The sequence below is a fragment of the Eutrigla gurnardus genome (genome assembly GCF_963514095.1).
Source record: "Eutrigla gurnardus genome assembly, chromosome: 24".
In the NCBI taxonomy this organism is placed as follows: domain Eukaryota; kingdom Metazoa; phylum Chordata; class Actinopteri; order Perciformes; family Triglidae; genus Eutrigla; species Eutrigla gurnardus.
In genome coordinates, this window is record NC_139935.1 from 10,409,552 (window position 1) to 10,553,730 (window position 144,179).

Sequence of the window (144,179 nt, forward strand, 5' to 3'; positions counted from 1 at the left end):
TACAGGAGAGAGATTACTGGCATAAGTCTTGGAAATTGTGTCTAAGAAAAAGGACAACCAGAAAGGGAGTTTGGGGCAGAACTCCAGCATGTGGTTGATGGTCGCTGTTCGAAACCAGTCACATATCGGCCTTAGGTTAGGAAATTATTCTCTAAATTTCACTCATGTATTTCTACACTCAGTTTTAAACAAAACATTAGGTTTAGGTTTAGTAAAAATATCATGGTTTTGCTTAGAATGTCTATGAAATTGGAACTAAAGAAATCTAGTCTAGATATTGGGAGGTATGCCTTTAAACACGATGTTGTTTTAACGGGATACTAACGTCAGTATCCTGGGTGAAAGTCCTGTGAAACAGCCTGGTCCCAGTCCTTTTAAAACAGTCTGGTCCCAGACCTTTGAAACGGCCTGGTCCCAGTCCGTACTTTTTTTTTTTTTTTTATTTATTTATTTGAAAGGGACAATACACATTAATAAACATCAGTATGTGAATACAAATGTAAATGTGTCGGAGTTAGCAAGCCTGCTAATTTACATCCGCAGTCCCTTGGCAGGTAAAAAATACACAGCAACAGTTAAACAGTAATTCACATCATATACACATTCATACGTAGACATAAAGTGCAGTAATGTCAGCGTGAGTTCTATAAAGTGCCGGGTATAAAGTGTCAGTGTTTTTAAATTGCAAGTGCAAGTTTACATACTTACTTTAATACAGTCTGTCCCAGTCCTTTAAAACAGTCTGGTCCCAGTGCTTTAAAACAGTCTGGTCCCAGACCTTTGAAACAGTCTGGTCCCAGTCATTTAAAGCAGTCTAGTCCCAGTCCTTTAAAAACAGCCTGGTCCCAGCCCTAGAAAACAGTCTGGTCCCAGTCCTTTGAAACAGTCTAGTCCCAGTCCTTTAAAACAGTCTGGTCCCAGCAGAGGCGGTCCTGGCTGGATTTACGCCCTGGGCGAACCATCCCTTGCAACGCCCCCCCCCCCCCCCCCCCCCTAAAAAAAAAAAAAAAAAACTTACCCCCAAACCCTGACACCAACACAACAATATATTATATTATTTGTATTATTTTAATATATATCATCTTAAATACAAAAAGGTAACAAGAACAGAGAAAAAACAAGATAAATAAATACAGTATATAAACACCAATGTGAATTGCACAAGGATTCCACAGGATCTAATAACCATGCTTGAAAAATCTAATAAATAGCCTATAGCCTGTCCCTCACGTCACACTAGAAATCTGCATACCTTTATCTTTTGCCCGTTTCTCCTCTTCTTCTTTTCTTCTTTTTCTGAACTGGGCACCTGATGGCTTCTTTGGTCTTTTACCTTTATCCATGATGAAGATGAAGACTCGACATCATTAACTTTTGCATGACCTTTTGCCAACACCGTCTGTTCGCCCGTCAATCAACCGGAGTCACGTGACATCACGTAAATAAATTCACGGAGATTGACACAGATTTTTTTTTCTTTTTTACATTTTTCACATAACCCAATTAATTACATGTAGGTATCTGGGTCTATGTTAATTTTAGGAATGAAATACAATTTATTTGGCAGCAGTTTGTGTTGTGTGGTGGCCTAGGATCAGTCTATCCCCCGCCCCCCTCCCTCTTGCCGACCTCTGCAGTCGCAAGGTGATCCCCCGCCGCCCCCCTCCCTCTTGCCTCTTCTGACACACACACATAACCTGTATGACTCTGACTCTCAGCAGCAAGTTGACGTGAGGGCGCCCAAGCGCCCACTCCACCAACTTTGACATGGAAATGAGCGGCGGTAGTATAGAGATATGGCGACAGTTTTTTTATTTATTTTTTATTTTTTTATTTATTTTTTATTTTTATTATTTATTTTTTTTGGAGGGCGCTCGCTCGTGCGCCCTCACATAGATTGCGCCCTGGGCAGTCGCCCACATTGCCCATAGCAAAAACCGGCCCTGGGTCCCAGTCATTTGAAACAGTCTGGTCCCAGTCCTTTGAAACAGCCTGGTCCCAGCCCTAGAAAACAGTCTGGTCCCAGTCCGTTGAAACAGCCTGGTCCCAGTCCTTTGAAACAGCCCAAACTCCCGCCAAAAAGTTTTTAAATTCACCACGTGTAACAAGCTGTTTCAAAAAAACGTGTTTCTGTGGAAACAAAATTGAGATGGCAGTTGATTTGTATGAGAACGTGAATATGCTACGTATTTGAAAAACGAAATGATCCTCTCTTTTATGATTATGTCTGTCAGATTTCCCCGAGTGAGAACGTGGGGGTGTATAATTTTACAGAGCAGATCTCGGACCTGGCATTTGAATTCAATTTTATGGGTTCCACGATTTCAGAACAGCTTCCTATGACGAAACAACTGAGAAATGTGATTGCAATTAGAAGTTAATAGAATGAAGAAGATACAAGTAAATATTCATTATTTTCCCATTTCATTTCTTTGAAGAATTTTTGTCTTCTGCTATGCGCCGACTAAAGGACTTTCTGGCTTACAAAAGCAATCAATGATGGAATAATTACAAGTGGACTTTGTATTTTGTCCTCTGTATAATTACAACCACTTGTTTCTCTGGAAATAATTGAGAAATTACAGATCTGTACAATGAAAGAGAAGAAAAGAGAATATATATTGAATATAGGACATAGATTCACAGAAGGCAGATCCCATATTTTAAAAAGTGCCCAAAAAGCTCCCCAAGCAGTTCAGCTACAGCAGAAAAAGAGTATTTTCAAGGAGAGGCAGCCAAAAATGAATTCAAGGCCAAATGTAAAATCAAAAGGGTTTTCCATCACTCATGCTAATTAGGAGGCATTCAGAGTGCAAACCTCCATAAAAGTTGAACTATTCCTGAACTGGATTTCCACCAAGAAGCATCGTTTCTTCTCTCATAGATATAACTTAATGTGCCCCCCGCTCATAGTTAAGATTAAACCAAAAAGATTTGTGTGGAATTACATTAAAAAATCTGAAACCGTTTGTCCTTGGTCCAACATCTTTTAACATTTTACAGAAATGGATTTTTGAATTTCGACATGAAGGAAACTTTCAGAAGAGATGCCCAATAATGCTTCCTTTGCAGCAGGTGTCAACTTTCCAACCACTTCTGAAAAGAGAAGCCAGCGCTTAAGTGCCTTCAACTTGCATTCTCTCTGCAGGCCATCAGGGGCTCCTCTGATTGCAGTAAACATTGTAAACATGAGTTTATGGTCTCAATCTCTAGTTTCAATTCTTCTTCAATCCAGCATGATGTTCATTTAGTACATCATGGTCCATTTGAAGTCCAACAGACCAGAAAGCAGGGGATGCTTTAGGGGGCGGGGCTACCTGCTGATTGACAGGTCGCCACGCTACCAATGCAGTTAGCTACTAAGATGACTAACACTTAGCTGTAAAGTTGACTTTGAATTTTGATGCTAACTTTGTTAGCAACTGCACACCAGAATCCAGATGGATCCAGTGAGATTGCTGCTCTGCTGCTTTTGGTTATCAGATCCCCCGTTGCTCCTCCACAGTTCAAATATGGTCATTACACTACAAAACAAAGTGAAGGAAGGTTTAGGAAAAATGCCACAGTTGACCTTAAAATAACTTTGCACAGTTAGGCACGTGGTGTCCAAAACCGGTATCATGGTTGTTGGACCCACCCCTTTACCCACATAAGTAGTCTTCTCAATATTTCCTACTACGTGACTCACTCTGGCGTTTCATTATAAAAAGGATCACAATTAACTTTCCGTTAGCATTTTTTTCGTCCCGAGATCACATAAAAATGGTCAGATTGAGACTATTTCCCAACCTGCCATCGACGACAGAAGCGCAGTCATTAGAAACAAAGGAGTGATGTCACAGGACAATTGCTAAGGGAACGCAACCTTTTTCCGACAGCCAATCGCAACACAGCGCAGGTTTTAAACCAGTCAGCAATTGCCCTGGATTACTTTCCTGCCAAACAAATAATCCATCTTAATCCCACATGGCAGCTGTGTGACCGCGGCCTTCCACTCTGCCACTTACTGTCCGACAGATAGTGCTCTAATGCAGCTCTAATGAACATTTGACACAGTTTGTTTCGCCGCTCCGCTGACTCACACGGCCTGAGGCACGCGCGATTACACAAACTAATGCACACTGCTTATGACGTCGTGATTAAGCGCGATTCCTCCGACAGGGCGGTGCAGTGTCCACACCAGCTACCAGCTGCTAATGGGGCTCTGGGGGCGAGCTGTAGCCACGAGACGCCACTTGCTTTTTACAGGTCAAGGTCGCGGACTCGTGTTTTTTTGTCCCCGGAGCCTCAGCTCTGCATTCTGGGATTTTTTTCTGTGGCAAGCATTTGGAGCATTACCTCTAAATGTTGATTACCATTCATGTGTCTCACCTGTGCCATTGTCTCCCCGCCTCCCTCTGTGATTTGTCCTGTCAGCCTCACTTGTCTGCTCAGCTGTGCCCCATTCCCAATCAACCCCGGTGTATAAAGTCCGTGTGTTTCCCCTGTCTCACTGTCAGTTCATTTTGTAGTCATGGGTTTGACGTGCATGTTACTTGTGTTGGTGGCATTGTTCCCTGTTTGGTATTCTGTTGGTTTATCCCTGTTTCCTTTTGAATGCTGTTTTTTTTGCCTGTGTGGCCTATCTGAGTTTGGACTCTTTTGATAGTTTACTTTAGTTAAATAAACCTTTTTTTATTTACCTTTTTGCCTCTACGTGCGTTTGAGTCCAATATACCTTTTTAACATCCTAAACCCTGACAAAACCCAGTATCTATACAAAAATAACCCAGTAGGCCCCCCAGTGAATGCAAAAGAAAAACCCATCATACATAAAAGAAAACCCCAGTATACACAAAAGAAAAACCTAGTATAAACAAAAGAAAATCCCATACACAAAAGAAAACCCAGTATACACAAATGAAAAACCAGTATATACAAAAGAAAAACCCAGTATCCAGAAAAATCCACAAAAGAATATACAAAAGAAATCAAATATATACAAAACAAATCAAGTATACACAAAAGAAAAAACAGTACAAACAAAAGAAAAACCCAGTATACACAAAAGAAAAAAACAGTTTACACAAAAAACAATATATATAGGCCTACAAGAGCAAAACTCAAGACTCTTACTCAAATACATGAATTATACGCAAACTAATGACAACCTTGAACTAAAATGCACCAGAAACCACCAGCAGCTGTGCTGAATAGTCACCTTAGACTTCATGATATCCAGTACACTTTGTGATCCATGACATACCCATCTTTCTGCATGCCAGTCCACTATGGCGGCTGCCATTTCTGATTTGGATCAAAAGCCCAGTTGGTTGAGGGATTGCCTGGGAAACGTCTGCGGTCTAAGGTCAGTGAGAAACCGTGGGCAACATCAATCCAAATTCATGAGACTAGGGGTGACGTGGGACATCTGCGAGGTGCACTTCTCTGTTGGAGAGGCAAGGATCACTGACGGGTCAAGGAGAGGGAAGGGTGGAAATATCAATGCAATACGTCTGGTAAATAAAACTCAAAAAGAGGGGTGAGAAAGGAAGATGAAGGGTGGGAGGTCAAAACACAGAAGGGCTTTGGCAAACTCCAATTTTCTTGGTTTTTATGTAACGAATAACTAAACCCCCAAACCAATCTAGATATTTAGCAATGTTGTTAGTTGATACAGGTTCAAACGCTTTAGTAGAAATTATTTGACTACCTTCAATTGGTTAAAACCCAGCTATTGCGTGAATTTTGCTACTGGGCGGATCAGTTTTAGCCATTGAATCCTGCTAATTACAAATGCTAAGCGGATATACGTATCCCAGCCTTGCATGTCAACTCAAATTGACAAATGTTTCTAGTGTGAAACTGAGTGTAAAACTGCATTTTGTTACTATAACAGACCTTTACATCACTGATCTAACAGTTAGTTAGTTAGGTAGCTAGCGAAATAGCTATTCAGATTTTTGTAATGATTTCATTTCAAGTCAACAGAAAAGGGAGAAAAGGCCTGTGCTGTGATTGTAATGATACACAGGCTATGGCAATCTCAACAATTTTATAAATTTCCAGGCTAGAGGCACTCCAGACAAATATCTTTTTTTCTCTCTCTTATATAATATTTCTACAGGTGTGGGAGGTCAAGCCGTTCACATTCCTGCATCATTGTGTCGTGAAACATTTTTTGGTTTCTCCAGTAGATATTGTGAATAGTCTAGAGCAGAGGTCAATGTTTTCAGGCCAAGGACCCCCAAGGCTTATAAAGGTGGAGGGACCCCTATTACATATCATATAATATTGTGTTGCTTATTAAAGCAATAATAATGTGTAGTGCAGCCTATAGTGCCATGTACTTTGTAATGATGTATGTATTTCTACATCACCATTTCAACATAATATTAAACAGGAATATTTATATTTGCTTAATATGTGTTGTATTCATGTTATGGTGTATTTTTGGAAGAAAAAAGGTTGGGGTCAAATAATTTCAGGGGCCCCTCCTGTTGAAGATCTTTGGTCTAGAGATATAAACCAGGTGGGTGGGTGGGCTGTGTTGGAATCATTGACAATAGATGGTTTAATTCAGAGAGTATTGTCATTTTGATGAAACTCTGCCCATGATGGATAGAGGTAAGTTGATCCAGCAGTTGATCATCTATTGTAATGAGTAGTGGAGTGAAGTTGAGATTTTAGAGAATGAATCAATGAGTTGAACTGTTTCTTGTAGTATTGATGAGGGGGTCTTGTGTATATATAGTAATAAATCATTGGCGTAAAGGCTGATTTCGGGGTTCTGACGAATGGCTGCTGCTAATGGTCCTATATTGTCTAGTCCCCAGGTGCAGTGTAAAGCTAGGTGATGTTAGTCCATTGGCTGAAGGTGATCCTTATAATCCAGTTAATGAATGCCAAACCTCTCTAATGTGGAAAACAGGAATTGACCCCGTCAAAGGCTTTTTCTGCATAGACAGTAAGAAAGATGGTTTGCTTGTTGGATTGAAGAATACTACATTAAGCGGATCAACCTTGAATGAGACAGTTTGATCTGGGTGGATTATGGATGGCGTGACTTTTTTTTTGCTAGTGCTTTGGCGATGATTTTTTTATGTCTATGGTAATGAACAATAACAGAGTTTTAGGCAGACCAGGCTCTTGGGTTCCATCTGCATTTGGTGCCGGACAAGGTAATACTACTAGCAGTAAGGCTGCGTACATACTGTACATGCCCGTTGACGGATGAGTGATGGGGGAGTTGCATAACGCGATCTGATTGGCACAACAATTCATTTCGGCATAATGTGATGCAAGCCCATGCAAAAATCCGTCAACGGACGTGTACAGTGTAAATGCGGCCTAAGTGTCCAACAGGACTATGGTATTGGGGCAGTCAGGATCAGGGTTCCACCACAATCCAGGGAAACCTGCGAGACGAGAAAGCACTAGGGGGTCTCCGGGGAACGAAGAGAGAGACAGTGTGTCATTATAATTTCCCGGCAGTCTAGGCCGATAGCAGCATAACTATGAGTCTGTCAGTGCACATCTGAGTCATTCATGAGAGAAATGGGACGCTAGCTTGATGGAATGTTTGATCGGTATTGGGTTTGAGGAGGAGTGAAACTGCAGCGGTGTTCATGCTATCTGGGAGTTTTGGGTTATTTGGCATCAGTTTTTGAGCATTGGGAAGTTTGTCTTGTGTTATGGGTGATTCCAGGCTGTTCATTGAGATGTGGTTAAATTGATAATGTTGAATTAATTGATATGATATGATTCCTGATTTGGGTCTTTTTCTGAAAAATATAATTTACTGTAAGAACTTTGAAAAAATTTATTCATTTCTTCTGGTGTATTGGTGGTCTGAGTCCTTCATAACTGAGATTGTTGTTTTTTATTTTTTTAAGTGTTTACCTTTGTGACGAGTAAAATAACATCAAAACAAATCGCAGCAATATTTGAAACATCTTTAATTCTTTGAATAAAAACAACTCATATAACAGGAATAAAAACCTTTTTCCAAGGACTGTTTCTGTACATAGAAACATGGCTGTCAATGGGTTCAAGGATCATTTTCTGTTATTATGCAACACAGATGCAAATAAAATGCAGTTGTAGCACGACAACATGACAAACAAATGGAACCAAAAGACTTGTTCCTTCCTGTGGTGCATTTTGCATCAGAAGGAATGTAAACACAACAACAAAAGATGCAGATGACATGGCCGACATCAAAATATTGAATTTTTAACATGAGGGAACTAGAAAACAATATTAATTTTCTTATTTTCTATGTATATTTAGCATATTTTTGTGAGGGATCTCCTTGTTTGTTGTCTACATTCAAAATTCACAAAAAATACAGCAAATACAAACAATAAATCATCCTGAACCTCGGCTCAATGAAAAATGTATTGGCCAGACAAATACCCATATACCAAATACCCAGAGGAGACCAGTTGTGCCATATCTGCGGTTAACGTTGGAAAATTGGTTGCCAAATGGTGGAAGTTTACCCAGAGGTGAATAATTATGAGGCATTTTCCCCAAAGATGACATTACAAGAAATGTCAATGGCTCAGAAATATATATTTTTTCAAAAGTCCCAAATAAGTAGATGAGGCCAAAACTGTCATCTCATTAACTCCAATCTCCAATACCTTCTCCTTGGATGCTCAAAAGGCATTCGATAGAGTGGAGTGGGGCTTCTTGCGGCATACCCTCAAAATATTTGGGTTTAGGGAAGCATATGAAATGGGTAATATATTCAGATCCACGAGCAGCAGTAATAACAAGCAGAATTATATCAACCTTTTTCGGCCTAAAATGAAGGACCAAGCAAGGAAGAGACCCTCTTTGCAATCAGGGCAGAAGTGGATAGGAAAGGGGATGTTTAGGTATTAGCTCATGCCCAGATACAGAAAGCATACACTATATTGTATAAGTGTATAAGTATTTTTAAATGTTAAATATCCCAACAAGAATATATGAGACTCATATGGCAAAATGCTCTTGCAATGAGATTAAAAAAGATGTATGACAGGAGATCATGTCAAAGGTAGGCGGGGCCACAAGGGACACAAGATTTATCCACTATAAACTGTACTGGACTCCCCCAGGCTGTTAGCTCTGTCAGCACTGTTGCCATTTTTTTGCACTGTTAGCTGCTACCCGGCTCAGGAGGCAACAGGAGGTAGAATCTCTAAATCAATAATCCTTGGTCAGACAAAGTTTTCCCGATGTCAAATTTTTAACGCCATAATATCGGCCATGTTATCTGCTTGGATAGTTGTATTTTTTGCTGGTGTTTACATTCCTCCTGTTTTTGTTATGTCGTATTTTTCTCATGCAGCTGCATTTCTTTGTGCATCCCTGTGTTGCCATGACGAGAAATTATCCTTGAATCCTCTTGTCGCTGTGGAAATGCCAAATGGATTACATTTTGTGACTGTTTCACCTGTTGGATGTCGGAATGTGGGCTTACAATTGTGTCACGCGCGACACAATCTACAACATTGTATTTAAGTGTGAAATGTTGACTGTTGTTGAAACGATACAAGGTTATTTATTTGGCCAGGTTCAGAAAAGCGTTTTTCTGCTATCTTATTATGTATCCCTGTACATAGAGAATTACCAAGTCCTTGGATTTACATTCCATTGCAACAGTTGCTCAGCCACATGATCCTTTTGAGTTCATGTAAATCAACACAAATTAATGTTTGTTTCCCCCACAATACATTCAGCTCTGAATGCCTAATTGAACTTTATGTAACATATGCTCTAGAAGCAGAAATGGCATTATGAAGACGTTAAGCTTTCAGACTGGTATGTTTTAAGCCATATCATCCTATTATCCCACCAAATTTAGATGTTTCTGTCTACAACAGCTGCCAAGATGGCGAAACGCAGTGAACCAGAGCTTCAAAAATGCTGGATCCTACAATTCCCTGAATGCATCTCGATCAAATATTGCTGGCAACTTTCAAATGTAATCGAGGCTTCCTGTTATTTGTATTCTCCGAGCCCAAACTTTGTTGTCACACCGTGGTAGCGACTGGTCAATCACAAGGTAGCCCCGCCCTAAAGCATACCCCGCTTTCTGGTCTAACTGGTGTTTACAAGAGAGGAGTCGCCCCTTGGTGCTGCACAGTGGTAGCACTTCAGGTTCAGGTTCCTTCTGTGTGGAGTCTGCATGTTCTCCCCGTGTAATCATGGGTTCTCTCCGGGTTCTCCGGTTCCTCCCACAGTCCAAAGACCTGTCTGTCTCTACATGTCAGCCCTGTGATAGACTGGTTACCTGTCTGTCTCTACATGTCAGCTCTGTGATAGACTGGTTACCTTCGCCCAATGTCAGCTGGGATCAGGTCCAGCTCCCCGGGACCCTGAATACAGGATAAGCAGTAGATGATGGATATATGGAGGTGCCCCCGATGGTCATTACAGATAACATCAAGATGTATCGCAACAGGCACAAAACAGTGTATGGGGAAAGACTCATGCCAACCGTAATTTCGACTTTTCCATCTGCATTTTCCTTCCTTCCTTTGATTGGCTCCCTGGGCCTTTTGTGACATTGACGAGCGATGCAGCTTTCTTCCTGTATTCATTTTTTGTCTAAAAACTGCAAGAACAGCACGACGCAGGTGCGGTCGGCCCCTATGGCAGTTCAGCTTTAGCTGTACTAATCCTCTGAGAGTTAAGCGTGTTGACTGATTCCTCGTTTAAAGAGTAATGGTTTCCAAAAGGCTGTAAAAAATAATGAAGCCATCTGCTTTGTCTCCATTGCGTCGACACGGAGACGCCGCTAAGCGTTCGCTGAGGAGGCCTCGTCCTCGGCTACGCGTGTCAACGCCAGGGAGCGAGCGGCTCCTGAAGAATCCCGCCGTCATGCCTCGGCGGCCCCTTTACTGCCTTTATGTATCTGTTTGCTGCCCCGAGGCGACAGGGATTGTCTGTGCTTAAACACAGAGGAAGAGAGGAGTCCTCGCCATCTCGGATCCCCCCCCCCCCCCCCCCCCCATGTCTGTCTCTTTGCATGCGGTTACTGCCACTGTTTGTCTAAATCATCAGAGGCCAGCGTGTCCTCTGTGAAGTTAAATGCCACACTTCTTGGCCTCCACTCCTGGTCCTGCTGTAAGTCTGCAGGTCTGACAGTCAGTTCACTCATCCATCGATCAATCCATCCATCCATGCGTAATCCCTCCATCCATCATCCACCATCCATCCATCCATAATCCAGCCATCCATCATCCATCTGTAATCCATGCATCATCCATCCCTCATCTAACATCCATCCTTAATCCATCCACCATCCATAATCCATCCATCCATCATCCATCTGTAATCCATGCATGATCCATCCCTCATCCAACATCCAACGTCCATCATCCATCTGTAAATCATCTGTAATCCATGCATCATCCGTCCCTCATCCAACATCATCCGAAATCCATGCATGATCCATCCCTCATCCAACATCCATCATCCATCTGTAAATCATCTGTAATCCATGCATCATCCATCCCTCAACCAACATCCATCCGTATTCCATCCATGCATCATCCATCCTTCCACCATCCATCTGTAATCCATGTATCATCCATCCCTCATCCAACATCCATCCGTAATCCATCCATCCATAATCCATCTGTAATCATGCATAATCCATCTAATACATCCATCATCCACCATCCATCATCCACAATCCATCCGTAATCCATTTATCATCCATCAATCTGTAATCCATGCATCCTCCATCCTCCATCCTCCATCCTCCGTGGATGGATGGATGGTATATCCAGGGATTTATTATGGTATATCAGGCTTTTATCAGCTCAGGTATGAAAGTTAAAATATTTAGAACTGAAAGCTTATGTGATTCGGTAAGAGTGGGATTTGAAGGATGTGTGCATTTAACGGGCAGGACCAGATTGTTGGTTGCATTGTGGGAAATGTAGGATGCATGCGTTTGTTACATCCTTTTGTTGCAGGCAGGGTCACACACCGACTTTAGCCGATTTGCGGGCCCTTTTTTCTCAAACTTCCACCACGGGTGATGAAATCATGAGCGAGGGCTCCCGTCATGTGGCGCGCATGCTAATACGGAGGAGAAAGGTCATTAGTGTCACGTCCGAGGTCCGGTGCTGCAGGTTGCAGGAGGGGTTTGTAATCCCGCTTCACATTTGATTTTGGCTTCATCTGGGCGGCGGCGGCGTCCCTTCATCAGCGCCATGAAAGTCGGCCCCGGTCAATCTGGAGTCGAGCCGCTGACTGAAGCCGATATACACTTCAGAGGCTGGGGAGGATACCCCCGACCGCTGAGGGTTATGATGTGGGGAGAGGGAATAAATGATGAAGATATCAAAGGGAGGCCTGCCTTCTGTGCAGCTCTCAGAAACCGTCTCAGGTTCTGACGCGTGTTGATTTGAAACAAACTTGACCTCGATATCAGAGGGAATCCCGTCACAGCTTAAAAAGCATCCATTTCCTGCTATTTTATCAGTCTCTATATTTCTCAAATAAAAACCGGTTGTAAAACATGGCCGACTACAATGTATTCTCCGTCTGCTTTATGGCCGTGATCGGTGTTGACAGGACATATACCCAACGCTACCTTCCTTGTCCGTCTGCGCTTCAGCCGGAAGGATTGAGTTTGTCACTTTCATCGATGAGCCCGGTTTGTGGATTCAGTTGTTGTGTCTTAAAGCAGCCCGGTCTCCGAGGAAATTACCTGCGATATGTTTTGACGGATACGTATTCCGACGTAGTTTCAAGCCGGTCCACACAGGGAGGTCCGTGGTGGTGGATGGGTAAAAAATGACAGTCACCCAGGAGACCAACGTTAGTGTCCTCTTTTGTTGCATTTGTAGCCAACCCGTTTTCTTTTGACGAAACTGAGTCGTTTTGTTGCCTAAACAGAATATGAGGAAGCGGATGTAGTCATGGTGACCCCCGTTGGTTGGTGGACTTCTGTTTTGAAGCCTTGGGTTCGGCATGTTGGCCGTCACCATGTTGAATTCTTGCAACACGTGAAGAATGTGACCGTATTTGGACTGTGGAGGAGTAACGGGTGGATCTCATGAACACAAGCGGCGAACTTACTGGATCTGGATCCATCTGGATTCTGGTGTGAAGCTGCTACCAAAGTATAATTCAAGAACAACTTTACAGCGTGTTAAAGTCGTTTTTGTAGCTAATGGCTACTATGGTTGCGACGCTAGCTACGCCCTGGTAGCAACATGTCACTCCAAAGGAAGCCACGCCCCTGCTAATGGTCTGTATCTATAAACTATAGCGCCCCTCATAGGTCGCTGACAAAAACATCTCCATTCCTCCCGGGTCCTGGGCCAGTTTCTCCTGGAGTCTGGCCAGTCCTCTTCTAGTCCAGGTCTCGTCGCAAAGGGGTTTCTTGATCCGCCTCTTTCAGCTTATGATCTACCTGACTTTAAATGGGATCGTAATTTACTAAATGTCTATACAATCAGAGAGGAGCCCCTGATGGGCAGTGGAGGGAATGCACTTTAAGGCACTTCAGCATGGCTTTACTTTCCAGAACCTGGCTGGCACATGAAGCCTCATTTGAGCCTGTCGACCCGTCCTTGCCGATGCGCCGACGCCAGAGCTGCTACAACACAGCGCTGGTTAAGGGTGATTGAGAGAATGCGGCAATCTATTGGCTGCAGGCTTAGTAAATTTCAGGCGGTGTAGTCCAATGGCAAGCTCGAGAGAGAGGAGGGGAGAGAGAGAGAGAGAGAGAGAGAGAGAGAGAGAGAGAGAGAGAGAGAGAGAGAGAGGAGGGGAGAGAGAGAGACCTGGTTTTTCTAACACTAATCTTGTCCTTGCAATACACTCTCTCTATGAGAGCAATTAGATTCAGCACCGTTTCCAGCGCCTCTGCAGTGACTCATTGAAACATCGCGTGCGCTGATACAGCCGCATCTCTATTCTCACACACACACACGCGCGCGCGCGCGCACGCACAGGACGGTACAGTCGGGTTTTTTTCAGCGCATCAGTGACTGTTCTCACTTTGGATTTGCAGCGGGCTGGAGCTGGACTTAATTGTGTGTGTGTGTGGTTTTTTATTTTTTTGTGCCCCCCCCCCCCCAAACCCCCCTAACCCCTCTCTTTGCTGGCGTGTTCGCCCCGGAGTCGGGACTTCCATGGAGGAGTGAGACGGTGGAGATACGGGGCTGAGGTGAGTGCGCCTGCGGCTGGACGCGTCGCGGAAAAACCTTGCGCCTTTTAGAAGCGGTTGCATGTCTGTGCTGTTTTGAGGCGCTAACCCCCCCCCCTCCTCCTCCGGACGCGCTTCACTCTCACAAAGGCGCATAATCCACAGCACATTATTTACCGAATTTACGGGAATAACCTTCCTCCGCAGGTGCGCAGATTGTTGCGCACTTTCCATCCAGTTCTGTTGATAAAAGATACCGGTTCATCACACATCGTTTTTATATATATATATATATATATATGATTAATTATGTAAATCAGTGTTTATCCTTCCGCGCTGCGCACACACACACGCGCCAAACCAAACTCGGCGCCAGAGCAACAGCTCGGTTAACTTGGACGGACACGTGACGCGACGCAAATAAAGTGTCACCGCAAAAAAAAAAAAAAAAAGCGTTTCACACCTTTTCTTTTTTTTTTTTTTCGTCCACCGCGGAGTCGTTTGCGTGTGACGAGGCGACCACAAGATGGTGGTGTAGATATCCAGAAGGCTGCTTGGGGAGTTTTTTAATTATTATTATTTATTTATTTTTAAATGTTTTTTTTCTTCTTCTTCCAGCTGCACTGCAAATACTGTGGTTCAGACCGGGTGGTGCATCCTAGCTTCGGCTGCTGGGATGACCTTGTGTGTGTGAGATGATTAATAATGATGGAGAGCTTCTTTGTCGGCCCACGGAGACTCGGAAACACAAGTTTGGACTGTATTGTCGTGGGTGTGCTGGTTAAAAGGTCCAGGTGCAGAGAAAAGGGGGGGTTGGACAGGCAGGTGAGGCATTTAAGGATTGTGGTAATTCTCAGTGAGCTGGACATGTCAAACTTCCAGGTTTGTGCACCACAGCTCCGTGTCCAATCGTTGCCCCCCTCCTCTGGCTTTGGCTTCTGTCCATTTCCGACGAACTGCACATTTCAATCTCGGGGATAAAAATGTAATTTTAAAATGAAAATCAAACATGTGCGACATCACCTCATAATCCACTCCTTGTGTGCGTGTCGGAATAACAGCAAGGATTCCTGGAACATGTCAGCAAGAATGCAGGAAATTGGTCTCATTTAATTTTTTGTCGAAGGAATAATCTTTAGTCTGAGCCTTAAAAGCTCTCTTTCCTTTTCTAAAAAGATGGAAGCCATTAAGGATGAAAAAAGAAAATTTTCCTGCCATTTGAATGCATCACAAATACAGAAATAATTAGCGAACTGTGCCTCGCATCTGCTTTTGTAATGTTTCACCCCCCCACCCCCCTTCAGGCCTCCCGTCACACGGCCGCATGAACATATTTATCTGACAGTCATGACATGCAGATGCTGAGCAAGGCAGTTGTTTGCAGATCTGTCCGAAACCATATGCACTCAAACGTGTGACTAACAGGTAGCAACAGCAGCAGCTGTGTAACGTGGTCTCATTTGGTGTATGGAGGGATTATTGCACAGTGAGACGTCCCTCGTGCGTTTTTTTTTTTAACTCCGATGTGTACGCTAGCAAACTGAACAGCTTTCAAAAGTGACCAAAACATTTTTTCTTTAAGAAAATGTGTCAATAACATGCATTTACTAAACGAGTTGCATGAGCTCCAGACCAGTTCATGAAATTGTCGCAAAATGGAAATTTGCGAATTTGCGTACAAAATTAACTTACGTTGGCACTATCATTATTCTGTCAGTTGGGATGACATCACACGACAAAAACAACGTAAGGTTTATGCTAAAAAAACCTCATAGTTAGGTTAGGAGAACGCATTGTGGCTTAAAATAACTACGTACAGCTAGGCAACAAAACATCGCAATGACACTTTGGGACATGCGGTGTCAGAAACCTGTCTTGGATGGGCTTGCGTATTTTCGTATAGTTGATGTGTTTCATTAGCTCCGCTTTATTGACAGATGATGTCATGTTTATTGTTTATTGGATCCCCATTAGTTGTCACCGTTCAAAGAAATCACAAAAAATGCAAAATACAAAATAAAATAAAGAACAAACAATTAGATTATTCCCATAAAAAAACTCAGATCATGAAATAAAAATAAAAATACTTAGATGACTAGGCAAATATGAGTATATGTATACATCCATAATGTGTGCATACACACACCCACTCACATACATCAAATTCCTACAGGCACATATATAGTATGCATATATACATTATATATATACAGTACATTATATATACATATACATTCACATGCCCAATGCATACAAGTATATACATACATATAGGGTTGGGTTGGTGCTAGCGTCGTAGTTTGTTTTCCAGGAAGATTAAAACATTCGGTTTTTATATAAGAATTGATTTATATATTTGCTTCCCCCTGGCATGTATTGTTAAATTCAGTGTAGTTGGGCATGTGAGCTAGAAGGCATAGGTATTTTTACATTTTTGCTCAATTTTGGTCTCCACCTCAAGAAAGGGTCCCAATTAACATTCCGTTGGCATTGCTTTTGTGCTCAGCTGCATGAAAAAAAAGGACAACATGAACTTGAAAGCAAACAGCTTGGATATTCCGGCGTCACATCGGGACACAAAGTGATTTTGCAAACATGTTTGTGTGGACTTAAAGATTATCGGGAGCCTGGGGTTGTTACACACCGGCACCTGTGGTCTGTTATTGGTCCACTCGGGTCTCTTGAGTGCACCTCCGGTGTCACATCAGGGCAAACGTGCACTCCAGTTACATACTTCGCCGTGATTGGGCTTCCGTGTTGTCACACTGGCACTTTAATGGCACACGACTGGGAAGTAAATTTCTCGAGGGATGTGTTCGCATGCAACGTTTCCCCTCTCCCCAGTCACAGCACTGATGTTGACTGGATTGAAAGGCAGTTGCGTGGAGCCAATAGGTTGAATTGTGGTCTTTAACCATATTGCTACAATGGCCATGAAAAAAATGTATATTTATATCTATAAATATATACACAACCAGATTCTGCGCAGGGTTGGGTGGATTGTTGGGTCAAACAAACACAGTACTTTCACCCAGGAGACCACTGTTCTTGTCCCGTGTGAAATCCAAATTCAACACAACTTATTTTAAGTTGTACTTTTCCACATAAACATTGTAGCTACGTCTGCGTGTGACGACCCAAACCAGGATTTTTTTTTGTAACCTAGCCAAGTAGTTTTGGCGCCTCAACCAAACAAAGTAGTTCCAATTCATGTTGACCTTATTTTTTTTAAACTGTGACCATCACGAACAGTCCTATAGACTATCCTTCCCCATGGTAGTTCCTTGACATATTTGAGTGCCGTAGAAAGGACCTTCACCCAGGAGACCACTGTTCTTGTTACAGTTCTACAGAGGTTTGAGTCACCTATGAGAGTAACAAAACCCACGTATTGTAACCAGGATCTTTTCTCTGGACTTGACCAAGAAGTTCCGTTGTCTAAATGTAAGCAAGTAGTTAAGTTTCACAATGTTCACCCATCTGGCAATAGCTGTGACCAACTCGCAACGTTAAATAGAACAGTCGTAAATGTTGTTTTTGCAAGTCAGTGGTCTGTCAGGGCCATAAGTAGAAATAATATCCATGAAGAGAAAATGAAATGTCTCAGTTTCATGATGGCTAGAAAATGTAATGAAATGACTGCTGATGTTATCATTGGTGAAAACTAGGAGGAGACGGTGTGGTCATGCATGGAGGGCTTTTTTCTTTCTTCTTTTTACAGCACAGTATGATGAGCCTTTCAAATAAAAAATGATAACCCCACACATTTCCAGAATGTCCTGGAAGACATTCATGGTCTTTCACTCAGTTGTTCACGCGAAAAGTGACTCTGGTGAATGAAAAAAAAGGTTTGATAGAGATATCCAAACCCCACATTTCTGAAGCAGGCTTGATTATTGGATTGAAAACCCCCAGGTCATGCATTTATCTCATCAGATGTTTTATTTATAAAATCACTGAGCCCTTAGACCAAGTGCAGCAGTGGGTGCCATGCCATTGTTCCAAAGGCCCATTATTGGGAAACCCCAATAGTCAGATAAACAGCCCGTGGTTCTGAAAACAAACCATTTTTCCGAAACAACGGGCCTTCTCGCCATATTTTATTTCCTTACAAAGGCATGTCCTGCCCGACTCTGCCTCTGAGGCAGTTGTTGTTCACAATGTGGATTGGTTACTAGAAAGCATTAAGGCCAATCTTCTGATCACATAATTTTACTGAGGGGGGTATAGCAAGTATGGAGGGAAATACAATGTCAGAGGTTTAGGTGAACCCAGAATGTTGTGTCACAATGAATTGCAATGTGGACTTGAAGTGAACCCTACTCAGACCGCTTCCTGTGGAGGTCTGAGTATGGTTCCTAACAGAGGGTCTGAGGTCTTTCAACGTGTCTGTGCAAAAAAATGCCAACTAATCTGACTTCATAGCTGATAACCTAACCTTTCTCACTCCTCATGCAGAAACCTAACCAAGCCAACCAAGTAACGAGTCATGCCTTAGCTAATCAGAAAAAAAATCTCTGATGAAGTCATTCTTCATAATAATTATGCATGTGCTTCTGGTCGTGGTGTACAGGATTTTCAGACCAACGGGACATTGGAACAATGGGTGTTTGTTTTTGAGATAACGGGCCGTCGGCCAAATGGGCTTTTGGTCGAGTGGGACATTTTTCACACTATTGGAGTTTCGGAATAAAAGACCATCAGAACATTGGGCAGTCCCAATACTGTACCCATAAGAGTGTTAGTTCACAAGATTACTATTACTACTACTGCTAGCACCAAGATGGAACCCAAGAACCCTGGTCTGCTACATTTCTACCTAAAATACGTGAAGGCAGTTTTTGGAAATTGGTCTTTGCAAAAAGTATCCTTAGATAACCTTTGTTGTGTTATGAGTATATTCTACTAATCATGCAAATTGTAGTGTTAAATGTTTTTTGTTGTGGTCCTGGCGGTATTTGCATTAGGTTTTGGCTTCAGAAGCATATATATATATATATATGTAGTACTTCTCAGCTGCCGTGACATTTCATAGTTGGGAGGACAGGCTGCCTCCAACGGAATCGTCTTATAATGATTGAAATGCAAATGACAGGCCTTCATTGGCATTCACCAGACTTATCTGCTATAATCATTAAGAGCGAGAACAATGTTCACAATCTCCCTTGCACTTCTGCCAAGGAGATTCAGCATTCAGCCCGAGTGAAGAACACTCTATCATGATACAGCACATTATTACAAATACTATACCCTGTGTCGATTCATCAACGTTTACAAGAGTATAACCTTCATGAACAATGAGCAACAAGTCCACCTCTGCAAGAGTGTCACCCCTTTCCACGGTTTAACAATTTCTATACTGCCGTTTGAGGCGACTGCTGATACTTGTATGGTGGTGCATTTCATCATTATATAACCCGCCATTGTGGGCAAACAGCCAATGATGAAGAGCCTAAGGTTGTACTCCGACACCAAACAAAATGATGCGCCCCACGTAATTTATCTCCTGTTGCTAGGATATCTATATGCAGCAATATTAGGTAATTGAAAATATAGTTTAATTCCCATGTAGTCGCAATTAATTGAGCTATTTAATGAATCAATAAGCATGCGTTGTATTCCTTTGTTAACGCACTCGTGTTTTTTACACTCACTAATATGAGCTCAAAGCATTTAGGAGTTCTAAAGTAGGTTTGAAGAAATTTGTCTCCGTTATTAATATGCAAATGTGTGTAATGTAATCGCCGCATAGGGGGAGAACTGGTGAGGGTAAATATGAAGATGTATTACATTCTATTCTTGGTTCCCTGTGTTCAGTAACCCATGGCCACAGTAACACTGAATGCAGACACTGAGAATGTGCTTCCTTGGAAAACATCTTACTCTTCAAGGTTAATTATGTCATTATTCATTTTTTTGTGTTATTTCATCTCAGAATATTTTCTCCCTCCACTGTCTGTGGTTTTCATCTCCAAGTCCAATTGTTATTATGACAACTTCAGTATTTGTAGAATGAAACATTTAACAACAAAATACTCCCAACATATCATCCATGCAGTGTTTTATTTTGATACATTTTTTTCCAGACCATTCTTCTGCTCCATACTCCAGTCCAGTAGGTGGCGCTAATGCGGCAATAAGATGATGTAGAGGGCGTTGAAACTCGGGACGGGAAGCATGGTAATTTTACGTAATAAACAACGTAATGTTCCTTCCACAGACCATGGGCCGGAACTTTGTCGGGCTCATATTCCATCACCGGTGTAGCATGAAGGCATGGTGGAATAAGCTAGCCATGTTGCAACGACAAGTAGTGTCAGCACACAGCTAAAAAAACATACATTTACAATTAAAAATAGCTTGTAATTGTAATTTTTACGACATAAGTAAATGCCCTATTTTGGGGGGTATTTAGTAAATACCCTTTTTATTAGGGTGTAAATACACTATTTTTAGGGCATAAGTAAATATGCAATTTTTTTATTTAGGACATAAGTAAATACCCTATTTTTTATTTTTAGGGCATAGGTAAATACCCTATTTTTTATTTTTAGGGCATAAGTAAATACCCTATTTTTGTATTTTTTAGGACAACCTAAATACTCTATTTTTAAGGACATAAGTAAATACCCTATTGTTTAGGGTATTTAGTAAATACCCTATTTTTTATTTTTAGGACATAAGTTAATACCCTATTTTTTAGGAATACATTTACCTGTGGGACGATTGTTTGATTGATTGATTGCTGCAACATGACTTGGTTGCAATAGACCTAAATCATCACTGCTTCAAAGCAGTGTCGTGGCTTTTGCTGAGAAAGTGGCCCTCTCTTTTGCCTCCTGCAAAATGTTTGTCCAACATTGCCGACATCAGCTGAAGTAAAGATTTTAGGTCTTTTTTTTTCTGGGACATTCAGAGTGGAGAGTAAAAGCAGCAAACATTTAATAAATGATTTACCTCCCCGGAAATATTTTTAAGGGTTTGTTTACTGCCACCTCATCTCTTCGCCGGCTCAACAACATTATTAGTGAGAGCATAAATTGAGACATTTCTTGCCAGCATTTTTTTTTTTGACACTTGTCAGCTGGTGTCATTGAGGTGTCATTCATGTCAAGTGGCTGCCAGTTCATTGCATTTTTCATTTTTCACCGCCAAGTGGAGTCAGACTCAGATACTGAATTCATATTGAAACATGTGGCTGTACATTAGCTTGCGATTGAGGAATGTGGGCCAAATCTATCGTATGTCAAGCTAGCATTGTGGTTGAAATTCCGAGGAAAATGTATTTTGCTGTGATGACTTTTTCCTTGGAAACGAAATGAGAGTACAGTTTAGTTATAGGAATATCATTTTGTAGTAGACAATTATCTGTGTTTTGCCTTCCTCTCTTATTTTGAAATGTCTGTCTTTTTGTCCTGATTTAGTGTTCCCCTCCTTTTTTCTGTGTATCAGCTCGTCAGCCTTCCCCCTATTCTGCTTCCAATCCCACTTCAGCCCGCCCTCATGTTTGCCCACCTGTGTCTCGTTGCCCAAATTAGGCCCTGTGTATTTAGTCTGTGTGGTTGTGTTCTCAAGCCTGATTTCCTTGCTACCATGTTCCTGCGTTTTAGTGGATTTTGCCTGCCTTTGTTTGCATGGACTTGGTTGGGTTGCCTGCCTTTTTGGACTTAATTTGGAAGTCTTTGTGTGGGTTACCTCTTTTCCCACGTCCTTATTTGGGTCCTCTATCTGTTTTTTCTAATTGTGACATGTGGCAACTTGATCACTAGCAACAGAGATACCCCATGAAAGCGACTTTGTTACGCAATTGAGAAGCTAAGGGACCTTTTTTTTTTTTTTTTTTTTTTTTCTGCATAAAAAATATGCATGGTATCCAGTGGCTACAGACGTATTGTTTTAGTCTCATTTGAATTGAATATATGATGATTGTCAATTTTAAAAGATCATTTGCCAAGTCAAGGGGTGCAGTCGAATAGTCTTTTTTGCTTAGGAAGGTTCCTAACTGAAGAAGTGACCCGGAAGTAAACAAGTGGCCGCCATGATAAGAGCCGTTCGAATTCTCTAAATGCATAGGAAAGGAGCTCCAATGCTTCCTTTCAGAGCTCCTTTAGCATAGGATGCAACGGACCTTCCTATACGAAAGGAAAGGAGATTACGCCGACCCACAATTCTTTGCGAGAGCAACATTTAAAGTGACGCACACCTCAGCCGTTAATGAAAACAAACGATATGTGCATTTACATATTTAACAATGACTTTCATGCAGACATATAGTAATTGGAATAGTGATAATAAATGTGTGGACAGTGATAATAATTGAATGGTATTTATTTTTATTTATTTCAATCATGTTACAAATGTTTGACAAAAACGAAACTAAAACCACAAATGAAACGTAAATAAAGCAAACGGTCAAACAGGAAGGAGGAGCTGCTGGAACTGAAGCTGGTCAGTGAACCAGCTGTTTATAAAACCAACATGGGGAGAAGTGGACGATGCGCTTTTTGTAGTCCATTATTGTAGTTTCTCCAGCGCAGACGCACGTCAATCGCCGGTGCCGATCATCAGCTGTCAATCATCAGCAGCACTATAATGACGTAGCTTAGTGAAAGTCCGGTCGGATTCTCTGAGCACCGTGGTCGACTATTCCTAAGTCCTTTTGCGTTCTCCTATCGCCTTTCCTTGACCCCGTGACGTTTTCCCCAGAGGTCAAGGAATAGGAGATAGGAATAGGAGTTAGGACCTTATTTTTTGACTATTCGACTGCACCCAAGAAATTCTTTAGGTTTGTCATAGTGTCGTTTAGTGTGTCGTAGTGCTTTTGGATCATGATGATGACTTTGAGAATCATGAGTTCTAGTTCCTGACACTACAAATAAAATTAAATAGAACTTACCACACCTTTTGGCTGTCGTTTTTGTGTTTACGTATTTAAGTCTTATACTAAAACAATTATGACAAATTGCAACTTTCTTGAAGTGCAAAATTATCTTTTAAATTGATGTTACTCATCATTTGAAACATGCCTAAAAAAATGATTTTTCTTTTGCTGTTGACTAGCATACGTTGTTTAATTTTTCTCCCTTCAAAATAAGGTTCTACGTTGTCCACAGGAAGGGGCGGGACTTAACCTCACATGCCTTTTATTAGACGTGGCAATCAAAGGTTGGATATCTTACGCATATATATATATATATATATATATATATATATATATATATATATATATATATATATATATATATATATATATATATTATGCAGCTGTCTTAAGTACCTTGTATGTGGCACTTAGCTCAAAGCCTATTGGTTCCTGGGAGCTATACCACATTGGGGGGATGGGGGTGTCGCTATGTTGAAAGGCGGATTAAACCTCATTTGGTGTTCTAGTGAGTATTTGTTGCAGCAAGACAGTGTATGTAGGATTGAGTCAAAAATAAACTCCATGGTTATGAAGGAACATGTCAGCCAGTGCAACAGTGTGGCTCATTGATTTGTTTTTAATACTGTTTGGAGCTCCATGGCACGGAGAAGAAGATGGATCACCTTTTGGATACACACATAATACTTGTTTGTCAGTTTAGCACCGCACACAAGGAATACAGATGGGAAATTGCTTCTGATATGTGCAACTCTATGAATACCTCTATAACAATGGGATATATTTACTCTCTAAAAGCGTGTATGTTTGTGAGCAGGGCTGCATCACAAGATTTCTTTTATTATCAAATCACCTATTTCTTTCAATATTGTGATTAATGTTCATCATCATTATTTCATGCATTTTTTTTTCAGACATCCACATTCATATAACATTCAGATAAATATCACATCATGTATTTTTTTCAAGTAAAAATATTAAACAGCCGAGTAAAACTTTAGACGATCGTAAGCAATGTTTTTAAAAAATTGTTTTTGCTGTAGCCCGTTTAGTACATAAGAATTCAAACCTTCTCAAATTACTGTGATTATTTTTTATAATTTTTTGCTTGACAATATTCCAATTGGAATGCATATACTGTTAAAGTAAGAATTGTGGCCAAATAGCAATTGTTGAATATTTATGATTTTCAAAATAAATGTATTTTCCTTATCTTCCCTATTAGTCTTCCCCTCCCCTTTTCCGTCTTTTTGTCCTGATTTAGTGTTCCCCTCCTTTTTTCTGTGTATCAGCTCGTCAGCCTTGCCCCTATTCTGCTTCCAATCCCCCTTCAGCCCGCCCTCATGTTTGCCCACCTGTGTCTTGTTGCCCAATTTAGGCCCTGTGTATTTAGTCTGTGTTTTATGGTGGTTGTCGGTTTGTACTGTGTTGGTTGTGTTCTCAAGCCTGGTTGCTACCGTGTTCCTGCGTTTTAGTAGATTTTGCCTGCCTTTATTTGCATTGACTTGAAAACATACGGAACCGTGACTCAAAAACCGAGGTCCGGATTGAATTAACGTGCACCGTTACAGCGAGAATTATGGCCAAATAGCAACTGTTGAATATTTCAAAATAAATGCATGTTCCTTATCTTCCCTTTCGTACCGAACACATACGGAACGGTGACTCAAAAACCGAGGTCGGAAGCTGTTGGTAGTTGTGCGGTGTCAGCACAATGTAATGAAGAAACAAAATCAGAAGCCCGTACATGCCGCTGTGCTAAGGTGGATTTTCAGCAGCCATTTTCTTGTTTGAGCTGACGTCTTTCCAGGACTACATGACAGATCCTGGCAGCTGTAGACAGTAAAAGCTCCAATCCCTTCTGTTCTCTTTCACTAATCCATGCTGAGAAAGTGTTTCGTTTAAAACATCTTGTTGGCAATGATTGGTATGTCCTTTGACTCTATTAGCAGAACGCCACTTATTTATTCATGCAAGTGGTTTCATTTATATTTGATAAAAGGAAGGAGTCAGTGCCGGTCAGCATATTTAATTGATTTGGCCTGAAGATGAGTGGCGCATAGCATTATTTCAGAGAGCGGGTAATATAATTATATATATGTTTTTATGTCTTCAGTGTTCGAAGAAATCAACAGTAACATGTATTGATTCATTGACTTTATATCTGCACAAGTAGATTGTTTATATGAATAATTATATTTTAAAAATAATATAAATACAACAGGCATATGAATACATCTACAGGGACATAAAAATAGAAATATCAAAACATCATCACATACAGTATGTCGGGGCACATGCATACCAAAAAATGTAGATCAATTAGGATCATTTTTTCATGATGGGGAGGTGATCCAACAACACCATCAACCACCAGACCAGTGTTGGACACAAGGTGTGTGTGAAGTGATGCGTTAGTGATGTTTTTCCTTAACGTAACTTTTCCAAAACCAAAATACCAAAAATTGGTTTTCTAAACCTACCATTGGTTTTGGAGCGTAATGGCGTCCTGACGTAGTCCAGGCCCAGAATCACTAGATTTTAATTTCCTCAACCGCTGCAAGACTTTGTTGTGAACTACAATCCCTAGAAACCCTGTTATCCCTGTTCTATACTATACCCTTTTTCTTTTTCTTTCAGGATATCCCATCAAACTGGAGACCAGGTAACCGCCGGGCATCCTCGGCTCTTTCCTGTTCTGGATGGAGGAGTTGTACGGCAGCCACCGATCTCCCCGCAGGTTCGCGGGATGGGGAGCTCTGAGAAAGCTGCTTCTCTCGGCTGGGACTCCTTCACTCAGCTCGCCGCCTGAGGAGGCGCCGGAAACCATCTCGGTGGAGGGGCAGGGGGGGGAGCTAAGGTCCCGCGGGTGGACCGCAACCACGACCTGCCAGGCTCAGGCACAGCACAACAGGAGCATGTCAGGCCTGGGAGGCCCTTTATTGTTGTGTCGCTCGGCGGCGAAGGCCAACCTTTTGCTGTGGATGGGGCTGGCGTCCGTCTGCGTGGCCGCCGTCCAGGCCCAGCAGCACTCCATGGTCACAACCAATTATGGGAAATTGCGGGGAGTGAAGGTTACATTACCCAATGAGATCCTGGGACCAGTGGAACAGTATTTAGGGATCCCGTATGCGCTGGCCCCAACAGGGGAGCGGAGGTTCCAGCCGCCGGAGCCACCGATGTCCTGGCCGGGCATCAGGAATGCTACCCAGTTTGCTCCGGTTTGTCCTCAGTTCTTAGAGGACCGCTTTTTGCTCAATGATATGCTCCCCGTGTGGTTCACCGCCAACTTGGATACAGTTGTAACTTACGTGCAGGAGCAGAGCGAGGACTGCCTTTACCTGAACATCTACGTCCCCACCGAGGACGGTACGTCAACTGGTCGTATCTCCTCTCCGTTTTTTCCTCTTCCTGTATGTCTTTGTGTTGTCCCCTTATTTGCCTACCCTGAACTTCAAGGCCTTTTTTTACTTACAGGAATGATATATAGCTTGTTATTTGGGTTCAAATTAATGTCATCTCTTCACCTTTAAACTTCGTTATAGTTTGATGGTAAAGTAATGCTAACACAGCTTGTCATATCTGTCCTACAAAGGAAGGGACTGCCCGAGGTTTTTAAATTGTTTGGGAATATCCACCACTAAAGTTCAATAGAAACGGACCTTTGTTTTGGCATTTTTTCCCCTTTTACTCGAAAGAGTCAGAATTGTCTTCGGCCTTCAGGATGCTCCTCGGTTTTTATTCCAACATCTATTTTCCCACAACTCTTTATCACTTTAAATTGCTCGTACGGAAACACGACTGTCCGTCATTGACAGAATTTTTGGAACGTCCAAAGGGCCGTCCGTCATTTTGGCGGACTGGAGGCCTTGAAGCACACCTGTGATCACCACGGGTCACCGAGTGGTGCTGGTGCAGCTGTACCATCGCTGCAGAAGGAGATATTCACTGGAAAACAATTCACCTTTATATATGTCTAATTATTATAATACAAAAAAATCAAATTCAAATGACGGGTAGTAAAATGTTTTACTATTTTTTTTACAACCCACTGGGTTTCTCATCTACTCCCTATTACATTTTTGCAAAACAATTACGCAGTTGCAAGCTCAACACTTCCTGTATCCATTTAAAAATAAAAGCCCTCTTGCCTTTCATTGGACAGAATCCCTTAATGTGAAAAATAACTATTGACGTAATCCAGAACAACCAAGTGCTGAAAATAACATGATTATAGCGCGATGTCTCAGGAATGCCTTGAGCAGATTTCTTCAAATTTGGTATTAATCTCAAATATGGTGGTAAGAGGTATGACCTTACAAAACATAACGAAGGAATTAATTTGCCAAATTCATACAAATGTCTAATCAGACCTCTAACAACGAGGGAGTTATTCTATTTTTATTTTTGAATAGGCAGTTTACCAGTTTTTTTTAGACGGACACTTTTTTTTTATTGGTTAATCCATCCATCCATTTTCATATATAGGCCCAGGTGTTAATTTATTATACATCAGTTGGATTATTATGATTATTTGGATCATTAGGAAGGATACATAATATAAGGATATAATAATAATAATATATGATATAATAAATAATTGTTAGCCATATATTTGCCACAGGTTTACATCATAATTTGGATAGTATGATCTAGTATTAAATTGCATTCTATGTGTTATTAAAAAAAACATTTAAATTGTAACTTGATGACCCCTGCAGAAATCCCCGAATCGACATAATACTGAATGAATCAAGACAACGGGTAAACATGGAGGAAGTGTTGGGATATTATTAAAATTATTTTAAAATTTACTATGCGGGTAAGACTTCTTAAAATGCAGCTCAGTGCTTCTTTTCCCGGATTCTGAGTATCCAACTAATAGATCTTTCACAGACCAACTTATCCCAAGATTCATTGCGCACCGCTGATGATTGAATTTTAATCAACCACGAGCCGATCAGCAGCGGAAGATGCAGCAGAACACTCTCTCTCAGCCTGAAATATATATCATAAAGCATATCCTCCATCAGGATATCAAACAAAAATAATAAGAAATTATCTCTGGCACATTTGAATCAGATAATGGCAGTTGCTTCTTCTATGCACTTTCTTGTCGACATCAGCTGGTTGCTAGGCGATGGGACGAAAGGTGACACAAACAGGTCATCCTCTGTATGGAGCATAATCCAATGTCATGTTATGTAATTATTTTTTATTAAATTAGCTTACATGTAGCACAACACAAGGTAAAAATAGCATACTAGCTGCAACGTACCAGCATGGGAAATATTTTTACAATTGACTATTAATCAAATACAAATATCGCATTTCAAATTGTGTAAGAATAACGAAAAACGGCACATGGTGCAAACTATGCTTAGGTAATTGAATTTTTGATTGCCAACTCACGTTATTTCATATATATTTAATCTTCTGCTGTAGTCCAGTTGAAAATAAATGTTTCCCCCCTGCAGTGTATGTATCTGCTCTGTAAATCTCATATCCTGTGGAGATGTGTGTAGTTTATATTTGGCTTCATGGTTGCTTCAGCTAACCGTGCATTAACTTGTCAGAATGCTATTAGTTCATCATCTGCGTAGAGGGAAAACTTGTTTTCCTGGGCTCAGCCTGTCAACACTACCACGCCCCTTTCGAGGCTGACGGGAAAAAAATCACGGCTTAAACCCCCAATTTGACATCTCAGATTTGCCATCAATCATTTATTCCCAAATGTTAAAGTTTATTATATAGCATACCGGTATTTCTTTTATTTCACTACTTGTGATCAACAAAATGGCAATATTTGCACTAATAACCTGGGAGCTCTTCAAGTCTAATCAGTGAACACTTGTCTGTACAAAAGAGGCTGTCAGTCCAAGCTGCTTCGTATCATGACTGATAAGGGCACCGTTAAGCAAGAGCGACGTGAGATTAAAAATAAAAGGCGCAGAATGATTTCTACATTTGCTATCGAGCCAAACTCTCCATAATAGCCTGTTTTCTGCACACCCCCCTGTTCCAATGAGCACTTGTGACTTGGAGTGGGTGTTGGGGAGCACTTTACCCACCAGGTCCCGCAGCAGCGAAGACTGGGATGTGTGTAATGTAAAAAAAAATAAAAAATACACACACAGTGTGTCGAACATAACCAGGAGCGGTTGGAGGTCGGGGTCTGTTTTTAGGAAGCAGCTGGACAGTGTGGACGGCCTCCGGATGGATAGCGAAGCACATTAACGTGTCTGGCGGAGATCTTTGACAGCTCCGTGCTAAATTTAGTCTGAGCTCTTGAGTACATAGTAGATTAAAAAGTGCAGGAGAGGGATAATCTCACAATCCTGTGTTTTTTCAGTGGCTTTTCTCAAAATGATTCAGTATCTCCAAAAAAAAAGTAATTGTACTTGTCGAGGGCTGACACAGTTAGTCAGTGGACAGCAGTGCTGTATGTGTAATTCACATTTTCAGTTCAGTTTGGGCCTCATTTTACTGTTAACTGGTGATTATATCAGAGCTCTGTTAGGTAACTGCTAATGCTTTTATTGTGGAGGGTCTTCATCAGCACTTGAATAAAAGTAGGTCTAATCCACAAGATGTGAACGTATTATGTGGTCACTTAAATAATGCAACGTCGGTATTTCTTTTCATTAGGTTGGGCAAAAAATTGAAAATTTGTATGGGATGATTTTAAAACGCTACGTCATATCCGTTTCAGAATCAGCATATCCGGAAAAAAACAGCTAAGAGCCGCAAACAAATAATTGTGGATAGCAGGATAAAAACCTGCCCTTACATTTGAAATCCTCATAAATGTTCTCTTGAAGAGTAAAATAATTTTATTTTTATTTTAAGAATGGCAAAAAATCGCAATAATCGATACTACCAAATTGCAATACTAGAATCTTAATAAATCAGCACCCAAGTATTGTGATCGGATCAAATCTACTGTAGCTCCGTATCACGCTACATTCTAAGCCCTCCCACTTGTTAGGGGTCCAATCAAATGCAATGGATTTCAAAGACGCTCCAAATTCCCTTTCACTGGGACTTTAAGGGTCTACGACACATAGCTCTTCAGCTATTCTAGTCCTACCATCCACACCGACTGTTTGTTTGATTATAGTCGGTGATGATTGGCATGCCTCCCCATAACTCCCTGCTGCCGTCTGGCCTCCATAAATGTCCTTGCCCTCCTTGACCGCCAGCCGTCCATTATCTACAACCGCTTATCCTGTTCAGGGTCGCTGGGGGTGGGGGGGACAGCTGACACTGGATGAAGACTGGGTTCACCTGGACAGGTCGGCAGTCTATCACAGGGATGATACATGGAGACAGACAACCGTTGACGCCCATATTCACACCTATGGGGCATTTAGAGTCACCGATTAACCTGCATGTCTTGTGGGAGGAAGTTGGAGGACCAGGAGAGAGAACCCATGATTCTAACCCGGGCCTCTAATCAAGACCACCGTGCAGACCTGTCTTTAGTCAGGAGGGCCTTAATATCCCTGGTTACTAAAGGCCAAAGGGACTCATTTTTTTTTTTTTTTTTGGGACCCTCAGAACAAAAATGATACCAATGAAATGTTGATAAGGATCCTTTTTTGTGGTGGACATTAAAGGCACCCATGTTACTGTGCATGGCCAGAGCTAGTAATACCATTCATATTTTCCCGTCTCTTTTTCTGTTGCATGGATATCCAAATTCATCTTCCAAAACATACTGTTTTTCAGCACGACCACTATGACATTTTGAGAGGTTTTCATCAGATGAGGCATTTGGGAAACATGGCACACTACATTAGGCCAGGCAGCACTATGTCTCTAAGCTATTTTAAATGGATTCTTGAAAGCAGCGGGAGCCGCCGTGTGTTTGTAGATGAGGTGAACCTGTAGGAAAACACACCAGACGGTATGTGGAAATCAAAAAAAGTAGTGTTATGTTTGCCCAAACTCAAAATAGAATGAGGCCTGCTCCACATTTTAAGCTTGAACCAAACCAGTACTTTACATGACCTCTATCACGAAACTTCCAACAAAAACCTATTGGTATTTTTCTGTCACTCGGGACAATATTTTGCTCAAAACAAACTAAATGCATTGTGGATAAATTAGGTAGCAATTAGGGCTTGGCGATATGGAAAGAAATTGTATCACAATCATTTTTATGGACAAATAACATAATATAATTACATATATATATACACACACACACACACACACACACACAGACACACACGTATATATATACTTTTTTTTTTCTTTCTTTTTTTCTGTGAGACACGGAGATATGACAAGGTTAGTTTTTGCTTTATTTATTTTGTCTGCAGTTGAACATCACACAAACACTGTAGAACACTATAAAACTGAATTCTAAATAGATAAAACGACTACAGAACACAAACAAAATGGACAATTTTAATCCTGCTTTTTGTCTGATTTAAATATCCCAACTATCTCCACACTAGCGATTTCCTCGGACACGTCTTTTCATCAACGTCCTCATCTTTTGTCTTATATTTCTATCAAGGAAAAGTTATTCCGCGGTAATTATCGCTAGTTCTTTTACCCATCCCGAGTAGTAGGTGTTAATACCTTTCAGTGGTAGAGATACTTAAAAAGGTAGTACAAAACAAAACTGATGAGTGAGACAAAGTTGTCACTCATCTGACATTGTCAATGTTCCTATTCGGCAACAGCATCTCTTTGTAGGATTTGGGAAACTGTCACATGGTCACCGGTCTCATGGTTGAAAGTCTTCGGTTGCTAGGTCCATCTATATTTAATAGTAGGTTGCTAGCCCTGGATGTTGCATGGTAACGCGGGGGCATCCTTATTGCAACCAGAGACACAAACGTGCAGTGGGTGAACATTGTGTAAAGTCATAGTGTGAGATTGGCGGGGAGTGACATGCCTATCCCAGTAAGCGCTGGGATAGGCATCGCCGCCTGTCTTCTTTCTATCCCCTGAATTGGCCTTTTCAGAAATCCAGTGTAATGTCAAAACGTCCTGCCGGCTGCCGCTCGGGAAGGGATTTATAGTTTTACTGCACCTCAAGTGGGTTGACAGATTAAGCGTTGCCTGCGTCTTTGTCATCCGATTTGAAAGTCGAGAGAGGAAAAGCTGCTGCCCGTCCGCTATGAAACTGTATTGTTGTAGCCTTTTTTTTTTTAGATTTCCTGCTGAATCTGGTGGTGTCTGAAATGAAGAGGTCTTTTTCATTTGTGTGTTTTAAGAAGAGGCCACGAGGGTATAACTGGTGGTAAAGTTGGCTTCATCAGTGGAAGATGTTTCAAGACAATTCGCAGGGGGGAGACAATGGCACATCAGCCTTGTCTCTTATTCCTTAATTGTGGACATCTTCTACATTAGTACTGTTTTGCTGCTCGACCCGCAACTCCAATGTAAAACCCGGCGTAAAAGCTGCCTGTTACCTTCATAAGCCCGACCACAGGCACTACCCACAGCTTAATGTTCAGCGGCAGCCGTGATTTATTCCGAAAATAATTTCCCCTCTCTTTTCTTGTGCAGCCATTTCCTGAAATTAAAATACTCTTTGCATCACTTTGTATGAAGAAGGTACACTGAGAGAGAATGACTCAGAAGACATTTTCTCTTGCCAGTGCGGTTCAGTTATATTTACTTGCATCTTGTACCAAACACATGAAGTGGTTATGTAATTTGTAGGTTGTAAAGTAGCGCTTCCACTGTATTCAATAATAATACAAATAAATTGAACATATATAGTGCCTTTCAAGGAACCCAAGGACGATGTACAATATGGGCGGAGGGAAAAACAACCAGATATACACACAAAGAACACAAAAATCTAGGGGCCTTGGTGAACAGAAACATTTTGAGTGCTGATTTGAATGTGACGAGGGTGGGGGCGTTGCGGATGTCTGTGGGGAGGGAGTTCCAGAGGGTGGGGGCTGCCAAGCTGAAGGCTGTCCCCGAGGGTTTGCAGTTTGGTGCGGAGGGATTGAGAGCAGACCTGAGTCATACGACCGCAGTTCTTTCACCCATCCCAAGTAGTAGATGTTAATACCTTTCAGTGGTAGAGATACTTATAAAAGTAGTACAAAACAAAACTGATTAGTGAGACAAAGGTGTTACTCATCTGACATTGTCAACGTTCTGATTCGGCAACAGAATCTCTTCAGAGGATTTGGGAAACTATCACATGGTCACCGGTCTCATGGTCAAAAGTCTTTGGTTGCTGGGGCCCATCTATATTTAATAGTACATTGCTAGCCCTGGACGTTGGATTTGTTCCGCGTGTCCACATAACTGTAATAGCATTAGCGACACCAAAACCAGTAGATAGCATTCGGTGACTTTTTATTTTTTTCTTATTGCAACCAGAGACACAAACGTGCAGTGGGTGAACATTGTGTAAAGTCATAATACTGTGAGATTTGCGGGGGGTGACATGCCTATCCCAGTTAGCGCTCCCCTTGCTGCCCATCATCTTTCTATCCCCTGAATTGGCCTTTTCAGAAATCCAGTGTAATGTCATGGGGTATGTTGGTGGAGGAGGTCGGATAAGTACTGGCGGGCAAGGGGCATGGAGGCATTTGTAGGTCAAGAGGAGGATTTTGTATGTGATGCAGGACTTGACCGGGAGCCAGTGGAGGTGGATGAGTGTCGGGGTGATGTGCTGCCAGGGCTCAGTTGGGTTCGAACCCTGGCAACTGAGTTCTGAATGTATTGGAGCCTGTCCAGGGTGTTAATGGAAACCCGAACAGGACTCCATGTGTGCTAGATTCAGTTGTTTCGCCTTCTTTATGCATGGTTCACACCGACAAATGATCAGTATCAACTATAACAATAATTTCAATTTACTGCAATAAAAATCTGCTGAAGTTATGCTTTTTTTATGTATGCATACTGTATCACAATTAAATTAAAACATTTTAAATTGAATTCAATTAGTTTTTTTGCGTAACTGAATTCCAACAGCCAATTATTTTGAGAGACAAATAATCCGAAAAATACCTATACACGCACTACCTCACTGCACCTCCCCCACTTTTCAGCTGGCAAGTACCTATGACGTATATTATACGGTGACTTCGATCTGATTGCTTGCAAACGAAACTACCAGTACTTTTTAGTACCAGTCCATTTTGAATTTAGCATGCTAGCATAAAGTGTCTCATATACAATGACTACTGATACGAGGACACTCACGTTTACATGTGGGGTAACTCAATTGTGGGTCGTATATATTGAATTACACAATGCGGTCATGGTCGCTGCTTACACACCTGGTGGATATCTTCACTTTACTTATTTTGGCAAATCTCCATTTTATCTTAATTGGCAGCTGGCAGAATGTATTCACCTTCATACCTTCAAAGCCATTCACAACCTCGCCCCTCCCTACCTGTCTGACCTCCTTCACACTGCCACCTCCACCCGCTCCCTCAGATCCTCCTCTTCCATCCACCTCACTGTCCCCTCTGCCCAGCTCACCACCATGGGGAGCAGAGCCTTCAGCCGCTCTGCTCCCAAACTCTGGAACTCACTCCCATCTGACATCCGAAATATTGACTCCCTCCCTCAGTTCAAATCCTCTCTCAAAACCCACCTTTTCAGGACAGCATTCTCATTGTAGTTTTCATGATGTTTTTACTTGCACTTTTAATGTTTTTTTTATTTGTTTGCTCTTGTTTTAAATTGTAAAGTGTCCTTGAGTGACCTGAAAGGCGCTTCTAAATTAAATGTATTATTATTATTATAGCTGTATTTGGACATTTTAACCACAATTTATTTAGGTATTAGACACAAAATACAAAATACTTATCCTTTTAAGAGATGCGTTTAAGTCAACGAAGACACATTAATGGATGTAGAGCACACATAACAGTGTGCATTGTAATTCACTTGTGTAATTTAGGCATTTTAAATCGTGTATGAAATGTATGATTTAGCTGTAGCAAAAATGTGTATAGGAGAGTTAAAAAGAAATATTAAGTTGTTTATTTGCCAATTAATTTTGGCATCAGCATTTTTCAGCAACTATCAAGGCCAATAAAGCTGGCAATAGAACAGGCAAAGTGCCCTGGGGCCCAGACCTCCAGGGATCCAATAAAGGCCATGGTTAAAATCAAGCTTTTGATAATTTAGATTGTGCTCACATGGAACATTTGAAGTAGTTATTTGAAGTACTTCATACTAATTGCCAGGCCAGTAGTAGTGATATTTTTTGCATAGGAGTCGGCGGAAAATCCACTGAAACCCAGCGCCAGAAACCATCATGGCTGACCATCATTCACATAGAACTAGTTAGAATAAGTGAAACAAATGAGACCGTTTTTCTCTCGAGCCATGACAAAATGTGTCAAATTAGAGTAATGTGCAGATGAAATACGTAAATCCTAATATGAACTACGAGGAGCACTTAAGTAATGTGATTATTGCTGACTTCTAGATGCTGACTTGCTATCGTGGACCCGTAATAAATTGTCTACAACTTAAGTCGAGGTTGCAACCTCCACAGCTTCCCTCTAAATGGAGTCAAAAGCAACTAAATGTCCAACCATTTCCTGCAATTATTACTAGTTGCATAGATAGGAATTGTAATTGTCGGGGGGGATGGGGGGGGGGATCAGAATCAGATCTAGAATGGAAAGTCAGTGTGATTTTATTTAAATGAATGCTTGGTATATAACTGGGGAAAACATAAATATATATAACACAGTTTCAGGTGTATTTATTTAGTTGAAGAAGCTCTGTGAACCTGTGGGTGTCTTATATAACTGTAACCCCCCCCCCCCCCCCCCCTCTCGGCTCACTGCCACATCAAGTCGACCGACAAAACAACAGGAAGTGACATTTAGAGACTGTGCTCTTGTGACATTCAGTGCTCGGATGCCATCAGGATGTCTTCGAGGTAGCTCTGGGGGAAAAAACCCCACATGATGTCACATGACTCTGAATGATACACATCAGCATCGACAATAATTTAGACACCTTTTTTTCATTTGTAGAGCGCATGTTCGTTAGTGTCAGGCGTACTGTTCATATATCATATCAACTTTGTCTCCAACAAATTCAAAGAAACGAAACAGACCGTCCACCGTCCGGACCTCCTCCCTACGTGGACTTCCTCCGACTCTTTCAATCTAATTTGCGATTCGGCCAGAGCCAACTTAATCACCGATAAAATAGGTTTCCATTGAAAGGTTATTCACAATGCAAGGCAGACAAATACTACATCAAGTCCCAAGTCAACACTGGCACGTCCCGAGTCAAGCCCCATCTAAAGACAGGCAAGACCCACGTCAAGGCAGGCAAGTCCTAAGTCCAGAGCCAAGTCAAGACTGACAAGTCCAAAGTCAAGTCCCAAATCCTGAATCAAGACTCAAATCAGACGGGCATTCCCAAGAAATGACAGACAAGTCCCAAGTCCTGTACTCGTAGTTTCAAGTCCTAAACACGTCCCAATGAGCTCTTCAACGTGATACCATTCTAACTGGCGCTAACTGGTGCCCAGCAACGTAATATTAGTTCTTCGGGCTCTCTCCGGCGACCTTATTGGTTGCCGTCGGGTTGGATCCAACAAAGTAGATCTGGGGAATGAAATATCGACTTGTTGGAAATGACTAGTAACAACGTTAGTTGATTAAGGAAACAAAGAAACAGTTCTACGTAACGCAGCTTAGATTATTTATAGTACGTATTGATATTATAAGGCTGAGGTGCATATATGTATGCATTGTATGTATTATAATTTATCATGCCTATATCTGTGTGTGTGTTTGTGTGTGTGTGTGAGTAACCCGAGCAGATGTGAATGTTCACGCTCGGCCTAGTTACACTGACATGGCACTAGTCCATGTTTGTGCAGCTTGCCCTCGCAGTATTGTGCAAACACGCCGCCGTCCCGGCTCCGCCGCCACATTATGTGCCTGTTGAGACCTATTTGTTGATCTGCACACATGCAGGATGCACTCCACAGTGGAAGAGCTCAAGGAGGATTGGACCGGTCTGGATAATGAGTGCAGTTTTTTTTTTTTTTTCTTGCAAAAACGTAATTTTCATTATAGTGGACGATATTATTGGTTGGTACTATTATTAGTACCAACCAATAATATCATGACAATCCATCCATCAATCAATCGGAGCTAGAGAAGGTCAAATAGAACAGTCAAATCAAATTCCCATGAAATGTTATGTCCCGCCTCTGATCCTGTTTCACAACCTTAAACACTTTGCTGGTCAATGACATTGACTTTTCTCATTTATTCCCTCTGAAATATCTCTTTTGTATTCATGTGAAAACACTGCCTTCAAACTACTCAATCTATTCAAGTTTCTGGCCCCCAGTATGTATTTGTTACTGAATAGAGCCTGAATGCATCGTAATGTAACTCAACATTTTTTGGACGTCCTGCCTGTCTGTCAAAGCTTACTTCCTGATTGCACTCTGCCGATCTGGAGCACTCGTTGCTCCGGTTCGGTGATGCGTTCAGAGTCATAGTCTCTGTGGTTTTTCCAAATGACCTACTCTGCCTTTAATGCTTCAGATCGCTATTTTTTTTTTTTTCCTGAATATCGTCCAATAAGCGACTGAACAGAGCAGGTACGGTTGGTTCCATAGACTTTTTTTTTTAAAGGTCTGAAAGGAAATTTTCTCAGATGAAACAACCAACAAATGCGGAAAAATGCAATCAGACAAAACTTCACAGACATGTTTGAACTTTAATATCATTAGTGTGATATCTTCTACGAGTCGGACCTTTAGCCTGGGCAGATAGCGCTTGCTAATGATACGCAAGCCCACAGTGCTATCAATCCATTCTTCGGGTATTTGCCCGTGACTGTTAATGAGTTGTTTTGGCTGCTTGAACTGAACTTGGTCACAAATTGCTGTTTTCTTTGTGCTGCCGGGTTGCTGTGTTGCTCCTTGTTAGTCTCAGACACTTTATCAAACCACAGCCTGTTCAGCTCGCTATGAATTTGTTCACACTTATTTTTTTTCTTCTCACAATAAACCCAAATATGTTTTTTGGGGTGATTTTTTGGGGCTTTTTTTCCTTCCTTTTTTTATTTTAAATGTTATCCCTTATTCTACTTTTCTCCTCAACACTAGGGGCCAACTCAAACACGCAAGGCGCAGATTTCAACAGTAATGATGGTGGTGCTGATGAAGGTATTTTTCTATCTCCCCCCCCCCCCCCCCCTGCCCCTTTTTGACCGACAAATAAAAGCCTGACACTTGTGCATGACGGCAAACCTGCAGACCTCTTTTTTTTGTAGTCTTCTTTTTTATCCCCATCCTTCCTCCCCCCCTTGGAGTGCACTCCTCTCGCTCGGCTGTTCATTTCCGTTTCTTTCCTCCTTTGGATGTAAATCCAAGGATTTTGTCCGAGGTGAACCTTGAAACATAAAGGAGATCTCCCGTCGTTGCCGATTCAAATGTGAATCTATCTGCATGTTATTTCTCCTCTGACAAATTAAAATTTGAACGCGATCATGTCTCTTCCCCTTGTTACATTTCCTTTTTTTTTCTTCCATCGCTCGGTCAAGCATGAGCACTAACCCATGTTGTTTTGACGGTGGGAATTTGTTCACCGGTGGCTCGTGGGGCAAACTAAAGAAATCCTGCTTCTATTAACACCTCTGCATGACAATAACCAAATAGTGCCGTTCTCTCCGGGGTATCGGGTTATCCGTGGGGACCGGTAGATGACTGGAGGTGGAAAGGAGATGTTTCAGTTAAAGGGCATGGTTTGACTCCGGAGGGGGGAGGGGAGACATGCAAGTGCCAGAAAAAGCAGTGACATTTGTGAACAGCACGGGCAGTTGTTCACTTTTTTACGGCTGTTGCTCTAGAGAGTGATATTTGACATAATCCTCACCGTGGATTCTTCTACATGAGTTAGTGTTAACCAGGCGGCAACTCCCTGTGTTGAAAATGTTTGTGTTTTAGCTAAAGTCATCCTGACTGAAAGAAAATGAAAAAATGGTGCAGGCACATCCGATTGAAATAGATCAATTTGAAAATAAAAGAATGGTGGTAAAAACGTGTCCGTGTATGCGAATCCCGATTTTGTGACAATTTAACAAACTGCTGTTAGACCGCGTTGCAAGTACGCTACCAGGGCTGTAAACTAGCGGTCGCCACTCGCCAAATGCGACTAAAATATTCCCCTGGCGACTTAATTTTTGAGGGATACATGCCACTGGGGCAGGTAAATGTTTGTCCCGATGGTTGGCTCTTGCAATAAATTATGCATGATATAACAAAACATTGTAGTAGCTGTAAACTAATAAATTATGACGGTAGCAAACGTCAAGCTAAACCGGTGATTTGTTGTGTGTCACACTGAAGTAGCTCCCCCGACGTCACCGCTGTAGAAAATAGTTCCCCCGAAGCAACGTAGCGTGCGTGTGACCGCTCTTTAAAAGTTTGGCGCAGTGAGTGAGACTCGAGCGCAGCAATGTGGCGGCATATCCCTGGTGTGACCGAACCAAAGAGGAAAAATACAGAGGAGATAGGTAGAAAGGAAGGTGACAAAGAAGGCGAAACACCGACGAAAAAGCAAAAGTGAGAATACTGTTATCTCAATGAAAAGTACTGAAACAGATGTATATGCAACAAAAAGAGGCAATTTATTATTTGGCCGGTAAAAAATGTACTTGGCCGGTAGATTCTTTCATCTACCGGTCCCCTTGGCAGGTGAGCCAAAAAGTTAGTTTACAGCCCTGTACGCTACACACCCAGTGTGTTTTGGAATCTGTTTAACACTGAATTTGAGATTTATTTTTGGCTGGAAAATACATTTTGTGACGTCGTTATTCCAAACTGAGCTGCTGCTGTGATGGATCAGGTGCTAATTACATGCAAATTGGAAGTGCATTGAAAAGGCACGGTGCAAAATTGGTGTTTCTTTGTCAAAATTGGTGCCAATAAACGAGTCTGATCTTGATATTATATCAACTAATCTGTAGATGCAGACGATGTTTAATCAATCAGGCTGAAATAATCACTTTTGTGTCAGTCCCAGATATGCCGGGTAATCAAACGCCATCCTGTCTAAGTTCATAACTTCATCCAGAGATGCTCAGTGCATTTCAATGAGCTGTATTCACTGGGAATAGCAAGCAACAATCGGCTGGTTTACTACAGCTGTATGAACCCAAAACAAACAATTGTGTTGCCATTTAATCACAATAAAAAAAAGATAAAAAAGGATGCAGGAGTATTTACATAATGAGGAAAATTTGTAACATGTGACATACAACTTTTAAAAATGCTTGTTTTCTGAATGGAGCTAGGCTACGCTAACACTGAAGCTACTCCGTAAACACTTAAAATGACATTGTATAGGCATAAATACAGCAGCGACGTTGTTGTTTGTGCCAAAGACAACAGTTCGTACACATAGTTTAATTTTTCGCGCTGACTTTGTATTTGCTGCTTTACTGCTTTAATGTTGTGCTTGTTACATAAAATGATGTATCATAAAAGTTGATAATTCACAGCAAATTGAAACAAATTTAGACATAAAATGTCACATCGATTAGATTATTAATATGATAAATGTACAATGCACTATCGAAGACAAAAAATGTCCCTTCACAAGAGAATTGGTTTCCTAAGGTGATAACTCCGGGACGTCCTCTGTGGTCTAGGGAAAACCATCGTATATCGAACAGATGTACGCTTTGCCTCGAATTTGAAGGGGCCAGATCTAAGTTTGATGTGTTGAAATAGATTCAATCGGCCCACAGCTGGACTTGGAAGATTATGTAGGCAGAACAGCATCTTCAAGCTCTGGTTGACTTGTGTTTTGGGGGTTGCACGCGCAGGATCGATGCACTCTGACTGTTGGAACATCTGCAGTGGCAATGAATTACTCCTGTGGATCCCCTGTGGTTCCAGCCAGACCTCAGTGTGCTGCAGAGAGAGCTTGCCTTGCAGCACTGCAGACGGGAGCGTACCTATGTTGCCCGGGTCCTATGTCCCCCGCTTTGTATGGGACCGGGCAGCATAGGACCCTTTTTTAAGATACAATTTACAGCCTAATCTCTCTTCATAATGTTTGGATATGCGTGTCACGTGGTCTTTAATCTACCGTAACAAAATGCTGAATTAAATCAGCGAAGGCATAGGCTTATGTCATGCAATTTGGCAATTATGGAAATTGTGGTGGAAAAAATAAACCCTTTCTAAATACAATTAGGACCCGTTAGGAATTGCGGGGAACATAGGACCTGGGGAACATAGGACATAGAACCTGGGAAACATATGACCCAGGGAACATATGACCCAGGGAACATAGGACCCAGAACCCAGGGAACATAGGACCCCGGGGAATATAGGACCCAGGGAACATAGGGATGACCCCCTGCAGACAACCCGACTCAGACCTTAGTGCTGTACTCGAACAAAACACTTGTTACGCAAGTTTGCTCTTTTACTGTCAGGCGTTCTTTTGTCCAACGTGTCTTAAAGGGGACATGTAACGCACATTTTCAGGTTCATGCTTTTATTTGCAAAGTAACTATACCCAACACTGTCAATCATAGGATTGCGATTGACCCTGGGCTAAATAATGGGCTAAATAATGACTGTGTGAATGGAGAGTGTAGTTGGGGGGCTGTATTGAACAGGAAGTTGGTTCTGTGGAGAGAATCCTTTAACTGCTATTTGTATTCGTCCAGCGAATAATGGTGGGAAGCGCTGAAAGCAATGGAAAATCTGGATAGAACCCCCCCGGAACAAACTCCATACCCACACCCCCACCCATGTAAAGATGAGTAATGTGTGCCACGCCACGCAGCCAGCGGAGGAATATATTATCCCCCGGGCCGGCGTGGCAGTGATGAATGTCGGGGACGAAGTTGCTGCACAGTCACCCAGGCGGCTCCACGGGGCCCGAGAGAGCGACGACACTGAGACGGAAAGATGGAAGAGCACTCGGAGGCGTTGGGTTTCTTTAGTTTTAAGTGCACTCCGCGCTGACAGGATGGGGACGCGGGGGCAACTCCCTCCTTCCCTGGCCGTAAAAAAATCTCCAACCAAATAACCCCTTGGAGGAATAGCAAAGTTTGACCAAAGCCTCCCCGTCTCCCTCCATCCACCAAAAGGAGATGGGTAGTAACAGTCAATTTGCCTGTTTGCTTGACGGAGAGCCCGCCAAGTAGTTCCGTCTGAGCCTGCAGCCGCCATCAAGATGCGTATCAGTTAGAGACTATGACAAGTTAACAGCGGCACTCGTGTTTTATGTGCATCTGCCTCTTCAAGGTTGTTGCGGCCGCCCACGTGGCTCCACCGGGGGGGTGAGGGGGTCTTATTGACAGCGGTCCGCCGTCCTGCCTCTGTAATTAGCAGGCTTGTGTTTAACCGGGGTGAATCTGTGCGGGGTCGGTCCAGGACGCCGCTCCTCAGGTTCACTGTTTAAACCCCCCCCCCCCTCACTCCGCACTGCTTGGCTGCAGGATTAGCAGCCCACTCAGAGCACAGTGGAGATTAATAACCTGTCACTGCGGGTTGTTTTCCACTCCTTGCCTCACTGTTTTCTTTTGCGGAGGAGGAGAATGATACACTCCTCCTTGCCCCCGTGCCTCCCCCTGAAGCAAAGCCCCGATCTACAGCCGTACGTCTTGCCACGGCTGGGAGGGAAGACTGTAATTGTAACATCCCATTGAAGTGGAATAGGAGCCATTTAACTGATTTCAGAGGTCATGTGACTAGAACAAAATACTAATGGTTAGCTTGTCCTTTTCTTTAATTAGTGTAATCAGGGTTAGCCAATGTTAGCAAGCTAGCTAACTAGCCAACCAGCACCCGCCCATTGCTTGGCTAGCTACCGTAGATTCTCCAGGCAGCATGCTATCTCGCTAATTTCACTTGAGTCAAGGCCTTTACATGCTGAGCCCGTTTTTTTTTTTTTTTATTCGTCCAAAATCATCGCACGTTACAAAAACTAGAAGACAAGCTCACGTTTCAATCACATTTTCGCGCACTCCGAAGCTTTTGTCAAAAAAGTTTTCAGAACAAGTCGGATTTCCGCTTCGTTGGAAGGTGTTTCGAGGCGGTCCCAGTCGTGCCGCAAACAGGACCTGGGTGCGATCCCAGGTTTGGGATTCTTTGTCAAGTTTGCATTGTTTTTTCCATCGGGTACTCCGGCTTCCTCCTAGAGTTCCCCTGGCATTTAAAGTCATTACACAGCACAGACCGAAGCATTCAAACATTCACATTCCTGAGTATCCGCCAAATTTCCAAGAACTATATAAAAAAAGCAGATGTTCAAATAATGGATGAGTCTCAAGGTCAGTCTTTATGTTTTATTAGAACACAGTTACGCTTCTTTATCTGAAGATTGACGCTATCCATTCCGACGTCGGACGCGGAAATCCAAAAGGTCATAATCCACGAATTTATGCTCAAAGATTCCCCCTCACCAAACTCTCTGGTTGTGGTTACCCTTCCCGATAAACCCTGTACCCTGCAAAAAATGCACTTAATGTAAGGCTAAACGATGCATTACCCAAAATTTGTCTTTTACAATTTCCCGCAGCATAATGACATTGGTATCTTTTCGAATGTATTTATTTTTATTATGCATTTTTTTCCTTCATGTTCTTCTTTTTTTGAAAACAATGAAAACAATAATTCTGTTCGAAGACGTTTGCTTTAACTTATAGAGTCTCAGATAAAGGCTCAGCTGAGGTAGAGACGGCGGACACATTATCGTGGCTTTGAATCTCCGGCTCGCCTCGCTATTTGACATTTCCCTCAGCAGACGCTCTCATCCAGAATGACATTTGAGAGACTTCCAAGCAGCCTGGTCGGCAGGGCCACGGATAATGGCTTTGTTCAGCTGGTGGTTCCGGGCGACCGAAGCTTACTGTATAGCACAGGACATCTGAAAGACGCCGGGCCATGCAAGGACAACAAAAAAAAAAAGGATAAAGGCTGCCTGTTTTACGTCGTGTGCTTCCTGGGGACTCGGCGTTTGCGTGAAAACACCGCCGGCTGATTTATCGCGAGCCCCCTTGCTTGTTGGGAGGATTTATCATCTCCTTCCATCTTCTGTCATGCAAAAGGGCGCACTCTTAATTTATAATCACCACCTACACATGTACTAATCACCCAGCTTAATCACAACTGGAGAGCCTCGTAAACAAGGTATTCATCCGGCCTAATTGCAGCATTCCCTGCACATTGCGTGAAGAATGAGCGGAGACGGATGTAGAGATTTCAGGGTTAAAGTCTTTTAGAGTCATTTATCCTTCTGTTAAATTAAAAAAGGTCAAGCTGCTTGGTGATAACAAAGAAACGCCTGTTGACCATGACCGTAATTCCCTCCAAGCCGTAACTTTAGTGTTTCGTCTTTAAACGAAAGCTGCCATTATTATATTTTCATTTCTTTGATAGATTTTTTTTTTTTTTTTTGAATGAGACGATGTGGATCAAATTGTACACCATGGATCAGCCGACTGATTATACAGACGAAAATTAGCTCATGACAATCTATTTCAATTGATGCATTTCTCAATAAATCATATAATAATCAGAATATCTATGTATATTTTAAGAAACTAATGCCAAATTGTGGGATTGGAGCCATTGATGGTCGAATGGTAATTTTTTCAATGTGGTTTTCCACCAACAGCCTCACAGCAGTTTGCAAAACATCACGAAATTTGAAATCCTGTGATCCGTGTACGAATTTTCCAATATTTTGATGTCACTCATGTGCATGTATTCTGATTGGAAGTATCACCTGCACTAGAGTTCTCGACGGGTCGGGTCGGCCCGAAAAACCCGACGGGTTCAGGTCTAAAATATAAGCAAGTGACTCGGGTTGGGTTGGACCTCGGGCTTAATTTTTTCCGCTCAGTGAAAAAAATGTTTTATTAATCATCACTGCTGTTCACTGTAAAGAAAGTCTGGCTGCTGCGTGTAACGTGCATCATGGAGAGGGGCGGGGGCAGACCTTTAGCCTGGAGAAGTAGATGGAGTTGGTGAACCCACGGGCCGGGTTCGGGCAGATAATCCATGTTGATGTGTCGGGTTACATCGGGTCAGGGCTTTAAAAGCCACGGGCCGGGTCGGGTCGGGTTGTAATTTTCAGGCCCGTTGAGAACTCTAACCAGCACCATGGTTTCTTTTAGTCAACAAAAAACACTTTGTTAGGTTCCTGATGGTTGTTTTTAAAATGAATAGTTTATTTCACTTCGGGGACAATAATACATCGCTAGCTCCGTACGATGCATATTCAAAAATATCCTAATTAACTTTTCATTGGCATTGTACATTATTTTTTTTAACCTTTTTATTTCTTCTTCTGCAGATATCCACGATGAGAACGGGTTGAAGCCGGTCATGGTTTACATCCACGGAGGCTCCTACATGGAGGGAACCGGCAACATGATAGACGGCAGCATCCTGGCCAGCTACGGGAACGTCATCGTCATCACGATCAACTACCGACTGGGCGTTCTGGGTGAGTCCACCAATCTGGGCCCTCTAATTAGCTTGAAGCCCAAACAGTTATTGATTTAATGATTGATGTAAGGGGTCCAACTGTTTCACCAACTGGATGGTGTTTGCGGGAAGCAAAGCTAGACATGGATGATGTTATTATTTGAGAGAACACGTAGGGAGTTGGCAGATTTTGAATCTTTGATACCGTCAATTAAACTGGCAACACGTGTTTGATTCATCTTGAATGGGTTTTGCTGCCTCCAGCTATCGTGCCCCCCCCCCCCCTATGCCAATCAGCTGCCTTCAATCACGCAGCCTTGAAACCCCCCCCTCTAAGCCAAGATAACCCCAATGCAAATTAAGGGAAGACACTGACATTTGTAGCTTTTTCAATTACTTTAATCATTCGACAGCATCAAACTTTCCATGTCGGGGAGAATTGATCCGTCGTGATGTGAGTCGGTATCTTCGCCGTGCCGCTCTGCATCTTATTTTTGTAAGATTAAAGGAGTTTCCGGATTCTTTATCTCGCCTTTGACGTAAAGGTTTGGGGTCTGAATGTTTGTAGCCCAGGAAAATGTCTTATGACATCAAAGGTTAGGAGGCGAAGAGTTTTGAAAATCAGAGCGCTGGTCTTCCAAGAAAAAATTTTAGTACAACCTTTAGCTGTGATTTAATAGCGATAACCAGACGAAAAGGATGCTGAAATAACTCCATAATGATGGCGATCAGTAAAAAGTGTCATGCTTTGTTAGGTCTGTCTGCAAGACCAATAGCTCACTACTTTTAAAACGCTGGTTTTCTGAATAGAGTCTGGTTGATGGGTGCTAGGCTATGCTAACATTGTAGCTGCTCCATCAACACTCCAAATAAGGTCATCTAGACATAAACACAGCAGAGACCTTGTTGTTTGGACCACAGACATTTCTGGTTCCTCCACATAGTCTGGTCTGGTCTCTGGACTAATGTGAGCTACTATCTAGACCTCTGGGGGACCACAGACAGTCTCTGGTTTCTCCACATAGTCTGGTCTGGTCTCTGGACTAATATGAATTACTATCTAGACCTCTGGGGGACCACGGCAGTCTCTGGTTTCTCCACATAGCCTGGTCTGGTCTCTGGACTAATGTGGGCTACTATCGTAGACCTCTGCGGGACCACAGACAGTCTCTGGTTCTTCCACATAGTCTGGTCTGGTCTCTGGACTAATGTGAGCTACTATCTAGACCTCTGGGGGACCACAGACAGTCTGGTTTCTCCACATAGTTTTTTTTTCTTAAGGTTTCTTAGTCTGTGCCTTTATCCTTCGTTACGTTACTCCTATGATAGTCTTGCGGAGGTGGTTGCACTTACATAAAAATGGCCACCGCTCTGACCATCCTGCTGTGTTGATTTGAATGGGAATGTCCGTTCTACTATTTTATTCCTACGGTGTGGTCAACAGAAAAAGGCTAAACAATATGGTTGGTCGAGACAGTGTTGAAGTGAATCCACAGCACATCATATGTGTTCATGCTAGCGCCACCGCCGCTCCGCTTTGCTCCCCATTTGTTATGAGGCTGAGCTGTCTGCACCAGTCACTATATTTAGTCGCCTGTGAGCCGGGGGGGAAAAGGTGTTCTGGAAAAAGTGTGCACGGCTGAGAGGAGGGAGGGGGGAAAAAAGAGATGAAGAGAGAGAGAGAGAGAGAATGCAGATGAGGATACAGATAGAGGCAAGGAGGGGGCGGCAATGTAGAAATGGTGATCTTGTTAGGCGGCAGAGTTTGATGTGAAAAAAACAAAAAATCACAATGTGAACGTGACAGAAAAAACAGTGTTCTGTCTCCGCTAATTGACTCGCTGATTCACTCGGATGTGCTTATCTTGAAATTTCGATGTCGCTGGAGGGGAAGATCCGTGCACGGAAAGGTGAGGGCCAAAACAGCATTGAGCAGAACTGGACTCATTAGTCTCTTTGGGGTCCCCGTGGCATCATTAAGCGTAATGGGCCGGTGTTGTGCAAAAATTTGTGTACCTAGAACTACATCATCGTGTTTGATCATTTGGTAGATAAGCGTTTTTTATTCTTACCGACATTTTTTTAGATAGACTCAAGGGGGCGCTGTTTTCAGTCTGCAGTTATAAGATAACATTTGTTAGATTCACAGCGGGAATATTTGCAGTATGAGAGCAACAACAAAAAATCCAATTAAATATAGTGAGTTAAAATGATGCACATGAAATAGGAACATATAAAATGTTGCTATATAGAATATTGACAGCTTTGAGCATAGCCGCTGGAGCCACCGAGGTCACAAACTTTGTATTTTATATAATAAAAGTTGTTGAATATAAAGATTTCCTACATTGTTGTGCCAAGATAACTGACTCTGCACATATTGCTTATGGCTAGAAGAAAAATTCAAGATTTGTTTATTTGTCCGAAGGGACAAAAGGACAAAAGGACAAAAGGCTGCCACATAAAAAATACTAAATTCTCAAACCGTGCTCGTGATCCAGCCTGGTCTTGTAAAAATGATGCTCCCACACAACCAAACTAAATTATGAATTACCTGTCAAGGGAAACGTATTTTGTGGCGGATTACGTTAGCTCTTGATGGATCACAAATTTGTTTCAAACGATTGCGTGGACGTCCGTGTTGGATGGGTTAAAGAGGAAAAAAAACAAGTATAGTTTGATTTGTTCCTTGTTGGACAAGCTGTAGGCCTGCTGGCTTTACATAAAGTAGTAAAGTAATAAAGTTGCCCCACATTTCCGCAAAAATATTAATAAATCTACGTACGATATGTTGTAATTGGAAATTAATCTCTAGTTCAGTAGCATGCTTCGTTTAAATAAAAGTCAACCCAGACATGAAGAACATTAACTAGCCCAAACTTTACTATCCCTATTGTATTATTGTCTGTGGATAAATACATTTTTGTCATTTACATAGTACTGACTAAAATATGTTCTGGGTTATGCTGGCAATTATTGGAATTAAGGAATTGGAAGTGACTCCACGATCGGTACCAAATTACAGATAATCAGGAACCTTGTTGAAAATTATGATAATAAAGTGTTGAACAGAGACAATTAAAATTATACAAACATTTTACTTTCAAAGCTATGCTAATGGTTAGAGGCCAAATACCTTCGTATTCAAATCAAGAGAGGGTTCAGCATCTTATTTCTCTTTTATTGTTCGAAGATTTCGCCACGGAAAGTTTTTGATTTAAAATCTCAAACAACCGTCAAATTTAGGTTGAGTTAAATTGAGTGCTTCCTGTCATGTTTGTTTGCTCATGGACATCTGGAGGATTTATTGGTGGGCTTAGAGGAGGATTCTCAAACCGTGCCCACACAACTAAATTAAATTGTGAATTATATTTAAAAAAGTCATGGATACTCTTGACCTATCAGTAATTGGTTCCAAACGAGTCAGTGGAGATATGTTGCCTTAACCTAAATATGTACCTTAGTTGTCAAAACATAACTACTTAATGTGTTGCCGTAACCTAACTATGTTGCTTCGTTATCTAACCCAAACTGTGTAGTTTAGTTGTTTACACCCAACTATGTAGTTTTGTTGTCTAGATCCAACTATACAACTTTGTTGTCCAAACCCAATTATGTATCCTTGTTATTTAAACCTAACTTCGTAATTTTGTTGTATAATCCCAACAATGTAATTTTCTTGTCTAAACCTAATCATGCCGTTTTTTTGCCTAAACCTAACCATGTAGCTTTGTTGTCTTGACCTATGTTATTTTGTTGCCTGAACCTAACCATGAAGCATTATTATCTTAACCTAACTTTGTGTTGCCCAAATCTAACTATCTAGCTTTGTTATCTAAACCTAACTATGTAGTTGTTTTTTATTTAAACCTGACTATGTAACATGGTTCCCTAAACCCAACTATGTAGCTTTTTTTTGTCGAGACCTAGCTATGTTGTTTTGTTATTTGAAACTAACTATTTAGCTTCGTTGCCTAAACCTTACGATGAAAGATGTGGTGACGAGCTCCTCAAATAAACCAGGTGATGCTGGTAATAATAGGGGGAAAGGCTTGTTAAATTAATATAAATTAGCATGGGTCCATGTAAATGGGAATATTAGTGCAATATTCATTTTGATCAGCTTTGTAAGAATACTGTGGTTTTTTGGCAAAAACCAGGATATACATATTCAGTAAGGTACATCAACTAGGTTGCCTTTTACCAGCAAGATGGCCCACAGGTTGTAGCCTCCATCGTCGCTGCAGTGGGTGTAGATTTTGGTTGAAATAGTGGGGGTGCTGGCGGTGATAACACCCAGTGCCATCTGGCTTCAGGAAACCGTCACATGAGCCAGAGCGGCAGTGAGCTTTGCTACGCTGCACCAGGATCTGTCAAAGACACATGGCGCATTCTGTTTTCTCTCCTTCTAACCTCTCGCTGCCCATTGTGGTCGGCTGTGAGACGACTCGCATTGGTTGTCTGATAGAGATGCAATTTGCTCTCTGTTTGTTACAAATCAGTGGGAGGGAGAAAAGAAAAAAAAACACAACCTCTATTCAGCCTACTTACCATTTCCCTCACTTTATTCTTTCATTACACCTCCATCAGAGGCCCTTTTAGACCACATATAGTTTTTGCTCATCATTAAATCACATTTAATGGAGCAAAATGTCAAGAAACACCAGTTGGCCTGGAGAGTATTCCACCATCAATAGATTTGTGGAGCTTATGCCAATGTGCTCTGTGATGCTGCTGATAGGTATGTTAACAAAAAATCATCTTTTTGTTACCATGTTCGTGAAAATTGCAAAGCGTTATATGATTTCTGTGCAACATATTCAGGTCAGGGTATGAAAAAACGTGTGAATTAATTAATCATCAATCAAACCTTGCTACTAAGAGCAATGAGCATCAATCAATTGATCTTTTTATCGCCGTCAACTACCGTACTCCAAAATAAGGTCCCATGGTGGACAAATGATTGTGCCAGTAATAGGACCTTTGTGTTGCATTAGCATGTTTAGCACGAAGCCTGAAAGCAGGCTGCTAGCCTATTTGCATGCGTCTCTACATAACAGCAACTTTCATTCTAAACTTTCCATTACATGTATCCTCACCTGCCCTCCATTATCCCTTCCTTTATTCCCTTCTGCATCATTCTTTTGTACTCTGTTAGTGGCCTCTGTAGTTGCCAGAGGGCACGCACTCAGCCTCCCAGCAGCCTCCTCTTCCTCCTCCATCATGACTCCTCCGTCTCTGCAAGGACAGCTGTGGCTGGGAGGAGGTCATTACCACTCCAAAATCCCACCCCCGCGGCGGTTGAGCGGCGACAGCACGTGAGGAGGGGAGGGGAAATCTGCCGTCCCCGTAGCGGCCTCATGACAGTCGGCGGCGGCGGATATGTAGCGCTGTCGCGAGTCAGACGCTGATGTGATGCCTTCTGACATGGCACAGAAAGGCTGCAGCTGCAGCTCAGATGCTGCCGGGAGAGAAACAGGAAAGCAAACTCAACCTGTTCTTCATCCGAGGGTGAGGGGAGGAGGGTGAGCGGAGTCATCTGTCGCTTCGGCCGAACAACATGACAAACAATGCCCCGTGTGAGGCTGTTGACCGCCACCATGGTACTCACTAATCAGCAGTGTCCTGCTGGCCTCCATGGTGTCGGTCCTCTTCCTTTATTGGCTTAGAGACATTGTTTAATATGCGTAAATATCTTATAGAAATGTAAGATCTGCGTCATGTCTGTTTGAAGTTGACCAATCAGAAACCTCTGGTTCTGAAAAGTGAAGCCAGTGCTGAAGTGCCTTAAACTTGCATTCTCTCTACCCTTGTATGTCAGTCCTTGGTCCTACAGCGCAATACATGATGGTATATAATAATAAATTGTTTTCACTACTTTGAGTGAGTTGTGAGTGATTTGGGACGCAGCCAAAGGGAACTGAGCAAGAATGACAGGAAACAACTCTAGGAGGAGGACTCAGCGAGTGAGTAAGGATGTTACAAGCAATGATGGTCAACATAATTGCACGCGTAATTACAGTTGCTGAGATGGCATTTTGCCTGAATTGAAAAGCAGCGCAGCAGGTCCGCATTATAATGAGCGGCAACAGCAAAGAGCTCGTCCGAATGGATGCTTTAAGGAGACAAACAAATATTGCAAACAAATATAGCCCCCCCCCCCCATCCACTGCCATGAATCACTTCCTGCGACCTTTCCCACATCTCAGGTAAATCATCACCTCTGAATGGAACAGCAAATTCCATAAAGATGACCGTCTGTTATTTCCTCAAAATGGTAGACTGTGGTTTTTTTTTTTACATAATTGACCACTTATGTTGTGCTGTGGCCAGCACACTGGGTAAGTGCCTGCTATTGTTAGAAGTGTATCAATTCGTAGCAAGGTTGGCCGCCAAATTGTACCGCACTGTTGATTCGCACAATACCTCACATAATATACAACCATTTTGATACCATATGTAACTGCTATAAAATCCATTCAGGATATTTCTAAGGCCTCAGACAGAATGGTATAAATGAGAAAAAATAAATAAATGTTTTTTTTTACTATTAATGGTGGCCATGGTGTAAACCTGACTTGGGAATGCACCTGTAATGCGAGCCTCTCTCACTAGAAACGCATTGCTAGAAACTCATCTCTAGAAACTAGTTTCTAGAAATACATCTCTAGAAATGTGTCACTTCAAAATCATCACTAGAAACTCGTCACTAGAAACTGGTCGCTAGAAACTGGTCGCTAGAAACTGGTCGCTAGAAACTGGTCGCTAGAAACTCGTTGCTAGAAACTCATCTCTAGAAACTCGTCTCTAGAAACTCGTCTCTAGAAACTCATCGCAAGAAACTCGTTGCAAGAAACTCATCTCTAGAAACTTGTCTCCAGAAACTCGTCTCCAGAAACTCGTCTCTAGAAACTCTTCACTAGAAACTCGTCTCTAGAAACTCGTCCTTTGAAACACGTCACTAGAAACGTCACTAGAAACGTGTCGCTAGAAATGTGTCGTGAGAAACGCAGCTCTAACAACGCATCGCTGTTACCAAAAGGCTTAACTTGTATTAGCAATATAAGTAGTTGATATAATGAAATATAGATACTTGACCTCAGTGTATCAATACAATATTTTTTCTTTTTTATTGACCAAAAGTTAAATAAAAATTAAATATACCGCACTTAATTGACCGAAATGTCTAACACCCAAGAATACCCATTAGTCATTCCCTTCACCGTTATGTTAATGTGCTGCTTCACTGTGCTTTGATTTCCATCAGAGAGACGAAGTGAGAAGTGTTCTATTCCTTCTTCTTCTATTTAGCACTCAGTTCTGTTTCTTTTATCAGCATTAAGCCATCACCCAGACGTTACATCTGATATTTCACGTAAGCATTGTAGTGTCAGAGAACATTCATCTGCACAGTTGAAGACGTTGGTGAGGCCCAGGCCCTGGAATCAGACTGACAACTGAGGTAATAGCCATAATACGGAGCGCTAAACAGCGCTGCATGGAGACGACCGGCTTGACAGCTTTGTTCCAGATGACTCAAAGGTGTCTGAATACACGACTGTCATTGTGACGTTTTGGAAAAAAAAGAAAAACTCACACTTGCTCTCTGTTATGGCTGAAGAGAAGGGTGTTTGCACAAAGGCTCAGTGTGCCTTCATTCAACTCCCGCAGACAGTACATCAAAGACGGCACTTCCTTACACTTGCAGGAAGGCAAAAGCTGCCGTCGGAGGATATTACCGAAGTTCTCTTATCTGAAGGGTGTCCTGTCTTGCATTAGGGAGGAAGAGGTGTGGAAAGGGATGAGGACGGGTGTTTGTACTCGTCCGGTTCTTGGCAAACTATGGCATGGTGGACTGAACCATGGCATAAAACGTAGCTTGTTTCTCTGTGATTTTCTTCCATTGTTGATCAAAGTGACATATAGACGGAGATCCAAATCGTGAAGGGTAAATGTCAGGTTTTGGTGTCGGGATCAAAGATCTCTGATCTCCGTCACCCCCCCCCCCCCCCGCCATGAAGCTGACAACTGTCAACTACAGGGGAAGAGATACCAATTCATCCACCAGCCATAGCGTTAATAGATCACAATGCCTTGCTGTCATATAGTGTTTACGACTTCTTTTGAAGACGGAGTTGCGTTTTCCACCCTGATACAAATGGCTCCTATCGGGGCAAAATGTTGGCTTAGATAGACCAGGCTGTTGATTGTAAGAGAGACCCGAGGGTGGACTGGAACAGATCTTAACTCTCGGATTGACCAGTACTAGGCTATGCTAACACTGTCGCAGCTCCGTAAACACTTGAAATAACGTTGCCTCGGCATAAATGCAGCAGCGACCTCGTTGTTTGTACCACCAGAGATCACTACTATGTTTTGCCTTCGCGGAAATTTGTGGCTCAAGCGATGGAAACAAATTGCCTCAGTTGCGGCGCATTTGCGACAGGTGACACCTTTGCATTGACTTTATATGTAATTGTGTCAGGCAAATAATTTGCGTCGCGTTTGGTGTGAATGCACCTTTATACTTTATTATAAGTCAAGTATAAAGGTGCTTTCTTTTTTTTTTTTTATTGACATGCAAAATAGCGTGAATGGTTGTTTGTCTCTACATGTTGGCCCTGTGATAGACTGGCGTCCTGTCCAGGGTGTACCCTGCCTTCGCCCAATGACAGCTGGGATCGGCTCCAGCACCCCCGCGACCCTGAATACAGGATAAGCGGTAGAAAATGGATGGATGGATGGACATGCAAAATGACTTGACAATTGACAATTGATCCATATATTTTTTTCCAAAATAAGATCCCATTCTGGTCCACCAGGAGGGGTGTGACTTAAGCCCTTGAGCATCTGGAATGCATAGGAATGGTTATTTAAAGATGAAGAGTGTGTAGTTCTTTTGGAGTTTAATTGAATATTCTCGTCTTATTGACAGATTGAATCTACGCTGCTGCTCTGTAAACACTGAGGACCGGGGTTATAGGAGTAGAGGAACTCGTCTTGCACATTCATTAGGATTCATACGGGTTAATTAGGTAGAGAGGCAGACAGCTGCCACCTCCACGCTTGCAACTGCGGAACATCAAAGCGGCGTCACCATCTCACTCGTCTTCTTCTTCTTCTGCCCTCGAGTTGTTGAGCGACATCACTCTTTAATCAGCTTTACATCTGGGGGAAACGCTCTGGCCCTGGAGACGTCATGCAAATGAGGCCGCTCGTCTTCGGTGGGGGCCCCGGAGCGTTCTGCTTGTCTTGTTGATTTTCTTTTTTTTTCATCCCACAACTTGCGGAACGCTATTGTATGCTGCTTCACCATGTTAATGCTACTATTATTGTTTCAGAAAAATTATGCACTGTAATCTACAACAAGAAGCACTTCCAAGAAGTACTTCCATCTCAAATGTATCGTTACCATACCTTTGCAAACACACACATGCACAGGTAGCTTCAGAGAGAACGTTGTTTTTAGAATTACGTGTTTTCACAGTCTGATACTGCAAAATTAGACTTTATTTCAGAAATATTATGCGTGGTAGTCATTATTTTTTCATCTTGTTTGAATTGTACCATGAATTACATGAAGTACGCTAGCTTGTCTAGCTAGCTAACGGAGCTATGCTCCATCACAAATGTAGCGTTACCTTACCTTGTCAAAAAAAAACATCGTAGCTTTGGCGAAAGATGCTGTTTTTATCTAACTTGCTACATTCCATCAAAAATGTAACGTTAGCTTAGCAAACACAGCTTCGGCGACACACGTCGTATTTAGAATTACGTATTATCACAGTCTCATACCGCAAAGACTTTATTGTGGAGTGAAATTATCTGTTAGTTTGAAAAATAAGAAAAATAAGGTCCCATGGCGGTCCACAGGAAGGTGCGGGACTTGGCCTCTTTATTTGAGACAGTCTCTCCTCATCCTCACCTAATACAGTGTGGCATATTTTGGAAACATATTTGTAAATATATTTTATAGACCTATTGCTTGTGGAGATCGTCCTTGGCACCCTTTTCCTTCTCTATTGGACTCTGCCTTCATGCTGATTGCTCCCGTGACACACACTCATTACATTGGATTCATTTAGCCGGTGGTTTTGTCCAAAGTGACATTTTGACCATTTGCACACTTTGTGAATTTGGGCTTCGGCATCTCGCTAGAGGACATAACACACGGACACGGGAGCCAACAGGACCAGCTGTTGGCCAACCAGCTGTAGCAGCTGAGCCATTCATTTAAAACAAAAAGGATGGAATGAGTGTGCAGCCTTTTCTTTCTTAGTTTTATTCAAATTAATATTATTCAGTCTAGACTTGTCTTACACTCATTGCCTGGAATGAAAAGCAATATTGGTATAAATTCCAGTTGCACCAAGTTTAAAATTGAAGATGGCTGCCACATGGTTCCATCCTGGGCCCGGTTTCCCCAAGCCTTCTTAAAGCCTTCTTAACACTACGTCATTCGTAACCCCTACTTAGAGTTCCTACTTTTCCTACATTTCGCGTGTTTCCCGAAACGTTCTTTGCTACGAATCTCTTTCGTACGTCATACATTGGTAAGAGTGGTCTGGAGCACTCTTAGAGCCTTCTTAGCTCTATCGTAGCGATGTTTCAGCTCCTGACGCTAGTCGCCACCACTGTATGGTAATCCAGAAATCCCCGCATGGAACAGCGCCGTGTACGTACGACGTAAGGAGTGTTTCTTAAGAAGACTCCTAAGAGACCGTTCGGGAACCACGACTATAGAGGTAAACAACTTTGGTAAGTCATAACGTAGGAGTCTTCGTAGCGCGCTAAGAGTGGACGTTATCAGGAAACCGGGCCCTGGACTCACAAGTTCTTCGAAACACGTCACATCTACTGTTTTATATAGCGAGAAAAGTGTTGTATTCTTACAGAAACTATGACAACGTCCCTAGTTTACCCCCGTCAGCTTCACTATAGCTTGTTTGCTCTGTATTGATTACTTATGCAATTTATTTGCGATCCACTTCTGTCCAATTTGGTGAAAAACACCTCCCCTCCCCCCAAAATTAGGCAACGACAACAACGCTCCATCATCAGAGTCCTCGGGAGTCATTCTGATGTGTAATCACAGATATTGATTGTTTATCATATAGAATTCCACATAAACCTGTCAGAGCTTCAACACTACGTGGCGGCGGTCCGATTTTTGCTCCTCCTGAACTGTTCAAACAGCTCGACATAACCAATAAATGTGGGCCAACGCTTGGTTGAACAGAATCGCCGCCGGCTGCCCCCGTTCCCCCCCTCGTTTTGTGCTGGAGGTCAGTTTTCTCATCTCCCTTGATTGATTTTCCGAAGTTCGAATGGACATCGGAAAAAGCGGAGCATTTTATGGTGGGGTTTGACAGTGTAGATACAGGCTTGGAAAAACACCAGCTGTGCTGAGGATTTGTCTGAGAGTTCAGCGAACATGGCTGTTTTTTTTCCAATCTCTGCTGGTCTACCTCCGCCTACCAGACCAGTCTTTTATTCCGGCCTCCCATGTGTCTCCCCATCTCAGTCTGAGACCCATTTGTTCTCCTTTTTATGGTCACTTTCATCCTCCTTGCACTCTCCTACAGCAGTCTGACCAAGAATGGTAAGGTCGCAGTATGGAGGCAGCCCCATACGGAAGATCACTGCTGCCAGAAAAACACATTAAAGTTAAAGTAGAGATGAAATGAAAAGGGCATTTTCAACTGTTGTGTTACAGCACATCCCAAGTCCTTTTGTGCATCTATTTAAAATGTATGCAAAATAATGACAAAAAATAAATTTCTTTGGATTTTTAATAACCTTCTCTAAAATATTTTGTCCAATTACAAAAGCAACCAACCAATTTCAGCCAATTATATAATGACATCCATCAATCAATCAAACTCAAACTTTAAGAGCGTGTGGAGCCACAGTTTGCCATGACATTACGTTATAAGCCCGCCCACTTTAAGCAGTCCAATCAAATGCGCAGGATCCCTACAAATGTAACGGCAACTTCTGTTTCTCTGGGACTTTAAGAATAAAATAAGTAGAAACGACAAACATTAAAAGTGCTCAGTGTTACCTCATATTTTGCATGTACACGAATAATTCACAAGTGCAAGTTTGTCAATTTAATAGATAATTTGGCACTATGAAGTCAAATTTAGTTTTTTTTTTGGTTAGTATAGGTCTGTGAAAATACACAATTCTAAAGACTTTCCACGCAATTGCGATAAGTGCGGTACTCCTAGGATGCAACGTTAGGCTAGGTTAGCTAGCTAGCGAGCCACGCTAACGGCCATGTTGGTGACGTATGTTGTGTGAGACGGGATGTAGTTCACTGAGCAGGTTCACACTAAACTAAATAATACTTTGAAATATTTTTTCTGAACTAAGGTCCGGCGGGGAACTCCAGATGGGCGGGGCTTAGCCTCTCTATTGTCAGCTGGCTGGTTCACGTGCGTCTGGCGGCTTTGTGGCGGTTGACCCGTCAGACCCTGATGGATTTGATAGCCCAGCTTTAACGGGACAGATGGTATGCGAGGTGATGGTGGTGGGCAGCTGATGAACAAGGGGGATTTAACGACTTGTGACCCAGATCCGGCCTGAGCAGTGATGCGTGTTCACTGTGGATGTGTATGTATATATACACTCTATTATCTGCTTCAAGAAATCCCTGTGTTTCTAAAAAAAAAAAAAGTCTGCAAGACGGCAAAGAATCCCAGTGACTAAAGGGACCTGCTGACAGTGTGTGTTGGAGCTACTCCCCCTCCATCACTGTCATCCAGCTGTCCCCCACCTGGACGAGCTGTCACTGCGATGGAGATCCCCCACCCGCCCTCCAGCTTCCCCATTACCTCCCTCCCGCCTGTCCTCCCCACACTCCTTGCCACAGTCAGTGGATTTGCCTGATACCTGTGACAGCTCTGTCACACATCATACACCCCTGCAATGTGTACGCCGTGGCTGGAGGATCCAAGAGGGAGGGCCGGGCACAGCTGGGGTCAGAGCAGAAAGCTTGTTAAGCCTAGCTGCAAAGTCCGCTGTCATTGCTTCAAATTCCCTCCAGTTTCCTTCAGTGCCGCCGGACGTTTCCTGTGGAAAAAAAAACGTTGGGATGACAGCAGTTCTGTAAAAAAGTGAAATAACACAAAGGAAAAATACAATCTTTCCTTGCATTCTTGCATTTCGTACACCTTCAGATAGAATTTTGCTTCACGTTTGGTTTGAACGCAGTATAAGAAAGAAAGTGAAGAAGGAAGGGCAATAAAAACAACAGTAATTTTCTTATTTTTTCTTTAAATCATATGAAGAAAATGCAGAAAAAGTAACAAGGAAGGGAATCAGTGGAAGAAATGCCTCTAGCCGCATCCCCACTTTAACGAACCCATTCTACCATTCCCTACCTGTCCACCAGATGGCCCCAGACTTTTCCACCTTTCTCAGTCACCCGTTTCCCCTTTCCCTCGTCAGCCCTGCAGTATTTAACCAGCCGGTTTACTCTTATTCCTCGCCATCTTGTCAAGTTGTTGTCAAGAAACCAGAACCTGAACCTGAACCTAACCCCTACTCTAACCCTGTACCCCGAACTGTACCTCTACTTCTATCTCTACCTAATCCTCTACCTGTACATCTACTTCTATCTGACCCTCTATCTGTACCTGACGCTCTACCTCTACCTGACCATCTCCCTGTACCTGACCCTGAACCTCTCCCTGTTTATCTACTTCTACCTATACCTGTACATCTACGTTCATCTACTTCTACCTGACCCTCTACCCATACCCAAAGCTCTACCTCTACCTGACCATCTCCCTATACCTGTACCTGATGCTCTACCTGTACCTACCCTGTATCCTACCTGTACCTACACTGTACCTCTACCTACTACTACCTGTACCTCTACCTGTGCCTGTACCTCTACCTGTACATCTACTTCTACCCGTACCTCTACCTGTGCCTGTACCTCTACCTGTACATCTACTTCTACCCCTACCTGTGCCTGTACCTCTACCTGTACATCTACTTCTATCTGTACCCAACGCTCTACCTTGACCTGACCCTCTACATGTACCTGTACCTATACCCACCTTGCAGCCTGTAGGAAGGAAAGTAAGCCCAAACAAATTACAAAAGAGGGAGAAAAAAGATTCAAAATCCAAAGAAAGGACAAAAGGAAATACTAGCAAGGAAGAAAATTCGGTTGGACAAACAAAAGGTCAAATAAAGGCGAGAGGGACGTTAAGAAAGCAAACACAAGAGGAAAGAAGATAAAAAAGAAGGGAATGGGGCAAAGAGATTCAAAGCACCAGTGTCCCATCACATCAAGTCTAGCCTTTACAATCTGTACAGCATTTGACCCCCTCTGTGGTTAATCCCTCATATATCTTAACCAAAACCACCTTTACTGGAAACAAACTCAGCCAAGACGGCTAAACGGGCACATGCAGAAATATCTATGAATGTGTGCTTTGTAAGCGCAGAATCCGGGGTGTTTGCTGGAAAGGGAAGGACTGAAGGAAGGGAAAAAGGATAAGAACAGAGGAAGCGAGATAGGGAGGAAGGAAGAAGCGAAATGTGCACCTCTGATGTCCTGACTTTGAATTTAAATTCTCACATTAGCTATTAATTCATGTGCATCCTCATCAAAGTGGCTGCTTCGTATATAAAAGAGGCCCACATATATCGGCGCAGTAAAAATCAAATCGCCTCGCCGTCCTTGCGCAAGCCTCCTGAAGGTCGGCTTTAATCCGCCGGTATGACTAAGTGACTCCTTCACCCTGTTTAAAAAGCCTGCTTCCCGGGAGGTGGGAGGGGGGGCGTCACTCAAAGAAACATCTACATGTTTCATTTTGGGGAAAACGTATTCGGCTCCCGCGTGCCCTCATTCCGTCCTCTGCCGAATGCAGATCTGCCACGGCTGGCTAGATTTCAGGGGGAGCAATTTGGGAAACGGAGAGGAGGCTGACATCCCCACTCGACTTGACGGGAGGGGGCTGCAAAAGGTAGAGAAAGGAGGGAATCATTTGAAGGGGGAACACATCCCAGTTTGAACACGTGGGTGCCCATCTGATTGGTCCTCGCTTGCCTGTCTCTCCTTCCAGTGAGCGCGAGTGTCACGTGATGATGAGGCTTTAATGAGGCGGGTGGCGTGCCCCCTCCGGGGTCCCACTGTCACGGATTTGAAGTTAAGGAAAGGAAGAGGGAAAGGAAGTGGCCCTGCCTCGGACTGACACAAGTGAGTTTGACGACTCCGCTGACATTTATGAAGTGACAAACGCTCGAGGAGTCACTCGCCGTCACACTCCAAGCTGGGATGTGACAAAACAAGTTTGCGGATCCTTTTTCCAAGGTGATTCGTCCCCGTCTGTGATCGTTTATGATACCCAACTCGCTGAATTCATAACATGTGGACAAGGTTTTTCCTCTAATCCTGTTTTTAATTATGGAATTATACTGTATATGTGGTATTTTATAATTACAAGACCAGTATCTGATACATTTGAGAAAACTAATTATCTCAGGATTATGAAATATATAGCTTGTAATTAGAGACACAAGTGTTTCTATATGCTTAGAGGAAAAAATATTCTTCTGTTAATATGAGAAAAAAAACAGAAAAGTCCTAAAGTTGTTTCTGGTGATTATGAAATGCGGATTCCATGATTATGAAAAATATAGACATCACACCATGAGAAATGTAACCTTTTCTACAATAAATAATAATAATAATGGTAACAAAAACAACATCAATAATATGACAAATCAATAAGCATAATTTTTTTTAATATTAGTATTATTTGTATTATTATTAAATATACAGACATCCTAATAATACAATAATACAACAACAATAATGATAGTAATACAGACAACTACATGTAGACAACTACAATACATAATAATAATTTGTATTATATTTTTGTTGTTTTAACACTTTTATTAATATTATGAGAAAATGTGGTGTTGTGTTGGACACGCAGTGTGTTGCCGGACCCCGGACCCCCATCACTACACTAGTAGTTTCTCAATATTCACCACATCACTAGCTCTGGCATTGGCATTGGCATTGTGCTAAATGACACAACACAGTCTCGTGGCAGATTGCGAAATAGTGACGAAAATTAAATCTAGCAATTTGCGTACATCGACAGAAATCACTACACCTAGCATTCAAACTAATGTATGTTAGTTGGAAGTGTCTTTGAACATTAGGGTTGAGGAAATCGTCATGAATGGGCTTAAAATAAGTAAGTACAATAAGGTTTCCGTGTTTAGGTTCCCGTTCCGTAACAGATTACATTTCATGACCATCCTCTGCTGCCACGACGCTGAGCTTAGATTTACGCCCTGGGCGAACCACCCCCCCCCCCCCCCCCCCCCCCCCACCTCGTCGCTAAAAAAAAACTTACCCCCAAACCCTGACACCAACACAACAATATATTATATTATTTGTATTATTTTAATATATATCATCTTAAATACAAAAAGGTAACAAGAACAGAGAAAAAACAAGATAAATAAATACAGTATATAAACACCAATGTAAATTGCACAAGGATTCCACAGGATCTAATAACCATGCTTGAAAAATCTAATAAATAGCCTATAGCCTGTCCCTCACGTCACACTAGAAATCTGCATACCTTTATCTTTTGCCCGTTTCTCCTCTTCTTCTTTTCTTCTTTTTCTGAACTGGGCACCTGATGGCTTCTTTGGTCTTTTACCTTTATCCATGATGAAGATGAAGACTCGATATCATTAACTTTTGCATGACCTTTTGCCAACACCGTCTGTTCGCCCGTCAATCAACCGGAGTCACGTGACATCACGTAAATAAATTCACGGAGATTGACACAGATTTTTTTTTTTTTTTTTACATTTTTCACATAACCCAATTAATTACATGTAGGTATATGGGTCTATGTTAATTTTAGGAATGAAATACAATTTATTTGGCAGCAGTTTGTGTTGTGTGGTGGCCTAGGATCAGTCTATCCCCCGCCCCCCTCCCTCTTGCCGACCTCTGCAGTCGCAATTTGATCCCCCGCCGCCCCCCTCCCTCTTGCCTCTTCTGACACACACACATAACCTGTATGACTCTGACTCTCAGCAGCAAGTTGACGTGAGGGCGCCCAAGCGCCCACTCCACCAACTTTGACATGGAAATGAGCGGCGGTAGTATAGAGATATGGCGACAGTTTTTTTATTTATTTTTTATTTTTTTATTTATTTTTTATTTTTTTATTTATTTTTTATTTTTTTATTTATTTTTTATTTTTTTATTTATTTTTTATTTATTTATTTATTTTTTTGGGAGGGCGCTCGCTCGTGCGCCCTCACATAGATTGCGCCCTGGGCGGTCGCCCACATTGCCCATAGCAAAAACCGGCCCTGTAGACACCTCTCATACTGCTGATCTTGTAAATACGAAATCACTTTACAATTCATTACAAGACACTGAGTTCACAATATAATAAATACAGGCTAGGCATTCAGTGCTACATCATAATTAGCAGCCGTGTCTATTATGGTCGGGCTGGATCTGGTGTAATCAGCACTCGGCGACCAAAGGAGGAAGGAAGTCGGCACCTTTGTCACCCGGGGCAAATATCCCCGTACTTTCCGCTTGTTTGATTAATTGCAAATTTCTTATTGAACAGTCAAAGTTAAGAGCCTGAAGGCGAGTTCTGAGTTCTGCGTTCCTACCTGTGTCTGTCCAAATTTAGCTCGAGATGCTTATCAGAGGATTTGACATTCTGACGGCGCTTCGGTGAGGGAGCCGAGTCGGCAGTCGGAGAATACAAATGAACCCCAATAAATATCGGCTGTCAGACTTGCTTATATTGTTTAAGGAGGAATAATAGCCCAAAGTGCTTTCATTACGTGCACAGCTACGACTTAATGAGACATTTCAAGTCTGGTTCGCATGCTTTGTTCACGCACTGCACAAACACCGTCTTCGGTTTAAAAAAAAACGCCTGCAGTGTGCACGGATGCTTGTGTCCGTGAATTGTTTGCGCGGTTCTGCAAGCTGTGCAAATGTCTCCCCGCGGATGGCAAATAGATTCTAATTAGCTCTGCAGAGTTTAATGAACATACGCCGGCTGATCGCCGGGGTGGCGCCCCAGCCCAACGGATGTGGAACCAATCGCACTTTTTCCTCCCACAGTCCAGAGGGGGGGCTCGCTGTAGCGTAGTATCTCTCCGGCACATTCACACTCGCTGTTTTTCCCTCTGCATCGCCATGACTTTCACTCTCAATGTATTCCAGGAAGTGTTTTACTGAGAGCAAGTGAGCTTGTTTAACCTCTTTACTTTGGGTGGATTTTTAGTACAAAACTATAGTTAGGTTTAGTAAAAAAAAAACATGGTTTGGCTTACAATTACTATAAAATTGGAAAGAAGCTCCTGGTGAAGGGCCCTGTGTTTTATGACCCATCCACCATCCCAGACCTCCTCCCTTCGTGGCTGCCTATCTAATTTGAAACTCATTTGATACATCGCAAAATGCAGAATAAGTTCCCCTCAAAACGTGATTCGTATGCAAATTTGAAATTCCAAAGCAATCTTCTGATAATAAACATTGCGTTTTGTTTAAGACTTTAAAAGAAACTCAAACTGGCAGGACACTAAACCAACAAAGACAAGACCATAAACATGTATGACCAATTCAGAATTGCTAAAAATGGGTATTATAGGGGTCTATTGGCTCGTTGGATCCAAGAGTCTTGGGGAACCCCAATATGCAGAAACCAGTTTTATAATAGGTGGAAACAAGACATTTGCTACTTGGTTTTTGACCCAAACTGCATGGGACTGGCCTGCAGTTGGCATTGTCTAGGGGAAACTTGTGGTTGACCGCTATTTCAGTTCCAGAATTTAGACTTTAAACTTGGGACTTATTTAGCCTCCTTTCTGACAACCTAGCAAGACATGATACCATTGGATGCCTGCTGGGCCAATCACACCGAGAGACATCCCAATAAAACCGTTTTGTCATGTTTTTTACATGCCGTAAACAATCACATTTAGTTGTTAGCCAATCAAATCGAGCGAGAGGCGGGCTTTTCTACTTAACATAACATGTTAACATAACTGATTAACTTCCTGCTTTGATGGCGGGGGATATAGTAGGAACAGACAATGAACGCTTGATATTAGTGGTTTTGGATTATGAAGAACTCTGTGTTTTCTCAGTTTGTAGCTTGTTGTGGTCCTTTTTTCCAACATCAAGAGCTCCACATGTGCTAGAATCCATGGATCATCAGCTGATTTACCATTGCCAAGCAGGCAAGCTGCTGAACGTGTTGTGATGTGAGTTTCATATTATACTGGTAACTTCCATCTAGCTGTAAAACTGAGCCTCTCACAGATGGCAGGGTCGACCACGGATGCAGGCGTCCACAAGCAGTAGAAGTGGTTTTGACTTGATTTGTATTTTAACATAATTTCAGTTCTGCTCTGTTTCTCCTACCTTGATTTACCTCAATCAAACCTATTATCAGCCCCTGAAGTTAATCAAATGTCACAGTGCAGTGGGCACAGAAGCCATTCCAACACCTGCATGCGTCCCTGTGTGAAATCCACATCTACAGGCTCGAATTCAAAACCTCTTCAGAGATTTGGACACATTAAGAACAAAGAGGGGCTGTTAAACTCCAGGATTATACTTACGTCTTCCACGTCGAGCTTTCCCAAGTTGAAATTTTCAGGAAACTGTGATTGCCATCTCACACTGAATGAAATGAGATATCAATTCTGTCTCTGTCGGATTTCCAAGATGGCAAAGGTAAAAAATGCCAGACTCAAGGATTGAAAACCTCCACAAACCTTTTATACCGGCGAAACAAAAAATCAAACATGCTCAAATCACTGTTGGGATGTCATGAGGTGTCACAGGTACTACAATGCAGGATTTCTTGTGTCCTTTTTAAAATTTTAAAATCATGTGTAGACCTACGAGTCAAAAAACTGTCCCCGAGTTGTCCCGGGGCTCTTAATAATTTAGTTTATACTGCATATTTCCAAACTAATTTGTCATGGCCTTTGAGGCCCTTGAGATCCGGATGACCCTTGGGGTCTGACTTGTGTTCTGGGGCCTGAGGGAAGATGTCCAGTTTTTCCAGTGGGTAATAATTAATTTGATGTTACTTCATTGCTGAGGGGAAAAAATGTATCTCTAGTCAGATTTCACGTGCGACGCATACGATCAGTGACCTGCCTTTGAATCTCTGCTTGAATGAGCTCCAAACAGTTTTTTTCGCAGTCGACTCGAGAGTACCGTTAAACACACGCGACGCGCGCCGTGAATCCGACACACCCTTTTGATCACGCTGTGCTCCAGCTGTCGCTGCTCTGCTCGTTCTCTGATGTCACTTCATATTCCACCGCCACGCTGTCACTTGGCGTTAACAGCTGCTGCCGCGGCTGCTCCTATGGCGGCTCTTCGAAAACGTCATATTACACAATGCATCATGAATACCTTGAAGTTTGATACTTAAAGATTAATTCAAGTGTTGACTAAAGTGCTTCTAGCCTGTAATTAGAAATAATGCATCTTGAAAGTGAAAAAACAAAAACAATGCTGAACCAGTGTAGCAATACATAATAGTCTTTTCTGGGAACCTGAAATTTAACTATTGGCGTTCCAAAATCTGGCTAGTTAGCTAGCTAGCTTGCTAATTCAATGCTAAAGTTCCAGAACGTAAAAAAAGCACCACATGAGCTGCTGGGCCTGATCTACATTACTTTCACATGTAGCTTATGCTAGTAGCTAGCACCAATGCCAATCGCTAGCACTAACACTAGCTGGCTATTGTTATGTTATGAATTTAGAGGGCAGTCACTATGAGTATTTATGACACAATATGTAGAATTAAAAAAATTTACTTGGATGTCCAATTTTGTACCTGAAACAATCAACAACATGACCCAAGGGGACTGATGACACGGGATGATGGACGAGTCACCTGGGAGTCGTTGACCCGTCCTCCCGCCGATGCGAGCCGTTAGGGTCACATGTGTCCGAGCGAGGGTTGTTGATTTGTAAATGGCCTATTTGACCTGGTAATTAGCTGCCTGGAGAAAAGCTGCAGAGCAATGTGTTGTTGAACATGATTGACGACGTTGGTCGACGGAGCTTTTTTTTGATGGATTTCTTGCTGTCTGAGCACTAAATACATTTTGGGGGGAGGTGACACAGGTGTCATGGAGACAGGATGCAGCTTAATTTGAAAAAAAGAGAGAGACATTTTGCAAGGAATGTCCACATTTGTCTTTTTCCAGTCATTATCTTGTGACTCATCGCTCCAAAAATCCGCCTCATATGCAGTGGCGTGGGCTGACACCTCCTGACAGCTGTGTTGTGTGTTCACGGTTGGGGCGGGGGTTATGTTTAGCCCCTGGTGGCTTTAAAGCGGCAGCCCTAATTACAGATCTCTGCTGTGAGAAAAGGCCTGCTGATCAGCTCGTCTCCGCGAACCTTCTTCCCTGTATTCCGTGCTCGCCCTATACCATTCCTTTCCCTCTTTTATTTTGTAGTGTCCTGCCCTGCTTTACTTCCTGTTGTTCCATTTCCCCTCATTTTTCTGTGGATCACCTGTGTGTGATTAGCCCCATCCCTCCAATCAGCCTTCAGATTGCCCACCTGTGCCTTGTTTCCCAATTAGTCCCCGGTGTGTTTAGTGTAGTATGTTTCCCATTGTTCCTGCTTTTTTTCCCCCCATAGACTCCCCTTTGTTGCCAGCTTTTTGATGTTCAGAAAGTTTATTTTCATGAAATATCTGTTCCAGTCACCACCTCGCATGTGTCTGCATAGGTCTAAATCTGGCTTCCAAGATGTGACATTTTTACAGTTTTAAGCAGTTCAAAACATGTGGTTAATGAACAGAGCAAAGTAAAATATTCCTTTCAAATTCAAATGTGGTCTGTTGGTTCTCTTCTTGCCAAAATTCCAAGATGATTGGTCGAACACATACTTGTGGCTACTTAAATACTTACTTTACTTTAACTGTGCACAAAACAAGCTGTGGCATTTAGATAACACACTGATGGTATTTGTGAGGGGAAAAAACAATTGCGATGTTTTGTGCAGATTAAGTCCATTTCTAGTGACTGGGCTCATGTTTGGCTTTGCAAACTAATTTCTGTTGTCAGGTTGGAAAATCTCTTGTGTCTCCAAAATGCCAGCATTTTAATCAACATGTAGAATTTGATCGCGTTGATGTTGGGGGTTTTCAGGTGTGTAGGAACGGAGCTCCATCTGAATATTTGGTCAAATTATTTTTTGGCTTTTGTTCTAATCACATCCGAGTTTCACTGCCAAGCTGGAAAATAAACACAGCAGATTCAGATGTATTTTTTTTTCTCCATCCATCCATAACCACCGCAACAAAGCGGGAATGGCTCCTCTGTTTTTACAGTGTGGTGCATTGTGGGAGAAGACGTGTCCTTTGAGATGATTTGTTCAATTTAAGTAACAGAGGGTTTGCGAAATAGTTCTGAATTATCGTTTGTTTGGATGGATTTATGATATTTTTCATTGGAAAGTCAAAGGGATCAGCCAAATATTTGATTTTAAGTATTTAATATAACAAATAAGCACACAACTTCCATATTATTATACAAACAACAGAACCATGTTGTTTACTGGTCTAGAAACACCGTCCTTGTCCTCTTGTTGAATTATTAGTGTATTTTTGTCTTGCTATAAAAAGGTGTTTTTGGTGTTGTACCTTGAACATTCAAGATATTTCTCTGTATTTTACCAATACCATAAGCTTTCTCTAACATGGTAACATAATAACTGGTGGTGTCCCTGCAGGTCTCGTTATGACTGACCTACATTAAGCTGCCGGGCCCAGCCGAGGCACAATTAATACAAACAGAGGAGGGGGAGGGGCTTCCTCTGTGCTCAGTGAGAGATCACTGCGATACTGACTGCAGTCTTTAAACATTATTCAGATGGATTTATGGATGTAAATCTGGCATTCCCATATTATTATTATGATTATAGTACATTCCTACATAATCATATATTGCATATCATGTAATATAATTTGTTATGTATGAGGTTTATATTTTGGGTGCTTTGAAATGAAGCTTTGACTAATCTCCACTCCTCTTGAGGAGTGCCCGGTAGGCTCGCCCTTCGCCTCGCCTCCTTCTGAGGTGACTGATGAGAAGGGCGTGCAAAAAAAGGGGGGAAACGAGAGGGAGTAAAGGGGAGTGGAGAGCGGCAGCGGCGGCAGCCTGTGGTCATCCTACAGGGTGTATGAGGCTGCCACAGGCCTTGTAATCCCCCCCGCCCTCCTTTCCTCTCCATCATCCCCTCCACCTCACCATGACAAACCGGATCTGCTCTCTATCAAAGAGCCACAGGCTACCTCTCCTCTTTTTTTCCCCTCCCTTTCTTACCCAGCAGCCCTCATCCAATTTGTCATTTACACCGCCTCGGTCTTGGTCAGCTTCACAGGGACCGGCTGTCGCTGCCAGGCCTTGCTCTGCCTCCTTGCCAAGCACACAGGCCTGGCAAGGAGGCGCCCGCAGACCCCCCCCCCCCCCCCCCCCTCCCCCCCAGTGGCAGCATTTAGAAAGCCACTTAATGGGTTTAGGGCGCATTTGCTAATTTGTCAACAAGTTTGAGACGTCCGCCGCCAGGCTCGGTAGGGTTGGCACTTGTCTGGAAGGGGACCTCGATTGGCCGAGCCGTTTCTGGAGCCGTGGGTGAAATTAAACTCAAAGGTCTTTTTTGAATGTGTGGGTATTTGTGTGAATATCTCAACAACAGGCTAAATAATAATCCCTATTGGTTTCAATGAAGACAGGCTATCAGTGCAAGACCAAAATATAGGCGTATTTTGCATTTAAGATGTCTAGACAGCTGGTCTCTTCTGTAGAAATACAAGGCACTTTGAATTTGGGACTATTTTCGAACCTCACTCAAAAATATAAATTAAAAAAATGTTGTAAAGAGCCACTTTAATGCAATAATGCAACAGTATTTGCCCTTTTCATGAAATACTGATGAATTCAAAAGTTTAATTTCACCAATTGAACTCACTTGAAGAGTGGAGGATGCATGTTTGGGTGTTGTTGTTCCAGGGGAGTCACATTTTTGAACTCTCAATCCTGATTAAATCAATGCAAAAAAAAAACTTTCAGATGTAATGTCTCTCTCTCTTTCTCTCTCTTTCGTCTGTTTTCATCAATCAGGGTTTCTAAGCACGGGAGACCAGGCAGCCAAGGGCAACTACGGCCTGCTGGATCAAATTCAGGCTCTAAGGTGGATCAAAGAAAACATCCAGGCCTTCAAAGGAGATCCGAAGAGGGTGACCATTTTTGGCTCTGGCGCCGGCGCGTCGTGCGTCAGCCTGCTCACCCTCTCGCATTACTCAGAAGGTACGTCTGCTTGCTCCCGACCATGCATAACATCACAGAGATATGTTTTTTCTCTTTTTTTCCCTTATTCATCATAGTCCCCACTGTTGGGCGGATCAGCGTGAAATTTAATAGACGTTGTTAATGCTACGCAAGAAGTAATCCTCGGGTAAAAACACTTTATTTAGCAACTCCAGATAGGATCTAATGAGGGGGTCTGACACTCGCTGAGTCATCGTTGGGTTGTTTGTTTTGTCCAGCACTCAGGACACTGGTCTGAAAAGTGAGACCAAAGCTGCATTCTTTCTAATGGCCACCAGGGGGGCGACTCCTCTTGTTGCTAAAAGCAGTCTGAAGTCCCACCCCTTCCGTTGCCTTCCATGGTAGCTTGACGTTTTGATCCTGGTCAATTTGTGCCATGATCAAATCATTTTATATATTTCTAACCACAGTTTCATGAATAATCATCAACATTTGGGCAATTTTTATGTCTTTTTCTTGTGCCACATTTGAATCTTTTCACAAGCTGTTGACTCACCGGATGAAGAATATAAAATGTGTGAGCCTATTTGGACTCTGTGTCTTTAAGTCGTCTTGGTAACTGGTTTAGCTCATTTCATTCAAACGCTGATCAAATTATTATATTTGAGGAAGTTGGAGCCCTACAGTATTTTATAAGAAAAAAACCTCTTCAACGGATAATTGAAATTCAACTTAATCTCCAACAAAATGACAGTCCTATGCAACTAAATTTCCCTCTCAATTATGTTTCACATTTATTTTCCCAGAAATTAGCAATCTTGATTTGAAAAGTGTGGTTAACGAAGAAAATGCAACAGGAAACTAAATTGTCCACAGCAAGACTCTGATGTTCCTAGTGGGGAACAAGTATTCTGGAATACTTCTGTAATTGATCCAGTGCCTCCAAAGAACTTGTTTGGTTGTCTGAACCATCAATGAAGAATCCAAATCATTAACAATCAGCAACAATTCCGTTTTTTTATGTCTATGTTATCGTTTTATTTTGTATTTCCCCGCAATGTTTAACAACCAAAGTGCTGAAAGACTTGATTGATTTTTGAAGTTTAAAAAACATGCTGCATATTTCCATAAAATATATGATGCAATCGCTTCAGTGAGTTTGGATACAGGTACTGGATTTGCAGTAAGGAGAGACTTAATTTCAAGAGTATACTATAAAGATGTTTGCTGATGAGACCCTATTGTGACATGTTTAAGAGTGAATGCTCATAGTTGGTTGATTATGTCACAAGAGAGAGAATTAATCATAAAGCATAAAGAGTCGTCCGGAATGACCCTCTGCTAAGCTTCATTAAACCCTATTTAACCACAAGCAATAAAAGAAAACATCACTGTAAAAATACACGCAATTGGTTATTAAAATAGCTTCTCGTCCGATTACTCATGGCGCCATATTTGATCAACACACGAGGCAACAGCTGAAGTATGTGTTTGTTCAAGTGTGTGCTCTGCCTCCGTCTAAAAGCATCAGATGGTGAAGGGCAGATTCAGAATAAACACACTGTATTTACATGCATAAATGGGCATTTTAAATGGAAGAGCCGTTCTTTATTCGGCGTTCACAAGTGAGTAGTTTCTCGCAAATGATACAGCCAGGAAAATCACTTCACCCATCTGTCAAATAAATGGAGGATTGGTTCCCGAAAAGTGCTGGCTATTTTCTCCTCTTTGTGACAAATAGAAAAAAAAAAGCACTTTCCCTAAAAATCAACCTTTTTATTTAGAATTTTATATTAAAACCCTGTCTTTTTATCGACCCGTCCACCACCCAGACCTCCTCTGTATGTGGACTTCCACGGGCTCATTTGAAAGCAATTTGTGATGCGTCAAGACATTGTACTCATTTTGTAGCCTTTTTGTTCCGTTCGTTCACCATGTCTTTCATAATGTTCAAAATGCAACTAGAAAATCATACAATGATGGAAATGTATGCGATAGTGCGGTTCATTTGATCATTATTTCCTCGGCTACAGGGTCAAGCAAGATGATTTCTGACTGTAAGTCTTGCTGATATTCCATATTTGACTAACGGCAGCAGTAAAAGCTTCTACGCCGCTAACCAGGCCTTCTGGGAACTGTCTGCTGTGTGCTCAAAACATACAATTCATGTCGGCCTGGTTGAGTCACCACCACTGCATGTTTGCATGAGTATAAATATAAATCTCTGAAACAAACAAACAAAAGAAAATACACATAACTCTAGTGTTCCTTGTGTATCGTGGCCTACTTGCTGATTGGCCGTCCGTGAAGCTGCTGTTACTGGTATTCCAGGATGTGAAACAGCCTGAGGTGGTGTTGTTACGTACAGAGTAAATATAATTTGTGTTCTGGTCTTGATCATTAGTGAAGCAATGTAATATCAGTATTCTGAAATATCCTTTTTTGATACCCTCTTTGTAAATAGTTCAGTTGATTTAATTTTGTGATTATTTCACAAACTCCCATGAGAGTGCGTTGGCCAGAGCTTAGCTGTCAATCAAGCACAGACATGCCCCTTTAGATTCTGAGAGAAAAAAAGAACGATGCGATATTTCTCCAGAGACCTTTTGTTTGTCCTTTTTTTAGAATAAAAACTTGTGTCTTTTACTCCGATCTCAGATCTGTTCCAGAAAGCGATCATCCAGAGTGGCACAGCGCTGTCAAGCTGGGCAGTCAACTACCAGCCCGCCAAGTACACGCGAGCCCTGGCCGAGAAGGTGGGCTGCAACATGCTGGACACCATCGACCTGGTGGAGTGCCTGCAGAACAAGAACTACAAGGAGCTGATCGAGCAGTACATAACGCCCGCAAAATACCACATCGCATTCGGGCCTGTGATCGACGGCGACGTCATCCCGGACGATCCCCAGATCCTCATGGAGCAAGGGGAGTTCCTCAACTACGACATCATGCTGGGGGTCAATCAGGGCGAGGGGTTCAAGTTCGTGGACGGCATCGTGGACAGCGAGGACGGGGTGTCCGCCAATGATTTTGACTTTGCCGTGTCGGACTTCGTGGACCATCTCTATGGCTACCCGGAGGGCAAGGACACTCTGCGCGAAACCATCAAATTCATGTACACGGACTGGGCGGACAAGGAGAACCCAGAGACCCGGCGCAAGACCCTGGTAGCTCTGTTCACTGACCACCAGTGGGTGGCACCAGCGGTGGCCACAGCCGACCTCCATGCCCAGTACGGCTCGCCCACCTACTTCTACGCTTTCTACCACCACTGTCAGAGCGACATGAAACCCAGCTGGGCCGACTCGGCCCACGGCGACGAAGTGCCCTACGTGTTTGGCATCCCCATGATCGGCCCCACGGACCTCTTCAACTGCAACTTCTCCAAGAACGACGTGATGCTGAGCGCCGTCGTCATGACCTACTGGACGAACTTTGCGAAAACAGGGTGAGTGCGCCCTTTCGTTGCACTTGTTCTTTGGGTTTTTTTGCATTTTCTATTCATGTTAAACGTTCATTCGAGTCAATCAACTTAGAAGTCATGCACTCTTCTTCATACTATCAGACCTTCATAATAATAATTTGTGTGATAGCCTTGTGATTGTGTGAATCTATGGATAACCAAACATGCCATTTGTTTACACCAGCTGTAACCAACCAGTTTCTACCAATAATATCTTGGCATCCATCATCAATCAATCTGCAACTTCTAGTCATAAGAAAGGTGTGTGTGGAACCACAGTCTTCTGTAGCTTCTGTATCACGCTATAAGCCTGCCGACTTTATAGTGGTCCAATCAAATGCAAAGGATTTTGTTTAAACTGGCCACCACTCAAATTTTGGACGTTAAATAGCTTTAAATGGCTTTATGGCTATATGTTTTTGTCATATTTGTCTGATGTTGGATAAATACCATTTAGTGAGTATGACAAGCGACCCGTGTTTATAGTCCCAGCAGCTAATGCACAGGAACATTCCAGCAGTTCTGATAAACACAAATTAGCAAAAAGACATGTTAATTCATGAGGCCATCAAGGGATCGGGTGGGTCAGGGAAAATGTTCTGTCCCATAGCAGAGAAAATGAGGCCCCATGAATAATATAGTCTAATAGCTCTACTCTACATGGTTCAGATTTGCTAAAATTGAAAAAAAGCTAGAGGTTCACTTTGACGCCCAGACAAAGTTCGATCACACACAATTAAAACCATCTTTAACCCCAACAGAGTTATTATCTGACGCCCCAGAGACGGATTTGGAGTGGGGGGTATCAACAGAAGGTTTTGTTCTGATTAGCGTTAGAATAATTAGCATGTGAGTCAAAGAGATCAAGTGGAGGTTAATAAAACAAGTCAAATCCTCCCCTGGTGCTGCCCGGATTTGATCAGAGGATTTGCTCACTGTTTATAGTTGGATCACGTTCTTTTGTTTTTGTTTTGTGCACTTTGAGATTAGATGTCGGGATGTTTGCAGCCCGGTCGCACTGAACATTCACTCTAAGTAGAGTAAATACACTATGTCTTGATCAGCTTCATAGACTGCACTCCACTCCCAGGCTCCATTTGATTAAAGGGATGCGGAGTATTATTATATGGATAAAGATAGATCTAGATATTTTGGGAAGGCTCTTTTCCCTTGCTTCTTGAGTGTCCATCCAATAAACCAGTTATTGAAAGTGGCTGCTTTCCAACAAATCTTCCCCGCTCTTTGCTAAGTGAACAAAAAACAAATGCTACAAAACTACAAAGGTGTACTTTCAGACCCCCTTTTGAATTGTACCATGACTTACATCACATTATACCATACATTTTGTGGTATAGCCTACCTGTTGAAGTACAAGACTGTGTGTTCGGTACCTGGATGTTATGTTACTCACGCTAACAACAGGTCTCGGTTCTTCTAGTGATAGAACGCAGCTAAGCTAGCAAGGAAGCCAAGCTAGCCTCTGTGTTGGTGACATATATTGTGTAAGACGTGAGACGTAGTTCACTGAGGGGTTTCACGCTAAACTAAATGATACGACGACAAACTTACAACGAACTGAGACTTTCTGGAGCATAGCTAAGTTAGCTAGCTAGCTAGCCAAGCTGTGTTGGTGACGTATGTTGTGTGAGACCAGAGAGGTTGTTCACTGAGCGGTTTCACATTAAACTAAATAGTAGGCTACTAAGGAAATCCCACGGCAACCTGAGACTTTCTGTAACATAGCTAAGTTGACTAGCTAGCCAAGCTAACGGCTGTGTTGAGACTAGGTAGTTCACTGAGCGGTTTCAGACTAAACTAAATAGTACTAAGGAAAACCTACGGCAACCTGAGACTTTCTGTAACATAGCTAAGTTGGCTAATTAGCCGGGCTAATGGCCGTGTTGAGACCAGGTAGTTCACTGAGAGGATTCAGACTGAACTAAATGATAAAACGACAAACCTACGACAAACTTTCTGGACTTGAGAAATGATCTTTTAACTTGACAAACATCTGTGTAATTCATGGTACAAGTCATGATCAAACAAACATTTTCTCATTCGCCATTGACTATCAAACATATTTCTTCCGAAGTAAAGTCCCATGGAAAGATTTCACCTCTATGTGTGCAGCTTTTGTGTCCCAGGTTTGCCGTCAGCGAGCTCTCCAATGATTAACAGCAATTAGCTCATTTGTCCTTCACATTATTGTTTAGTTTTTATGTGTGACGAGACATTGTAAATGTACTTCTTGTCAAGTTTCCATTGACTCAATTAACACCACTTCACACGGCAGCAGTTGTCGGCTTGTCCTTCAGTGACCGCAGCAAAATTTATCGTAGTAAGGTCAGTAGCAACAAATGTAAAAAACTGTGCTTGACGCACATGGACCATCCTGCCTTCGAGCTTTTATTTAGCTGTAAAATGAATAATACATTGCACGTCACACTTTGGCGTGACTTTATCTTAAGAATTTCAGCCCTAAAAAGTGTTGAAGATCCTCATTAATCAATTAATTTAAAGCTGTTTTAATGCTGGGAAGAATAGTATTTTGGGGCCTCAGTATTGACAGGCGTGGCCCCCTGAAGCCTCTCTATTGAGATTTCCACTGTTGGTGCCCCCTCAGTGAAGGGGGTGTTCTCAGTTCATCGCTATAGCAACGCTGTATGAAACTGCATTGATATTTCTGAATCCTTTCATCGGTCACCAAACAGGAGAGTTTACCGTATAATGTAGTTTACAGTATTATAGTTTATGGTATGATGTAGCTTATAGTATGATGTAGTTTACAGTACGATGTAGTTTACTGTATTATGTAGTTTTCTGTATTATGTAGTTTACCATATGGTGGAGTTTAAGATACGATGTTGTTTATGGTATGATGTAGTTTATGGTATGATGTGGAGTTTACAGTATGATGTAGCTTATGGTACGATGTAGTTTACAGTATTATAGTTTATGGTATGATGTAGATTACAGTATGATTTAGTTTTACGGTATGATGTGGAGTTTACGGTATGATGTAGTTTACAATATGATGTGGAGTTTACGGTATGATGTAGTTTACAGTATGATGTAGTTTTCAGTGTGAGGTAGTTTGCAGTATGATGTAGTTTACAGTATGGTGTAGTTTACTGTATGATGTAGTTTTCTGTATTATGTAGGTTACCATATGGTGTAGTTCATGATATGATGTTGTTTATGGTATGATGTAGTTTACGGTATTATGTCATTTACAGTACGAAGTCGTTAACAGTAAAGCCAAAATGTTAATGCCTGTTAATATTTGAAAAAATGAAAAATCCCAAATGTCCCTGATGAGGTAATATAATACTAATACTAAATACTATAATACTAATACTACTGATATAATTTACTACCAGCTTTATCTCGCATCAGCTAACTTATTAAGCATCAAAAACCACAACCAACATCTTTGTCAGAGTGACTGACCCTGGCTTGTGATCATGCAGTGTTCGGCTACAAAACAGCCTTGCAGCTTTTTTATAATCCCGCCACATCCAGTATCTCACTACAATGCAACGTGGCATCTGCAAACAGCGCTGTATGCCACACTGCGAGGTCCCTGGGGTGCTCCTTTACAGTCTGCAACAGACCTCTCAGAGCCTGGGCTTTTGACTGGTGGTTGGTGGGCAGGTGGTTGGGTCCAACAACACTTTCAACCACGAGGCCGGTGTGGAACACCATGTGTCCCACATGTTGTGAATTGATGCATTCCTGCGGTTTCTCTAAAGGGGTTTTGTTGCCGTGATAAAATGTTGGATTTGCAGCGTAATGTCCTCTTAAAAAACGTGATGCAGGCATAAATGACATGTACACCGATCAATTTAGGGACTGTTTCACAACCTGCCGTGAGACTGTGTTGGACCCACTGGTATTTAAGGCTTAACAGGATATTTCAATTTTATCCAAGGGCCATTGATGTGCTGCTAGTGACTCTCACAGCACCGCCAGACTCATGGCTGGTTACCTCTGACTGCCAGAACCACAGGAAGCTCAGCACTAAACACAGAGTCTCCACAGTGGACGTCACCCTCTGGTATTACAGAAAGAGGGTTGTTTGGGGCAAGTGCAAGTGCTATCAGCAAAATGTGCTGAAAGTATAAATACTGATCGTGCAGTATGTCAGTCTTTTACTATAGTATCTGATGTTTTTGGACGAATATGAATATATCAACAATATCATATATGTTTTTAACCCCTTAATAAACATTGTCTAAACCTAACTATGTAGTTTTATTGTCTAAATCTAATTATGTAGTTTTATTGTCTCAGCCTAATTATGTAGTTTTGTTGTCTAAATCTAATGTGTAGTTGTATTGTCTCGAACTTTGTGAAGTTTTCTTGTCTTAACCTTATTGTGTTGTTTTATTGTCTAAATCTTATTTTGTATGTACTGTCTAAACCCAATTATGTAGTTTTGTTGCTTAGACCTAATAATGTTGTTTTGTTGTCTTAACCTAATTATTTAGTTTTGTTGTCTAAACCTAATTATGTAGTTTTGTTGTGTAAACCTAACCATGTAGTTTTATTGTCTGAACCTAACTACGTAGTTTTATTGCGTAAACTAACTACGTAGTTTTGTTGCGTAAACCTAACTACATAGTTTTATTGTCTTAACTTAACGATGTAGTTTGATTGTCTGAACCTAGCTGTCATTTTGCTAACTAAACCTAACTATGTAGTCACCGTATATGTAATTTCATAGACTACAAACATGAATTGACATCACATGTCTTCACGTTTGTATGCAACTCGTATGTAACTGCTCTCAGACAGTACATGATCACACTGAATACATTGTAGATCCCTCAAGCATACTGAAGCATCTGTTCCTCCTCTCCGCTGACAGAGCAACAGTGGATTTTCTGTTTTCATACACCTGACTGATATTTAGTAGCTCAACCTGTGGCGAGTCACCGCTATTATCAAACAGATTGGATGCTTGATGGAAACATATGCAAGCAAAACATGTATTTTGCAGTTCACTGAGCATCGAAGGGCCCCGAGACTCCTGAACGGGCAAGCCATATTGTTTCAGCATATGCTAGAACTGAGATGACAGGCGCACCACATGCTAGCAGAGCCTTATTATATAGTTCCATATGTAGCCACCAGTTGGAGGTCAGACCAAATCCAGCCTTTTTAAGAGAGAACCACACGGATCGAGCTTGTTGTTGCCCTGGCAACAGCTCCTCCTCCTGGGGTCCATATTAGCAAAAAGACTATGATTAAAAACTATAACTTCTTACTCCACTTCTTCATCCCCTTCCCATCCAGTGAAAACTACGTATCTCCAGACCTGTGGACATTTTAATGTTTGATAGACGGAAGAAGTGTTAAACTAAAAAAATATTGAAAAAGCTGATTGGATCGGCTGAAAAACGCACCATCACCAATCTGAAAACTGGGCTGTTTTTCTGAGCTCATGAATAGCTGATTTATTCTTCTGATTTATTTGAAAATCAGACTTTTAAGAGGAATTTGCAGCTTTGCGTAGCGATACATGGTTCTCACAACCGTGATGCTACAAATGCGAGAATATTCTATAGAGATGATGCACTGCTGTACATTAAATGACCCAACAGTAAGTATATGACTGTTAATTTAGTTTAAGTATCCTCCTGTAGAAGGTTTAGGGTTAGGGTTATATTACCTACCAGTAATATACTGTATTTCTACAACATTGCTGTTGTGCACCACTGAAAAGTTTACATGATATTCATACAAACTGGAAATTGCAGACATATGCTGTATTAATAATTTTTTCTTTACCATTTGTAGTTCCTTGTTTCTGATGCTTTCATGCTACACCAACCAAACAGACTCTAAATCTGCATTCATATATTCATAACTGTAGAGAGCAAAAATAAGAGGCCGAACCCACTGAATGCCCTCCGGCTATCATCTGACAACAATTTAGCTTTTCATTTGTTTAGAATTGTCAACTGGTTTAGTGGTTAAACAATGCAGACAACAACTTAAGTGTTGCAGGAAACAAAACTGGCACCATGAATCAAACTGCACTGCAGTTCCAAAATGTAGCTATTTGTTTATTTCTTCAGGTGTTCTTGGAGCTGCTTTCTCAACATCCACAATGTTTTTTGAATAAATAATAAACTCTGATTTGTCACTTTTCCAATGTTACACTACAGACTCCAAACCCGCATATGAATTGTTGATGGGACACAGCTATATGGCACATTAGTGACATTAGCATACCCACTCTTGAGGAGGTGCAAGTCCAAGTCCATAACACACCCATAGTGCCATGGAGTGCCCAGAATCGTACACACAAAATGTAGTCATTCATTGGCATGAAATGTAAAAATGTCATCTCACTCAGCTTGACTTTCGTACTTGATGAATTTATGGTGGAAGTATCATTTTTATTTTTTGTCAGTTGCGACAAAAAGACAACAAAACCACTTAAGGCGATATCGGATTTGTTTATCGGGATGTAAAGATAATTTCGACAAATATAGACGTTTCTAAAATACATAACCTACCCTAACGTTAAAGGCCTTGGTCTCGAATTTGTACATTTGTGTCCCTGTTTATGAAACCAATAGTATTTCAATTGTGTCACGATTTCACTAGGTCTATCCAGCCAACACAGACGCCCACTCCCTCATTGTTGCTTATAGAGAGGCGGGAATTCATAAGTGTTACCTTCTGGCCCCCAAAATGTAATACAAGATTCACAATGAATCCCTCCTCTTGAGTATTACACAAACACTCCAGTGTGTCGGCTCCAAGGTTCTTGTCTGGCCTTCACCAGCCCCGACCGCTCCAAAGTTAATGAAATCGCTCCCGCAAAGTCACTCGAGAGGCAGCTCCGTTCCAAACTAGGGAGAAATAACACCCCAGGTGAGATTGGATATTAAGAAAATGTGACAACAGACCCGGGACGGTGTCATCGGCGTACAAAAGGACACGGAACATTCTGTCGGGGTGTGTGTCCGAAATTCAGAGTCACCTCGAAAAGGCATTAGCTTTGAACAGACGGAGCCAAAAAATAATGGAAATGCTTTGACTTTTTGAGGTAATGACTCATCTGTAAGTGTCACATATTAGCGCTAAGTGGCTTTAATAAAATAAATGCTACTTTTAAATGATTTTGAAGGACAAGTTCATTGACAGCCACATTCACCTGTTTTTGATATGGTCGTCGTGTTTTAGACGGTGATGAAGGTGAACCTTTTTTGGTTTGTTTTTGGTGGTTTCCTGTTATGTTCCATTAATGCTCACAGTGTCACAATTAATTCTGACAAAGGTTCATGTTCATTTTACTGCCCTCCATCCCCAGCTTTATTCAGGTACATAAAAATGGTTATCTCCTTGATTTTTCATCTCTTTTATTTTCCTCTTTCAGGGATCCAAACCAACCGGTTCCACAAGACACGAAGTTCATCCACACCAAACCCAACCGTTTCGAGGAAGTAGCCTGGACAAAGTACAACCCCAAAGACCAGCTCTACCTTCACATCGGCCTCAAACCCCGAGTCCGAGATCACTACCGCGCCACCAAGGTCGCTTTTTGGTTGGAACTAGTTCCGCACCTGCACAACATCAATGAATTCTTTCAATACGTGTCCACCACCACCAAAATACCTCCGCAGGACACCACCCCTTACCCTTACACCAAACGCTTCCCCGGTAAGAACACTTGGCCTTCCACCACCCGCCACCCCGGGGTCCCACCTGCCAACACCAAGCAGACCACTGACCAGCGCAAGATTGACGAATTGACTGACGAGTCGACGGTGGTGATCGAGACCAAGAGGGACTACTCCACTGAACTCAGTGTCACCATCGCGGTCGGTGCCTCCCTGCTGTTCCTGAACATCCTCGCCTTCGCCGCGCTCTACTACAAGAAAGACAAGCGGCGGCACGAGTCCAACCGGCGCGTCCCCACACCGCAGCGCAACTCGGCTCCCGCCAACACGCCCTCCGCCGCCAACGACGTGGCCCACCTGCAGAGCGAGGAGCTGATGTCCCTGCAGATGAAGCAGCAGCAGCTGGAGCTCGAGCACCACCATGAGTGTGAGCCGCTGCAGACCCACGACACACTGCGCCTCACCTGCCCGCCCGATTACACCCTGACCCTGCGCCGCTCGCCAGACGACATACCCCTGATGACGCCCAGCACCATCACCATGATCCCCAACTCGCTGGCTGGTATGCAGCCTCTGCACAATTTCAACACTTTCGGGGGCAGCCAGAACAGTACCAACCTCCCCCACGGCCACTCCACCACACGGGTATAGCTCCACCGGAGGACGGGACGGTGCCGGAGTCCCTCTGGATCAGCCCTTAGCCTCGCAAAGGCAAACATGAGCAGCCAACTGTGTGAAGCACAGACTTAGCAGAAGCGATTTTGCTACAATGCCTTCATGAAAAGCATATAAAGTATAAATTGATCATGACAACATTTAAAGTGAATGTTACTATAGTAATAACTCGACTTGGAGCTAAGCTTCATGGAAGGTTTTGGAGTTGGAGTTTTACCAAAAGAAAAGGCAACCAGGGGATGACTCTTAATATTCTTACAATATAAAATGGATAGTTTCAGTGTGAAGGAGAGGCTTTTGTGCCATAAATCCACAACAGGAAGACAATTAAATGTCCGAAACATCATCTTTTCATGAAGCTTCATGCATTCGACAACCTGACTTGGGCACAGAATTCTACACCCCAGCCTGAAATGTATTTATGAAAACTTTGTAAGAAAAAAGGGAAAAAAGAGAAAGGAAAAACAAAGGTATATAGTTGTGTGTGGGAATTTAAAGTCTAAAAAACAATTAATAGAGCTCCTATTCAGTTTTTTCTTTTTTTGGCTGAGATCTTTTAGCTTTTTTTTGTTTTGTTTAGCTGCGTGTAAATATATATACGAACATTCTTCTTCTTCAATGTTTTTATTATTTTTGTCACGGGATAAACCAAAATGCGAACGTCCTCGGAGAGCCGCAAGGTCATCACATAGCGTGCTGTCTCGTGTGTCACTGACTTGATCCCGCCTCCCGTCATCCTGTTACGCCTCTGCTAGTTTTCTTCGTGGGCTTTTTTTTCTGTCTTGCAATCTCAGCACTGCCTGAGCTTTAAATGTGACCAGCAATGTATAATTTAGAAATTAAAAAAAAAAGGCAGTGATTTTTTTTTTGTATCAATATTAGTTGGATATGTTTGTAAAGAAATATATGTTAGATATTTGAAATTGTCATATGCTAGCAATATGTAAAGTATTGTGCCAGGCTTGTGATATTTTGGGTTACAAAAAGCAAGTGAATGAGTGTAAATATTAATGATATTAATTATTATAAATTTACAACAAAAGTAACCAATAACTCTTTCCATTTTGCATCCCATTACCCCAAAAAAAGAAGAAAAAAACATCAAAGAAGATTTTAAGCTACATTTGTAAATTCTATGAAAGATATATTCTTGCTGTTTGGTCCCTAACGTTGAGATAATGAGGGTTTTAATTTAGAGTTTTAAAATCCTTAATTTGTCTTATTTTTGTTTGCAGTTTTGCCTTAAGTGATAATAGAGATATTTCTGGCTGGACACCTGTATAAACTTTTTCTGCAACATTTTTAATAAAATATCACAGTATTTTCTAAAAAAAGAGAAAAAAAGACGTGTGGAAGATTTAATGAGCTCTGATTGGATGGTTGCGTGTGAACATGTGATTGTGTTTGAATGTTAATGGATTTTATTTTTATTAGCTTCTACTATATTCTGTAGCTCGTCAGTTACAATGAAACTCAAAAGTCTTTAAGTGATGCTTTCCCGATGTTTTTTCCGAAACTTAGCTAAGAGGCTAACTTTACGTACATATTTTTAGCCCAACCTTTTTTTTTTGCTACACCTTACTTTCGTTTTGTAGCGTAAGTACAGTTTTGTCATCCCGAAACTGGCAGAAATATATATCTTTATATGTACAGTATATGTACTCCGCCTGTGTGTCTTTAGCAAGTAAGCTAGCTTGATAGCTGTGACTACAAACAACAGCCATGTTTTGTCATTTATGTTCTTACCGTCAGTGTTGCCGACTCGGAGACTCCCTTGCTAGATTATTTATTGGAAAAGAGTTTTCCAATTGGATCATTTTAAAATGAATTCATTAATACATTTTTCATCAAGGTTACACAAAACAAATTTAATTGATTAATGTTGATCAAGGTTACAAACTTCCAAAATACTTTTTTTACTACACATTCACAAATGAAGGTCGTTTTTACGTGATACTTTGGTTAAATGAAATAATGAGAATGTTTTTTTTCAACTTTTATCTAAGGTTTCTCATTATAACACAAAATGAACCAATAAACATGCTTGTATTCCAGCTTTCCCATCATGCGATGGAAAGCCACAGGGGGGGGTCGCAGCGATGCGGCTGTGTTGGTGCTTATTGAGTTGGACTCGATCGATACCAGCAATCTAGCACTCGGAACTTCTGAGACGTTGAATTGCATCTGCAAACAGTTTGGGCTCTGCCAGCTAAGCGAAATCCTCGGACTGTTGCGGCCTTTCGTGGATTGCTGTGATGCTCTGTAAGCGGAAAAACAAGCCTTCTGAGCTGAATAGCAAAGAGCTGCTGGTTACCTCGCATCCCAGGCGTCGAAGAATCCTGCATGCGCTAAAAGTGCCTTGAAACCCGCCACGGCACCACCTCACCTCCCTTCTCACTATTCAATGTATTGATCGGCTTTGCAACGAGCCAAGCAAATTAGCTTTTGACTTAAAACTAAAGTGACAGGGGGAAAATTGAAATCTTTAATAGTAATCTGCAGTTACTGAGGCGCAGTGGATGTCTCCATACAATCCCCCGTAACATTTGCAAAGCTCATCCCACATAAGTAAAAAAGCCAAATAGTGAAAAATGACGTGTGGGACTTTCTTTCATTATGAGAAAATGTTTGATCCATAATGTATGATCCAGTAAACAAGCTGTGTATGTACCAAGCTGAATATTTATTTTGAGACTGGTGGAACACAAAGCAGCATGGATACCCTTTTTAATTGGCATGTTGTTTATGCTGAGGGTAATGCGGGTGGAGGTGGAGGGTGAGGATGCAGGGTGGGGGTGGAGGATGCGGCCGAATGTGAATACCGGAGACTCAACTGTTAATTAAGCCGCTCCATCACTCAACCGCCCCAGTCCCAGAGCTGTCATTCAAGACCGCCGCTCTCCAGGCAGCTGTTACCGAGGAATATCGATCGCCATGGTGACAAGGTAGCGGGCCAAATAGGAGCGGGCAAGAGATGAAGGGGTTTGGGGTGATGAGTTTCAACACACAGAAAAAAAAAAGCTGTGACCAGGCTGTCCCCGAGTGCAAATTAAAATGCAGGTAAATACCTCGGCAGCAAAGCCGGTTGATTGCGTTCCCACTCCCTGGGTATCTGCCGCCTTAATAGATGATATGAAATCTTGAGAGTCAATATATATGCAGTTAAGGTGGCGAGAGACCAGTGTAGTGCTAATGGCCCTCCAGAAACATCTTTTTACGTTGGAAAATATTTGTCCTTAACTCACGTTCATCCCCCGCTCAATAGTTCCCTCATCAGTCGCAGCGTGATGTTTCTGACCCAAAGAGATTTTCCGCATCTCTCATCGCCCATGTATATGAGCAAAGCATCATGGGACTCGTGCCAGTGGAATTTTTTGGAGACCTGGGCCAACACGACGGTTCAGCCTGGTATTAATGAATCAAGAGTGCGTGTCCCTGATGTGTTCTGTATCATTTATCCGTATCATTTATCTGGAGCTGGATTAACACGCTAGGTGGTCCCAGAGTCAAACTGTGCCCCGGGTTGATTCCCCAATTAGTCATTGCAAAGGCTCAACAGACGATCAATTACTAATTGGGGCTCAGTTATGTTTTGCCCGGACCGGAGTCCAGTCCCTGGTTTATGGTTAAAACCAGAAAGACCAGGGGCCCGTTTCACAAAGCAGGTTCAACAAACTCTGAACCTAACCCTGAACTCTGAGTTGATCAACTCTGAGATGGGCAACTCTGAGTTTTGGGTTTCAGAACAGTGGTTTTGAATTAGTTCAGTCAACTCTGAGTATGTAAACTCTGAGTTACGCGCGTGCCTGCCGACTCTGCAAAGCCATCATCAATGGAGCTCCGATACTACGATTCACCATGGCAACCGGGAGAGCGTTGTGCGTGTTTATGTAGAAAATGAGCATATCCTGAGAAAGCGGAGCAACGTAACTGCAGCAAAATAGCGATAGTTGGCGTGGCAGACATTTACTGCCCGATCTAATGTGTATAACTGAATGAAACAGTCGATTGATCTAAAGGTAATAAGTGTTCATTTTCAGGTTTGGAGAGCGACACTGTGGTGTAATGGTTAGCAACGCTGCCCGCGGTGCAGGCAACAGCGGTTCAACTCCTGTAGTTCACAAAGTAGCGCAACGAACAATTTATTATTTTCATTGGCAGTAATCCCCCCAGGCACAGAAAGAAAGTGGCTTCAGTTAAAAATTAAGCATAAGAATATTGCGCAAATACGTTGACAAAGGCATATGATTTTAATCATATTTCACATATTAAACAGTAAATATAAGCAGGTATGTCATCACAGGAATGTACTTAAACATTTCATAAATCTCCCGTTCGCAAAAACACTACCTCCGCAGAAAATCTGGTTGCGGATTATGTCCGCGATATGAAATGTTGAAAATGTCGGAGAATATCGTTTAGATAATATCTAATGTGATTGAAAGGAAAGGTAATCAAAATCCTCTCCCGACGCAAAGCTGCTAGAATCACTTTTATTTCCGTATCGATTAGGTTGACGATGAAAGGACGGCACAATTTTTCAGAGTTGGTTCAGATTCCGGAAAAAGGCGGAGACATGTAGGGAGAAACTCAGGGTTTGTTGAAGCAAACCTGCTAGCGAGCAGGTTAGGTTCACGGAGCATGTTACCCGGGTAACTGACTCAGATTTATGCTGAACTGGCTTTGTGAAACCGAAAAACCAGAGTTTCCCTCATCTCAGGGTTAACTAACTCAAGGTTTTCACTAAACCTGCTTTGTGAAATGGACCCCAGGCCTCAAGATTCCAAACGGTCTAGAAAATTCCGTTCCCACACAAGGACTGTTAATTCCGATTCAAGGGAAATGTATTTTGGCTTGGATTACGTTTGCTCTTGTATCACAATTAGTTTCAAACTAGTCCACATTAAGTCCACGTAGGGGGGAGGTCCAGGTGGTGGACAGGTAAAAAAATTAATAAACAGGACTTTCACCAGGTGGCTAATGGTAGTGTCCCGTTGTTTTGTCCCATGTTTTGTTCGTTAACCTGGCGTGGCCGTAAGAAATTATTGCTGTAAGCGCAATGGAACGACACGGTTGCAAGAAAAAATCTTGCAAATTTGTCGATACCCTCCAAAAGGTTGTCAAACACTCATTATTCCAACGGCCACTACAAGGGCAGGCAAATAACCTGCACTCTTCCAATTGGTAGGAGTAATCCTCCAATTGGAAGATTGCTGACTCGAAAGATACTGAACCAGAAATTGCTGTGCCATCAGTATAGTATGAGTATGAATACTAATAAATGGGAATGCTGTGTACTTTGAGTGGTTGGATGACGGAAAAAGCGCGTTATAAATGCAAATGCAAAAAAGAAATGAGCTTAGGTTTCATAAAAAAAAAATGCCTCATTTGCGTTGTTGCTTTGACTTTATATATAATTTGGTCGTGCGAAGGATTTCTTCTAACCAATGGAGGTTCATTGTACTGGAGGGTCCTCTCAACTGTATTTTCCAATACAGATGTGAGAATAAGATTCATGACTTTGCTCAAGGTGCATGCTGGCTCTTCCCTCCATTCACTCGTTTGTACTATAATTCGACAAATATGTTGTCTGCAATTCGTGGACTTTGATCCGGTCCATGGTATGAGCTTCATTTGTGTGTAATGGACTGGCCAGCAGCACCCCGGCCGGACTAATGCTGGAAGCTGGGGGCTCGCGGGGGGGTTTGGTGGGAGCAGCTGGCTGCCTCTAATGTCCTCATTTCTCTTCACTCGCCCGTTTTCTCCTCACAACATCAAACCGATGCCAATCAATTAAAAATGTTTACAGTCGACAATGTGGACCGGGAGAGCAGAGAGAGGGAGGGACGAAACGAGGGAAGTCTGAGGACGGATGCGTAAGCGTAATTACTCCATTGAGCAGATGTACCGACATCTTGTGTGCTCAGCTGTTGCCGGTGGATCTCGTCCAACCGTGCGACCCCAGCTCTGATGGCCGAGCAACAAGTTAATCTTTTTTTATTGTTAAGCATTTTTTGGTACGGCCAAAGCAATTAGCCGGATTGTTTGTTTCTTTGATCAGCGGTGCCAAAAAAGGTTTTGTGTTTTGAGGAAGTTCATGTTCAAGCTAACGGAAGAAGTAGAAGGTTTGATTTTTGGCCCTTCAGCAGAAGCATCTGGAGCAGAATATTAAAAATAATTTTTCAGGCTCGGAGCCAATCCTAAAGCTCACCATTGTAATATCTTCCCCAGCTTGTCAACCATCTCGGTGTGATTTAATTAAAGTATTCCGAGGGTCCATATTCCATTAGGTTGAACAGTCTGTGGAATTTTCTAATTGAATAAGGTAATTAGTGGCATAAATACGCAAAACCTGGGTTTCCATTGGACACAATGGAGTGGGGGCCATGTTTCCAGAAGTCCTTGCATTTGTTGGGGTAGTAGCAGGAGCAGATTTGGTTATCAACAGATAATTATTAATGTCAATATGATTATCGATATTAATAATTATATTTAATATATTATTATGATATAATCATAAATATACGGGGCACCACCCTGGAATCAGGGAAAAGATAACCGAAAACTGTACTCAGTCTCAATATAAAGGGGTTTTATACTCACATGCCAATCATCGTGATCATTGGCATGGAAGTAGAAAACACTCGAACAATTAAAAAGGCGTGGAATTCGTGCACTAGCCTTCACAACCTGCTGTCATCCAGTGACATATACACAACAAGCACAATAGACTGCTAGTTATAATATAATAAGATTTATTAAAATCAGTAATAATGATCACTGTTCTGTTACATGTATGTTTTCCCCTGTGAAAATTCAGTTTTTATGTTTATTCATGGTCCTCTGACCCCATCTAGTGGCGAAATTAGTGAAGTGTTCGAAATGCGTCTGATATGCTTTGGACTCCACTACACGACACTCGATTGGAAAACATGGTGCACCGCACTCGTCTTCTCAACTCCTTCACCGGTTTCAAGTTGGCTCTAGAAATCATCGTTGGTATGTTGACGACTGTATGGCATATGTTGTTGACTAAGATGTTTTTTGTGATGAGATTAAGGAAACTGTCAACCAATTTGTTATGGATATTAGGTTAGCATGATAACTTAGCGGTTTGGCTAATTTTGTAGCATTCTGTTTTGCTCGTACTGAAATGCTGTATTTTCATTTCACCAGTTTTACTTCTACTTCAACTCGTCATAAAGAGTGAACTGCAACTTTTCATCTGCGTGATTTGTGGGAGAGGAGTTTACTCTGTCGACCCTGGCAAGGCACTGGGGGTAGAGGGCAGAACAATCACAATCAATAACACTGCAATTAGCAAAGCCTTATTACCTAACTACTTAAATACACACAAAGCTAAGCTAAACAAAGGAAGAGACACACGTGGAGTGTGTGTGTGTGTGAGCGTGCGTGTGTGGGGAGAGGAAAGAGAAAGAGAGAGAGAGAGAGAGAGAGAGAGAGAGAGAGAGATGGCCGGGCGCAGCCACCAGGTGGAGCTATTCCTCAGCGTTCAGGGGCGGAACCGCTGACGTCAGATAGAATAGCGAGAGAGAAAGAGAGAGAGGGAGAGATGGCCGGGCGCAGCCACCAGGTGGAGCTATTTCCCTAGCGTCCGGAGACGGAAACCGCTGGTGTAGGATACGTGTGTGTGTGGGGGGGGGGGGGGTATGTGTGCGTGTATGTGTTAGTAGGAAACAAACAAAGAGAGGGAGAGAATGCACGCACAATACACGATGGTTCAGTAGGCGTATTACTATCACACGGGAGCTCGTGAATGAACTGGCGTTCGTTCGGCGGGACCCCGGTCCTTTAACTGATAGTAGACCGCTTACATTTAACGGCAGTGTCGCAAAGCCTAAGGGGATTCTATCGTTATAGATACGCCTGTCTGTATGTTTGTTGCTCGGCTGAAACTTTAAATAAAGTCCAGTTAACCTGAAGTCGTGGTCACGCCTCGTCAATATATTACAGGCCACACACTGTTACAGAAATAAAACCCAGCAGCGTGGGTACACAATCAGCATTCGAATACAACGATACAGAAAGCAACGGACTCGGCGGTCCGTGATCAAAACTTAAAACACGTTAACAAGGATTACACGCATATCCTACACTATCAAATCTCTGCCTCTGCCCAGACAATAGCCTCTTACTTTTGTCGATGTCTTTGAGTCCGTCCTACACGGTGGCAGCGCTTCTTCATGCGGCGGCGGCGGCGATGGCTGTGGTTCGCGAGTCCTCGTGCGCCAGGTTCCTTACTTCTGCAGGCAAACAATAAAATTGCGCAGTATGGTGATTTGCTGACTTCAGACAAGAGCGGGGCTCAGAGGTTATCCGCGTGGGGCGGCGAACTCCCGGTGTGCTACGGTGAAGAGGTGTAAGAGAGAAGAGTGTAAGAGAAAGTTTTAAGGTGATACGGTTTATATATCCCACGGCTGTCTCTCACCCCCTGGGGTCCCTGTGGTTGTTAGCCAATAGGGCACCAGTTCACATTTCACACCTCGGTGAGAGGTAGAACAAGATGGAGGTTTTGGGGGTTTGTAGTTCTTTTATCTCCTTTGTCCCTTTTTTCTGTCCGCATGTGAAGGCTTTTGGCCATCATGCAGGCCGCTCTCTGTTCTTCTTAGTGAGGTCCCAACACATTTAAAGTACAGTTATGACTGAATTAATGGAAATACAATATTAATGTATATTGTAAGTATTTGTTGTTCTTTCGAATGACAGTTGTAAACAACCTTTGAGTGACAACCGAAGAATGCTACCCTTCCCGAGCGCCTCACGACGCCGTCGGAAGGTGTCGACAACCCTCACGACTCACGGAGAAAGTTCCCAAACAGAGAAAGAAGTGAGTATATTGTGAAATAATTTTTTTTTTAATGCTACCTCCCTGCTAGCACTCCTGCTAACATTGCTCACTAGTATTACGGCAAAATCCAACAACTTTGTTACAATATATGATAGATTAGTCAAAAGTCCAAAGTTGTGGTTTGTTAAGCCAGTCCGCAAGACGATAAGCAAATTACTTTTAAAACGTTTGTTTTGGCAATGCCGTTCAGATCCATCAGAGCTAGGCTATGCTAACACTAGCCGCTACGTAAAACACAGAAAATTACGTTATTTCGGCATAAATATGACGGCAACTTTGTTCCTACCATAGTGAGTCTCCGATTTGTACTCATAGTTTGGTTTGGGTACAAAATATAACATTCCATTGACCACGGACCGCTGTGATATATTTTGCTAAAAACAAATGTGCGCGATTTGCGGCATTCGTGCTCGGGCATATCTCGCACTATGTGGGAGACCAAGCGGATGGCCCTTATGGAAGGCTTGAAGCCTACCTGAATCCCCCCCAGGTGCCAATCGTTTGGTTTGAACTCAAACTCTGAGCTCTTATCGGACAAAGTCCAGTGATCTTAAACTTTCGATCTCTTCATGGAGTTTTAAGGATTAATGGCAACTGGTCCTTGTGCTCAATAGTCCCAGAATATAGTTTATATCCTTTAAATGGCCTCATGGTTTATGGTTTGTAGCTTATCATTTAGTTATTGTATTTGAGCAAACATTCAGTTTATTTTTTTTCGTATCCGATGGAGGGTCGTTTTGTAAAGCCCTCTCAGGCAAATTTGCGATTTTGCTCCAGATTAACAAACTCAATTGAATTTGAAGTGTATCAAATATGTGCGGTGCATTCAAATGTATCAAAATTGTGACAAAGCAATACTACTACCCACACAATGGCCATTCAAACTATTTAAGAAAAGCCGCTGGAATGGAAATTCTGAAACTTGTTTAATTTCTGAGTAATTTCCCAATTTCACAGACGGTTCTGGAGCTTTTCACTCACTTATAGTGCCGGATCCAGTCCATTATCGACCCACCACTTTAGCCCGCGTAACCAAATCACACATACTGATTGACAGATTTACAACCCACATCGCTGAAAAGTACAACAATAAAAATGATGGCAAAACTGAATGAATCTTTAAATCGTTGTTCATCCAACACCAGCCGGTCACCAGTAAAAATCATGACACATATACAGCTCCAGGCCTGTATACGCTGCAGCAGGGAAACAAGAGAGCATCCCCCAGCTGATGGAAACCTTTAGCATGTAGGACGTGGAGGTCAGCGCCCTGGATGTTATGTTGGCCCCGCCGCTCCTCCGCCTGATGGAACAGCACACATGATTTATGGCGACCGGCTGGATGACAGCAGCGAAAGGGAGCCGGTGCTCTCGTGGCCCCGGCAGATGCAGACGAAATTGGGTTACCCACAAAAAATGTAAAGGGTCTGTCTCGGACTAACAAATGTAATCATGGCCTTCCTCCCCCTGCAGCTTGTTTTAATGCAGCTGGATTACAGAGGTCTCTCGTCTCACCGGGCCTCTTTGTGGCAGAAACAGACATCCTGTCAATGTGTCTGCAGCCGGAACACAATGGGTTCTCCCAGGACCAGTATTCTTTTTTTTTTTTTTGTAGCCAGCTTGGAACATAAATCTTTAGTTTCAAGGCCTAACTCATAAGTGATGTAAGAAAAAGATCAGATCTTGAATATTTTGTCCCAATTTTAGACTGTAAGAAGTGGACATAGTCATAATGTTTGGTTTGTCATTTTGAAGCCCCCGAGTTCGACATTTTGGCCGTCACCATCTTGGATTTTCCCCGTTACCCTCAGTAAGGGAAGTGACCATATTTGGACGGCGGAGGAGCACTTGGTTTTGGCCGTCACCATCTTGGATTTTGGCCATCACCGTCTTTGACTTTGGCCGTCACCATCTTGAATTATTTTGCAAACAGTGAAGGAAGTGACCATATTTGGACTGTGGAGGAGGGACGGGTGGATCTGACCAACACAAGAGTCAGAGCAGTCTTACAAATAAGGCTAAAAAAAAAAACAGGAATTGAGGATTTGAAGAAGTTTTGTCAAACAACACGTTCCATTTTGATGAAATCACACGTCCTTCCAGAAAAACACAGTCGCAACACTTCTTGAAAACTGTCTGGCCGAGCTTTCAGCGGTCAACTGCCCCTTTCATCATCTAATTACTATCTGGGGCTCTGGCACACAACATGTTCTTTCACGATTCCCACAGAGGCCGTGTTCACACCCAATATAATCCTCATTAGAACCCCACACAAACACTCAAGGCAAGTGAGGTGAAGAACCTAACACCAGTTAGCATCATTCCCTCGGGCCTCATCCCTTTTCAAGTTCATTTTGGGCAATCTCACACACACACAAACACACACACACACATGACCATGGAAATGACCATATTTGGACTGTGGAGGAGCGACGGGTGGATCTGACGAACAATTTGATTGGATATCTGGATCCGTCTGGATCCGTCTGACTTTGGTGGCGTGGTAGCGACGGTGGCGGTTGCGACCTGTCAATCACAAGGTAGCAAATGAACATCATTCTGGATTGAAGACTTGAAACTAGAGATTGAGACCATAAATGTTTACAATGTTTACTCAGATAATCAAGAGAGACGTAGGCTCATTTTTTCAGAGAGGGGTTGCCCCCTGTTGACCAGCAGAGAGAATGCAACTTTTCGGAACTTCAGCCTTGGCTTCACTTTTCAAAACCGGGGGATGCCGCCTGGTTCAGCTTCCAATTCAGTCCCAACAGGGATTTTGAAACGGACTAATTCAAGGTCTTGAAAGACAAAGAAACTGTGTCGTAGGTTTGTTCATAAGTCCATCCAGCTGCCATCGTTACAACCCATTAGAATCACGCGGCGGATACTCCCACTGTGTCTACGATTCCTCCCGAGTAACACTTGAAAATAATTCCATCACACTCATTATTGCCTGCACTGTGTTTGCTTCCACACACGGGCAGCACTCACTCCATTGATTGGTGTAAATAGCGTAAATTCGTGGCCCCTGCTTCGCCCTCCCGTCTGTACCGCGGCATCATGGGAACTTTAATATTTGCTTAATCCACACCTCGGTGTGTGGGAGGCTGCTCTTTTCAGTGTAAATCAGCGTCAGCAGCAGAAAATGAAGGATTAGGCTGACCCGGCTGTGTGCTCACAGAGCGGCCTGGTGTTTACTGTAGATTAATGATGGTCTGCTGGGGGAACACAAGCATTATCTACACGTTACAGTCCCATTTAAATGGAGCCATTTGGGCTTTTTTTAATGAGACGTTCCATGGACACGATGATTTGTTGACGTAGCACACCTTTGGCTTCCCATGTGTTTTTTTTGGATGAAACATTTTCCAGCACTTTGTTTTTACATCTGACGGAAATGCTGTTGAATATAAATGTGTGTTGTCGCTTGAGTTTGTAGTGCCAATTAATACAAAAAAGACAAATCATAATGTCTCAAATTATAAAGTTTTGCTTTATTTTTTAGCCTCTTTCAGCTCATTGTTTTGGTTTTATGTTCCAAAAATATAAATCAACTATGCAAGTTTAAATTTTTGCATCCAGTATAGGAAGTGACCATATTTGGATTGTGGAGGAGCGACGGGTGGATCTGACGGACAAAAGCAGCAGACTGACTGGATCTGGATCCATCTGGATTCTGGTGTGAAGCTGCCAACAAAGTTAGCTTCATAATTCAAGGCCAAATTTACAGCTAAATGTTAAAGTCATCTTAGAAGTGAACTAGCATTGGTAGCATGGTAGCGACATGTCAATCCCAAGGTAGCCCCGCCCCTAAAGCATCCCCTGAGATAATAAATCAAGAGAGAAGTAGGGTAATTTTCTCATAGACTTCTATATAATCAGAGCGGATTCGCCCCCTGGTGGTCAGTGGAGAGAATGACAGTTTAAGGCGCTTCAGCTTTGGTTTCACTTTTCCGAACCGGAGGTTGTCGCCTGGTTCACATCCACGCATGGTGGCGGATTCACGCTTTATTTCTCAGTCATGCTGGTCCCCACTTCATTCACTCCATTGGCTCATTCGACCACCGCTGCACTCTCTCTCTCTGCCACTGTTGAACTGTTGGACCTTAGAGGAGTTCCGAGTTTTAAGCACTAATTGTTTTTAATGCTAATATGCCATGTGACTACTTATTATACCTACAAAGTTAAACCCTATTAGCAGTCATTCTCTTTGGTGGGATCAAAACGTCATCTCAAGCCCAGTAATTATCCAGGCCCATGAGGTTGATGAGTGCATATGAAACCCATTAGAGGAGGCGTCTGAGGGTTAATGATGTCACATGTAATAATCAATGCAACACAACCCTTGACAACCTCGACTTTTAAACAGGACAGAATGATGCTCCCGCCTGGAATGTGTGAGTCGATGTAGACTGATGACATCACAATCAACCCTCAAGCTTCCTTCTCTAATTGTTAAATGATTACTGTGGTAGCAGGTTAAAACATCTCAAACGTGTGCGCCAGATGATGCGTTCCCCATGGAAGCATATTTCAGAATTAAAATACACAGTAGCCAATGGCATAAGAAACATTTTTTATCCTGTTTGAAATGTTCCGCTTTAAATTGTGATATTTGTCAATTTAAAAGAACATTTTTCCAAAAAGTTTGTCGTCGTATCATTTAGTTTACTGTGAAAACGCTCCGTGAACTACATCTCTCGTCTCACACAATGTATGTCACCGACACAGCCTTTAGCTTGGCTTGTTAGCTAGCTAGCTAACTTAGCTATGTTCCAGAAAGTCTCAGTTCGCCGTATTATTTAGTTTAGTGTGAAACCGCTCACTGAACTACATCTCTCGTCTCACAAGACATCAATGATGCGGCCATTTCCATGCCTTGCTAACTTAGCTATGTTTCGGAAAGTTTTAGTTCACCGTATTATTTAGTTTAGTGTGAAACCGCCCACTGAATTACATCTCTCGTCTCACACAATGTACGTCACCCACACAGCCGTTAGCTTGGCTCGCTAGATAGCTAGCTAACTCAGCTATGTTCCGGAAAGTCTCAGTTCGCCTTATTATTTAGTTTAGTGTGAAACCGCTCACTGAACTACGTGTCTCAGCTCACACAATGTATGTCACGACATGCCCATTAGCATGGCTTGTTAGCTAGCTAGCTAGCTAACTTAGCTATGTTCCGGAAAGTCTCAGTTCACCGTATTATTTAGTTTAGTATGAAACCGCACACTGAACTACATCTCTCGTCTCAAACAACATCACCAACATGGCCATTAGCATGGCTTGTTAGCTAGCTAGCTAACTTAGCTACATTCCAGAAAGTCTCAGTGTATCATAGGTTTGTCGTCATATAATTTAGTTGAGTGTGAAACCGCTCAACGAACTACATCTCTCATCTTACACAATGTACGTCACCCACACAGCCGTTAGCTAGCTAGCTAACTTAGCTATGTTCCGGAAAGTCTCAGTTCGCTGTATTATTTAGTTCAGTGTGAAACCGCTCACTGAACTACATCTCTCATCTCACACAACATCACTGACGCAGGCGTTAGCATGGCTTGTTAGCTAGCTAGCTAACAGCTATGTTTCGGAGAGTTTTAGTTCACCATATTATTTAGTTTAGTGTGAAACCGCCCACTGAACTACATCTCTCGTCTCACACAATGTACGTCACCCACACAGCTGTTAGCTTAGCTCGCTAGCCAGCTAGCTAACTTAGCTACATTCCAGAAAGTCTCAGTGTGTCATAGGTTTGTCGTCATATAATTTAGTTGAGTGTGAAACCGCTCAACTAAACACGTCACCAACACAGCCGTTAGCTAAGCTCATTAGCTACGTAGCTAACTTAGCTAGGTTCCAGAAGGTGTCGTAGGTTTGTCGTTTCATTTAGTTTAGTGCTAACTAACTCCATCCCTAATGTAACGTCATCTGCCATCTAAAAGAGTAAAACATTCATTGTTACCATTTTCTAATAAGGACTAATTTTAAAATTGTTTTATTAATTTTGTTTACCAAGATGTCATAGTGTTGGTGTTCTGTAATGTTGTTTTTGACATACAAATCTCCTAATGAAATATTAAAATAAATGAATAATTTACTTATTTATAGATGTTTAATCCATAAATTAAGAATGTTTGATGTTTTGATTATTCCTTCCCTCCATATTGTGGTATAAATTGTTGGTAACACACTAATGAATTCTCATGAGTTTCTCACTTTCTAATAAGCGTGAATAAGTAATTAATAAAGGTTTCTTAATTCCTTGCTACATGGATTTTGGCGGAAGTGAATGATGAAACCAATCTGGCAGCAGATGGATGTTTCTTTTTTTCCTCATATTTAGTTAATTTAGTACAAGATTGTTAATTATCTTCAATCGCAATTTCCATATGTATTTATTCATTCTACTCTGTTAAATCACATATTCATTCATATGTATATGAGAGAAGAGGACACGCAATGCTACTTTTGCTTTATTCATGTGTTCATCGGGGACAAGGCGCGTATAATTAACATCAATATGATGTTAATTTGTCAGATGCAGCCAAAGGCGAGTTTCCATCTGTGGTCCCCGGGCTAGTTGATTGTTGCGTATTACAAGAGACAAACAAGACATGAAAAGGCAGACAACGCAAGTACACCACGGGCTGTTCTCAGATCAGTGTGCAGGGTGATCCTTCAACGTGACTCTCGGAGGCAAAAACGTAGATTGGTCGATGGCCACAAATCGATTTACAGAGGTTATGATACTGTAACAGTAGTTCTATGAGGACAGTGGGATGCCTCTTTGGTAGAGGTCCCTGTCTGGGCCTATAGATCCAGGGTTACTTTAGTGAGTGGTATAGGAGCAGCAGGGCTCCATTGGTAGAGGTCCCTTTCTGGGCCTATAGATCCAGGGTTACTATAGTGAGCGGTATAGGATCAGCAGGGTCCCCTTTGGTAGAGGTCCCTGTCTGGGCCTATAGATCCAGGGTTACAATAGAGATCAGTACGGGATCAGCAGGGTCCCCTTTGGTAGAGGTCCCTGTCTGGGCCTATAGATCCAGGGTTACAATAGAGATCAGTATGGGATCAGCAAGGCCCTATTTTGTAGAGGTCTATGTCTGAGTTCCTACAAGCATGTATTATTGCCAAAGGTGTCAAAAGTAGACATTCTATACTGTACAAAAAAAGTACAAGCTCTGAAAAATACTCAAAGTATAAAGTCAAAAATGATCACTTTGAAGGACAAAAATGGACTCAAAGTATAAATGACAAAGTATCTACATTAATTACATTTCTGCTGGCTCTTGTATTGTATTGTAAGGGATCTCCCTGCTGAGTATCCAGTGGGCGTGGCTACTCCCCCTCTGGATTGCCACCTGACAAGACACACCTGTGATCAATCACCTCATCACTGCCAGTATTTAAGATGCAGGCCGTTTCTCAATATGCGTTCTTCTCTGTACTTCTGTTCTTGTGGACTTGAGAAACGTCATCAGCGTCGGACCGAGTACTGTTCCAATTCAAAGTTCGCATCTGGCCAAGTACGGTCAAATACCCCGGATGTGTTCTTGCCCCGCCCATTTCACCGAGGATGCATCGGAGGAGACTTGTGTGGACTTTGGGCAGTTACGTATCCCAGAATGCATTTCAATAAAGCAATGGCGGAGGAGAAGACGCACAATTGTTAACGTTAGAAGTTTTGAAATTCTACTGTTTTGGGGTGAATAAATGTTTTTATGTATTTTTGCGGGAATGTCATTTTTACAACTTCAAATCGGTGCTGTGGGTGATTTATTACTGTAGCACGTAGTTTTTATTCCGACGTTTTCGCCGCTAACGGCTATCACGGCTAGCTACCTCGCTAGCCGCTAGCAAGTTGGCCCAGGCACTTGGCATTACTGCTACCCCGCTGATGACTGCCTTGTCCCGGCGTGACCCTCTGAAATCTGACGCTGGTCTTGTATGATTGTAGTGTGGTAAAGCAATGCTGTTTTCTGTGCGTCTAAAAGGCAGACTTTGGTCTCTGAACGAAACACTTTAGGCTGTGATATCGGACTAATCGGTCCGTTTTAAGGGAGGGTTTTTATATTTTTATACAACTATAACGTTATACTAAAGCGTTTTGTCGTGTTTACGTAATCCGCCCGTATTCCCGGTTGTTCCCAAACATTTATATTCATATTTGTATAAAAAGAAAACATCATATTATATCCTCATATAATATATAATAAAATATACAAATGAAACGGAGTTGTTTTTTATAGTGTTTATTTTATTTTAACCAGTGAAAATAACCGGAAGTTGAACGCCGTCAACCGGCAAAAACGATGACGTCATCAAGTACGTTCCTGTTCCAAATGCAGAAAAAACACCGTCCTCCCGTTCTCCCGTCCTCCCGTACCCCGGGAGTTCGTTCTTCCAACTGAACTCCGCAAGTCTAGACTCCCGGAGTTCACGAGTTCGAACTTGGCGTACTGGGTATTGAGAAACGTCACGAGTCTTGCAGTTGCTCTTATTACATCCTAGAACCCTCTGGCTCACCTTTTTTATTCTTGCAAACGCTGAACTAGTCTTTGAACCCACGTCTCTGAATTGTTTTAACCTGTCTGTCATAACTTAAAGCATTGAGATGAAAATTGCCCCATTCAAAGATATGGAAAATATCAGCTTAAATAAAAAAACTTAATTGAAATGAGTCCAACTTATACATGTATTTGTGTCATATTTCAGTCCAAATTTGTAAAAATTGGAAAAGTTTAATGGCTTCAAACCCTGTAACCCTAACAACCTGGTGTAATTACGATGATGGATTGGATGAAGCAAATAGAAAGCTAATGACAGAGCACCAGGGGAACTGATTTAAATGAGAACCTACATGCTTTTAAGCTTTATCGGTGACGCTACAACATGCTGAGCTTTTCCGTTTCTTACGGCTTGAAAGAATATGACGGGGGGTAGAAAGCCTTATCACACGAGGAACCACACTGGTATTCTTCCCTTATTTGCTGTGAAATTCCTTAAGTTGTTGATCCTATAAGTCGACTTGGGTCTCGCCACTGTTATACGCTGGCTCAGGTTATAGTCAAGCAAATACCATGATAATCCAATTTTCAAAGTCGAGCAGCAACTTTAATGCCACCAAAACAAGCAAATAGCTGAAGGATATTGAAACGCTGACTCCCGTTCAGGATTTGATGAGGAGTAAGCCGCTCGGAGGAATCAATAAATGGCATGCACATTTACCGTTAACAAGGTTTTTATTTTTTTTTGTCCAGCCCAAATCAGGGTTGCCAGAACAAGACCATGATGTAGCTGTTTCAGTAGCTCTCCAAATCAGAAAGGAGTTACGTTTTCGGATACAAGGAATTTGCCTTGGTGTTCAATAAAGAATAAAGCAAAGTACTGCAGTCAAGAACATAAACATTAATACAAAACATTACGGCCATGTATACACTGTATTGTAATATGTAAAGTTTACAGTTATTGCAAAATGAGTGTTAATTGTTAAAAGTTACCAGTGAATAAGTAAAAAATAATTAACTAAAAGAAATCCTCATCAAACTTCCCCAGTTGATGACTAACATGGAATTCTTTTTTCTATTACACGGTTTCTGAAAATGAATGTATAAATATGCAAATGAGGCATTCTCTGCAAATTTGAGTAAATGTCCACATCCATAATTTGAACATTGGCTGAAACTAGGTACATTTTTCTTTCATTTTATTGATATTATATAGAGTAAAATGTTTTTACAGAGGATATCTATTCATATATCTTTCATGTTTTAGTAATATAATGTTCCATACATTAGGCCATGAATGATGTATGAACGAACTCCATTGTTAAAACCTTTAGAATATGAATGGGAATTAAAATGGCTAGTGTATGTAGTGGAGATTTCTGGCTATGAAAATGGCCTTCCATACATTTTAAAGACACTTCAGGTAGTTAGGGATATCACCATGAAAGTTAACGGTTAATAACCGTTTCATTTTTTTATATTGCGTTAATTAAGTTTTCTGAAAATGTCAGGAACATAAATCTGAACATTAGATGGTTTGAAATGATAGTTTCATCTTATTGACAAGTTTGAGTCAAAGGGTTTTAAGAGATGGAATTATGGATCTCGTTTTTATCTCCGTCAACGTTCCCATTTTTTTTTTTAAAGTCTATTTTCTCCATGTTTTTAGTAATAAAATGTTGTATGCTATGAATGATTTATGATGATGCCTCTTCAAAAGAGCCCTTTGCAATCAGCCAGGTGACAGCAACAATCAGTCAGAGAGGTTATACAAGGAGTGAGTTGCAGATCCAGCCTGCCCTCATGTTTGCCCACCTGTGTCTTGTTCCCCAATTAGTCCTTCAGCCAGATTCCCTGCCTTTGTGTTTTCCATGTGTTCCTGCTTTCAATTCAAGTCTGAATAAAGACTTTTTATGGAAGCGAAATAGCCAAAATAAAGACTTAGAACATACAAGAGAAAGCTGCCACTTTCTACAACTGAGCAGTGAATTTACCATCAGGTAAACTGAACCAATCCAAAGCTTAGACACATCAAAACTTGTAACCTGTAATCACATTTTAACACAATTAAAAAAATGATGAAACTGACTGCCATTCCAACCTCTTTAAGTGGATTTGGGTCTCAGTGTTCTTGGCATAGCGGCACCTGCAGGCTCGGTCTCATAGGAGTTCATCGATTATCTGTTGCTTCCAAATTCACATGCAGCCTGTGGATTGTCAGCATCTGGCACACAGGGAGTGAAGCGAGGGCAGCTCTGAGGCAGAGTAAATAACAGCTCAGGTCATGTGCTAATTGCCACGCAGTGCTACCCAATGTGTGTCCTCATCAACACCCCGCCTGTTACCACGGCAACGCTGACTCATGCGGAGGGAACTTGCATTCTCTCTAGAAGTCGGATTGCATGGAAGTCTATGAAAAACATTAATGTTGTAAAATAGTTTTTTTTGGTCTCAATCTCTAGTTTCAAGTCTTCTTCAATCCAACATGATGTTCATTTAGTACATTATAGTCCATTTAGAGTCCAACAGACCAGAAAGCAGGGGATGCTTTAGGGGGCAGGGCTTACCTGCTGATTGACAGGTCCATTTAGAGTCCACCAGACCAGAAAGCAGGGGGTTCTTTACGGGCGGTGCTACTTTTTTGACTTCTATGAAAATGGAGACAATAAGGAAACAAAATTACAAAATTATGGATGGCGCTGGTGAGCTTCAGCTTCTAGTAATCACATATGTCAAACGGCTCGGCAAAGAAGGGTGTAATCTATGTCTCAAAGCGTTTCAAAGTTTTTTTCTGCCTTCAAACAAGAATCATTCGGAGGACTATCTTCAACATGTGACGTCTTTTAGCTCTAGAATTCGTCCCTCGGGGGAAAGAACCCACATGAATAGATGTGACTCAGACCCCCTTAGCCGCTGTTCTAAATGTGTCCTCCACGAATGGTTCCCATTGTTATCAGCGACCAGAGGCGAGGATGGAGCGCAGGACGACATCTGGGTCTCTAAAGGAAAAATGTTAATTTCGCCTGACTTCTCCAAACCCCCCGCCGGCTGGAGGGGAACTCACTGCAGAGTCGATCCCGACGCTAGTGTGACACAATGGCGTTGGCTCAAAAGACGAACAAGTGATAGAAATCAATTCCTGGATGTAGAAATGAATTAAAAAGGATCCCTTTCCTTTAAAACCTGACTAATACACATTAATTGATTTGTAAAGTCGTTTCAGCATCCTTTTCATCTGGTTATTGCTATTAAATCACAGCTTAATAGTTTATTTTGGGTACCATACATACAAATTTTGAAATAAGGTCCCTTGGTAAACCACTGGAAGGGGCAGTCTCTCTATAGTCTCTACTACTGCTATCTCTGAAACTAGGCACCAAAGAATCTCGATTGATAGCACACAAAAAGGAAAATATGTATTTTGGATTTTCAGGTGTACTGTCCCTTTAAGATCCCTGGGATACAGCCAGCCAATTAGAGAAACACATAATGGTAGCTTCTCAGTGGACTGCTTTACACCGAGCGCTCAAGGACAACAGTCTGTACCGGGTACTCTGCTGGACTTCATTCCCCCTGGGTGAAGGGTATTGATCGCCGTTGCCGAATTAGCATTTCATATCACCTTCCCTCATTTAAAATGGTGATTGCCGATATCTCACCCGGACCAAACGTCAGCTGGGGAATCGCAGCTGATACCGATCGGCCACGTTGAGTTAAAGAACTTATCATCCCGATGTAAATAGCGGTGTAGCTGATTGCTTCAGGCCCTGAAAGTGTCACGGTTCGTAACGAAGGATAAACTGGAGGAGAATTTCAAATGGCCGTATCACCTCGGCTGCTTGTCAGACTTTAACTGGATTTATGAACCGGAGGAGCTTCATGAATAGATAGTATTAGTATCATTTACCAATAAAGTTTTTAGAGGGCAGAACGGAACCATACTTGGTTTTGGAAGGAAGGGTCATGGGTTTTTGCCCATCTAGATGTGGTTTGTGAACTTGAAGAAGTCTTTACCACGTCCCTTGTGGGGCCTTGTGGACGGTGGAGACTACTTAGTTCAGTGTGTCTTATGTCAGACTCACGATTAAAGCAATGTCCCTCTAAAAAAGTCAAGACCTCCTGTTGCTAGCTTGGTGGTGTGGTGATTAGCATTGTTACCTCACAGCCAGATGGTGGTCCGGGTTCGAACCCGGGTTTGGGGCAGGACGTCTGTATAGAGCTTGCATGTTAATTGATGACTCCAAAACCCGAAGATAAGAAGTAATCGTCATGACGTCACCCATTGGTGTGTAGGCTTCACGCAACCTGTGAGCACCGTTAGCTGCAAGATGCCGGCTCAACCGTCACCAAGTTGAGAGCCGCAATTAGAAATGCTCCCAATCCCGTTTTTACTGCACCTTTAACGTGGGTATTGCTTTATGATAAGATCATGAGCAAATAAAGGCAGGTAGCAAAATTATGGTAACAAGAGGATACGATTTTTCGGAAAAAGACTGATTACAATAATGTGAATACACAAAGGTAAATCTAAGACCAAAGATTGCATTAATTCATGCTTTTAGTATTAATAAATATAGAAATAAATCTAATTTTTTGGATGTTATGAATCGATTTAGAATCGTAGATTTTTGCATGAATACATTTTTTTTGTCCACCCCTACTAGATATTGCCACAACGGACAAAGCCTGGGTTATATAAAAGAGGAAATTAGGGGTTAAGAGATTCAAACCAATCGGCGTCTACATTTCTTATCCATCCTATGATACGTAGACGGCACTCATTGAATTGTAATGAAAAGCTGGAACGGTGTACATGGATCTCGGTGTGGTAATTAGGCAGCAAACAAAGTCTCTTAAGAAATCCCTCCAGACTTTCGAACACAAACTCACTGTGATTTCTTTTTTTTTGGAACAACTCTACTATTTATATCTACAGACGTGCCGTTGCAGTCAGACGGCAGAGAGTCGCTCCGGGCTAGCTTCATAACTTCTTCCCCGTCTTTTTGTCGTGTTGATTTGGAAGATTACAAAATAAAATCATTTTTTTCATATTGACATGAAAGCAAAAAAAAGACAAGGTTTCTGAGCAATTCCCTCACCAATGCTGTCTGGTCCAAAGTATACTCGACTGCTCAAAGCCTCCGTCCCCCAATTAGACCTGAAATCCATAAACTCATTAGATCGTCCAGGTTAGGGGGTTCTCCACCCCCCCACTGACATTTCACACTAACAAGACAAACTCTGTTAACACGAAGCGTCCAATTATTCCAGAAAATGTGGCGGCGGCGCCAACAACGCGGCGAGCAGCCTTTTGTCGGTAATTTGCCGCAGCCCACTTCTGCGACACATTGTGGAAATGTGAGATGCCCTGCTGGATTTTGACTGCCATCCAAATATTTGTTATTCCAAATGTGTATGAAGAGCAGCTGCTCCTTAACTGCATGGCTTGTGTCACGTTTTATTAATCCCGAAAGAAATTCTGGTGCCAGAGATTGATGAAGAAAAACCAATATAAATATGGACTCAAATAAGAGTAATAAATGTAAAGTATATTACAAGGAATACTAACATCAGGGCAAATAGACTGACTAATAAACATGAAAAATATTAAAAAATGAATACTGGTGTTGACAAATATATATTAAAAATGAATATTGCACATGATATTTATATTATTGTTCTTTAGCTATATCACATTCATTATAAAGATTAATAAACCCCAAACCACTCTTTTTTCAGCTGAAATGTTGAAGTTGAATTCTACATATTGTGTTATAAATATATATAGTGACCTCTACTGGTTGGAACCCAGCTATTGCAATTTAATTTTAGCCACGATCTGGAGACAGGTCACGTATATGACGTCGGGTTCACACTGGACATTATTTTCCCATTATACAGTACATACTATGAATACTGATAAATCCATTCAATGAATGAGAAGGCCACTAGAGGGCAGCAGGGATTCTGGTTCGGGAAACGGGAACTCAACCGTTTGCCTGAAATGCCTCTAGCCTGGAAATAAATTGTAAAAAATCCCTCTGAATGTAAAAAATATGATATTTCCACAACCCACTGTACATCTTCAGATGTTACTTGAATAACGACTATGACTGGAAAAGTATTTTCTGAAGAAATGAAAGCCGAAAAGCTGATGCTACGCTGAATTTGCTGGCAAGTGAAGTGGTAGAAAAAAAAGGGAGAATGGGTTTCATTAATATGAATGTCAATGAAAAGTAATAGCTCCAACGGTGTATAAAAGATGTGGAATATTTTTTTTTTAAATGCTGATGCTACACTGCTGACTTTAATGCGTGAGAAGAAGGTGTAGTAGGAATATTTCAAAAAGCTGGGAATATTTGAATTTGTATGAATGTGAATTGAAAACTTGTCTAGTACCAATAGTCGACAGAAGATGTGGAATATTTTAAGGATTTTAGAAAAGCTTATGCTGCAGGGTAGGCTATTGATGGATTTAGTGCGTGGGAAGAAGAGGAATATTATATTTTGGGGATATTTGAAAAAGTGTTTTGAATCCGTATGAACCTCCTTGAAAAGTGTACAAAAGACTTGGCAATATTTTAAGATTGGCCGAAAAGCTGAAGGTACACTGCATTGCTGTGATCTGTTTAATACAGGTGAAGTAGTAGGCTTGTTCGGTTTGGCTTGACTTGACTTGACTTACCACGCCGACGAGAGCTGCAGGTGTCTGAGGGGGCGGGCTCTAAAAGAGACGGCAGCCAAACGCCGTCAAGTCGGACAACAAAGTCAACGTGACTATAGTGCTCAAGCGATAGAACACAGCAGCAAACCAAAGAGGATATGTTTTATATATATATATATATATTACACACACACACACACATACATATATACATAAATACATACACACACACACACATACATATATACGTACATACACACACACACACGCAAGGCAACATGTGGAAGGCATTATTTTTTCCCAGTATATTTGTATTATCATTCTATGTTTGTATTAACCAGACCTCACATATAAATAGGCCTACTCACAGCACAATGCACGGAATTTAAGATCAAGCCATGAGATCAATGCGACCAAAATAAAAAGTATCATTTCACCACAAGGTGGCCGCCGAGTGCGGACCTGAACACACGTCATTGAACTTTTAACCAATGAGAACCATTCCGCTGTAGCGGAGGTGTGGACAAGCCGGTTGCAGCCGTCGTAGACCGCGCTGCCAAGTGCTGCAAGAAGCGGCTCTTAAAAACTTGTTCCCGCGATGTTTTGGGTCACGTGATATGGTCGCGACCCTGTGACGTCTTTGCAGTCGGCTGCTAAAAGTGCGTGTCCACAGGCAGCGGTGTTTCCCCGCGTCCCATTCATTCGGCGCGTTTCGGATCGCATGCATTTGCGCCGATGCATGCACGAGACTTGAGAGGATCCGCCGGAACTCGTCATAAACACGCCAAGTTCTCACCACGTCAAGTCGGACACAGGTGCACTTCACTGACTTTTTTTTATTTATTTTTTTATTTAAACTTTATTAATAATTGTATACATAACAAAAACTATCGCGCCAGGGGAAACTTCACGGACTTTGCACAAAGAATATGGCCTGCCCAGTGGCGCTGGCTTTCTTCGTCGCTGACGAACTCGAGCCGAGGCATTTGAAGTCCCGTTGTTGACGGAGGCTGAGGAATTTTCTCACGTGGGAAATACCACGTGATAATTCTAACCAACTAGGGCAACGTTGAGGGGAGTGTCTTATGTCCGCACTTATTTCAGACCATCTGCAGAGAAAAGCATGCGAAGGGAGGTACCTGGAGATACCGCAAGTTTTTAAAGTCATGTGACATGTCGCAAAGGGAAGTTATCACCAGGATTTGTGACGTTTTTTTCCCAGAATGCCTTGTTTTGCGAGGCAAATGCATGCGCATGCTTGATTCGAAACAAGCCTATTGTCTATAGGTGCGTGTCCACAGGCAAATGAGGAGCGGCGAACTCGCGCGCCGTCTCTCGACATTCGCCGCGACGCTACCAGAATGCATTGCACAGCTTTTCACATAGACAATGAATGGGACGCGGGGAAACACCGCTGCCTGTGGACACGCACACAGGGGCGATTTTAAACGCGAGTGGACGCGCCGCTTCCCAGTATTGCACGCTTGGTGGGCTGCCACTAGAGGATGATTGACAGGCGCTCTCCTTTAAACAACAAATTTTTGCGAGCGTTCGCGAGCCTTCCCGAGGCGGCGAGTCGAGCCCGGCGCCTCTGATTAGCATAAAGTAGATTCGACTTCAACTTTAGGCAAATGAGGAGCGGCCAACTCGTGCGCCGTCTCTCGACATTCGCCGCGACGCTACCAGAATGCATTGCACAGCTTTTCACATAGACAATGAATGGGACGCGGGGAAACACCGCTGCCTGTGGACACGCACCATCAGTGAAAAGCTGTGCAATGCATTCTGGTAGCGTCGCGGCGAATGTCGAGAGACGGCGCGCGAGTTGGCCGCTCCTCATTTGCCTAAAGTTGAAGTCGAATCTACTTTATGCTAATCAGAGGCGCCGGGCTCGACTCGCCGCCTCGGGAACGCTCGCGAACGCTCGCAAAAATCTGTTGTTTGAAGGAGAGCGCCTGTCAATCATCCTCTAGTGGCAGCCGACCAAGCGTGCAATACTGGGAAGCGGCGCGTCAACTCGCGTTTAAAATCGCCCCTGTGGACACGCACCTATAGTCGGACACAATTCTAGCCATCATGCACCGCTTTTAACCCACAATACATCACGTTAGGTAGCGCGCTGCAGGCGGCTACATCAAGTCGAATTCGCCTACTGGGTGATGGTTTAATTTGCATTTTATCCCTGACATTTGTAATAATTCCATTTTATTCCCTGTTGAGATACAGTTATGTTGTGGGGGTTTTATTTGGAAAAAACCCTGTCTATCCCGATAGTCAGAGGCGCTGTTTGTGAACAGGCAAGGCAGGCAACTGCTTGGGGCCCCGAGTTGCCAGGGGGCCCCCGAGACTCGGCCCGAGGGCTGTTTTATGAATGTTTAAAAAATCAATTTGATGCCCGCCCCCCGCCGCCGCCGCCGCTGCCGCTAAAGACCACAATGGAAGACAGAAACTAATAAAGACATATCTCAGGTCAACCATGTCTCAGGAGAGACTTTCAGGACTGGCTCTCCTGTCAATAGAGCGCAATGTAAGAAGGGCTTTGGATCTGGAGGACATTGTTTCTGGATTTGCTGCAGCCAAGGCCTGTAAGAAGCACTTTTAGAGCCAGTGCCGATGAGAATTTTGTGGGTTTGTAATCATTGTTTTGCACATTTTGTAGATGTATATTTTCAACTAAGGCTTTGTTAAAGTTATTTCTGTTATTTAAATTTGTATTTTATATTTGATGCCAAATGTGCAGACAAGCACCTTGTTATTTAGTTAGTTATTATATTGTTTTTATTGTTCTTGACATTTATATATGCACATTTTGAATATAAAAAAAGTTGGTTTCATATATCTTTCGTTGGCGTCAGATTATTTAGAAGATTATTATTGTTATTGTTTAGTCAGAAGGGCCCCACTGAAAATTTTGCTTGGGGCCCCAACAGACTCTAGAATCGCCTCTGCCGATAGTTATTATAATTATCTATATTTTATATATATTCTATATTTTCTTTAAATGAGGAACTGCCATACATACCGTCACGGACGTAATTTAGGGGGGGGGGACACAGGGGACATGTCCCCTGCACTTTTTCAAAAGGCCGTTTTAGTCCCCTGCACTTTTTACCCTCCAAAAACAATGTTACGCTATAGTAAACAGAGACGTGTCAAGCACTAGGACCAAGCGGAAAACGTCCGCTCAAGCTGAAGCCTGTTTTCCTTAGTTTAGACCGCCCACAAGCTCCTCGATTGGCTCTGCCGTTTCTTGTGTGATTGGCCGTCCCCGCTGTCACTCCATCTTGCTTGCACACCGACGGTCTGCTAGTCTGCGGTCAGGAGTCCTACAGGAGTCCGCTACTGGAAGTTGGGAGTTTGTTCTGCCTGGTTCACGTCTGCTAGAAGGATTGTAATATCAGAGGTTTCATTTACAATTTACGTTTGAATCGGTGTCCATGTGCGTATGTGCGTGCGTGCGCGCGTGCGTGCGTATGTGTGTTTGGTAAATAGACGCAGCCAGGATGTCTAAAAAAAAGAGAAGTGGACATAAGAGACTTCTTTAGAAGTCAAAGTGTAAGTTACTCAAAGAAATGCGTTACACCCATCCTGCAACACCTTCACTGGCTCCCAATAAAGCAGCATATCCACTTCAAGATCCTCCTCATCATCTACAAAGCTCTCAATAATCTGATCAATAAAATGTATTATTATTATTGTTGTTATTATTACTATTGGATTAGAATTGGGTGACAATGTTTTGCTACATGATTTACAACCAGTCAAAACAAAAAAGGGAATAGTAGACTTAAAAGTAGAAGAACTAGGCCTACTAGAAAACACAGTGAACTGAAAGAGTTAGAGTTTTATTAAAAATACTTGTGTCCCCCCCACCTTTGAAATCAAAATTTCGTTCTTGTATACCGTAGTGATGATTCATGGAATGCACCTTAAACGCTAAGAAGAAATTCAGCGTGGACACCATTTCCCACAAACCCTTGCGCTGGTTGACTAGAAAACCCGGAAGTTAGCGTCTCCCTTTTAAGTCAGTCCGTGACAAACATGTCCGCGTCTCCTGCCTGCCGACCAGTGAGCCATGTCATTTTCGACATGGACGGACTATTATTAGGTCTTTAATCTTTCTATGTGTCTCATATGTTGTGGTTTTGTTTCGCATGTCTATACGAGCAGGTCGCACCGACGCTGAAGTTGCGTGTGATGCGGAATCTCGCTGTAGTCGCGCGTGGTGCAGAGTTGGCGTTCAGAACTGCATTGGAAAAAAGCGCGTGTTCATGTTTTCTTTGCACAAGGCTAAAACAACGTATCGCACCGAACATTTTTTTAATATGTTTTAACCCACAGGTGAATTCGGCTTATATTTAAAATATCTATATGTCCTCCAAACCCTAGAAATAAGTCTTTTATTGACGTAGTTGACATATTTACTTCATAAGAGTCTTCATAAATCAGTGAAAGGAGCTGATGTAGGCAAACATCATTAAATGTAGCCTATGTTTAACCTTAATGATGTATTTTTTTTAATGATCTCATTAGAACATTTCCTTATATATTAGGCTATATTTTATTTTCTAACAGATTTGTAGGAATGTCCCATAAGGTTCCATTCATATGCATCCACTTTGTGTTTTCACATTTTAGACACCGAACGACTGTACACCGTGTCCTTCCAGGAGGTATGTGACCGCTTTGGGAAGCAGTACACCTGGGACATCAAGGCGTTGGTGATGGGCAAAAAGGCTCTGGACGCCGCCCAGGTGATCCGGGACTCCCTCGAGCTTCCCATGACCGCCGAGGAGCTCCTTGCTGAAACCAGACGGATACAAGAGCGGATCTTTCCTTCTGCCAAACTGATGCCAGGTACGACCCTCCATATATCAAATCTCAAAAAACGTGAAATGAGCCCTTGTGTGTCATCTTTCTCAGGGGTTTTCCTGGATGTGGTACCATCCTGGACCCTCTGTGGCATATTGTTGCTTCTGAAGCATTTGAAAAATAGTACCTTTTGAAATAAAATACTTCCTAATTTGAGTTATTTGCTTTCATCTGTAGCCTATTTATAGCATGCATCACGTTGCATCACAGTCTGAACTTTTCTATTCAATAAAGTAGGTAAAAGGTTGATAATATATAAATGTAACATTTAAAAACAATGTTCTTTTCATCATGTGGAGGTGCATCGACTGGCAATAATCGCTATCTGGCACGTCCTTACAATCTACCATTCAGCAGGCCTGATAAATCTGTTAATTTTCTTTCAAAGGGTTCAAAAATAACGACCCATAACCACTTCAAGTAGGTCTGTGACGGCTGAAAGTTCCGCGTGGTGAAGAAAAAGAATATATGTTACCATTTATGTTGCGATGATTCAAATTGAATTGGCCGACTGATGTCTGGATTCCATGGTTAGAACTGCGTCCTTGAATTCTAATGGAGAACGATTAATTTAGTAGTATTGAACGCAGCGAGGGTTTGCTGTTGAGTACTGTGCTTGCTGGTACATGTAGGCTGTGTGGGTTTGCGACGAATCATACAGATTTTAAATGTGTCAATACAGGTATGAGTACATGAGTACCTCAGTTAAGTTTTGAGTATGAGTATGAGTACATGAGTACCCAGTAAAGTTTTGAGTAAAAGTATGAGTACCCCAGTAACGTTTGATGAGTATGGGTATGAGTACATGAGTACCCCAGTAAAGCTTTATGAGTACATGAGGACTCCAGTAAAGCTTTATGATTACATGAGTACCCCAGATAAGATTTGATTACATGAGTACCCCAGTTAGGGATGTCCCGATCCAGCTTTTTGCACTTCCGATCCGATACCGATATTGTAACTTTTAGTATCGGCCGATACCGATACCGGCCGATCCAAGCATGTGTTAAAGATTAAAGATGCCGGTTGATGGAAATGATCCAAAATTAGGGGCTGGAAAAATATGGCTTGAAAATGATGAGCATCACATTAATAGCTACAGATACTGTAAAACACTACAACGACATGAGTGCATATATTGTCTTATTTTATCAAGTAAAATATAAGTTATAGGTTTACTCAACAGCCTAATAGTTCATAGAAATTCAGGTAGAAATAGGTTAACTCAGAGTTCCACAGCTTATCAAAAACAATCCTCCCCCCACAGGGAGTCCTTTGCTTTGCATTCACACTGCTCCAGCCCAAACGGGCTTTAGCCCGTACACACGTCATCACGTCCTAATACTACACACACAATATGGCTTGATGTTGTTTTGAAGGAGTGCATATATTTATCGACAACACTCGACCTGCATCAGCGCATGTGCGCACGAGCGGATCTGTGCGAGCAGGCAGCGCGGAAGCCGGGGTGCAGTCGAATAGTCAAAAAATAAGGTCCTAACTCCTATTCCTAACTCCTATTCCTTGACCTCTGGGAAAAACGTCACGGGGTTAAGGAAAGGCGATAGGAGAACTCAAAAGGATTTAGGAAAAGACGGCCGCGGTGCTCAGAGAATCCGACCGGACTTTCACTAAGCTACGTCATTATAACGCGGCTGCTGATGATTGACAGCTGATGATCGGCACCGGCAATTGACGTGCGTCTGCACTGGAGAAACTACAATAATGGACTACAAAAATGCGTTGTCCACTTCTCCACATGTTGGTTTTATCAACAGCTGGTTCACTGACCGGCTTCAGGTCCAGCAGCTCCTCCTTCCTGTTTGACCGTTTGCTTTATTTACTTTTCATTTGTGGTTTTAGTTTCGTTTTTGTCAAGTTTGTAACATGATTGAAATAAATTAATAAAAAAATACCATTCAATTATTATCACTGTCCACACACATTTATGATCACTATTCCAATTACTATATGTCTGCATGAAAGTAACTGTTAAGCATGCAAATGAACATATTGTTTGTTTTCATGAACGGCCGAGGTGTGCAGCACTTTAAATGTTGCTCTCGCAAAGAATTGTGGGTCGGCGTAATCTCCTTTCCTTTCGCATAGGAAGGTCCGTTGCATCCTATGCTAAAGGAGCTCTGAAAGGAAGCATTGGAGCTCCTTTCCTTTGCATTTAGAGAATCCAAACGGCTCTTATCATGGCGGCCACTTGTTTACTTCCGGGTCACTTCTTCAGTTAGGAACCTTCCTAAGCAAAAAAGACTATTCGACTGCACCCCCGGTCCGGTTCCGGTACCGGTCCGGTTCCGCTCACACCACGAGTCTGAAGAGTGCAACAGCTTATCAACAATACAGTGTTTTCAAAGTAGAAAGCGACATCGTGGTGGTTTAACGAGGCGGAACGGCATCAGAACAACACCAAGCAGAGGCGCTCCTAATGTAAATGATTATTGATTTATGAATGAATTGATAGGTGGCTTATTTTTGGCTTATTGATTTTATGGCCTGTTCAATGGTAGGGGAAACACTGGACATGCACACAAGTCCGTCTTGTTGTTGTTTAGGTGATGCTGGACAGGTCGCGAGGTGTGCGCTAGGTGTGCTGGAAAACGCGGACCGGACTTTGTACTCCAGTAAAGCTTTATGAGTGCATGAGTACCCCAGTAAAGCTTTGAGTATATGAGTACTCCAGTAAAGCTTTATGAGTGCATGAGTACCCCAGTAAAGCTTTGAGTACATGAGTACTCCAGTAAAGCTTTATGAGTACTCCAGTAAAGCTTTGAGTACATGAGTACTCCAGTAAAGCTTTATGAGTGCATGAGTACCCCAGTAAAGCTTTGAGTACATGAGTACTCCAGTAAAGCTTTATGAGTACATGAGTACTCCAGTAAAGCTTTATGAGTACTCCAGTAAAGCTTTGAGTACATGAGTACTCCAGTAAAGCTTTATGAGTACATGAGTACTCCAGTAAAGCTTTATGAGTACTCCAGTAAAGCTTTGAGTACATGAGTACTCCAGTAAAGCTTTATGAGTGCATGAGTACCCCAGTAAAGCTTTGAGTACATGAGTACTCCAGTAAAGCTTTATGAGTACATGAGTACTCCAGTAAAGCTTTATGAGTACTCCAGTAAAGCTTTGAGTACATGAGTACTCCAGTAAAGCTTTATGAGTACATGAGTACTCCAGTAAAGCTTTATGAGTACCCCAGTAAAGCTTTGAGTACATGAGTACTCCAGTAAAGCTTTATGAGTACATGAGTACTCCAGTAAAGCTTTATGAGTACTCCAGTAAAGCTTTGAGTACATGAGTACTCCAGTAAAGCTTTATGAGTACATGAGTACTCCAGTAAAGCTTTATGAGTACCCCAGTAAAGCTTTATGAGTATTTGAGTACTTGAATACCCCTGTAAAGCCAGTATCGGACCAGTGTCAGACCCAGTATCGGGTCCGATACTGGTATCAACAGGTATTCTGTATAGCAATGTATTAGTCTAACCGTCAGATTTATTCTTCAACATGTGTACCACTAGGTGTGGAGAAACTGGTGCATCACCTGCAGAAGCATCACATCCCCATCGCCGTGGCAACCAGCTCGGCCGGCGCAACGTTCGTATTGAAGACGAGCCAACACGGAGACTTCTTCGGCGCGTTCGACCACATCGTCCTGGGTGACGATCCCGAGGTGAAGAACAGCAAACCTCAACCCGACTCCTTCCTGGTCTGTGCCAGGAGATTTGACCCTCCGGCTCCTCCAGAGAAGGTAAGGACTACAACACAGGAACCACATCCGTTATTCAAATATAGGCACAGGACGTCCCTTGGGACCTTTTCCAAGTCCTTTGGAAAAGGTCCCAAGGTACCCCTTCCAAGACCTTTTCACAAAACACATTGTTGTTGTCAAGAGACAATATGTCGGACAATATGTCCTAAATCTGAGTGTACATCAGTTTGCAGCGAATGCGTTCCATTCCGCACTCAAACGTGTTGAGCTTTCAGAGTTCATGGACTGTTTGAGATATATTTTCAGACACTCTGGAAGTCGGTCGAAAAAATAGCTCGCTAATATCTCACTAAAAGACATTTGATAACAGTGTGTGGCCTGACCTACTTTGGTGAAAAGTAGATCACATGTTAAAAAAAAAAAAAAAAAAATGGTATTATGCTAATTTCAACAACTCTACTGTTGATCATTGGGCAGTATGAAACTGGATTATTAATCAGTCCCTCCAGGATTTAACTGGCTTTTCGGGGGATTGCTGCTGATTTAAAATGCCTGCGATTCTTGTTGCAATATTTTTAGCAATTGTTTTGCAGTGGAAATTGCATGTAGTTGTAATTTTTGTCGTTATCCAGGAGGATAAAACTGCACTGTTCCAAGTGTTCTAACGCTGTGTTCACATCAAACGCAAAGAGAATTTTGCTTCAGAAGTTGACGCAAAGATGCGAATCTTCGGCGGGCAGAATGAGGAAAATTACGATATATGCTGACAGAGATAGTCTATAGTACAAACAGCCACGTTGCTGCTGTATTTATGTCTAGATTACGTTATTTTGAAGGAGCAGCTACAATGTTAGCTTAGCCTAGCACCCATCCAACCAAACTCCATTCAGAAAACAAGCATTTTAAAAGTAGTAAGCTTGTCGTCTTGTAGACCGACCTAACAAAGCATGACTTTGGACCTTTTCCTGATCACCATCATTATGGAGTTATTTCAGCATTCTGTTTATCTGGTTATTGATATTAAATCACAGCTGAATAGTATATTTTGGGTTCAACCAGCTGTAGTAAACCAGATCCAGTGAATCCAGCTTCTTTTATGCACAAGCTATCATGCTGCACCTGGGAGCAACCGGTTTTATTCCAGCTGCCTAAAGATATATTTCCATGATGATGAACCCATCCTTCATTTTTTTAATGGGCGGTTCACTTGGTGCAGTGAGCATTCAGAGCGGTGAATGGGTAGATTATGGGTACATTTTCTTCTGCCATTCTTTGATTGTCTTCCTCTTAACAACTAGCACATCCTCTATATTCACTTTTGTTCAGGTCAACCGTGCACAAGCGTTGAATTGGCAACATGCCCTTGGAACATTAAGCTGATACAAAAAGAAAAGACTTGAACACTCAAAACTTGTATATATTATACAGCATTCTTTTTAATAGCTGCCCACTCATACCCTCGTCCCATTCAACATTCATTTCTGGTTCAACTTCTTCAATGTCATAAACACAGGAACTGCAGAGGCAGTCGTTGGAAGTAATAGTATAAGAGGTGAGTGAGGGTTTAAAGCTACAGTGACGATAAGTGATGGTTCTGAAAAGTGAAGCCAAAGCTGAAGTGTCGTGAACTTGCATTCTCTCTCTTAAAAAAAGAAAAAAAAAAAGAAAGAAAAAGTCTGATTGCATGGAAGTCTATGAGAAAATTACGCTACTTCTGTTTTGATTCATTGTTCATTGCGTAACTTCACATTTAGAGTCCAGCAGACCAGAAAGCAGGGGATGTTTTAGGGGGCGGGGCTACCATAATGCAGAGAATGCACTTTAATCCTTAATCTTTAATCCTTAACCTTAATAAAAAATGATAGGGTCCATATATTACATTTTTACTATTAAACCCTCCATTTACAATTGGCTCCTGGATCGTGTAAAAGCCAAGGTGCGTTCAGAAAAGAAATGATTCAGAAGGTGAGCAACCATGGCATTTTCCCCGTCATAGTGCGTTTTGATATTTACAGCCTAATTTAGCAAGGAAATCTGAGGCATCCAATTGATATATCCTCGCTAACTCCTTTCATTTGAAAGGCTTTTTTTTGCCGCCTGTGGCACGGCATACCTGATGTTTTTTAATCTGGAGCCAGCCGCGGTTAGCCCTGGCATTTTTCTTGATGAGATATGAAACGGAGGCTCAGAGGGGGAATCAACAGTGTTCAGTGGTATAACGAATGATGATGCGTCACTCCCCGTCTCCCGCTCTCTGACAGGGGAAGGGGGGTGAGGTAGAATAATGAAGGGGGGAAGGGGGAAGCAGAAGGAGGAGGAGGTAGACGGGAGAAGCAGCCGTATGGTAATAACACACAGTTGTCAGCTCTTCCTGCCCTGATCTCGACTTGGATGAAAAAACACCAGCTTGTTTTAGTCCAGAGACGTGATAAATGGTGTGTGTGTGTGTGTGTGTGTGTGTGTGTGTGTGTGTGTGTGTGTGTGTGTGTGTGTGTGTGTGTGTGTGTGTGTGTGTGTGTGTGTGTGTACACATACCAATTGTGTGGTTTTGATCAATATCTGAAAGGGCCTCGCCAGGACCTTGATTTTGGCGTCCTTCGGGCCATTGCAACAACATAATCTTCTTTCTTCGTGATCCCATGTGCCCGAACAAAGTCCCCTGTGCCTGAACCAGAAAACACCCCAGAGCATTATGTTCCCACCCCCACATTTTCAGGGTTGAAGACTTATCCCTTCCTTCCCTGAACAAAAGCAACATCCATGTGTCAAATGTTCTTCTGCAAACTTCAGTCTGGCTTTGAGGTGCTGCTGAATGAGCAATGCAGTTTTTCTTGGAAGGTGAACTAGAAGATCCTTCTCAACAGTCCTCTCTGAAACATCAAGTCCAGAAGAGGCCAGTTCAGCAACAATCCTCTTGTTGGGGATTGTTGTTCCAGACTGATTTTGTTACTTTTTGGCCTGATGAAACGACTTCTTACCAAGAACTTAAGAGTCCCTCTCAGTCAAATGTTCATGTGCCACAAGCCCTGTTACATTCCAAAATACGGTGGACAGTGGTACCTGCAATCAGGTTGCACATGTAGCAGCTCCTCCAGGATGGGCACATCCATATAGTCACAAGAAGGTTTGCTGTGTCTCCCAGCACAGTCTCAAGAGCTTCGAGGAGATACTGTGAGGTCAGCATGAGGGCCCGACGTCCCCTAGTGGGACCTGGTCTCACAGCCCAGGGGCCTCATTTATAAAACTTTGCGTAGGATCCTTACTAAAAGTGTACGTATGCCCAAAAGCCAAAGCTTGCGTGCGCCAAAAAAAAATCTGATTTATAAAACTGCGCACGCAAGCTGTACGCAATGTACACAGATCATCTACAAGTGTGCGTACCTGAATCCCGCCCTGTACACGCCCACTTTTTACCATATTAATGAGCCGGCATGCAATTGTTTCCGTGTGGTAAATCACGGCGACAGGTCAGGAAAAAAGCGAAGAAACTTAACTTTTCAGAAACGGAGAAGAGACACTTGTTGGGGAGGTGGAGGCCCGGACAATAATTTAATTTAGTGGCCACAGCAGCGGGATCAGTGCGAGTGGCAACACATTGCTGCTGCAGTCGGCGTCAGCTGGACCGAGCAGACGGTGGCAGAACTTACGAAAAAGTGGTCCGATCTGAAGGTAAATGACATCTTTTTGCTCCTTTACCAACATGTATTTAATGTATTGCTTGCGTATTTGAGGAAGTTTGATTTTGATGTGACATTGACGGGGATAGTGTCTGAAAAGGAGGGAGACAGACGCGACCATGAGACCAGAGGGATAAGGGTGAACAGATTTTAAACTTTTATTGTATATAAAACAAAACGTTAAATAGTTTCTGTCCTTCCAGAGTCTGCAGCGTTGGGCGTAGAGGAGGGTGACGGTGAGGAGGGTGAAGGTGACGGGCCCCTCGGCACAGCGTCCGGGGTGCACTGCTGCTTTGCGCCGCACACGGACGCTGTGCCGAGGGCATGGCACATCAAGCGGTCGGGTGCTCACTGATGCCGTCCTGCAACTTCAGCGAGACACAATTGCCGCCATCAACAACGTTGCAGATGAGCTACAGCAAACGCGCACTGTGATTAATAAAATAATACGTTTACAATGAACATTGATTGTTGTCTTCCTTATCTTACAAACGCATGACAACCTCACGGATTCTTGCACCCTGTTGATACCCCTCCAGTCGGGCAGGGGGCCGTGGCTCGGGGTCATCATGCTAGGGACTCTACCACCTTTGCCGGTTGGTAGAGTCTGCCTCCTAAGTTCGCTAAAGTTGCGCTCTCCACGCTCCACGACTGAGCGTGCACGAGCGTGGCACTCATTATAGCGCTCTGGTGGTTTAAAAACGAGGATAAAGTGTAACAAGTAAACGATGGCTTAATGGCTGTATGTATGTGTGTTGATGACACATGCACAGTAAATAAGGAGAATGTTTAGTTATTCCCACTGTGTTCTGCAGGGATCTAATGGAGGATATTTATTGTATGTATTACATGCATTTGGGCCGTCTCCTCCTCCTCCTGCGGTGACGGCGCTGATTCAATATTTCAAAATGATTTTGATTTAAGATACAAGTCAGATTTTAAAAGAAGGTGTTAATATGAAAAATAATATCACTCCGTAAAAGCGTCAAAAACACTGCTGGAGTTCATCATGATAACGCGGATCTAACGTATAATATGGAGTGAAATGAAATGTGTGCGAGTCATCTAAAATGTAATAGTGGTTCTCACGTTTACTTCCTACAATCTGACATCTGTATCGCTGATTCCCCTCCAGTCTCCAGAATGTGCGTACCGGTACGCATGCCTCAGAGTTTGCTTACAGGTACGCACACTTTCCCGTCAAGTTTGGTTTTTATAGATCACAACCTTTTCGTGGAAAGTGGCGTACGCACGTTTCCAGGCCCGTTTTGTGCGTACACAAGCTTTATAAATGAGGCCCCTGAACATGCTCCATATATTCACCGCAGCTAATCCCAACTGAGCATCCGATGCCACCAAGTACTGCCAGAGACTATCCAGAAGCTCACTGATGCCCTGATCCAGGTCTCATCAGGAGCAGCCCAGACGTTGGGTCAGCCTTCTGTTTTCAACAAATTCTTCGTACATCAGTTGAGATTTTCTACTCCAAGACACTACAATGCATTCAGCTCGTAATCGTAAACACATAAGCGTTGATGAGTAATGGTCCAAGGGCAAATCTGTGCAACTCCGAATGATTTTATGTAAATTGAAGCAAATCCATAGTCCGACGTGTGATCTAGTGTGATATTGAGAGCACCAGGGCCACTCCCTCCCTATCAACACAGTTGAGTGGCCTCAGTGGTGAGTAATATGGTGTTGAACGCTGCTGTCAGAGCTGACCCGAAGTGCAAGAGAAAGCACCGCTCTCTTTTCTATGGAGAGAAAAGACATTTTTCACGACTCCAAAGTAACACTGCTGATGAGACAGGAGATTTCACCGAAGGTGTGCTCGGCAGCCTGAATAAGATTAATGAAACATGAAAGTGAGCTAGTTCGTGCCCACACTGATGGGGGGGGGGGGGGGGCAGAGATAACTAGTTCTTCCTCTGCCATTAATCATACAAGGCATTACACCTGGGGCAGGCTTTATAATCTAGATATTTAAATCAGGTACAATTAGGACATGAACTTTTCTATCTGAACATTAAATTGGCCGATTACTGCACTGACAAAGCTTACCATCTTCACCCCTTACCTTCATCCAATACACACTGGCGTGAACATTTGCAAATGCACACCCCTGGATTTAGGTTCTTCTGTGAAAGTGTTGAATGGTATAAATGTTAAGTGGTTGAAGTCACTTTAAATTGATTGTTGATTGTAAATTAAGCATTCTGGTGGACTCCAAGAAGAAAATAAAGGTAAAAAGACATTTTCTTCAGGTTAAAAAAGGATACATTTAGTAACACCAGCTTTCAAATGGTCAGAAGCCGATAAAACGCCGGTAGTTTCTCGTACGAGGCTGCCGCACAGCAACCTTGCTTGTGGTTAAAGAGTCGTGTAAATATGCGAGACGAGCAAAACTTCACCTTGCGTAGTTGTTTTGATGCATTGAACTAATCAAATTTCCAAAACACATTGAACACGTCATACAGCCGACGAATCCATAGATGAGGCCGTGTGACGCATCACTTGTTTCGCAAAGCCGGGGTGCTATCTAAACGCAGAGGAGTCGCCCCCTGATGGCCAGTAAAGAGAATACTGGCTATGAGGTATTCCCTCTACTGGCCATTAGTAGAGTTTGGCCGACTGGTTTTAGCAGCTTCCCATCATCAACTTCTCAGCAGTACCACTCTCCACCTGAACTCTTATGAATGCTCTGACGGAGGCACTATTTTGCAACAAAGTTCAGTATAAGGAACATCAGAAAACTGCGTACCTACTGCATTCATAACTCCTTCCTGACGTTTTTGATTTTTGCTGTGGTATAGCCATATTCCATTTTATCTTGCGGGGGGGGCTATGTATCGGTGTAGCGTGTGTGTGTGTGTGTGTGTGTGTGTGTGTGTGTGTGTGTGTGTGTGCTACATGAATGAGGGTGCGGGGATGTTAAAAGGGTTTGTTTTATTTTATTTTATTTTAATGTAAAGCACTTTAGGCTGCATTTTTATATGTGTGAAAGGTGCTATATAAATAAAGATGACTTGACTTGACTTGACTACTTTCATTATTGATATCGAGATTTTAAGGAAGGGTATCGAATCCAGGTCACAATCTGGTATTGTGACAACAATATGTTGTTGTGTTACCTCCATGCTAGCAGGTTTTGGCGGCACTGGTGTGGATTGCCTTTAAACGTCTGTAGTCCTGGCTGGACATAGCGGAGCCTTGGCAGTTTTCCTACCCACCTTATTTCCCAGTTACCGACTGGCTGCCAATGTATCCTCCATGTTTGTCCCTCCAAGGCAATTACCAGTGACAGCAGTGCCATCAATAATGATTCCCATAATTCACCATGATTCAAATGGCAGCGAGAAAGTGGGGCAAATGAAATCCAATTTCGCCCATATTGCCCCTCAAAAGTGTTGATGATTGGTGACATCGTCTGGAGACCAGTGCCTCTCGTGTTCTGGGTCCATGTCTGGACACATAAGAGCCTTGGCAGTGGCCCTCACCACCTTCCTGTGAACCCTTGGTGATGGTCTACAGCAGAATCTGGAACTGTATCACTCTTGTCCAATAAATCTGCCTACATTTCCCGCCATTTTCTCACTAGATTGATATGATACCCTGGCTAAATATCTTGTTAACAATACTGAAAAATGGCAAAAGGAAAACCATCAGGAAAAGTAACGGAATAATGGATGACAGTAAATTGAACTTAAAATTAATTTTACTATTAATTAAAATTGTTAAAATGTAATATATGAATTAAAATATGTCCATGGTATGCAGTGTGTGTGATGTTTGTCAATTTAAAAGACCAGAACATTTTTCAAGACCAGAAATTCTAAATTTGTGGTATCATACAAACCAAACTGCGATGTTTTCACAACAAATAGCCAAAGACCAATATAGGCTTGGGCGATGTATTTTTAGCTTAACAATGACAATAATAAGGATCATTGATCGTTCATACTCAACATTAACATTGGCCTCAAAGATTCTGGATCAATGAGGCTTTATCACCAAATACAGTTTATAAAATGAAAAGTGTAGGGCCCCAATACAGACCCCTGTAAAGCTGCTCAGTGAGATACATCTAAAGAACAAGCGAGACCGTTTGTTAGTGTGATCAACGTTAACATCCTGGTACCGAACACATCGTAGCTTCAAGTACTGTAGAGTTTAGTTTGACTACAGTACTTGTTTTTTTTTTTTTTTTTTTTTCAAAATAAGTTCCCATGGCAGTCAACCGGACTTCACCTCGCTATACGATCCCCAGTTTTTTGTGAAAGCTTCCCACACTCTTGGCTTTTAGGTGCTTTGACCTGATGCATCAGTCAGCTGCTTTCCCTTCAAAGCAGTGGACCCCCGTTCTCCATTGAAGGGAAGCTCTGATCCTGTGCACCTTGCTGTTAAGTCGTTTACAACTCTGAGTGTTAAATAGGTTCCACAGTACACATTTAGTACTATGAAGAAGAAGTGCCTGTTGGATTGTAGCAGCGACTTCAACTCCCATCAGGCCCACTTCACTTCAAACAGCGTGACAAAATGGAAGTCCTTATTATTGAAGCCGATAGCGTCACGTCAGCGGTCATATGGGCTTCATACCTCAGACGCACAATCTAGAAGTAGGAAAACGAAAACGCAGCTGAATAAAGACTCTTATGTAAAACCGCAGAGCTTAGTTTTCCCCTTGCTTGGCTTGGCTTGTTCTTTATTCACCTCTTCTTTCAACCAGCCAGATCGCCTTCCGTTCATATCAGGCAACCCCACATACTTAACTTGCACTCTTTTGTGAGAGGATTTCTCCTGGGTAACACCTCCCAGATAAGCACGGGTTCTTCTCAGATGTACTGGAGGTTCTTGTGGGTCAGTGGACCATGAAAGACCTTCTCTTCTGAGTTCTTACTTGTGGCCTCCTGGCTTCCCTCATTCCCTTCCACCCAGATGATTCTGACTTTATGTCTTATCTATAGTGCTGTTTTAAAGCCGGCATTTTTAAAGATCTGTAAATATTACCAAATTAGTAGTAACTAGTAATTATGTTGACCACTACCAGATAACTAAACCAAAAATAAATAGCACACTTCCAGTTTACTACAATATAATGCTAAATTGACATTTTTTTTTTTTTCATGAAACCACTGTTGGGTGGAAGAGCAGTGAATTATGGAAATACTTCACTGATGATTGTCTGTATATAAGTAGCGGATGTTGTCATTGTGATGTTTGTGGACTATACGGTTTTGAAGTCTCGAGTTTTGTCTTTTGACTGTAGCCATCTTGGCGTTACCATCTTGTATTTTGACCATCATAATCTTTGATTTTGGTCATCGCCATCTTGGATTTTGACCATAGCCATATCCATTTTTTTTTTTTGGCCTTCTCCATCTTAAATTTTGTCCGTCACCATCTTTTATTTTTGCAACCTGAACCGAAGTGACCATATTTGAACTGTAGAAGAGCAGCACCCCAAGCAGTAACCTTCATTTTTTCTTACTATCTAAAATATTAAGCATTTGTAATGAAATCTTATATAATATTATAGTTGAGGGAATAGTTTAACAGGCAGTGATGGCCAAGTTCATTTGGAAAAACACTCTGTAGCCCTCCGATTCCTCTTATCTGGTTTAACACACAACTTCCTGGCTGGATACTTTATCATATCTATCACACACTTCAAAATGTGTGAGCTAAGGTTTTTGTGGGGTTCTTCCTCAGATCACAAGCAAAGCAAAGGCTGGGCATGGTGGCTTTGCAGGCACTCACTTTGGCTCAATGGTCTGATTAAGTCCTCGGGCTCTCCGCCGGCTTTTCTTGGAGCCGATCTCTGGACACTCAGCATAACAGTAAATTATCTCCTAATGAAAACGCGCTCATGCCTCCGTTGTGAATGCCTTGTGTCAGTCAGTAAACAGAAAGGTCGGCTGGAGCTCAAAGGGGGTCATCTTTGAACCACAAGGTTGGTGGCGCGAACCACGGATCCCAGTCCCCACACAGTCTCTATATTTAATACTACGTCACTAGTAGGGATTTTCCATTATCGCCTGATTTAAATTATAAAGAACTTGTAATATATGCTGCTAACACACATATTTCGGGTTTGTCCATCATCAACCCTTGGATTTATTTCTGCCCTCCACAACAGAGATGGGGTAATGTTCCCCATCCCTCACTGGGCTCCAGGATCATTTAGAAGATGCAGTGGGCAATCTGTCACTGTCGCTTAGTCACCGGCCGCCGCACGCCAGACTGTCTGACACGTCAGCTCGTTATCGGTATTCATCAGCCCGCCATATATATATATATATATAATTTGGAAAGCAATACATTTGTAAAATAAACGATAATTAATCAATAAATTAGTGAATTCAAATTAATTAAGTATACTTTTTTTTATTTTATTTTTTTATTAATGACAAAAAAATAAGAATGAATCAATTTGATATAAGGTTAATTTGGAAATCAATACATTTGTAAAATAAACAATGATAAATCAATACATTTGTGAATTCAAATGAATGAATGAATTAAAAATAAATAATAAATGAATACATTAATGATGAAAAGATTTGAATTAATCAAATAATACATTAATGAAGTCCAAAAAAACCCACCTAAAAACATTGCAACATGCATATATAGTGAAATTCTGGAGAGACGGTCCACAGAAACGGGTCTTGGTCTTCCTCCACAATCACGGCGTGCAGGCTTCGGCTGCTGTCATATTCCCACAATGCACTTCTCTCCAAGAGTAGACGGCCCGGTTGTTAGTGGGCCAGTTGGAGACAATAGGACTGTGTGTGTGTGTGTGTGTGTGTGTGTGTGTGTGTGTGTGTGTGTGTGTGTGTGTGTGTGCTTCCAGCTCCAGCCTCACACCGCCTCCGCTTGGTCTCTGTTCCACAGCGAATCCAGATTCCAAATCCACTTTATTCATAAATGTATTAATTTGACATTATTTTACCCTTGAATTGTGCTTTGAATTCAACCACAAGAAAATATATTAAATCAATCCCCTTAATTAATCAAAAATAAATTAGTAAATTAGCTAAAGAAATGTGGTTGAATGTAACAATGCATAAAGGGGCGTTCACACCAAACGCAAAGCAAATTTTTGGTGCGATAAAAAAATATGTACGCTTTGTGAATGACGTTGATTTTTTTGGCATGTTAAAAAAATGTAGCGGTGTGATTGATTTTTTCCCCCCAAAATTCACGTGTGGTGCTGGGACATATTAATTAATTGTCAACGGAGGCTAAACGCATCCCAGCGGTCTGTGGTCGCTGCCGTTTTTATGCCAAGACGGCGTTATTTTTAGTGTTTACGGAGCTGCTACAATGTAAGCCTAGCTATGATTGAACGCCATTCAGACAACAAGCATTTTTAGAATTATTTGTGTATCGTCTTGTGGGCTGACTGAACAAACCATGACTTTCAAATTTTTTACTCATCGACGTCATTATGTCATACCTTCGGCATCATTATTCATCTGTTTATCGCAACAAAATAATTTATTTTGGGTTCATACCACAAAAATTCACTTTGCCCCGTTTCGAAGCATTACCTTCGGTAACAAAAGACTTTGTGAGTAAAAGTGGAGGATGAAGCCGTTTGTGAGGGTTAAACAAGCCTCCTTCAATCCCAGACTCCTATGATGCTGATTCCTCTTACATCAGCGATCGTACCAGCTCTGAATTCGGGGGTTATTTCCGTTCGTCACGACTAGGCCGACTCAACTCTTCCCTCCCTCTGAACGGCTGGTGAAGTGAGTTTCGCCTGGATTTACCTCGTTCCGTGTTAATGAGGCTTTGTTGTTGGCTGCGTGGGCGTTGAACGAGCACAACGCCTCCTGCTTGTGTGACAGCCTCTGTTGGGGAAGTAGATTTGAGCTGCCGTCAGCAGTACTTCGGCGATGCTGCTGTGTGTTTTTTTCCCCCTCTGGCCGTCACTTGAGGTAGAAATGTGTACACTTAACTGACAACAACAGCAGGATGCATTTCTATTACACTGTTACCGCATACAGGTATACGTTTGGGTCGTTTGATTCCGAAATGTGATCTAGAAGCTTCACATTCCCCTGCTCTAATCACCAGAAGTAATGTCATCCATGTCCAAGTATATTATCCCATAACACTTCTACTTCCACAATGTGAAAGTGTGGAAAGGATGCATGGTTGGGTGTTGGGACCTCACCATTAGGACTACACAATGCGGCCTACAAAAGCCTTCACATGCGGTCAGAACAAAGGGACAAAGGAGATAAAAAACTACAACTGCCATTTTGGTTTCACCTCGCACCTAGGTGCGAAGTGCAACGTGACACAACTGGTGCCCTATTGGCTGACAACCACAGGTACCCCAGGGGGTCCCCGGGAGCAGCCGTGAGCTATATAAACCGGCGCCGCCTTAAGAACTCTCTCTTCCATCGCAACACCACGTTGCAACAGGAGGTGGACTCGTCCACCGCAGCTCACCGCTGCAACAGGAGACCAACTTATAACGTCTGCAGCGTTTCCTTTGTCCTAGGCCACAGTCTTCTCCCCGATCTCGCTGGACGAGCAACAGACTGTTTTTCCCCGTTTTCCGTGACTCGCCCCTTTTTCTTTTACTCGTTTTTGGATCCTGAGAGATTGCCACGACCGCGGGATTATCTTTGTTTTTGCCTGCGGAAGAGGAAAACAACCGGTTCCTGCATTCCAGCTACCAGCTCCTGTCTGAAGTCAGCTGACCAAATTGCCAAGCCGCGATTATATTGTTGCCCGTGGAAGGAAGAAACACAAACTGTTTTCTTTATTCGAGTTTGATCAACGAGAGGGAAAAACGCCCCGCTCTCGTCTGGACGTAGCCGACTCATCACGTCCCCCGCTGACGCCGGGGACTCACGAGCTACCGTCGCCGCCCGCCATCGCCGGGACGGACTTGCAGCCTATGCAACGACACCAGTAAGAGGCTATCAGTCTGGGCAGAGACATAAGTTTGATAGTGTAGGATAGAGCTGTGCGATATTACGATATATATCGTAGTACGATATAAAAATGTCTACCGTAGGATATAAGCCTCTGTCATTTATATTGTAATTTTAACGTGTAGGCTACTTGTTTAGCACTGTTGCTACACGCATTTCCACTGCAAGCGTCTCCGCTGCGTTGCGTCTCCGCCACGCCAGCGGAGCAGATACGTTTCACTTTAGTCTATGGGTCAATCCCCACCAGGTCCGCTGCGCTGCGTGTCCGCTGCGTCTCAGCTCCGGCAGTCCGCAGCTCTCCCCAACAAATACGGACTTCTATTTCTGGCGGATGCCGGACCACGGCGCAGCAATTCAGCACAGGGCAAATATAGCGAAACAGGAAGTTCGGTACATACTCAACAATAAAACTTTTCAAAATAAAACACTTGTGTTAATAAAACTACTTGACTACGTCAAAAAAAGTCTTGTACTCCTTCCTTGGGAACACTGACCTTTGTATCGCTTGGTTGCTGTGTTTACACATATCTTTAACTGCAGCGCGCGATTACGTATTTATCGCGAACGACGGACTGTGCCGTGGCGGACTCAAACGCATCCTGTGGGGATTGGCGGACGGCGGACCGAAGCCGGATGGGAGATGCACCGCAGCGGAGACGCATGCAGTGGAAATTGGGCGTCGTTAACGTACACTACGGTTGTGATTTAATACGCCGTGTAAAGCACAACTCAATGTCGGAATGACCGTTGGATATCCAAATTTTGAGTTCAAAACAAGTTCTGAAGGCGAATGTAACTGCAGCAACGCTACTGCGTTGTGGTAGCATTTTTACGTCACCCGCAAACGTTTACGGCACTGGTCGTAGTAGTGCTGAGATGTGATTGATTTATTTATATATATATATATATATATATATATATATATATATATAATTCTAAGAAAAAATACTATATCGGGATATATATCGTTATCGGGATATAAAATTAGCTATATCGGGATATAACATTTTGTCCATATCGCACAGCACTAGTGTAGGATATGCTTGTAATTCTTGTTAACGTGTTTTAAGTTTTGATCACGGACCGCCGAGTCCGTTGCTTTCTGTGTTGATTGTATTTGAATGCTGATTGTGCACCCACGCCGCTGGGTTTCATCTCGGTAACAATGCGTGTCCAACCTCGGACACATTCACGAGCTCAGTAAATGATCTACCATCAGTTAAAAGACCGGGGTCCCGCCGAACGAACGCCAGTTCATTCACGGGCTCCCGTGTGATGGTAATAGCTTACTGATCCTTTGTGTATTACGCGCGCATTCTCTCTCTCTTTGTTCTGGCTAACACACATGCGCACACACATACACCACCCCCACACGTATCCTACGCCAGCTGTTTCCGTCTCCGGACGCTAAGGAAATAGCTCCATCTGGTGGCTGTACCCGGCCATCTCTCGCTCTCTCTCGCGCAATTCTAGCCGACGTCAGTGGCTCCGCCCCTGAAAGCTGTGAGGAATAGCTCCATCTGGTGGCTGCACCCGGCCATCTCTCCCCCTCTCTCGCTACTCCATCTGACGTCAGTGGCTCCGCCCCTGAATGCTGTGAGGAATAGCTCCATCTGGTGGTCGCGCCCGGCCATATCTCTCTCCCTCTCTCTACACACACGCACGCACGCACGCACACACACACACAAGCACTCCACGTGGGTCTCTTCCTTTGTTAGCTTAGCTTTGTGTGTTAGGTAGTTAGGTAATAAGGCTTTGTTTATTGCAGTGTTATTGATTGTGATCATTATTACTGATTTCAATAAATCTTATTATATTATAACTAGCGGTCTCTTGTGCTTGTTGTGTATATGTCACTGGATAACAGCAGGTTGTGAAGGCTAGTGCTCGAATTTCACGCCTTTTTAATTGTTCGATTGTTTTATACTTCTATGCCAATGATCACGATGATTGACATGTGAGTATAAAACCTTTTATATTGAGACTGAATACAGTTTTTGGTTATCTTTTCCCTGATCCCAGGGTGGTGCCCCGTTCATTCATGATTATATCATAATATATTAAATATAATTATTAATATCGATAATCATATTGACATCAATAATTAGCTGTTGATAACCAAATCTGCTCCTGCTACTACCCCAACATGGGCTTAAAATAGCTACCTACAGTTAGCTTTAGAAAGGCAGCAACCTCTGATTTTCCAAAAAGTTAAGCCAAGGCTGAAGTGCCTTAAACTTGCATTCTCTCTGCTGGCCATCAGGGGGCGGCTCCTCTGTTTGCGAAAAGAAGTCCATGAGAAAATGACCCTACTCACTAGACCATACATAGACCATAAAGTAGGGTATGCCTTAGGGGCGGGGCTACCATGTGTTTACAGGTCGTTATATGCTACTAACTAAGATCGCTTTGTAGCTAATTAAAGAACACTTGAATTATGAACTCCCTTTGATAGCAGCTTCCCACCCGAAGCCAGATGGATCCAGATCCCGATGGTTCCAGATCTCTGCCGCTCCAGAATCCAAATATGGTCACTTCCTTCACTGGTTGAAAAGATTTACTTTCCCTCTCTAATCCGCTGCAGAGCCGCCATGTGTCTGTGTCTGTTTGTCCATACAGCACTGGAAGCAGATTAAAGGGTCATTCCGCGAGCTCATTGGGTAATTACCACTTTTAATTGCTCCCAATCAAGGGAATTAGCGAAGGCCCCTCCGTTATGCACTCTCAATCTTTCTGTTGCGTTGTTCCAACGTCCTCTGGTTCCAGGCTTAGTGGCATCATGGAAGTCAATTAGGGTTTTAAGAGACTGGAGGAGGCCTCTTTGTTCAACCTGGGCATTAGAGTGGAGGCGAACAAAGGTCCTCAAGGCTTTCTCCGAATCTTCGCTTCTTTTCAGCGTCAGACCAGCTGTTTCCTTTATTCGCACTCGAGTGCCGTTTCCATCCGCAAAGTTAAAGCTGCCTATTAACCCGAAAATTAGTTCACTAGCCACAGTTGGTAATAAAAAAGGAAACAAAGGAGGCATTTCAGGTTCAGGTTTAAGAGCAACGTCGGGCATTCATTTATGCTAATAAGCTACAACCACAGCCTTTGATTTCATGATTAGTGGGTTTTTTTGGCGTTAACATCGTTTCATTCCAACACCTTGAATTTGATACCTTTTTGATACTTTTTGTGAATGAAAACGTCCTAATTAATCGACCGACTCCATTTCTATAAATATAGTTTATTATAAAAACATGAAATGACATTGATAACGTGCCTGTCATTGTTAAATGATAAGATGTATTAGTTCATTCTTAATCGATAAAAAGAAATGAATTAAACGCTTATTCTACCACCTTACTAAACTCTGTTCTCAAATTTGACAATTTACAGTTTCTTTAAATATCTACCAGTTGTTTTTTTCAAATATTTATTATCGGCTCCTTTTCCACCTCCACGCAAACCGCTCTTCACATCAGCATAAAGTAGATCTACTACACAGCACTTATTTATGAATAAAATACACCACATTTAAACCTCCTTGATGATGTTTGCCAGTTTAGCTTCTCTGCCCGAGCTTAGCCGAACCCGGTCCGCCCCACGGGCCGGGTCGGGCCGAAATTTCCCACCGCTACCCTCGGGCTGGGTCGGGCCGGGCCTTTAAACAAGCGTTTGTGTTCGTTCGTTCGTTCTTTTTTTTTTTTTTCTATCATTGCATTTATGCCTAGCCTTCTCCCCTAATCTGAGGAGAAGGCTAGGCATAAACATTAAATATTATTGGTTATATGTTTAGCAGAATAAGTCTACGTAATAACAAATATACAAAGTTACACAAAGACGCTACACATAGTGCGCACGCATCATTCATAACGGTTCCGCTCTGTGCAGCTAAATCAAAGAATAAAGGAGTTACGCTAAAGTGCAACATGGAACTTGGAGACATAAAGGATCAATTAAAAACAGGACAATTAACGTTGAGCAAGTCATCATGAAAGTCCGAGGTATGGGATCATTTCAAGTGGGAGAAGGCGATAACATACGTGTCGGCTTTGTCCAGTCATATCCTAATTGCTGCACTAACGTAGCCTATAAAATGATTTGTATATTTTTGTGACTGAGTAGTGGTGCAGCCGGACCCCCACTTCCCACGGATATGCACATACAACAGCCCTCATGCATGAAAAACAATTGTTGGGTTGAAATCGGGCTCGGGCTCTTAATTACAGTTAATGTGTCGGGTCGGTCCGGGTTCGGACAGAACGCGCTCGGGTAGGGTCGGGCTTGATTTTCTGGGCCCAAACTAAGCTCTACTTCTCATTACGTCAGAACCCAAAATACTGCCAAACTGCAGAAGTCGTGTACTTCTTTGAGACCAGGTCACTCGGTGCGCGACTCGCCATCTTTCCTCTCTCTCTCTCTCTCTTTCTCGCTCTCTCGCTCTCTCTCTCTCTCTCTCCTATATAAGTGCATTGCATTTTTTTAATGACGGTATTGAAACTGATACCGTTGCTATTTTTAAGACCCGTGGTATACCATATTACCGCCCGAGCCTAATATATATATATATATATATACAGTTGTATATATATATATATATATATATAAATTATGGTTCTTGCAGGGGAAAAGAGACATTGAAAGCAACCATTGGCACCATTGTCCAAGTGTGCAATTTATTGCAATAGCTGGGTTTCAGTCACGTGATTGTGATGACGCGTTAAGGGGCGTGATTTTCCAAAGGCTGTACGGAAGTAAAAATGCCAACTCCGTCTATGGAGGAAACCGTTCCAGAGAGTCTGTATTGTAGGGATTTAGAGCCCGTTTCTAGAATACGATACAAACAATTAGTAAGTAAATATGTTGGGTGTGACCCGTACCTCATGAAGATGAGTGAGTTTTCTGGAGCATCAGGTACCCCGAGGCGGAGGAGGAGGGTGCGGACCCTCGCGGAGAACGCGAGCGTTCCCGATTGATGGCAAAGCGACTCTCAGACCCACAGACGTAGGTTTAAAATCCACTTTTTACGGCGTTATTCTGTGAGCTTTTTACAATTCTCACCTTTCTGGACGACAACCTTTGGTACTCTAAAAAAAAAAAAAAAAAAAAAAAAAGTTTCCTTTTCACGGGTAGAACGATTGTAGCAGCCGGTTCCATGGAGGTCCTATTTTTGAAGAAAAGGCTGAAAACGACATACCCAAAGTAAAATGGTTACTGTTCTTGAACCCCTATGACTACAGACACAAAGCTGACCATTCCTGAAAGCTAACCCTTTGAAGTTTCTTCTCCAAGTGTCAGATTTACTCTGAGTGTTACTGACACTGAGTTACTACAGCTCAAAAATTGTGGACATTTTAATTTTTTGCCTCGCCTAATTTTTTTTTAAATTTTGAGTGAAAAAAGATAGCTGTGGCTCTGGTATTTAGACCTAAAAACTGAATGAAGCCACAGCCACAAGCCTTACCAACAACTGGTAGAAAGTGGATAAAAATACACCTAAAAATGAGCGTTTGGCAGTAGTTTTTGTCGAGCAATGTCAGACGGAGTTACATCTGGCACAAAGTGTTCCAAATTGTGCCAAATGAGATTATGGGTATTTTTAGGTTCATACTTCTACTTTTTTTGTTTATTCCATCAGTTCTACAACTACTACTAATAAAATCATTATTTTGTAATTTTTTTTCTTTTTTTTTTCTTTATGGGTTATTTTTTTTTTTTTTTTTTTTTTTTTATTTCTCAGTCTAAGGCGTCTTCAAGGGAATACCGAGTCTTTCCTTTGGCTTTAGGCATTGTAAAATGCTCAAAACAATCAAAAGGAATAGTGAACGGCAGCCTTCTGTAATGCGCGCACGAGACTCTGTGCGTAACTATCAAAGTCTCAGATGACAAGTGTAGTTTATGCGTTCGCTGTGCCTCTCACACTCAAGCCCTCTACCCCCATGTAATATACCGTTGGAATCGTAAGCTCATTGGCTATAAGACCTGTCAGTCAAAAATTTACTCCTCTGCTATTGGCTCTCTGTATCTGGAGATTACGCGTGGTTGGTCAGCGTCATTTGACGCGAGCCAGTGAAGCACTGGCTCGCTTGATGGACAGTTTGTTCAGCCAATTCGGATCGCAGAATCATGGAAGGGGGCTTGTTTTGTCCAGAAGACGAAGACGAACATGGAAATAGCAAACATCCATTGTTAGCCCTTCGTCGAACAGCGGTTAAAAAGCGATAAACAAATAAAAACGACATCTTGTTCAGAGACTCACAACGTCAACACATGGCGTGTTATAGATGATTACCGGAGATCGCGTGCTTGTGGGACTAAATGAAGTGGATACTTTTGTTCGTTGGACTCTTACCTTTCTGTGGATATGAGGATTATCAAGCTACATGTTTTTTTTAGACTTCGAGACAGCTCCAAAGGTAGGAAACGCCGGTCTTGTTATTGTTTTTTTTCTGTGCACTCCTTACACACACGCTGTGTTTGCTTTTGATGTGTCTCCGTGAGCCTAAAACGGCTGGCTTTGTTCGATTCACGAGACTCGCAGCTTTCGAATGATGTATAATATGACGCAGATGCATTCAAAATAATATGCGATTAAACGGAATGAATGCCAAACGAGTGAAAAACGACCCGACGTAGGGCCGGTGAAAGTAGACAGGGTACAAAACATGGGCATCTTGACTTTTTCACACGGCAGTTCTATGGGCAGACTTCACTTCCTGCCATCCATCTGGATTTAGCGCGTTTGTGATGCAGCACTGTGACGTCACGTGAAACCAACGAATGTGGTTGCCGAACACCCGTATACTAGTAGTGGACGTAGTCATCAGGACGTCCTCCTGTTGGTTTGTGGACGACGGTTTCGAAGCCTCGGACCTGTTAGCATTAAGACTTGTTAGCACTAAGACTTGTTAGCATTAAGACTTGTTAGCACTAAAACTTGTTAGCATTAGGACACACCCTGGACCTGGTCATAACCCATGGCCTGGCCATCGGTGTGTCCTCTGTTGTCGACCTGGCTGTGTCTGACCACTACTGTGTATTTTTTAACATCACCAGTTTTAACCAAGAGGAGGCCCCGGTGAGAACGGTGAGGAGGCGCTACCTTACTTCTGAAGTGGCTGCAAATTTTATGGAGATTTTACAGAGCACTCCTGCTGAAGTTCTACCTGCACCTTGTGATTTTATCGTTGATAATTTTAACAGCAGACTGAAGTCAACCTTGGACTCAGTAGCTCCACTTTTAACTAAAACAATAAAAAGAAAACTTATACCCCCGTGGAGAAAAAACATTGAAATCAGTGAACTGAAAAGAAAATGCAGGAGTGCAGAGAGAAGATGGAGGAAAAATAAACTGACAATTCATTACGAGATTTTACGTCAACAACTCAAAACCTACAATAATACAGTCAAAAAGGCACGAATTTCACATTTCTCACAACTCATCACCATCAATAAAAACAAACCCCGGTTCCTCTTCGCCACTTTTGATATTTTAACAGGTACTAATTCTAATAAAGTTTTTAAGACACCCACAGATGATCTTTGCGAGAACTTTGCAGACCACTTCAGAAACAAAATCAAAGACATCGATCCTGCCTTTTATCCCATCGAATTTTATCTGTTAACACAGAACTGATGTCCTTGCCTGAGGAAACAGGCAAGGACATCAGTTTACCAGAGTTTTGCCCTGGTTGATGCAAGGACACTTGGTCGAGTTTTCTCCCAAGTAAACCCAACAACCTGCCTTTTAGATCCCATTCCCACATCACTTTTAAAATCGTTTTATGGATTCTTCGAGGAACAGTTTTTAAATATCATGAATTGCTCTCTTCAGACGGGTGTCTTCCCCAGCGCCTTTAAAACTGCGGTGGTGAAGCCCTTCTGAAGAAGAGCAATTTAGATCCAAGTGTTTTTAATAACTACCGACCTGTATCCAACTTACCATTTTTAAGTAAAATTTTAGAAAAACTGGTTTTTAACCAAGTTAACGACTTTTTAAACAGAATTAACATTTTAGAGAAACATCAGTCTGGTTTTAGGAAAAACCACAGTACCGAGTCAGCACTTTTAAAGATTTTAAACGACATCAGGTGGAATTTTGATAATAAAAAGCTCACAGTGTTGGTTCTACTGGATCTAAGCGCAGCTTTTGATACAGTAGACCATCACATTTTATTAAATAGGCTCAGACACCTGGTGGGCATCTCTGGTACTGTTCTTAACTGGTTTTGTTCTTATCTCACAGACCGATGTTTTTATGTAAGTATGGATACATGTTCCTCAAGAACCCATGAAATTGAATGTGGGGTTCCCCAAGGGTCAATTTTAGGTCCACTTCTTTTTAATCTTTACATGCTGCCCCTTGGGGACGTCATCAGGAGGCACGGCATCAGCTTCCATAGTTATGCTGACGATACGCAACTGTACATTGCCGTGTCTCCTGATGACACAGGGCCAATTGACGCCCTTTTTAACTGTATTCTAGACATTAAGTCATGGATGGCAGAGAATTTCCTACAGCTCAACCAGGACAAGACTGAGGTTTTAGTTATAGGTCCTGAAGGCCAGAGAGAGAAACTTTTACCAAAACTACAAGATCTTAAACCAGCACAGTCAGTAAAAAATCTGGGCGTGATTTTTGACTCTGAGCTGAATTTTATTCCACATATCAAAAATATGACGAAAATAGGTTTTTATCATCTTAAGAACATAGCCAGAGTCCGCCCGTTTCTCTCTCAGGCCAGTACGGAGGTGCTGATGCATGCTTTTATCTCCTGTCGTTTAGATTACTGTAATGCCCTGCTCTCTGGTCTTCCCAAAAAGAGTATTTTAAATCTCCAACTATTACAGAACTCAGCCGCACGCGTGCTGACGAGGACAAGAGGGCAGGAGCACATTACACCAGTTTTAGCGTCGCTGCATTGGCTCCCTGTACGCTTCAGGATCGATTTTAAGGTTCTTTTACTAGTTTTTAAATGTCTTAACGGCCTTGCGCCCTCTTATTTAGCTGACCTGCTTTTACCATATCAACCCTCGCGGACCCTGAGGTCCTCCGGCAACGGCCTTTTATCCATACCAAAACCCAGAACTAAAACCCATGGTGAGGCGGCATTTAGCTACTATGGCCCCCACCTGTGGAACAGCCTGCCAGAGAGCCTCAGGACCGCAGAGACAGTTGATATTTTTAAAGGAAGGTTAAAGACACACCTTTTTAATCAGGCTTTTAACTAGTATTTTAAATTCTTCTTAACGTTCTTATGTGATTTTATCTTATTTTATGTGATTCTATCTTATTTTATATTTTTGCTTCTATCTTGTTTTTAGATGATATTGATCTTAAATAATTTTAGTTGTTTTACTTATCATTGGTATTGTTTTATGTTATTATCTTTATTATCTTTTACTAAGCTGGTCACTTATTTTTTCATGTGTTTTAGTTTTTAGCTTTAACTCCAGTGTTTCCTCAGGGGGGTCTTCCACACTGGGAGCTGTGTCTGGGCTGCTGCTGGGGGCGCTGTCCCTGGGTCCCTTTGGCTCGGCTGACTGTTGTCTGTCGGTGTCGGGGGGCCTGGGCACTGGTGCCCCTGTGGCACAGCCTGCGACTCCTCCCAGTGTGGATGGCCCCATAGATAGCGTTTCCTCAATCATCAGTGTCATGCCATGTCTCCCTATTGTCAGTAGTGAGAGTGTGCAGGTGTGTGTGTTTGTGTGTGTGTGCGTGTGTAGTGTGGAGGGTGGGAGGGAGGGGCTTTATTTGTAATTGTTTTTTCTTTTTCTTTTTTGATGTGTGTAAAGCACTTTGTGTTAGATGTTTTTGTATGAAAAGTGCTCTATAAATAAAGTAAAGTTGAAAGTTGAAGTTGTTAGCACTAAGACTTTTTAGCACTAAGAACTGTTAGCATTAAGACTTGTTAGCACTAAGACTTTTTAGCAGTAAGACCTGTTAGCAGTAAGACTAGTTAGCACTAAGACTTTTGAGCATTAAGACTTGTCTTAGATAAGACTACAATCAGACTTGCAACCAGAGGAGCCCTTCTGACACTAAACTAGCATTCCTAACGGGAAGCTCTGCTCGGTATATGCCGAGCGTCAGACAGCAGGATTGTAGTTAGCCAAGCTTCCGACAGAAATCAACATGAATGGTGAACCGCTCTCAAGTTTGAAGGTGTTTTAGCGGCGGCAGTAAATGGACAGATGGAGTCGAAGCCGTGGTATTGTTCGTCGCAACAAAGGTCATGTCGGCGGCGAGAACAGTATTCATGAGAGAGGCCCAAAAAAAAGGATATTTTTATTTTATTTTTGGATAAAACAATGCACTCAGTTTGATTCACTCTCAATTACCTACTTACCAACGAAAGCTTTGTCCAGGAAATGGTCTTTATTTTGAATTCGGAATAAATACATACATATAACGTTCATATTGATGTTGTCAGATTTGACTGTGACCTTTAAAACCACACATAAAACATTACTGAGCCGAATCACACTCTGATTGGACCAATCTACAGGACAGTAATTGGTGTAATTAAAGTACATTCTTTAGACCTGCAGCTTATCTAATGGAGAGAGGAATTAGGTACGGTATCACTTTAAGACACATTTGCATAATCAGGTTCTAAGCATGTAGCTTTAATGTGTCTAAATGTTACCATGACAGTAACTCTTGTTCAACAGAAGAGAATGGAAGAACTTTTAACTGGTTACTAGCTGGACTTCTTCTCTGGTTGTAGTTCTAATACAGTACTAAATAGATGCAACGCAAAGATTGTGTATGCCTCTCCCTGTCTTTAAATCCTAGTGATGTCCCTCCATGTGGCTTCCAGGTTAACATAATGAAACTTCCCTCTCCCCTTGCTCAGTGCTTGGTGTTTGAAGACGCTCCCGCCGGCGTGAAGGCGGGGCTCGCCGCCGGGATGCAGGTGGTGATGATTCCCGACGACAACCTGGAGCCCAGCCTCACCCGGGAGGCCACGCTGCGCCTCCGGAGCATGGAGGAGTTTGAACCACAGCTCTTCGGTCTACCGGCGTTCGACTGAACGCGCCAGGATGCTGTTCCATCCTTCAAAGGAAGCGGTGACAAAAAAAAGTGGGATATACCTCAACACATTGCGAGTGAAGTGTAAACCACTACCAGTGAATCATTCTCATTATCTGACAAAAAAATAGAGCCAGCGATCTTATTTTATGATTCCAATTGGGACACATTTAGCTGCTGGCTAGTTATCAAACTAGCTTGCTAATTCCATGCTACAGTTCCACGATATAAAAGTGCCACATGAACTGCTGGGCTTTGTCTAATTTGACATGTAGGTAGCTCATGCTAATCAGTAGCGCTAATGCTAATTGTTAGCATTGCCGGCTATTGCCATGATAATGGTAAAATACAGTTTATGCTCTTAGCAACAATTTGTGAATTTGAGTTTAAACATGCGAGGCAGGCATATGTGTACGCTAGCAATTAGCATGATTGATTCACAGGCTGATTGGGGTAGCACAATTGGAATGCGATAGCCAGTTTCAACCAGTAGAGGGCAGTCAATGTGTGTTTATCACTATGAGATTTGGTGCTGAATCAAACCCCCCCACCAATCCTCTGGCTGAGACTCAAATTAGATTTCACTATGTGCCTTCCTGGCCTTTCATCCTCCGGAGGTGGGGGGGGGGGGAAGTAACCTGATCTTTGTGTGTTGTTGAAATGGATGTCTGTTTATTTCATCTACAATAAAATCTCCATTGACTTCCATTTCTATCGCGCTTTCCTTGTCTTTTCCTAGTGCTTTACACTCCATTCAGTCTATTTACTCACAGCCTTCAGGGGCAATTTGGGGTTTCTGTGTCTTGTTTAAGGATACCGCCGATCTCCCAATTGGAGCACGATTCCGCTGGAATGCTGGATCGGATTCAACGGCTGTTGGTTGGCTGTTGTTACTGTTTGGTTCAGTTAGCGTTGCAACTCGGTGAGCACTAAGACTTGTTAGCACTAAGACTTGTTAGCATTAAGCCTTGTTAGCACTAAGACTTGTTAGCATTAGGACTTGTTAGCACTTACACTTGTTAGCATTAGGACTTGTTAGCACTTACACTTGTTAGCATTAAGACTTGTTAGCACTAAGACTTGTTAGCACTAAAACCTATTAGCATTAACACTTGTTAGCACTTAAACTTGTTAGCATTAAGACTTTTTAGCACTAAAACCTGTTAGCATTAAGGCTTGTTAGCATTAAGACTTGTTACAGGGTTGCCAACTCTCACACTCCTGGCACTATTAATCTCACGCTGTCACGGCAAGCGTGAGTGTCACGCCAGGAGCGTGAGAGTTGGCAACCCTGCTTGTTAGCACTACGACTTGTTAGCACTAAAACTTGTTAGCACTAAGACTTGTTAGCATTAAGCCTTGTTAGCACTAAGACTTGTTGGCACTAAGACTTGTTATGTATGTATTTTGTCGTTTTGACCTGCTGGCTGCAAAGTCGGCTAGCTACGTCTCCCTGAGCATACCGTCATTCTTTATTCTCCCTGTCTGCCAATCACACGTCCAGTGTTGTATAAAGTACCCAAAAGCCATACTTGAGTAAAAGTACCTTACTGGAAAATTACTCAAGTAAAAGTGAAAGTTGCCTGCTAGAATATTACTTGAGTAAAAGTAAAAAAGTAGCTCGTATTAACTGTACTTAAGTATCAAAAGTAAAAAGTACTGTTAATAAAACGCAATCAGAAATTTGAGTTTAAGATTTTCTTTATTCCTGTATTGTAAGCCAATATCTCGCTGTTTTTAGATAGGCACAGCAGACATTTCATCCGGTAGGAGGAATCACTCCGATGTAGCGGAAAATTCCCCGCAGGTATGGCCATGGGTGTTCGTCGTCGTCGTCTATGCTGGTTGTTTCAGCAGCAGATTCAGTCACCGATTCAGTCACCTCCTCCATCTCTGACATTTTGCTTCTCTGTCTTCCTCCTTCTCTTCAAGTAGGCTAACATTAGAGACCCGACTTGTCTGAGACTACTACTAGCATGACAATGCGACCATTAATTTGAAATTTGGCCGCTGATTTCATCCGCCGCACAACGGGGTAAACCAATGATAACGTCTTGCGGTCTGTATCTCCCAACATCATTGGCTACTAGTCCCACTACAACAAAACAAAGATTGTCCATTGGCTGTCACGTTCCTTCTTATTTTGTAACGAGTAACGAGGATGCTCAGGTAAATGTAACGGAGTAAAAGTACTGATTTTTTTCGGAAAATGTAGTGAAGTAAAAGTAAAAGTCGTCAGAAATAGAAGTAGTAAAGTAAAGTACAAATATAAAAAAATACTACTTAAGTAAAGTAACGAAGTATTTTTACTTCGTTACTATACAACACTGCACACGTCTCTCATCCCCGTCGCAAACCTTTTCAACTCGAGTCCCGTGCGCGACTCAAGAGGGCGGCTGCGGAAAAAGCTCCCCCCACCTTCCCCGACACAATTCCCCGTCCTCGACCGTGGGACATTCATCTTCCGCGTCGTTTTTTTTCTATATCCGGATTTTTATCAGCCTCCTCCAGAGGTGAAAAAACACTGGACGCCACTGAAACAAGTTGTGTGGATGACCCCATTTTGAACATTAAAGCATTTTTTTTTCGTCTTAAGGGGCTGCCAAACAGGCAAAAAATGTGGAAAGAGCAGAATGGCGGAGCTCATCAGATAACGCGTGTGCAGGCCTTTTCCCTTCAATCTCGTCTCAGACGGTTCTGCCTCTAAAGATACAGACTGCTTGTCATATCTTTGAGGGAGCGGGGAAAGCTGCTTTTGTGTTTTTCTTCAGGGGGGATTTGGAAAGGAAAAAGTCATCACCTTACTGACGGAAATGAGGGATTAAATATGCAGGAGGTTCTGTTTTAGAGTCGGGGAAATCCACTGACGAAACAGTGATTTCAGTCTTTTAATTGATTTGTCCGACAGAATCCAAAAGTTTGCATCCTCCTTTTCTTTAGAATAGCAAAACCAAAAATCTTAACTCTAGATAAATTTGCACCAAGCACATCTCAAGTCAGCGTATCTCCAAAGCACAGGCGACGGCTGAATCGCCAAGGAGCTCAGAAGAACGCCAAGATCCGATGGAAGCGGGTTCTGCTGGCGGCGTTTTGTATTCCACTGCCAAAGTGCGCAACCTCGACTCAAACCAAAGGGGATTTTATGGAGATGAAGATACGGCAGGCCTCTGACCGGGAGAAGCACTTCCGTCCGTCAGGTGCCGGGGCTTTTCTGAGACTCCATCCTTCCTCGGCGATGCAAATGCTAACCTCATGTTTTATTCAACCGTGGGCGATGAAACGATAGATTTGATTACAGGAGCAGGTGATGGAGAGGACGACGTGGCTGATTTTGTCGATGCAAAGAGGGAGCTGACTGCACAATTAAGGCCGGACGATTATATAATGCTTTGAGGAACCCAAACTTCTTTGTTGTCTGGTGGTGTCTTGGGAGTTTGGTATTGTTGGACCCTTCTACAAGGTCTTCAGGGATTTGTTTCAACCGGGCAAGTCACGTGAGCTGTATCGGTTGAGTCTCGGACGGCAGGTTTTAGAACATCCAATGGGTGTCGCCAATTGAACCAACAATGGCGTAATCTGTTTAGGGGGATAGCCAATGCCTCCAATCAAGAAAGTACTCTACCTTAAGTTGACACTTTTACGCAGATATTCCGCATCATAGCTACCAGAAGAAGAAAAAAAAAAGCTTTGGTGGGCACAAAAATGTGACATATGTCTTTAAAATGTTGAGATTAAAAGAGAAATCATTCATTAAGAAATGTATTATTCAGGAAGGTTATATGAAAAAATGACTTGTACTACAAACAAAAAGTTAGGCTTTCAGGTGAAATTTCAGGATGAACTTTCATGATATAATATCACTGTAGCGTGAACTCTTAACATTTTCCATAAATTCCACCCAAAAGCCAAATATCCCTAACTTTTTGTGAGTAGTGTATTATAAATTCTAGATGAATTATTATTACTTTCTACCCTTCAGGTAACTCTGGTCTCAAAGAGGTTATTGGCACCTGGTTTGGCGCATAAAACTACCTCAATGGAGCATGGAAACGCCTTTTCTTTACTAATATTAACCCATCAAACATGAACAATTTAGGCAATCCATCATGGTCCTCCAGCTCCTCTAAAGGCAAAGGTATTCCAGGACCAGATGAGCTGTATTGTCCCTCCAGTGTGTTCTGGGTTTACCCGAGACCTAGAAAACCTCTGCAGCGACCCCCGTGAAGAAAACTCATTTCCACCGCTTGTATCCACAATTTCATTCACCCTTTAATAACGTTGTATGCTTCCATTTTTGGAGCCTGTTGAATTATTTATGGTAGGAATTGATTCCTGACTTAATTTTTAATCACATCTGTATCTATTCCACCTTGTTTTTCCACTTGTATCACGCAGCTGGCATCGGAACGGCGAGGGAACAGGGGTGTCATCACGCTGGCACGTTGTGGAGGTCGGAGAGTCAATAGTGATCTAACGCAGGAAGGCAAATGTAAAGTAAAAGGGAGCCCATGAATACTTTACAGGGGCTTTTTCCTGCGAAGGGGAACGGGTGACAAATGAGCTAACGGAGCATCAACATCTCATTTCCACGCTCCGCACATTCTCCCTGAATCTTTTTTTATCTCCCGTCGTTAATCTCTTTTGAGGCTACACTACGTGGGCTCGAAGCTTCCATTGAAATCGGCGCGAACAAGTGTTCCCACAAAAGAAAACTGCGAAAAGGACGGCCAAAGGAAATGGAATATAAATGTGTACAGTTGAGAGAATGGAGTCGTTTAAAGCACAACGATGCAGTAAAGGGTTGTCTGGGTTCGATAAAATGCACCTAAGGCTGCGCTGTGAGCGCGGTCACCCCTTGATTCCCTGAATTATGTATGTGGGCATCAGTCGGTTTGCAGCTAAGTTTCCATCTAGCAGAATACACAAAGCATCCCCCCGCTTTATGGTCTCTAAATGGACCATAATGTACTAAATGAACATCATGCTGGATTGAAGAAGACTTGAAACTAGAGATCAAGGCCATAAACTTGTTTACAATCTTCACTGAGATCATAAATCGCGATCTGGTGTGAAATGCAACAATACTATCTGTATCTTTGGATTGCTTGTTTGAATTGTTTCTTTTTAATCGTCGTCTTATGCCATTAAATTCTGCTTTTCTGCTTCATCCCAATTTTGGGGGAAGAAAATACGTATGGTAGTAACTTGAGAGACAAGTTTGCTTCCTTCCAGTCTGTCAAGTGATTTAGAATAGACTAATATCATTCCCCAGCGAGCATGTGTATTAAAAACACCTTCATTTTTAAAAGGATGATTAAATCATCAAACGTCAATTCTCCTCCTACGTCGATAACTATTCGTTGTAAAGCAGCCTTTAATGACCGAGGGTCCCAGGAGCCCCCTGGGGATCGACTGGACAGTGAGGGATGCCCCTCGTCCTTCCATTTAAATGATGCTATCAGCACTCGGGCCCCGGTCGATGGGATCATTTCTCTTCCAGGCCGTCGCCCGCCATCACGTCAAATAGCACTCAGACGGCGAGAACACGCCACGTTCAGCCAGTCCAGCTGTTTGTCCGATGAGCTGTGTGTATCGGCGTTTAAAGCGGCGGCGGCAGTTTGGTTTGGACCATACTTCTGATGGACACCTTATGTGGAAGTCAGCTGTTGTACAGCGGCCTCCAGCTGTTCACGTGCTATACACGAAGGAACTTTGAAAGTGTTGGGATGCAGACGGAGAGAGTCACTCCTCCAAAGTCACTTCTGTTCACTGATTTCAAAAATCCAAGATGGTAACGGCCACAATCCAAGATGGCGACCATAAAAATGAAAGATGGTGATGGCCAAAATCCAAGACGCCGACCACCAAAATGAAAGATGGCGATGGCCAAAATTCAAGATGGCGATGATGGGAAACGCAATTTGTGATGGTGTCGTTAGGTTAGCCTAAAACATAAATGTAATTAAGAATTCAGTTTCCAAACGGCAAAAGCCGACATGAAGCATATGTTCAGAAACATATCCGTACATATTCGGCTTGAGCTGGGATATGAATGTATAACAGTGTGTGCGTCGGCACGGCAACCATGAGAGACCGCTGAAGGTCAATGGTTGAACCTCAGAGGACCAGGAGAGAGCTTAAGCACCGATGGCATTATACAAGGTTTGCTTTGCTTTGTGACAACAGAAATGAAATCTAATCTCCAGGGTCCCCGCTGCAATAAAAGCCTGAATAATGTGAAGACTTTATGTTGGATGGCCAAACTTCACGAATTCCGGGTGGCAAGAAAATAATCCTTTTGTTCT

The 144,179-nt window shown here is 42.4% G+C and overlaps 2 protein-coding genes across 3 annotated transcripts; both read left to right on the forward strand.

The window, feature by feature from the left end:
• The first annotated feature begins 13,769 nt into the window (after window positions 1–13,769).
• On the forward strand, window positions 13,770–82,918 carry nlgn4xa (neuroligin 4 X-linked a). 2 transcript variants are annotated; one of them, XM_084004638.1, is made up of 7 exons: window positions 13,770–14,164; window positions 25,665–26,393; window positions 38,122–38,181; window positions 45,338–45,490; window positions 69,670–69,855; window positions 72,475–73,264; window positions 80,673–82,918. In XM_084004638.1, the coding sequence occupies exons 2-7, from the start codon at window positions 25,727–25,729 to the stop codon at window positions 81,565–81,567; spliced, it is 2,751 nt and encodes a 916-aa protein (XP_083860764.1). In that variant the 5' UTR covers window positions 13,770–14,164; window positions 25,665–25,726; the 3' UTR covers window positions 81,568–82,918. The 2 variants fall into 2 exon arrangements, with proteins under 2 accessions (XP_083860764.1, XP_083860765.1); XM_084004639.1 differs by lacking the exon at window positions 38,122–38,181.
• Window positions 82,919–109,629: 26,711 nt separating this feature from the next.
• pudp (pseudouridine 5'-phosphatase) lies at window positions 109,630–138,582 on the forward strand. Its single transcript, XM_084004649.1, has 4 exons — window positions 109,630–109,739; window positions 110,270–110,488; window positions 114,036–114,265; window positions 137,699–138,582. The coding sequence occupies exons 1-4, from the start codon at window positions 109,673–109,675 to the stop codon at window positions 137,873–137,875; spliced, it is 693 nt and encodes a 230-aa protein (XP_083860775.1). The 5' UTR covers window positions 109,630–109,672; the 3' UTR covers window positions 137,876–138,582.
• Window positions 138,583–144,179: the final 5,597 nt, after the last annotated feature.

Bases quoted from the DNA above. Each gene is read 5' to 3' on its own strand.
- nlgn4xa (XM_084004638.1), top strand. From the start codon at position 25,727: ATGGAGGAGTTGTACGGCAGCCACCGATCTCCCCGCAGGTTCGCGGGA. The intron at 38,182-45,337 runs GTATTTTTCTAT...CTTCTTCTGCAG, and splicing joins TGATGGTGGTGCTGATGAAG to ATATCCACGATGAGAACGGG. The intron at 69,856-72,474 runs GTACGTCTGCTT...CTCCGATCTCAG, and splicing joins CCTCTCGCATTACTCAGAAG to ATCTGTTCCAGAAAGCGATC.
- pudp (XM_084004649.1), top strand. From the start codon at position 109,673: ATGTCCGCGTCTCCTGCCTGCCGACCAGTGAGCCATGTCATTTTCGAC. The intron at 109,740-110,269 runs GTCTTTAATCTT...TTCACATTTTAG, and splicing joins CATGGACGGACTATTATTAG to ACACCGAACGACTGTACACC. The intron at 114,266-137,698 runs GTAAGGACTACA...CCCCTTGCTCAG, and splicing joins CTCCGGCTCCTCCAGAGAAG to TGCTTGGTGTTTGAAGACGC.